The following is a 144,179-nucleotide window of genomic DNA, read 5'->3' as shown; positions in this document are numbered from 1 at the left end:
CATCCCCAAATGGGGCCCATGTGGTTAGCCCTTTCATGCTCCTGAACATTAGCCCCATACTAGTCCCATGAGGGTTTTTATCGGGGCTTCATCTGGGCCCCCTCATTGTGCCTAGACTGGATCCTTAAGGGCCCTGTTTGGCTTTCATTAATTGCCCCCCAAAGGGCCAATTATCCTTGGCCCTGTTGGGGCCCACAAGTCCTTCCCCTTACAGGCCTCACAAGGGGATTTTCTGAGCCCCCTGACTGAGCTCAGACTCAGCCCTATAGGCGCCTGTTTGGGCCAATGTTCATCCCCCAAATGGGGCCCATGTGGTTAGCCCTTACAGGCCCGTCAACGTTTGCCCTACACTAGCCCCATTAGGTTTCCATCAGGGCTTCATATGGGCCCCCTGATTGCGCCAGTTTGGGCCAAAGTTCATCCCCCGAATGAGGCCCATGTGTATAGCCCTTTCAGGCCCCTCAGTGTTTGCCCCACAATGGCTCTATGAGGGTTCCAATAGGGCTTCATCTGGGCCCCGAGCTGAGACGACCAGACTCAGCCCTTAGGGCCCTCATATGGGGCAATGTTCATCCCCAAATATGGCCCATGTGGTTAGCCCTTTCATGACCCTTAACATTTGCCACATACTAGCCCCATGAGGGTTTCTATCGGGGCTTCATCTGTGCCCCCTCATTGTGCCTAGACTGGACCCTTAAGGGCCCTGTTTGGGCTTTCATTAATTGCCCCCCTTATAGGCCTCACACTGGTTTTACAAGGAGATTTTCTGGGCCCCCTGACTCAGCCCTATAGGCGCCTGTTTGGGCCAATGTTCATTCCCCAAATGGGGCCCATGTGGTTAGTATGAACTGGCCCAGTTGGGACCCTTACCGGGCCCAAATCTTTGCAGCAAAAAACAGGGATCCACTCATCCAGCCTTGAAAGAAAAAAACGATGCTAAATATTGTCTATTGAGATTTTAATAGGCCCGAAGTCTAAAAGAAATATGATGACTATAATAATGTCCATTTTAAGTAAATGTTGACAGCACCATAAGTTGAAATAAAAATATAATGTCGTATTTTACTAATTTCAACATTATTCTAGACAGACATATTAAGAAATGTTGCCGTAGGCCTAGATTCGATTTATTTAAATACAATATTGATCACAACATTATTGTATTTAAATGCATTATTTTATTTAAATGGTAATCAAAATATTACTAAATAGATCTATTTACAATTAATCATTAGTCTATATTTAGAATTTAGACCAAGAGGAATGTGTACGGTATTTAAATTCAGTTCTTATCACACACACTAACACACACACACACAATCTAAACCTATTATCTAGTCATAGTCTATATCAAATACTGCTCTCTTACATCTGTCTAGAATAATGTTTTTCCTCATCTAGATCCACTACTGTATGTAATTATTATACTTATAATTTAATGTTGACTTCATTAACATTTGACTAGATAGACGACCCGGTATGCATACAGCTATTTAAATTCAATATTAATCTCAACTTTGACTTAGAAATATTACATGTTGACAGCACATTAAATTTTAATCCAAAAAATCTGCACCTAGACCTAGTCTATATCAAATACAAATGCCACATCTAGATCTACTATTTTTTCTGCAATTATTGTAATTTAGATGTAATTAATAAGAATATATTTATTAATTATATAATAATATACTATTCTCTCCTCCCCCTATTCAAAACTTCTGCTAGTAATATTTTAGATTCTTAGTTGTTTATTCAATCTACATAGCTATCCGTATTTACGGTCGGTATTTTATATAGGTCTGTGAGCTCTATTATTTCTATTAGTTTATTTTCTCTCTCTTCCAATCCGTGATTAAAGTCGGTATTTAAAAAACAACTAGGTTATTCCCCCTTTTGATAATGCTTTTGGTCTTGATCCTGCTCCTTGACAACGCAGAAAAATGGCCAGGAGTGTAAATACCGACGCTCAATGCGGATATTGCCCCACTCCCCTACACTGACTTAGTGACTGTAAATAGTGTAAACTAGTCTCAGTGAGACGTCGACAGTCACACTGTAAACAATAACTTAACGTGACGCCTGACATGGGAGTGAGTCTGAGTCCAAGTCTCTGATTAGTGACAATAGTCTGATTACTTTAGTTAGATATAGATCTAGATCTATAAGATATCTAGATTCTAGAGTAGTCTAGAATCTAGATCATAAAAACTAGATCTAAAATTTAAACCTAAGTCTAGATCTCAAGTCTAGTGATTGATAACAACTAGAATCTAGATTAGATGTAGAATTGTAGAATAATTTAGCTAGATTATAATATCCTGAATTGAACCAACTCTGAACTTTCAACTTGTCTGTCTGAATAAACATTAAGAAACTGGAACAGACACAAAATAGAGCCGTGATATTCATAACAAACGAATATTCACATTTGACTAGACTAAAGTAACACCTTTTTAGTAAAATCACTAAATTTAGAAAGCCTTCAGGATAGAAGACTTAAAAGTATAGTAGCAAAGACCTCATTCACCAATCCTAAACAAACAACATTTAGCCACATGGTTCTCTATCTCTTCTATACAAATTACGTAATACACACAGACTGTCAAGTGCCTGAGCTAGCCAGGAAAACCAGTGACTTGGCAGAATTTAGGTCATTGGCTATTATGCATGACTAAATGCATGATGCATATGACGTAATCATCTTCTTTTTTGAAGTAACATCTGTATCATATAAGATAAGAAGATAACTCAGCCTGTACTGTGGTTAGCCTACTAGTAATTAATAATCATTGACCTCACAGTAAATGAATTAAGCAGCCAGTCTTATAATGTCAAACTATGAAATATATATTTTACAGTGTGCATAGATGAAGTTTTGTTAAATTAGTATCATGTATATTTCAAGTCATGAATCATCTGTATGAATTTTAGTTTTATCATCTTCTGGATGCTACACTACATTGAAGAAGAACATTAAGACCTATCTGTTCAAAACTTTTTTAGATTAGTTTGTCATTTTAATTCTTATGTTAATGTTTTGTTTTTAAATGTTATTTGTCATTTTAATTCTTGTGTTTTTGTTTGTAATGTTATTGCAACGCCTTGAGCCTACATTTTGTTTGTTAAAAGCGCTCCATAAATTAAATAATTATTATTATTATATTTAATGTTTTGCGTTTTTGTTTCTATTATTGTAAATAAACATTACTTCAAGCACTGAAGGGTTAAGTTTATTATAAATGTTACTATAAGACACAACAATGTAAGTGGTTCTAGTGGCCATAGTTGTTGACTCTCCAGACTGTAAACCCTGCACACCTTTACTACGCCTAAATAAATTACATGCATGTAAATGATGCCAATTATTGTCATTTAGAATGTAAAACAGTCTTTTACTAAAATCCAAATATTTCATAATATATGTGATTAGTGATCAATGAGAATAGAAATACTAAATGCTTTTCTGTCTTTACTGTTAATACACTAAATAAGAAGGTTAAGACTTTTCAGATAGTAGAAATTTCTGTTCGACATTAACTTTCATTTATTATGTGTTTGATAGTGTGATATGTTTAAATAATATTTTAAACTCTAATACTATTTTAAAATGTCTAGCATCATCATGGGTCATATAATTGTATTATTTTTATGTTTGTTTTCAGACTTTTGTACTCTAAACATGACTACTGGATGATTACACTTGAAGACTTAATGCAATGAATGTTCAAAGAATGATAAATAACTATGTGCCCTCAGCCATCAGGAAAAACCAAATGGTGACTTTTGCACTGATGGTCATAGTCGTGGTCTTCATGATAGTTCTTGGACATTCACTACGATTTGATTTGGCACCAATGTCCTTTTGTCAGTCCGAAACAAACTTAAAGTCTATCTATCTAAATGCGTCTGGGATACATGTTATACCCTCCAAACCAGACAAACAAACGAAATCTAGAGATGCATCGGATGTTTCCAATAATGAGTGTGTTGATTTATTCAACCCTGAGAAGTCTGGAAAGCTGCTGATATGCATCCATGATCCCAAGAAAGATTTGATGGTGTCTGCACATTTAAAAGTACATAATTTTAAAAGTGTTTCTTGAGATTGATGGAGGTGGCATGAGACTTAAGTCCTAGAATGTGCTCATGATTTCTTACTTAGATTTTGCTTAGTACAGTATTTTTAAAAATCATAAGAAATTTATTTTAGCCTTTCAATATTTTTAAACTTTTTCTCTCCGTAATTATTTTCCTCGTTCCAATAGAATTATTCATTTAGCTCATTTGTATTTCACTACCCTGTTATGATTAAACTTCAATAACTTGTTTGTTTGTTATCAGAAAATGTTAAATTTAGTATTGAATTATAAGGGAATTCATACTCTTTTTATGCAACACAAATTAAAGTTTATAATTCCAAAAATCAATTTGGTTTTATGAGGTCAAGACAATGTTGGCATTGTCAATTAGGAGAGAAAGAGTTAAAATAATGAGACACTTTTTCTCACCTTTCAGTATTTTAAAAAATCATCCTTAATTTTTCACTCTTACTCAATGTCAAGAAGAGCTTTGCATATATATGAAACAACAAAGTTAATACCAGCACCAAAGAGAAATTTAAAAATGAACTTGAAATGCTTCTTCCAATCTGCTGGACTTTTAATACTATTGTCAGTTTAAGTTGTATTTCAGTAGTTCTCTCCCATGTCCTGCTCAATAAAGTAACTCATTCAATTTCATATTTCGAACACAAAAATTTAATTCAAGGCAGATTTTGAGGCTACAAGTCAAAAAGTAAAAGTTTCCCTCTAAGACATCGCTGTCCAGCGCAACAACATTTCATAACTGATTTAAGCACCCAGTAAAGTGAATTCAGGAATGCTCTGAAATCCAAAATTTAAAATATATATCCACTTTCACTGAGATTTAAACCTGAGACCCATAGTTGTTCATCAGAGATCAATTTGAAATCCTATATGTCTTGTAACATACAATTATTTTTTTATTTTTTTTTGCATTTTCAACTATGTTTTTATTTAAAACCTAGAAATATCAGGAATTTTTTTTCTTCTAATGTGTGTCATTTTCAAGTTTCTTTTTTATAAAGTAAAGATTTTTGTTTAATGTTTCTAAGCCTATACATCAATGTTATCATTAAGTTGATAATTATTTTTTCCCAAATAATTTAAATGACTGGTATTGAATTTCAGAATGAAGGCTCGTGGGAAAAAGAAAACGTTGAAGCCATGTACCAAATGACTTCTATGTTTCCAGGAATTGCACTGGTGGATCTGGGTTGTAATTTGGGTGTCTTCACATTACCAGCGGCTAAGTTTGGGATGGAGGTAAGATCTACAGCAGTGATGCCCAAAATATAACCTGTGGCCTGCAATGCAGGTCGATATTGTCCATCATTATTTCTGTCCACAATAGAATAAATGTGAATGTAAAATATATGTTAAAAAATAAGTGAAATGTGTCCCTGGCATTTTTAATTTGACTTCTTTTTGGTATCAATGTGAGTGGTGCTGACATTTGAGTGTTCTTCTTATCTTATAAAATATAGACGCTACTTCAAAAAAGGTCTATATAGTCATGCTTGTTAAGTCATTGGCTTTCCTGGCTCAGGCAACCCATTCCATGTTCTTATAGCACTAGGGAAGAAGGAGCATTTGTACAAATTTGTCCTAGCATATGGAACAAGGAATGTGCTTTTATCTTTGTGTCTTTCTGAGTGTTCATGAAACAACTTGGAAGATCCAAATAGTTGCTATAGAAATAATGTTGGATATAACTTGTTTCTAATCAAAATATCGTCTGCTCTATTGCATTTCCATTTTCGCAATGATGTGGCCTACAACAAAATGTTCTTTCCTTTCACGATTTACTAATACCCAAATCTTATGACAAACTTTTCACTATTCATCGTTATTTAAATCTATGTAAGTATGAGCCTATGAGGATCCAATCTAGATTTAGAAAAAAGTTCACTCATAATGTGTTTAAAAAAAGAGTACGTTTTCAAAGTTATTTAGCATTTCTTTGATGCGAGTGGGCATTAACTAAATTTGACAGTATGTTATAAGCTTTGATATCTTCATGATTTTGTAGGTTATCGCTCTGGATGCCATGATGGATAGTCTTCAGCTACTGCAGAGATCTTTGGCCATAAATGGTCTGTCTTGTCATGTCACACTCATCCATAATGCCCTTCACCGGCAGCGTAAACAGCTGCGTCTTGCTGTGGACCCAACCAACATTGGGGGCTCCAGTGTGGTGGAGATTATTCAGTCAAGGAAAAAGAAAATTCCCAAAAAGTTTGTATCCCAGATTGTGTAATCTTATCTTATAAAATACAGATATTATTTCTAAAAAGAAGATGATTACGTCCATTTCCCTAGGTCAATCTAGTAGATCATGTTAAAAGACCCCCCCCCCCCCCCCCAAAAAAAAAAAAAAAAAAAAACAGCAAAAAAAACAAACTACATTTTGATAAATAAATTTAAAATAACTAGTTTCAATTATCTAGCCTGAAGGTCAAGATGCAAAGGTAGATTAGATTGTAGCTTATTGTGTACCTAATTAAAAAAAACTTCTGCTTTACCATCATCTTATTAAATAATTAGAGAAATTATTAAATATGTTTGGTTTATAATGTAGTATGAAATTGCTATTTGTTCTAAGGCTTTAAAATTGAAAAAAGAATGTCTTTGTTTTATTATCAGATATCTTGTGGATGCCATTTGTCTGAATGATCTGGCACCACTGGTTGAAGGCAAGCAAGTGTTTCTTAAGATTGACTTAGAAGGTCATGAGGCTAAGGTCCTAGAATGTGCTCAAGATTTCTTTGACAAAGTGGATGTCAAGGTAAGCATTCTTTCTTTCATTTGTCTAGGTAAGCATTCATTCTTTCATATTTCAAGGTAAGCATTCATTCTTGCATATGTCAAAGTAAGCTTTCATTCTGCATATGTCAAAGTAAGCTTTCATTCTTGCATGTCAAAGTAAGATTTCATTCTTGCATGTCAAAGTAAGCTTTCATTCTTGCATATGTCAAGGTAAGCTTTCATTCTTGCATATGTCAAGGTAAGCTTTCATTCTTGCATATGTCAAGGTAAGCTTTCATTCTTGCATATGTCAAGGTAAGCTTTCATTCTTGCATATGTCAAGGTAAGCATACAACATATTTCATCCCCAATGCTTCTCTTAAACCATCTCCCTCCTTAGGTGTAGATAGTCACAGCTGCTGCTTAACCTACTGCTAACCTTTACCACATAATCACCCTATCCCCACACACCAAATACTGCAGATAAAATCACAAGTACTAAAAAAATCTACACTATCATCTTTAGTATGTGTATAGAGTTGTTTCATGGCAGAGCTATTTTCTTGAAGTTTTTGATCACTGCTTTTTTCTGGCAAGAGTTCTTATTTGTTTCACCTCTCAATTGATTCCAAATTTACATTTCTCAGTGTAAATAGAAAAAAAACACACACACACACAACTACTTTGTAATTAAGAATCACTGGCCTATATTTTATTTCCATCAGGTTGTGCTCATAGAGTGGATGTATTATCGTCACAATGATGAAGGAAGTAAAATTGTCAAAGATTTCCTGGTTCACAACCACATGGTGCCAACATGGGGTTTGGACCTTAACAGACAGATAGATCTCTACGCATCTCATAGTTGGCCAGATAACGTCTTCTGGAGAAAAACTGTGTAGTCTTTTGATTTCACCAATGCCTACCTACCTTCCCAAGTTTGAAATTAATGTAACAATTTACATTTTTATTATAGCCGCCAGTAGATCAAGTATTGAATTAATCTATACAAACTTTTTTTTATTTGGAAAAAATTGCTTTAAATGTAGTTGTTGTCCAAGATTGTTTATGTGGCTTAATGAACCAAAGTCTTACTAGACAGTTTATGTGACTCAATGAACCAAAGTCTTACTAGACAGTTTATGTGGCCCAATGAACCAAAGTTATTCTAGAATAGGCTTCCACCTTCAATAGTCTTTACTTGATCTTGAGTACCCTTTGATAGGTTACAAGCTCTGTCTCTCTATAGCCTTAGAATAGCTGATTCAGGGAAGCTGCATTTAATCAGGTCCTGTTTTATCTCCTGCTTCTTAACTCCTGCCACGTTTCAATATGTTGCTAACTATTGTATTAGCATGAAACAGATTTTTGCAGATGTGCTTATAGAAGATGCCCATTGTGTACATAAACTGTTAATTGAAAAATTAATCTGTTAATTACTTGCCAAGTAGTAACTATTCAGTGACTTGTTTCAGATTGTGAAGTTTTTATTTTTTTTATTTTGTTAAATCCTATGATAGCTTTTGAAAAAGTTGGAAAACCCTAACTAAAGCAAGTAAAAGCTCATTTCTAGGCAGAGAAAAAGTTACAAAATGAGCTTTGATAAATTTTTTACAGTAGTTTTTGTTGATTTTAAATAGTGCAATACTTTAATTAATTTATGTTAAGGAATTGTTAAATTAAGTGATTGAAAGGAATGTTATTGTATTTTTTTTTATGCAGATATTTTGAAAAAAAAATGTTTTATTTTGATTTCTGACATCAACTGTTACTTCTTACTATGTATGGAAAGTCATAATGTAATAGCTCTAATGATTACCAGCTTCAGTAAGATAAATACAATTATTCCTGAAATACGGTCATACATTTATACTGACTTTTACCATTTGCTGGGTAACCAATACAATGAGATTACCATTAAAATGAAACAGTTTTAAACCAATTTCCTAATTGTAAAAAAAAAACTATTTAAATTTTTAAACTTGTTGGGAATTTTGTAGAAAATTTTTGTTTTTAATATGGAGGGGAAAAATGATGAAATTTCTGTTTTGTAGAGATCAAATTTTTAAATGTAGTGTTATTTTTTTTTTTCACTAATTTATAACTTCAATTTAATCACAGAATGACATTTTCATTTCCACAAACCCTTATTGGAAATCAGATTCCATTCCTAGATCTGGTGTTTCTTGATACATTTGAGCTTCTTGGAAACAAAAATGAAAAGAAAAAAAAAACAATGTAACTTAAACCAGCATCTTATAAATCTATGTGTTTGTGTGTGTTTATAAAGTAATCTGGATATTGAGATTATATTGTGTATGTGGGACCCAGCAGTCTCACATATTGCTTGTGTGTGTGTATGATATGCTGCTAAGCAAATCTTTGATGAAAACTTTGTTGGTGTGAGTTACTGGCCTTTGTCAAGTTGATGGAAATTTCTTAAAACTTTCCTGTGATTTCATACTTACATTCCATGGCTGTTTTTTTTTTTAAATTATATTTACATCTTAATCTAATGAAAAGTAAAAATGTTTTATATTTGTTTACTGAAAGTAATTGTTGTGAACATATTATCTTTCCATTTTATTTTTCATTTTGAAATTGTATATATATAGATATGCTTAGGAATACTTGATATGTTTTTGTTTTTTTTCACTTTGGTTCATTCCATTTTAATACTGACATAAATATTTTAAAATGTCATGAATTGTCAATGTTAAGTTTAATATTTATTATGCATACATTTTATACATGTACTTTGTGATTTTACCTTTTACGAGTCATATTTGTTGTTGTATAGTTGCAAACATGGTGACTACAGACTTGCAATGCCATGACATCTGCAGTCCTGGTTCAAAATTCATACTTTGTCATCATTTACTCCCTCCCTCCAATCACACACATCTATGCTCTAGCATCCTGTGTGTTGTTGCCTTAAGTAGTCTTAAGATGGTTAAATTAAAAAAAAGACACAAAAAGAAACGAACGAATCAAACTAAAATTTGGATATTCTTTTAGAACTATATATATATATATATTAAAGTTTCCCTTTCAGACCTTGCTATCTATAAGGCAAATGATGCAAAGGTCATCTGTTAATGGCACACAGTTAATGATGGTGTCATGTGGCCAGCACAATGACCAGCTGCCTTTACTTTATCCCAACTACTGTCAGGTACCCATTAGAGCTGGGTGGACTCAGAGGCACCCTAAATTAAAAATCTCATTGATCCTGGAACCAATCAGCCACAGCGCTTCCATATGTATGTATAAATAAATATATATATATGTTTAAATGTAATTGCCTTTTTTTTTCAACGGATTATGCAAATGACCAAATCTGTGACTGCATTAACAAAAGTTGTGACTCAGTTGCATTACTGAACAGATGGATGCTGCGACTTCTTATATGACAGTAAAGTTTAAATACAGATATTGAATGACTCTTTTCTTAAAATCAAAACCTAAGCATCATTCTTTTATTTGTATGACTTACTGCTCAAGACTTACTTAGATTGTTTTAACTTTTGATATATTTCATGTATGTCAGGTTCTTACAGTGCCATCAGCCTACTTTTATTGTTTCTTAATAAAAATTTTTTATAATCTCAAACATATAATGTTGTTCAGTTTTCTTGCCATTTTGTAGCGGCTCCTGAAAGGGAAATAGCTGCTATTAGTTTTGTGTGGTATGTCTATCTGCCCGTCTGTCCTGATTACATCACAAAAGCTAGAAAAGATATTGAAAATCCGATATCATGATATTTTAGATTTTTTTTAAAGTTCTGATGATATGGCTAAAAGGAAAAGTTTAATTTTTTAAATTAACTATGCAATCAGCTTTTTCCAAAAAATTCACCATTATTACAACTGTTCAATATTAATTAAAAAGAAACACAGGAGACAATTTTGTAAGGGAGGTAAATGATCAGCATATTTTGAACACATTTATGCCAACAGTTTTGTTCTTTAAAAAAGAAGTGTGAATAAAAATTTGTATTACAAAATAAATTATTTTCTGTCATACAAGCTACTTATATTTTTAGCAAAATGTTTACTTTTTTTTTTATTAAAGAAGGCATCCTTTTAGTGAGCATATAAGTCAAGTATAGTTTAAAACAGTGATTCCCAAATTGGTCTACGAAGACTTCAAATGGGTCTACGAAAGTGAAAAAATAAATTGGGGGTCTATGAGATATCCACGGGGGGTCTACGATAATGGATTCTATTTAAGCAGGTCGTGACTTTAATTTTCACATTCCATTAATGTCATTTTTCATACACCAATATATGATTTGTACCTTAGTTAATCCTATAGATATGTATCCTGCTATTCAAAAGAAAAATTGTTGTATTTAATTTAATACTTATTTAAATTTTCTCTAACTAATGTTTAACAAAAAGAAATGTAGATTGTACAGCGTTGATTATATAAAATTGGGCTTCATTTCTTCCTTGTCAAACAATCAGTTGCCTAAGTGTCTTTTTTATGACAATATGAAACTAATTATGCTGAAGGATCATTTGAGACGATGCTACCCTGATAAACATTTGAACACTGTAAAATAAAGTTTAGAATAGACACACAAAATCTCTCTTCAACATCATATAGAGAAGATGATGGTTTGTGAGCTTCTTACTACAATATCTCTTTAACTTATAGCCAAATACGGAAAACATTTTTTGATTCTTCTTCTAGCCAGCCTTATTGCTGCTGAGCTGTGAGCTCTTTTGCAGACTGTGTCTAGGAAAAAAAGTGCTGTTTTCTTCAGTTGTTCAGCACTGCTGTACAGGGTGTTGGTTATGTTGGACTGTAGTGGAAGTAGGTTCTGCCTAAGGTGGATTAGGAAGGGGCATTCAAAGAGGATATGGTCTACGGTTTCATAAGGGTGGGCGCAGTGTCTGCAAAGGGGGAGTTATGTGGAGTTTATTTTGTTTAGATGGTAATTTAACAGAGGTGTGTGTCCTGTTCTTAGTTGGAAACTTGTAGATTGTTCTTTGCGGGGGAGGAAGTTAATACTGTCCAGTTTGTTAGGCATACTGTTGATAAAACATTGATTTTAGCAGCCGTTGAAGTAGTTTTAATAACTGTTTTACACAAACCTACATCTGATATTATAAAACGAATTTCAAGGGTACGTCGGTGGTATGAGTTATAACATAAAAAGTTTATTATGTAATTCTTTGCAAACGACATATACAGTATGGGATCAGTGGCGTCGCACTCTCTGACAGAGTGTAGCGTTGTTTTTGCAAACTACCTAGGGATCGCCGGCTCCTTATTTTTCCTCAGGGCACGAAACTTTTCCCATGTTTGTGTATAGCTGCAAGGCAGCAGAGGTTTGAATTCAGCTTTCCTTCTGTTAGGTGGGTAGCAAGCCAAGGCTAATGAGTTGAGGAACCAGTTACTCACATTTGCCCTTTCTGTTAGTTAAAAGAATTTCGCCGACCCAATATTTAAGCCACACGTGAAAACAAGAAATACACGAGAAACTGCTCTTTGCGAAAATGTTTACAACTGAAGGCCAATTAGGCCTAATCAATAAATATTTAATGTTTGAAGGACTACTTCATAGAACAACAAATTCCTATATGAAACATATTATCTGTAGCAACGGAAAAAAAATCCAGTGTGTTTGGTGATTCCAATTGTAGGCTACATATTAATTGTTATTTTAATTGGTTTAAATTGGAATTTTATCAATAAAAAAGAAAGCTTTAAATTACTTTTTCACTCTTTGACTCTCTACAGTTAGAAATTAGTTTAATAAAAGAAGTTGATGAATTTGCGAAAATGCAATATTAAGCCGGGGTCTACAGAAAATCATGGCAAGGGGTCTATGAGACAAAAAAGTTTGGGAACCACTGGTTTAAAACAACAATTAATAAACAGTGTTTCATATATTATACACTCGCAGTTTTGATATAAGCAATGATATACGAACGTAAACATAAAAAAAAAAAGAAAAGGTTTCTCCCTTGAGATCTTGAATGGAAGTTTAACACTTTACATTACAATTAAATCAATTATATATATATATATTATATATATATAGGCTATATAAAAGCAATCATTCCTATTTTAAAGATTGAATGTTTTACTGCTGTCATAAAATTTGTATGTTTCACTGCTATTATAAAGTCTGAATGTTTCACTGCTATTATAAAGTCTGAATGTTTCACTGCTAATATATAGTCTGCATGTTTTACTTTGCTGGATGTACTATTAATTCAAGGAACGTTGTTAAGATGTTTACGCTATCTTATCTAATCTTATCTTATATAAGATATCTTATGGTTTGAGTGAAGACCAGACTGAACTGAAGTGGAGTAGTGACTTTAAAAAGTTTAAACAAAAAATTGATTGTGATCTAAACGCATGCAGTCTAAATACAATTGTTCTCTGTTAAAGAGACACCGATGATCAACCAATCGTAGATCTTGGTTTAGAGTCAACTTTAGGATCGGAATTTGTTACTATAACAATGTCTTTATATGCTGATCTTTTTCAGACAGTTTTGTTTATATGTTTTGATCCAGGCAGAAACTGAATGACTAACTTTATCATGTTCATCTTTGACTTCTTTTCATTAAAAAACAAAAAAGATTTATGGATATAAAAAAAGGGTGATGAGACTTCCAGGTTCTACTCAGACATATGACGTCGGCCGCTCTGACAGGATTGAAAACAAAAGGTTTATGTTAGATCATGTTCCATGATTACATGACTGATTAAATTAAAAGAATTTTTTTGTCAGAAGACAAGTGAAGTGGTTCGCCTCTGACGTCTCTTTTATCCCGCCTCTACTCTCCCCTTACGTAACAAGATCAAGATCTGATGAAATTATAAATCTAGGTAGGTCTATATTATGAATACGTAGATCTGCATAGGCTACTCCTTATTTTGGTCTTGCAGACGCCAGCATACACCTAGAGAAATTCTACAGACAATACAAAATAATTAGATCTGTTTCTTACTAATTCCACTTTTTATTCACTTTGAGGTAAGCTGTTTTCTTTCTTATTTATAATCCACGTGGTCCTCGAGTAAAGCATTCAGTTATATAGAGAAATATTCATAATACAATAATGAATAATTGATTAAAGATTAACTCTTCATTGATTATATACTCAAAAGACAAATACATATCTATTTTATCTATATATAAGGACTGGCTTTATACTGAAAAGCTCAACATCCTTGCACCAACGCTTAGACTTAACAGTCCACAAAAGAAATTAATATCAATGTAACAGATAAAGGTTTGTTGAACACACAAAAAAAAAAAGCAGGATTTGAATATTGAGGTCAAGATACAAGCATTCTGGAGAAATGAACTTTAAAGACATTTAAATAAATAGATTTACTCTATAATGGAGTTTGTTTGTTTTGTTTTGCTAGTTTCGGGTGTTCTTTCAGATTATAAATCTGTACAAAAGTAAAAGTTCTCCTTTCAGACCTTGTGATCTATATGGCAGATGACGTTAAGGTCATCTATTTCTGTGGACTATGGTTAACGAGGGTGACAGTACAACCACCAATCGCCTTTACTTTTCCCCAAATAATGTCAGGTACCCATTCGAGATGAGTGGACTCAGAGGCGCCCAAAGATCCCGAAAGTAAAAATCCCAGTATCCAACAGGATTCGAACCCGGGACCCCGGTTCAGAAGCCAAGCTCAGCCACCGCGCCTCTATAAGACTGTGTGCCTTTTTTTTTGTTCAGTAGTTTGAATTTTAGTCATATTTTTTTTTGTTTTGTTAATGTAACTAAATGTTTGACAAATCTATTCCTGTATTTATAGGCAGAACTGATGACAGCGAAACTTGTGGAGTGAAAGATCTAAAATGAAAGAAGTTATTGCTGTCAACAACTATAGCCAGTCCTTGAACTTCAGCCTTTTTGTAGATGACCTTGTGCAGATGTTATTCAGGCCAGCTGGGTTTATTTCAATTTGAATCGCTTATTGAGGAGAAGTGAAAATGTCGCTTTGCTTGGATTCACAAAACGCTAAATAAAGATTCTATATAGGTCTGTGCTAAGTGCTCAGGACATTGATGGTAAAAGGGGAAATGACGAAACAGTTGCATTTTAAATGGCTTTATATTGATACCGGTACACTTAATTACTATAGTGAAATTAAAGACTTTGACTGGTGCGTTTTTCTACTTGACGTTTAAGCTTAGTAAACAATTAATTCTGCGGTTAAGAAAATTGATAAAAATATTTACTTGAAGAAAAGCATAAAAAAAAAACCTATTGGGTGGGGAGTGAATAAAGGAAATAAAGGAATAGCATTGAAGTGATTGACCAATCCAAATTTGTTGTTTCCTATGTAAGGTAAAAAAAAAAAAGCTATTTGAACGATCCTCCATGGAGACCTACTAATGTTAAATATCAGTAGCAGATATGGACAGATTTACCGAATTAATATTAAACCTAACGCTTGCCTTAAACATGACAAGTATGTACATAAAAGATGCTAATAAAGCGAACAGTTGCACCGTCTCCAGAAACTGCTCACAGAACTCAAGTCAAAACCATTCATCAGCTCCTTTTGCTATCAGCCCGTCCAGCTTTGAGCATACACTTCTCAGCTTTCTAAACGAACTGACACCAACCAATAACGAAATGATGCCAACCAATAACGAAATAAAATCACCCGAAAACATTTCCAAAGCTTTGAATATAACTTTGAATAAAAATAAGATGGACTTGTTTTTTAAGAACACCGTATCAGATATTGTAAAAATACTCAGACATACAAAACATTCTTTAAAGTGCTCATTTCACATCGATGTCATTTTTTATCTCATTCAAAGGCGCGTTCAACAAGCAGTCCCTATCGATGTCAAATTCTCGGAGGCAAAGGCTGCATCAGAAATCTGCGGCTGGGAGAGATATCGCGCGACTTCCTCTTTCATGACGTCATACGCAGTCGAGATTTTCAAATGCTTCGTCAACCCGACGATAGCGTTGGTGGGTTTTATTCTGAACATCTTGTGCATGGTCGTACTGAGAGAAGATGGCCTAACAAAACCTTCCAATAGTCTACTTCTTGGCGTAGTGATAGCGGCGAGCTTCTACCAGATCTCTGCTATAAACGTCCTGGAAGTAGTCCAGTTTATGTCTGGAGACATGTACAAGTACGAAGACCATTCTTGTTTCATACAAATGCACCCCTCTCTTCTTATTTGCAAATATATCTTTTATTATTTTGAAAACTGGGGCAAATGTATATACGCTCCCATGTACTCGTTGATAACCGTAGAGAGATTATTAGCCGTCTTTATGCCTTTGAAGCTTAGAACCGTTGTCACAAGCAAAAATGTTCTTATTAGCACAGGTCTGGTGTATTTCTTATGGCTGCCCTGGGTCTCGATAAAGACGTATAGTCTGTACCAAATGGAGAGAGTGAGCATGGGCAGTCTCACATTGCTGGATCACGTGAGTCCACTTTTATCTTTACTTCCCAACTTGCCCAAACTGATGTTCACTGAAATGGTTTGTAATATTGTCACCAGGACCCTGCCGGTAATTTTCGTATTTCTGGGTAACGTTGCCATTGCTTTGAAGATCCACTGGGCACTGAGAACGCGCTGCGATTTAACGATGGACAGAAGCAACTGCCGTTGGTCCAGGCAGACGTCAAAGGTTCTTCTGACCACCTGCTTGGTCTTTTCGTCTGCACATATTGTGTTTATCGTGGTGGGCACGCTACTGAACTATTACCTGAACGCTTCGTACACCGATGCAGCGATGACGTTGGAGCTAGACTGCATCGTATTGTCGAACTTGCTGGTAACCTCCAACTTGTTCTTCATCTTGATCTCTACCAACAAAAAGCTTTACGGCCATTTCCTTCGAATAATGCAGAGAATGTACCCACGCCGTCTTTGTGCTACAAGGTAAAGGTGTACAAGAGATGCTGATGAAAGGTGTACAAGAGATGCTGATGGAAGGTGTAAGGAGATGCCGATGAAAACAAAATGATGGACAGAGATGCTGAAGTGTGCCATGGGAAGCCGAGGACCTGTGAAAATGTGTCCAGAAATGTAATCACGAAATCTTCTTAGTCACGAAAGTTTCCCGAATCTTGTTTCGCAATCTTTTGGGTAAAAAAATATTTTTAAAAAATTTGTTTAAAAACAAAGCTTATCTAAGGCAAAGAACTGCAAAATCACAACCATATAACTCAATACTGCCGGAATAAGCTCCCCTTATTTCTATAGAAACAAAATGAATTAATCACATTACCATTAATGGTAACACAGACTAAAAATGCAAGATACCTAAGTGTTGAAAAAACTATCATAGAATCACATATTGGTTTTAAACAAAAATCAAAGCATTAGGCACAGACCTTTGCTTTTGTGTTTATTAAAAGAAATTTCTACAAATTAAATAAGAACATAAAAATAAAACGTTATTTAACCTTGGTTAGGTCATTAATAGAATATGCATCCTCTGTTGCCCCCCCCCCCCCTCCCCTAAAGAAAACTGTAATAAACTAGAACAGACACAAAATAGAGCAGTGAGATTCATAGCAAACGAACATTCACATTTGACCAGAGGAACACCTTTAGTAAAATCCCTAAATTTAGAAAGCCTTCAGAATAGAAGGCTTAAGAGTTGAGTAACAAGTATACATAAAACACTGAACCATAATCTTCAAATACAAAATCTAATAAAATACTCAAAAAAAAAGGCACAAAGATAAAGGCACATTCCTCGTTCCATCTTCTTGGACAAATTTGTACAAATGCTCCTTCTTCTCTAGTGCTATTAGAGCATGGAATGGGTTGCCTGAGTCAGCCAGGAAAGCCATGACTTGGCAGAATTTAAGTCATTGATTAACATGCTTGACTAGATTGACATACGAACACGCGTAGGACGTAATCATCATCTTTTTTGAAGTAACGTCTGTATTTCATAAGATAAGATAATAAAGAAAAAGAAAGCTGCCCTATCAGCTAGCCCTAAACAGGTTCACACGAACTGTGGCAAACTCTACCGCTCCAGAATAGGCTTGATAAGTCAAACCAGATTCTCAAGACGAAACCAAAACCAGTGACTCATCTTGGTGCATCCATTATCTTCCGAGACAGGAGGAGCCATATACGTTCGACCTGCTTTTGCCGTCATCTACCGACCTCGCATCTACTGGCATGAGGCCAGATACATTTTAAGCCAGCATTTTATTACTTAGATTCTGTGCTTAAAAGATTCCTCAACTCAATTATTGATGACTTTGTTCACAGAGACGCTTAGAGTTTATAGAGTCGGAAAGCATTAAGGTGCTTAAGAAGGCTAATAATGTTGCCATGGTAATCAGATCTCAACAACATGGTGTGTGTGATTTCAGAAAAGTGTGATCTCTTGTTGTGTAAAGCAAGCAGTTTGGCTAAAGTTACAATGACCCGATTTGGTGATATCCTTTTTAAACATAATTAAGCTTCAGTTAATAAAATATTCAGTTTAACTAATTATAACACACTAATAACAATGTATGCTATATTATTTTATAAAACATATTTGTTACATATATTCACCATTTTCGCCCTAAATATCAATCAATATTTGCAGCCTTAAATTGATTTTTGGTTACAGCGAATTGAGGCTCTCTATTGTCCTGCCATTGATCTGAATAGATACGATTTATAAACTAAGAACGATAAGCCAAATCTACGTCTGCATAGAACCTCATTCACAGTTCATGTGTACAGCTTTTTAATTAATCTAATAATTCACTACGCTGCCGTCTCTAAATGAACAAAAATTGTGTTGACAAGAATGCTGATAGTTTTGAAAACAAGTTTACATTGACTGGGGTGAGTGACAGTCTTTAGCAGTTCACAATAGACACACAAAACGTGTCTTGTTTCCATGCACAAAGATAGTGATCTCTAGTTTTAATAGTAAAGTCATTAAAGTTTTTATTTTTAAAAAGATGTTCAGCTAAAATCCTATCTTTCTGATTGTTTACTTATGTTAAATCCTGAATGTCATTATGGATAGGCCACGCCTTGAGGAGAGCTGACGCTACTCTGGCCAGATAGTCGCTGTATTGGAGACTTAAAGTAGACAGGTGCGTAGGCCTACACTTGTAGAAACAGTGAAAGGGAATATCTCGCTGCTAATACCGTCAGGAAAAATAATACTAAAAAGCAGGTTGTCAGTTAATCCTGATCAATGGTAATTGCAAGTGTAGAATCATGTCTTTTATATCACTTTCTCCGAAACTTTTATCTATAACTCACTCTGTCTGTCTGTCTGTCTGTCTGGTAAAAAGTTTGTACACGTTATTTCTCCCACCCCCAATCATGGATATAGTTGAAATTTTGCACAACTATTTCTTGTACCTGACAAAAAACAATATTCAACACACAAACACACACACACACACAACACTTAGCTAATGGTCAATAATTATTTTGGTTTGTATCAACCAAGGGAAAGGAATTGTACTTAACATATGTGGAGGTATAAGTTGAGTTAGCCCCCTTTATTCTTTGTATAGATCAGTAGGTCGTCGCTTAACTAGCAATGGGTAACTGTAAAGCCTTCTATTTTCTTAAGCACTTCGCTGGCACAGTGGTTAGTGTTTTGGCTTAAGGTGGCTTGAACCCACCAGTTCGAATTCAAGTCGTTCAACTTTTTTTATTCTAATATATGAAATTCATTAAAAAAGCGATCACGGTAACATTGACACAGATATCCCCTTCTTTCTCCCCCCCCCCTTTCCCAACTGGTCCAGACAAGTGATAGAATCATGGCGTAATGAGAAAGCTAAATTTATGAAATTGGGCCTCACAAAACTAATTGGTAAAAATATTTCCAATCGCACAGATATATTATTATTAGTCTAGATCTATTACAGATTTAATTACATGACTAATCCAAATTAATTAATACAACTACACTTAATATAAATTTCGCTTTTGAAAAACTTTTTTTTGTGTGTGTATTTTGTTTAAAGTGAATGTAACAGACAGTTTCACTACAATAGCGGATCTCCCAGACCGAAACTGTCAGCCACGTTGACAAGTCAACAAGTCACGAGTACAATACCAGACCAACGAGACACAAAAATCAATGAAAGAAAAACTTTAAAGCGAATGTCGTCCAGTTGAATTTCTGGAGATGAACGTAGAAATGAGAGTTCGCTTAAAACTTTCGTCAACATATTTATTTTTGAGGTTTTTAGCAAGTAATGAATTTTCTCTCCCTATGATCAACACTTTGGATATATTGTGTGTGCGTGTCCCAGCTAAAACAAAACATTGAAAGACCCGCACAAGAGATAATGATTTCTTGTCTTGATATGGAAGCTCTGAGCAAATGAAAACAGTAGATCTGAGATTGTAATAATAGACAAAACTGTAGATTTAAATCGCCCTGATCTGCTGTTCATTGATAAAAAAAGAGAAAAACAAATGCTACCATTATTGACATCGCCTTACCACTGTCTCGTAACTTAAGAAAAACTGAAATGGAAAAACAAAGAAAATATGGGAACCTGGGTTGGAGATTAAGCGTTTATGGAAGTTATCCAAAATAACAGTATACCACATTGTTATATGACCGAGGGGATAATGACAACTGACCTCACAGATACCTTCTAGGCCCTTAAAATTCCCAGGAAGATTCTCGTTGCCTGTCAGAGGGTGGTTCTGCTGCAGACCTGCCAGATCACCAGAAAATTCCTTATTGGAAACTGATAAAAAGACCTCAATGAATTTTATTTCTCTTTAACGAAACTCGACCCTGGCAGTACCAAAGATTGAATACTCGTTCGTTTCTAACATAATAATAATAATAATAATAATATTATCTACTGATGGAATAATGACAACTGACCTCACAGATATCCTCGACTCCCTTAACATCTCTAAGAAGTTTGTCGTTGCCTGCCAGAGGGCGGTACTGTTGCAGACCTGTCACATCACCAGAAAGTTTCTCAGTGGACACTGTTAGAGTGACTCGATGAATGTCTTTTTTCTCAAACGAAGCTCGATCCTGGCAGTGGCAGAGAATAAATATTAGTTCGGGCAGACAATGAATATCAGTTCGGGCAGAGAATGAATATTAGTTCGGACAGAGGATGAATATTATTTCGGTCAGAGAATGAATATTAGTTCGTTTTTCACATAATTATAATCTTTCTTATCCGTTGTCAAAGTTATCGAACTATTAGTGTGTGTGTGTGTTTTTTTATAATTCGTCGTTTTACTTTGCAAACTCTTCATGGGTGGACACTGGGTAGACTCAGATTTCAAAAACGGCAGTAACAATTTTCCTAGAAATGTGAACGTTTATGTATATCTTGAGGCAATACAAACAACTAGCTGATTGGATACACAGTGGAAAGTCTGGTTAGACCGTTATAATTTTTTAAAATATAATTATTCTCTTAAACTTAAATGTGGCTATTTCAATATAGCGGGACTTCCCGCACTCACCTTAAATGTTTCTTTGTACTGGGTAGAGATGTACATGAAATTTGTGCGCACCGTTATGTTGAACTGATGATTAGCTGGACTGAAACAGACGAATTGGATTGTCCAATCTCACTGGAAAAACTCCTTTCAATTCTGAAGAACCACAAGAAATAAATATAATTTATGGACGGCCATAAGCTTCATAAACAAGGAATTGATTTTTAGCGGCCCCCAAAATGGGAAAAGACTCTATTAGTTTTGTGTGGCCTGTCTGTCCGTCCGTCTGTCCGCCCATCCGTCCCGTTTAGACCTCAGAAACTAGAAGAGAAAATGAAAATCAGACATCATGATATTTTAGATCATTCAAAGTTTTGATGCAACGGCTACTTTTTTCTTTTCCAAAATGAACCATCTAACTTTTAAAATTATATATGCAAGCAGATTTTTCAAAAAATTACACCACTTTTAAATGAAAAACTTCAGGGGAGGTAAGTCTTTTAAAAAGGTCACTGACATCATTCATTGATTCGCACATTTGTGGACACTGGAAAAAAGTATGAATGGATCACTATAAAATAGATTTTCCATTTATCAACTAACTCATGGAATAGAATACTGATTCGTATGTTGTTTTTAAAAAGAATTTTAATATGAATTTCGTTTTAATTGTAAGCTTAAAAAAAAAACGAACTACTTTTGTAGCGCGCAGTTTTCACATATCCTCATTAGGCTATACACTTGACAACAATCTAGATTTCAATAAATAGAGGCCAGACATAGATCTAGATACAGATTTAATTGTATTAAACAATTTTAACAAAAGTTATATGTATAATCCATTAAGAAAATAGTTTATCTTCTATAAGCTTAGGGCTGAAGATTTATTTATTATGTAAGCAGTAGTATCACATCAAGAAGTGAATCTGATGCGAACAGCATAAGTGCACTATAACCCAGAAGTAGGACTACTAATCCTGATTATAATATTAACCTAAATCTACCTCCAGTAGGTCTAGATTCTATTTCTAGATCTAGTCTAGATTAGGCTATAGATTTAGTTTTGGATCTTTATCTAGAGTCTATTTAGTCTAGACCTAAAGTCTAGATCTAGCTTCTAGACCTAGTCGATCTAGTTTAGATCAAGAGTCTAGATCCGCATTGTTCTGTTTGAGGCCGATCAATTTACTTATAATTATGTTCAGTAATATAGTCGTGTCAATGTTTCATGATACAAGTAAACAATGGAAAGATTCTCTTTGAATTATCAAAAGTGAGATGAGGTTCTAGTCCGGCAACATGGTTAAAAGGACTACGTCTAAAGGACTATTTCTGTAGGGCTATGTAGGAAGGGGAGACGCGGTGGTTGAGCGGTAAAGCGCTTGGCTTCCGAAACGTGCATTAACCCTCAGTTTAGCCACAATGTCACGAGGCCAAGTACTCAAATGAGGCCCTTTAATTTCTACAATGTACCTCTGCCATCACGGCTGACAGAGGTGGTATCAAGGCTTTCTTATTCTACCCCCCCCCACCACGTGCATATGATCTGGGTACGGTAGTTCTTCATTATTTTTGGTTTTAACCGAAGCCTATGTTTTCAATGGTGAGTAAATGTGTGTGTGTTCTGCTGTTTCATTGTAATGACTACAAAGACTGTGTATGACAATTTCATTTTTTAAGGCCTGGATCTATGCGTTTTGTGTATTTAGCGCTTTCTGTGTGTGTGTGTGTGTGTGTGTGTGTGTGACAGATAAGAAATAAAACGTGACACATACTCTAAAAGAGTATGAACTGTCGCGTAGTGACAACCTTATCTTCTCAGCATGTTTGTTGTAGGCTCAAACTATTTTCACTGCTTTCTTTATTAGCTCATGTATGCTTTCTGAACATTGTGTATACTATTTTTTTGTTGTTAAATATGCAGACATACAGATAGTGTCTCCAGGGTCAATAGAGAATATGAACTTTGTACCTTGCTTTTTTTTGACAGATCGATATCTCTTTTACATTTGATTCAGTGAAGGCTACATTTTTCCAGAGGCTCACGTGACGGAGATGAGTGTAAAGGTTAGGAGTATGATGTCTGTCACAAGAGATTTGATGTTAGTCTATTTTAAAAAAAAAAGTGCGCAAAACAAAAAAAAAACAACCTCCTTCACCTAGCCCATAGTCTGTTGAACAGTTGAGTCACCGTGTGTCCACTTTCTCCATTCCAATTCTCCACATTCTAGCTCTCGTAGATCTAGATTCTATTTCTAAATCTAGTCTAGATTAGGCTATAGATTTAGTTCTGGATCTTTATCTAGAGTCTATTTAGTCTTGTTTTGCCTTGAATAGAAACTCATTCAATGACAAGAGAGTCCATTCTTTTTTTGCTGTCTTCTCATCGTTTTCTTTGTCTGCCCTTTTTTTTTCCTGATACTGTTCTCTGTATGAAGGTCTTTGCGACCTCGAGCACCATGTGATATGGCCCTATAACTTAAGTTTAATTTTTTGGACAGTGGTCAGCATACAAAATACATCAAAACATAAAACCAAAAAAAAAAAAAAATGCAGATGATCACAGGCTCAAAGTGTGAGAACCATTCTTTTGGTGATTAACATAGTTTTACATTCAAATGAGAATAAGAGGTGGAGATGGTGGAGGCTATATTACTGACGGTGGAGGGAGGTTTTATACCATAAGATATCGAACAGTGTTGATATGTATTGTTTAGCAATGACTTGTGAATTTCATTCCAGCCCTTATAGATCTGATGTATTGATTCCTGCTCCTCCTATCTCTTTCTGTTTTCCGCCGGGTTTGTATGGTTCCTTTATGATATTTCTGATAGACAGACTTAACATAATTTTTAACTTCTTTTTGTGGTGATGAATATATACATGTTTTTTTTCAGTTATTTTGTATTTCTCTTTCTCATCTCTCTCTCTCTCTCTCTCTCTCTCGTCTTTCTCTCATGACTAAACCCTGGATTTGAATCCTAAACATGTTAATTATATGCTTCTGGGATCTGTATTAAATTTGCTTTTGAACTCTTGGTATGTCTATTTCTCTGTCGACCCACTTCCAACTCTTTTGTGAGGCACCCCCCCAACCCTCATTCCACGAACATATCAAGAAAGAGAATAATTGTGTATGTCATAAACGTGTCATAAAGAGAGGAGCTTATTAAGAAGTCAAGAAAAAGTACACAATTTTCTTTGCTCCACTTTCTTAACGCCAGAATGTTATGTTAATGTATGCTTTGTTTCGTTAAAGTTATTAACTAGTTTTTGATAACATTTCGCAGGCCAGGGATTCCCATAACTAGCATGTTTGTCCTTTGCCTGTCAGACACGAGGTAAGGTTCCCATAACTAGCATGTTTGTCCTTTGCCTGTCAGACACGAGGTAAGGTTCCCATAACTAGCATGTTTGTCCTTTGCCTGTCAGACACAAGGTAAGGTTCCAATAACTAGCATGTTTGTCCTTTGCCTGTCAGACACGAGGTAAGGTTCCCATAACTAGCATGTTTGTCCTTTGCCTGTCAGACACGAGGTAAGGTTCCCATAACTAGCATGTTTGTCCTTTGCCTGTCAGACACGAGGTAAGGTTCCCATAACTAGCATGTTTGTCCTTTGCCTGTCAGACACGAGGTAAGGTTCCCATAACTAGCATGTTTGTCCTTTGCCTGTCAGACACGAGGTAAGGTTCCCATAACTAGCATGTTTGTCCTTTGCCTGTCAGACACGAGGTAAGGTTCCCATAACTAGCATGTTTGTCCTTTGCCTGTCAGACACGAGGTAAGGTTCCCATAACTAGCATGTTTGTCCTTTGCCTGTCAGACACGAGGTAAGGTTCCCATAACTAGCATGTTTGTCCTTTGCCTGTCAGACACGAGGTAAGGTTCCCATAACTAGCATGTTTGTCCTTTGCCTGTCAGACACGAGGTAAGGTTCCCATAACTAGCATGTTTGTCCTTTGCCTGTCAGACACGAGGTAAGGTTCCTACTTATTAATAAGTTGTTCTTCGTTGGCGTTTTTTTTTTGTTATCATTGGACATTGGGATACTTGGAATTATGTTTACACCTATCCTTTAGTCCGAAGAACCGTTGGGGCACCACACATGATCTGTCGACCTTCTTTCTTCATTCCTGTTATTTGCCATGGATAGAATCTCTTTCAATGACATGCCCGTCCATTCTTCTCTGTCTACCTCGTCTTCTTTTTCCTGGTACTGTTCCACTAAGGAGGGTCCTAAGAGCCTTGTAATATGGTCATGAAGTCTTAGTTTTCGTTTTTTGACAGCGGTTGGTGTGTCATCATGGGGTCCCAGTTCCGTTTTTATCCGATATGAATATGGGTACTGTATTCCCTAATGCACCTCGTTAATGTCATATTATTATTACATTCATTATATTTCTGGTTTAGTCTTAACATTTTTGTTGTTGTAAAGTTTTCAAAGTCGTTCATTGTTTAGTTTAATTTAAAGTTTAGTTTTGTTTATAACTAAAAATATAAAATAGAACTGAAAATGTTATAATTATTATTCATTGTTTTAAAATAAAACTAAAGCAAAGTAGTTTTAAATTTTACAAAAGGGACTCTTATGCTACCATTACCTCCCATTTTTTTTTTTTTTCTGAATGGAATGACCAAAGTCAACACTTTGGGGATCGCCGCTGAGCAAAAAAGAGCGACTGTTGTAGATCTCAAAATTGTAAATAGTCACGTTAACAAAATGAAACGGATCAATTCATAAGCCAATATATATTTGGCTGTTGCCGCTGTGTATGAATGTAACAGATACACTGTCAACGCCTTAGATCAAAGTAAGTCTTTGCTATACAATATCACTCTCTGTTATAGAATAGCTCTCTGTTTGACATGTGCACCTGTTTGCATGTCTTATAGGATAGTTCTGTTTGTCTTCTTATCTTATAAATTTAAGACGTTTCTTCAAAAGGGAAGATAATTACATTCTGTCGCTATCCATGTGGTAATGTAGTAAGTAATGCATGTTAAGTAGAGACTCTGCTAAAGCATCGGTTTTCCTGGCTCATTCAAGCAGGAAGAAAGTGTACTTGTACGAATTTACCCTATCAAATAAAATAAGAAATATACCTTTTATTTAAAAAAAAATAAATTTAGATTGTGTTTTTGTATTTGATTCTTTTATCTTATGATATCGCTTAGTATGTTTGACTTTTCTACTTATAAGACAGCTCAAACTGCTAATCTCTTCTGTTTTCTTATAAGACAGCTCAACATGCTAATCTCTTCTGTTTAGGTGATTTAGTTTCTTTAGTGTATTCATTTTATAAGTACATACATTTCAAACGTTTAGTCTATACGTTCGCTACCCCCATTTCTCCTCTTATCTCTTTCTTTACGTATGCTCTCACTTCTCCTCTTTCATTTTCACTCTCACTTCCCTCTCTCACTTCCCTTCCCTAAAAGACTCTAACTCATTATATATTTATTAGATGTCACAGTCGCAGGCATGCGTCTTATATATAGATGACTTTGTAAGCTCAATAAAAACAGGCAAAATATTTAAAAAAAATAGTTTAAAAAACCTTTGCAGCTAATGACTCAATACTGAAAGATTTCTTTCACTTTTTTTTCTAACTCAAACAAAATCTAATTAATTACCACAAAATAACAAATTAGTTAACTGGCCTTTCAATAATTTCATCAGGGACAAGTAAAAAAAAATGCGCAAAAGTTTCAACTTGATCCGAAAATGGGAAGTGAGTGAATTAATGTGTACGAAATGTGTACCAGACAGACTGACAGACAGACTGACGGAGTGAGTTGATATAAGCTTTGTACAAATAACAGAAAACAAAGTTGTTGCTTATCAAAAGTTTATTTTTAAATCTGATAGGCTATTGATAGGCCATTGATAGGCCATTGATAGGCCATTGATAGGCTATTGATAGGCCATTGATAGGCTATTGATGTTTTCGTAGTTCCATTGAAAGACACGGTCATTTCTTTATATTCTCTATACATGGCGAAATAAGCTTCGCATAGAAATATCTAGCATTACAAGAAAGAAAAAAACAAACAAACAAAGGTTTTAAAAGCTTTACTTTTTTTGATATTCTCATAACTTAGCATGCACTCGACCTTGTCAATATTGGACATTACTGTTTCCCCTGGAAGAAGTGCCGGTAAAAGTGCAGTAACTAGGTGTAAACATTTACATTTATAGTGCATTTATAGTTTTAAAGAGCGTCCCAGTTGTCTACCTTAGACATTTGAGATACGTCGGCTATAGAGATTGGCCAAAGGGAACACATTCATTCTGATCAAAGTCAGATTATTTGCAGACGATTGAATAACATACAGAACAAAAAACAAACAAACAAACAACACAAGTAATTTGAAGAATGACTGGAATGGGAATCAAACTGAAGCGTGTCTTTCCACCCAGAAAAATCATCATAATTGACTGACGTTAGTCGATATCTTGAAAACAAATTCTAATTATTAACATAAAGACAACAACAGGTAAGCATATTTAATTGGTTGATATGTATTACTGGTCAATATCAAATGTATTTATCATGCCATTCATAATATAGAGGTTATATACAACATGAACACGAGCCCTACGGAGAAGATTTGTATCTTTTCATCTTAGTGTCTTAAAGGATTGCTTATATTTAAACCTTGGGATATTAAGTATTAAATTCAATTGCAAGATTGTAAGCCATTAAACAGCTGTGAAAAAAAAAAAAGCCGGACATTTTGACACTTTAGGCTAATGCCGGCCGGACGGATGACACGACACTAAAAGGAGGACATGGCCTCCTTTTTCCGGACGTCTGGTAACCGTAGATAAATGTGGCTCTTACATTTTCTTGTAAGTCTTTAATGAGATTTTTACTCTGAAAAAGTGCGTGATATAGTCGCTAGAAATATATAGGCCTACATATATATTATAAGAGATTGTAAGGAGTTGTTTAGCTCCAGGGATTCGAGCTAGGTCACTCACTGTATCCTCAAGTTGGCAATATTTTAACAGTACAGATCTCGTTTTTATTGACGGAAGATAAAAAATAAATCTATACTCTATATGATCCTATGTTTGAAATATTCAACATCAGTATTTATGTTACAGAATCGTCTGGCGAAGCATTTGTATTAACAATGTTAATGGAAAGGAAACAGTAATCTAAAATTCTCGAGGTCAACAATTGCAGTATCAAAAAAAGGTGGAAAAAATAAATAGATCACTTGACAACATAGCTAATGATAATGTGCACAAAATAATATAAAAATAAACACGACCAAAATGTAGACATGCACAAAACAGAACATGAAAAAGCACTTTATTATTATCTTTTCGTAGACAATTGTAATAGATAACTACTGTCATTTTGCGAAAGGTTTTTGGACTTGAAATTTGTGGATTTGCGTCCCTTGAACCTCTTGAAAAGAGTTTGTGTCCCTTGCACAGTGTAGTGTTTTAATTTTAAGTCCGAGCAATAGTATCCGTTCATTAAACATTTCTAATTACATAGGCCTACAACGCTACAGGGGTTGTATTTTTTTTTCAACACTAAGACTCATAAAGATAGAAACAGAAACAGTTAAAAACTTAAGCATACTATGCTACAAGATAAACATTCATTAATTTTAATTCCAAGTTTAGGCTTAATATTTTCAAGTTAAATTCATTAGCGAAAAGGCTCAATTCTAGATGCAAACATAAACTAGCGAAAGTCTCTTGGGAAAAAATCAACAGTGACTTCCCTTTCTTTTTTTTTTTTGGTCGCATGATCCATAGTACCTACTACCTAGTGAGTCTCGATAGAATATTGAAGTCATACCAAGAGAAGCGAGGTCTCTACTCGATATTGTACTTTCTGCTTCCCCTTGATTCTTCATGTCTTTGGATAGCGTCAACTGACCTACAAAAGTCTACATGTCATCTAGATAATTTGAATTTAGGCTACAATTATTAGAATGGCTTAGCGTATAGATATAGATAGGCTACATCTACTAGAAGGCAAGGAGGGATTAGTCTTAGCGTATAGATCTGAAGCTCGTTCTCTTAATATATACAGTCGCCCAAGTTCTTAGGATTTATTCCTTTCTTGAATATGTTTGCGTACAGCGTCAAGGGCCCATACTGAGCAACATCGCATGCTTGCTGTGTGTCCGAATGTTGCACTGTGCTGTAAGTCATGTGTGAGGTGTGTCAGACTGTTGCACTGTGCTGCAGTTAGATTAAGACTCATATCTGTCATCCTGAATCAAAGGTATTTCGAAATAAAGGGACAACAAAAAGGAGGGGGGGGGGAGCGAAAAGTCCTGAAATTGAAAAAAAAAATAAAGAAAAAAAGGGGGGGGGGGGTTGACAGAGAGACACGCAGTAGAAAAAAAATGTATGAAAAATACTAAAAAAAAAAAAAAAAAACTAGGCCAACTTCGGTTAGCAGCAGTCTGCTGTGGTGGGGGTGGGGGTCGCGGGGAGCCGTTTACACATCGTATGACACTCGGTAGGTGACGAGGATTTTAATGTGTACTTTAAGTGTGTGTGTGTGTGTACGTACCGGCTCGCACACCGCCTGTTGCTCTGTCTAGGGAAGTAGCACGCTTTTTCCTCTGTTCACTTTCTGTGTGTGTGTGCTTGTGTATGCATGTCATTTTCCTATTAATTCTTCGCGTTTCTAGATCTTCAGCTTGATGCGTTTCGCATGAAAATATTTCAGAGAAACGTGTTGGATTTGTCGAATTCATAGATTGTATTTGAAGTTGTGTAGATCTACTCTGCTGCTGTGTTCAGCTGGTTTTGGATTGTAATTTATTTAGATTCTAAAGTCTATGCAGGCCTATGATGTTAAGACTTCAGAGATAAAGTTGTTGGCTGGTAGACTAGATTGTATATCTAGAATACCTAGACTCTAGTTAGCCTACTCTATCAGGTGAGTTTAATTTTTGATCTAGAATAATCTCTAGACCTAAAAAAAATATCTAGATCTAGATTCTAGATATATAATCTATAACCAGAATGTACAGATTAAAAGTAAGACTTTATATTCAGAATCAGAATGTAGAACAGAGATCTATATTATATATAGATCTAGGTAATAGAGTATAGTATAATATAGACCTAGTGTCTAGACTTTTTGTAAATATAGATTGTTACTGTTTGTATATTTTAGGTTAGTTAGCTGTTAAAATCTATAATAATAGATAGATCTATAGATTATTATAAATCTTTATAGGCCTACATCTTCATTCTATATATATAAACCTATAAGTATCTGAATAGATGTAAAATTAAGAAGTATTTATTAGATCTACATTTCGTATAATGAAACTTCTATTATCGATCCATTCGATAAAAAAAGCTAGTTGTATAGTTACATTCTTATAGTATTATATAGATCGATCTATCTATCTATCTATCTAATAGGCCTATATATATATTTATATAATATATATAAACACTTATCTTTCTTAGTGTTTACTAAGACCCATAAGTAAAATTACATTTTTATTCTAAGGCTTAACAATAATTTTTACAAAAATTTGTAATGCATTCTTCTTTGCATTTAGGTAAAGACGTTTAGGTAAAGACAATTCACTTTGATAATTGGAATTAAAAAGGTGAATTTAGAGGGTCTACATTACTTTTGAAAGAGTGTGTTTATAAATGTTGAAAGAAGAGCATTCGAACGCTTTTAGTTTTAACCCATCCTGTAGCTCTTGACATTAATGCTAGTATATGACTACTCAAGTCACTAGATAGATCTATTGACATTGAACTGTCTGCAACACCACCACCTTCCTTTTTTTTTTTCTCCTTGAGTTTGAAATACTAAAAGTTATTGCCCCTGATTTCAATCAATGAAAAAAAAAAACAGGTCGGGTTTTTGTAGAATTGATCAAAGGCTAGTCTCAAGATCAAAGTCGTAATGTCGTATCAACATCAAATTTAGCGTTTATAGATCTGAATCTCTCAATTTTATAAGTTAAAGTTAGATCTAAGTCTTTACATTCGAGGGTTCTACTTCGCTACACAGAACTGGGACACACATGAAATGACACTAAAGGTAACACATGGTCTAAGCTACAGGCTGCGTACAAAAGTCCGGGTGTAGACACGAAGGGTGGGGTTACCACTTACCAGTCACGCGAACACGTGCCCGTGATTAAGACAATTATAAACATTAAATTAATGGGCCAATCTATGTTTACTTTAGTATTGTAATGACAAATTGCAAAAACCGATTAGAACCCAGTACTATCTTGTCTGTCTGTACGTCTGTCCATATCGGTATTTACAAATCTACATCCAGAACTATAAAATGCTTAATTAGAAATCGACGAAATTGCCTAAATTGTGCCGATGTGCCTAAAATCAAACTAATTAGAAATCGCGCGCACGTGTTTGTTTCGTTTTAAACCAAAGTATTGTTTTTTGTGTGTGTGTAGTTTCTCGATTTTATTTTCCTGGGGAAGATGTCTGCCCCGTCCTCGCCTTCCTGCTTCCTGATTTCAGTGGGTTTGGGTTCCTCTGTTCACGACCTCATTAATGAAATGGTATCATTCCATTGGGGCACTGCAATATATGATACACCTGAACATATAACACTGGCTTAGTTATTTATTTTTTTACTAAGCCCATATCAAATCTGTCTGTCTGTCAGACTAGACTTGTTGTTTCCCTCTCTCTACATCTCTGACTGTTCATACCAGAACTCGATGCGACCCAAAACAAAGTGGCCGTCAAACTTAGATACTGATGGAATGGAGACAGATGATGATTCACTTTATCTTTTTGTGACATTTTATATCTATTAGGGTGACACCCGTGGAACACATGTTCAATCTCATTCAAGTGTTCAGTATGAATATAGAAGTAAATACTGTCTAAAAAGTATTTTCAACATGTTATTCTCAACCCAAGGTCCCTGTGCCAACACCCCCTCCCCCACGGTTTAATAAAAGTAACTAAAAGTTCACATCGATTAAGTTTGCTTGTAAATTGCTACCATACTATGTTTTACAAGTTTATTGCCGACATATAAATAGTTTATCGACCTTTCCCCCCCCCCCCATTTGATGTCCCCACGTCCCCCTGTTTCGTACCGCCTTTATATTTAATACACATGATCTTTTAAGACTTTTTTTTTTTGTTTGGCTTGTTCTGTTATTATTTAGGCTCATGGAAAGGAAAAATGGGAAACTACTAAGAGATAGGGTCAACTAGGAAGTTAGTGCTCTCAGAGCTATTGTTCTTTGTGTTTACCTTACCGTTACAGTTTGTTTTTGGCGTGTAAGTTTGTTATTGAGACCTACATCTTTCCCACCGCACTCAATGCTGTATCTCTGTGATGTCCAACCTACGTCCAGCGAGCCATACTCAGCAATAGAAAATTCTGATCAAGTTTGGACTGGACAAGTTTTTTTGAGGGGATGCGCCCCGAGACAGACCAGGCAAAAAAAAAAAAAAAGATCACCATATGTGTAGGCATTGACATCTATATGTTAGATACACAATGTTAACAAACATATATTTCTATATGCATATGTTGTAGGCATTGACGCCTATATGTTAGATACACAATGTTAACAAACATATATTTCTATATGCATATGTTGTAGGCATTGATGCCTATATGTTAGATACACAATGTTAACAAACATATATTTCTACATGCATATGCTGCCATCGTTCTCTCTGCCTTCCGTCTCCTGACTTTGGTGTCACCACACCCAACCCCCTTCTACCACTCTCCAAGATGCTGATGAATCTCAGGGCATCTTCTCGCTAAACGTCTTTGCTCGGTGTATGTTGTCCATTGGACATTATTAATACCATTATTTGATAGTGTGTGTTGTCCATTGGACATTATTAATACCATTATTATGATAGTGTGTGTTGTCCATTGGACATTATTAATACCATTATTATGATAGTGTGTGTTGTCCATTGGACATTATTAATACCATTATTATGATAGTGTGTGTTGTCCATTGGACATTATTAATACCATTATTTGATAGTGTGTGTTGTCCATTGGACATTATTAATACCATTATTTGATAGTGTGTGTTGTCCATTGGACATTATTAATACCATTATTTGATAGTGTGTGTGGCTCTAAAAGTGGGAGTCGAAAACCTTTCCCCTTGGAAGTAATTTTGTCAAGAGATCGTATTTAATGGTCTTCGTCTTCTTTCAGTTTTACCGTATAATACTGTTATTACCCCACCATGCACACCGCCATCCAAGATAGTGCACAAGGTGCGCACTTTTAGAGACTAGACTAGGAAGGATGTTGACATTATAAGAAAAAAAAAGAACGATTTCCGCCCAAGTCTAGAGCCGAGATGAAGATGCTGTGCTCAAGGCAGATGTTTGTGTTTGTCATGTCCTCGTGTAAATAAACACATATATCTCGTTGAGTTGCCTCCCTTAAGTTATTACAACTTTCAGCTCTTGCCCCCCCCCCCTTTTTTGTTTTTGCTGGCGCCCCTTCCGTGATATGAGCCTTGGCGCCTACACTGTCATGGGCTCTTTTAGCAACACCAAAAGAAACACAGATAACAGTTCAGCTAAAATCTCCAAGCAGAAGTGGGACCTGGAGCAGATTGTGCCGTAATAGGCCATGGGGTACGAGAGGGGGCCAGGGCGCAAGTCACGCCGCAACAAGTTATTGTGAACGCAGCGTATATCCTGAACGTCCGTGCGCGCCCCATCGCCCTAGTGGTTCACTTGCCATGCTTTATTCACACGTGACAAATGAGTCATTCGGACTATTTTCTTCGACGCCTAGCGAAAAGGCCCTAGCCTTCTGTTTGAATGTGAACGCCCTTGGGCCCATTAAACTATTTACAAAGCCTTTTACTATTGTAACCAATTCGGTAGGTCGATCTTCCTTAATGCATTCGGTGTAAGATGTTTACAAATTAATGTATACAATTACACCACTTCTCTTGCCAAAAGTTGGTCAAACATTGACCACAGTTGTGGCAGCTAATTAATTATAACACTGACCCATACATAAATAAACTTGGGTCCTTCCTAGACATGAGGTTTTGACAGCTTTCATAAAAGGAATTAATTGTCATGTCTCTAGTTCCTTGCCGTCTCTCTCTCTCCCCCAAGTTGCTGTATTCAGTTTAGAAGTATATTTAGAGTTGGGCCTCCTATTAATAGCCTGGTCAAAACATTACATAGTAACACTTGACAAACACTTGTAGATTTCCAAACGATTACTCACAAAGACAGTTTTTTTTTCTTATAAGCGGAGAATGTTTGTCTATCACTCGCACAACGAGGCACACACACACACACACAAGAGTATTGTTGACTTTAATGGTTACATTAGCGATGTGCGATTTCTAAACGACCAGAATCGATTACATTCAACCTCTTTGTCGAAATGTTACCTTGCCAATGGAAACAATTAGTACTATTTATTGCTTTTATTTGTTGTGAACGAGACGAAGTCAAAGTGGTTTAAAAAAAACAGAGCTCTAATGCTAGATGATGTAAAGGTCATCTGTTTCAGTGAACAGGTAAACGAGGGTGTCATGTGGCCAGCACAACGACCAACCGCCTTTACTTTTCCCCAAGTAATGTCAGGTAGTGGGTCGACTCTAAAAGATCCCGAAACAAAAAATCCCAGTCTTCACCAGGATTCGAACCCATGACCCTAGGTTCGGAAGACAAGCGCTTTACCACTCAGTATTTTCAAAATATTTTTATTAACACTCATTATTTCTCCACAATAAAGACTTTGTGACGTGTATGGTTCTTTTTTAGTTGTATAGGTCGCTTTCTCACCAAGACTTGATCTCCAACTGCACACGTGTTATGTCTGGAATCTAGATCTAAACCTTTCAAGTTGAATCGGTAGAGTCGTAGTGTTGCTAGTATCAGCGTGTCTCTGTCTATCCCATAGATCCATTTTGATAACGTGGTTCGGGGGAGGGGTTGTCCTACCTGTGTCCCACACACTGACAAAGTTTCATTGAAAACAGGTTTCAGTGGTGTGGCCGCCCTGTCTCCACCCCAGCACCATTGCACTTTGGCTTGTGTTTGGGTAAATATGCCGTTACAGTACAGCAGATCTACATCGCTTTATTGAACTGTAGGCTATATATGCCAGGCTGTAACAAACACAAGCACTTTAATGGTAGTGTTAGGTACGTAGGGAAAGGAGTTGGTCTCCCCCTCAAAACAAATCTCAACGTTTTGAAAAAAGTTACTTTTATTTGAATACATTTCAATTTTATTTCTTGTCAGCAAGCATGTTCTCCTTTCAAGCGTGATCTACCAGAGGATTTGAAATATTCACTAGTAGCCAGTAAGCTTTCTTTTCAAGAGTGTGACTGTTTTTACTGGTCAGCATTAGAACATGTTTACAAATACATGTTCCCTTTAAGTTTCCGGCATAGGTTGCACAACAAAGACATGTTCCCTTCCAGGAGGCCATTGAAATGTGAAGACCAGACAATACAGGTTCTACGGTAACTACCAGAATTTTCGTGTAGCTTCTGGAGACATTTTGTATTTGTTTTTGTTTTCCCTTCAGGTCTTTAAATTATAGTCGATTTTATAATATGCAGCTACATTTGAATCTTTATTATTTCACCAAACAAAAGAACATAATCTCAAGTGGCGGCTATTTGTGGTGGCGGATTAAAATGAAGAGATATCTTTACCTACTCAAGATATCATTGCTGAGGAATTTAGGTGTGTGTGTTGGTGGACGCCTAGCGTTTTTATGTTTGTTGAAGTGTGTGTGTGGGCCCAAACTCTTATCTTCTCTCGCCCTAAACCCTGACTGTAAGTCTTTAAGTTTATCTGTGTGGGAAACTAATGTTGACATTAAGTTTTTTTTTTTTTTTTGCGTCTCATGACATTGTAACCATATGAAACAGATCGGGAAGAAAATGACACATAATTACGCTACCAACCCACATACACATGCGTGGTATAGTCAAGTGATCAACTACGTGGTTGCCGATTTTAATGTCGCGGGTTCGATTCCTGGTTTAGGCAGCGCAATGTATACTCATCTTTTCAAGTCTGCTAACAAGTGCAGCCTGCTCTTAATGTGTACCAAGACACATCTCGGGAGTTTAAAGTCTTTTTTTGCTAGCCACATGACACTATTGGCTAAGAAACATGTGATCTTTACATCATATAATCTTTGGGTTTCTATGTCTTAAGAAGACTTTTTTTCTGTACTAAAATTATGATGTCTGTTTACGAGACGCAATCATACAATGTCATGCATGTATTTAAAAGCCGACATATCCAAGAGATTAGAGACAGGGGGACTGCAGAGATTGAACCCTATAATGACTATGGCCATATTACAAGGTCATGGGGGCTCGCAAAGACCTTCCTTCAATATTGTGTATCTAACATATAGGCGTCAATGCCTACAACATATACATATAGAAATATATTTTTGTTAATATTGTGTATCTAATATATAGATGTCAATGCCTACAACATATACATATAGAAATATATGTTTGTTAATATTGTGTATCTAACATATAGGCGTCAATGCCTACAACATATACATATAGAAATATATTTTTGTTAATATTGTGTATCTAATATATAGATGTCAATGCCTACAACATATACATATAGAAATATATGTTTGTTAATATTGTGTATCTAACATATAGGCGTCAATGCCTACAACATATGATGATCTATTTTTTTTTTGCCTGGTCTGTCACGGGGCGCATCCCCTCCAAAAAAAAAAGTGTCCAGTTTATACTTGATCAGAATTTTCAGTACCAGGAAAAATGAAGAAGAAGCAGACAGGGCAAGCGAGGGGAAGACAACATAAAAGAATGGACGGGCCTGCCATTGAAAGAGGTTCGAAGGTAAAAGATAGAGAGGAATGGAGAAAGACAGTCGACAAATCTTGAGTGGTGCCCCAACAGGCTAAGTAATAGGTAAAGGTAACTATCTGAAGTGTAAAACTAAAGGTGCTTTTTTATTTCACAATCTAGTGACAAAGGTATGAATTTGTTAAGAGAAATGATGAAGTGTTTCTAACATATCGATAGCACAGTAAGTTATTCAGAAAAACAAAGACAAAAATACCCAACTTTGGCCACCAAATCCCTGTGCTAAGGACGTATGACACTATAGACTGCAGAAAAAGCTTTCATGCAACTGCCTTATCGCTTGGCGTCACTCAACCATGACAGAAAGACAACATGCATTTGGCATTCGAACCCGAAATAACCCCGCCCACTTATCGTTCCAATTGACATACAGGTGTCTCGTGGAGCGTGTTGACAAGTCTGTGATTGCCCTCTTTAGTGTGGACAAGTCTGACTTGGAAGGTTCCTACGATCCAACTGGGAACACCCTCTCACTTTGTCTCAATGCACTATAGTCTTGAACTTTTGACTCTGTATAAAGCTGAGAATTGGTTCTAATGAATGTTCTAGTGTAAGGTAAACATACGCGACATTTGAAACTTTGCAGACATAAGCGTGAAACTCGTTTTTTTATGCAGGTCCTCAGAATAATAAATTATTCCTGAAATCGCGCATGAAAGTTGAGAAAATTCATGTAGTTTAGAGAAAGTTCATGTTATTTAGAGAAAGCCCATGTTGTTTATAGAAATTTCAATTTGTTTAGAGAAAGTTCATGTTATTAAGAGAAAGTTCGTGTTGTTCAGAGAAAGTTCATGTTATTCACACTCCTTCCTGGCCTTTTTCCTAACTGTATTTGTTCATGTATTGATTGCCATATAACAGTGAGGCTGACGCTATGCTGACTGAGTAATTAGAGTGTTAGATTTCTTAACGCGATGGTTCCGATAATTATTCTTGAAGGAACTCGTAATTGGAATGTGTGCTGACCGGCTCTAGCTGTCAGTGGCATTTTTACAAGAGATCGTTAAGGTGGCTGGCCGTTGTGCTGGCCACACGGTATTCTTGTTGCAAAATTAGCTTTTGTTGAACTAGTTGACCAGATCGAGCTGTCGGAACTTTCCAGTAAAATTCTCATCGATATCATTCTAATGATCACACTTTGGGCCCTCACAGATCATTGATGCCCAAACTGCCCTTTCTATGCGGCCCTTGGAAATTTCTGCCCAACATGCATAATAAAACTATATAGGTTTGGTTCTAATGGACAGGGCGATCGTGTGTGTGTGTCTGTGTGTTCCTCTTTGTCTTTGGCCTTGGATAGAATCTCTTTCAACGGTAGGCCCGTCCATTCTTGTATGCTGCCTTACCATCGCTTTCTCTGTCTGCTTTTTCTTTTCCCTGGTACATTGTAATGTGGCCATAGGGTTTTAGTTGTTGTTTTTGTTGACAGTACTTAGCAGGTCATCGTGGGAGTCCAAATGCTGTAATAATCCTGTCTCTATTCTCTTGCGTTTGTGATGCGGTCTTAGTATGTGATACTTAGGATCTTTCTGTAGCATCTCTATTCCATTGTTAGAATCCTCCTCTGTAGTATTGCAGTCAGCGTCCAAGACTCACAAGCATATAAGAATGTGGTCATGACCAGGGAGCATATCAGCCTGTATTTGGTGTCAAGGGCTATAGTATATACCTTTGTCATTCCATAATGTTTTGAGTTTTGCCAGTGCTGATGTGGTCAGTGTGATTCAGGCCAGTAGTTCCAAGTTTGGTTCCCTTATCTGTGACGAGAGCTTCGAGGTACAAAGTTGTGAGAACTCTTCGTGAATGATACTTTATTTTGCTGGAGATATTTTTTCTAAGCAGTGATTCGACTACAACTGTCGATCACTTTGTACTGATAAATGTTATTGTGCGCTCACATTGGATAGATGTATTTCTGGACACAAAAAGTTAAGCGTACTACATTTTTTGTATAGGTCAGTCGTTATTTGCACTATTGTGGATTTTCATGTATGGTGGATAACTTGAGCTATTTGGTGTATCTGGTGCACGGGGAATACTAAGTGTTGTGTGATTTAGAAGGTAAACGATAAATTGTGTGCTCTTTTTTTTAGCACGTAAGAATCAATTCTCGAAGTGCCTTGGCTTTTAGCTCAAACAAATTTGTCTTATTTAGTTGGCAAAGTGGTCTTTTATTATAGTGACCTTGACATTAATTGGAATCGAAAATGTATCGTGAAGATCCCTTGATATTTTTAACAGCCGAACCCTAAAATTAAGTTTATCTAAGCGATCAACGGTAGTATTGAAATTCGCTTGCTTGCTGGTTTGATCTTATTTACTAGATTTTCATCATAAGTGTTTGTGTTATACTTTGTCACGCCTCAAATATTCTATTATATTTGATTTCTCATTATAGTTTATTTGGATAAATTTAGTAATGTAAGAATGTGCCTCATGATCAAGTAAGAAATATTGCGCTGTTATTTCAGGGCAAAGTATTTAAAAAAAATATTTTTTTTTGGCTATATTCTTGTATTCGTAAACTCGAGAAGCTCATTAAAGAACTGAACATGTCTAAGTTGGCGGTCTAGCCTGTAGAACGAGTTATAACTAACGTACAAGTGAACTAGATTGAAATTTTTCATTGATTCTTGTGTCTGTGTGTGTGTGAGGATACTCACATTAGAATAGATTAAGAACATTTTGATTTTTTTTTCCTTTTTTTGAAATAACGTCCGCCCTTTTTTTTTTTTTACGAGTTCTGGCCACGCGAAAGATTATAGTGGTCTAGAATAGATAATATTTGTATCGCATGTCATGACCTTACATAAATATCTTTTACCTCCCCCTTGCACACGCACACATCCGTGTATCACATGATCACACTGTTGTATACTACACGATCTGATAAATCTACTAACTGAGAACACATAACATGAAGAGTGAAGTCTAGAATCATCGACATACATCTGTAAACTTATGTTTAGAATCAGGGCCGGAGTTAAGGGAGAGTAGGCGGGCTACAGTCTCGAGGCCTCCACAAGAAAAGAGGCTCCACAAATGAGATACAAAATATATTCGAATTTTGACGGGTCAGAAACTTTTTTTTTTTTTCTAACATTTTTGTTTCGCATTTTTTTTTACGGCTGTCAAAAAATGTCGCTATTAAAAAGTGTACGCTTGAAGGAGGCACGGAATAAGTCAATGCATCACCGGATTTGCGACAGTGAGTCTACCAAGGGCCTTACTCTTCACAAACTAAAAAAATTTTACAATTTTTAAAACTAAGATATGCATACTAAATATTTTGTTAAAAGGAACCTGAGATTAAATGTACAAGAACTTTATTTCTTTCTTCTAAAATGCTTTTAGATATATCTATTTTCAAACACAAAAATCCTGCCCCGGGGCTTCCGCATACTTTAATCCGGCTCTGTCTAGAACAGTCGACATAGATCTATTACATTGTATCTAGAACAATCGACATAGATCTAGATCTATTAAATTGTCTTAGAACAATTGACATAGATCTAAATGTTAATGCTCTGTCTAGAACAAATGACAACTGTTGTCTCTGCCTGGGACTTTCACTCCCATGTCCACCACTAATCTGCACCTTTCCTCGGTGGATTGCGTACAAGCATGAACATTGTAGATCTAGATCTATGCCTCAGACACAAATGTTCACGGTTTCGGTCTGTTGACGCTGTGGTGGAAAGCCTCTCCGACTCCTCTCTTCCTGTGAGGCCATGTCAAGGCTGTAAACTAGGGCTCCGTGGGAATCACCCGACTCAGCTAAAAATAGTCCAGACTGACTTGAAGGTGGTAAACAAGTCGAGCGTGTCCCTCTGATCCATAACTGTAACTAACATATACGTACTAGTAAATCCAGTAATAACAGCTACTTTATCCTTCATATAAAATCAGTATGACTTGTATAGTATCATTTGGCCGCTAGCCTAGTGTGATAAGTAGGCAGCTTTTGGGAAAGTGCTTAAATACATAAGGCTCGATTCCGTCATCTTCTGTCACCCTTTGGCAGGTCGGGACTTAAAGAGTGTGTGTGTGTGTGTGGGGGGGGCATCGATAGGATCATTGAACCTGTAGTTTGGGTCCGTTTTATATTAGCTTATTTTATTTCGCTTGATTGGAGTAAACGTCTGTGTTCTTGGGCGGCGTCATCTTTCGTTGTTATGGTAACAACAATATCCGTTGTTATTTGCAACAATCAACGCGTCTTATTGCGTGACATTCGATACATTGATTTTTTTCCCCTCTTGATTCAATTAGAATGCATATCTAAAGTAAGCGGTGAACTAAAAGAAACTGATGACACGAGCCCACTGGCGGATCCAGGGGGGGGGCGATCGCCCCTACCGCCCCCCCCCCGAAGGGGGGGGGGCGGACGAGCTTTAGTATAGAAGTCACACAATTTGTATACGAATTTATTACTTATGTTTATAATATATACTAATTATTTATATTTCAAACTATTTTTAGATTATTTCGCCCCCCCCCCCTCTAGTATGTTGGCCGATTAGGAGGGGTCGGGAGGGGGCGATAGCATCAATCCGCCCCCCCCCCCCCAACCATAAACTTTTGAGTGGGGGGGCGGTCCAATTTATTTGTAGAAATCACAGCTTGCCAAAAGAATCAATTAAATATCTATATGATTAAAACTTGTTATTGATATTTTAACCGATCTTTATATTATGTCGTTCCCCTGTTGTCCGATTGGTGGGGGGGGGGGGGGTGAAACCTCTACTGCCCTTCCCAACTAAACCCTTTGAGTGGGGGGGGGGGCGGTCCTACTTTTATGGAGAAATCATAGTTTGTGAGCAAGATTAGTTGCATTGATATATAAATTTGATATTATGTCGCTCTCCTTCAGGTATCTTGGCCGATTCGGTGGGGTAAAAGGGGGGGGGGCGATTGCATGTACTGGCGGTCATATTTTTATGGAGGAATCATAGTTTGTGAACAAAAATTGTTGAATTTTTATATAATTAATATGTGAGACCATTTGTATATTATGTCGCACCACACTCTAATCTCAAATTTTATGATTAGTAAATATAAAAAGAAAAAGGTGGAAGGGGCGATACTTGCCATCTTCTTTCCCTCATCGGACAAAGCAATACTCTTTCTTTTTGTATTATAGTTAAGAAATTACAAAATGTAAAAAAAAAAATCAGCCACTAATATAATTTATATATGCTATAAATTAAATTCTCGTTTCGAGTGGCCCCACCCTTATTCTTTAATGCCAAATGCAATCATTAGCAGAAATTATAAAAAGGAGCGAGGATAAATCGTTTTCATTCTACCGCCCCTCCCATTTCCAGACAGAGTTTATGTAATTTCACATGAATTTATCATAATTATTTTAAGAAAGACTTTGCTTTGGAAAAGTAAGAATTCAAACAAAAATTTTCAGTATAAGAGTCACTATTGAGATGAGTAGCCTTTTTTCTAACCTTTACTCAATCTAATATTTTTCTAGTTAAATTTGGGACTATAACTCACAATTTATGCTTGAATTTTATTGAATATTATTTATCGAATTTTTTTTTCGGCGGCGATCCTCAAAACCTTAATCTAAATATGTGGGGTATCTGATCTTTTCAAGGAACAAATCGGTTTTATTTGCAATGTATTAATGGCGTATACATTCAAATTAGAATATTTTTCAAGTACAACATTATTCAAAAGGTCCTTTTTTAATAAGATGAATAATGAGCTTTAGGTAAGGAGAATGCGTTTCTTCAGCGAAGAATGCAAGAAAACGCTTTTAGCGTCGGGGCTTCGCCCCGAAAATCACTGATGAATAGTGAGCTGTAGTTGTCAGGAGCAGACGTTTCTGCAGTGAAGAATGCAAGTAAACGCTTTTGGCGTCCCGACCTCCACTGATTAATAATGAGCTGTAGATGTCAGGAGAATGCGTTTCTTCAGTGAAGAATGCATGAAAACGCTTTATGCGTCGGGGCTTCGCCCCGAAACTCACTGATGAATAGTGAGTTGTAGATGTCAGGAGCAGGCGTTTCTGCAGTGAATAATGCAAGAAAACGCTTTTTTGGCGTCGGGGCTTCGCCCCGAACTCAACTGATTAAAAATGAGTTGTAGATGTCAGGAAAATGCGTTTCTTCAGTGAAGAATGCATGAAAACGCTTTATGCGTCGGGGCTACGCCCCGAAACTCACTGATGAATAGTGAGCTGTAGATGTCAGAAGCAGGCGTTTCTGCAGTGAAAAATGCAAGAAAACGCTTTTTGGCGTCGGGGCTTCGCCCCGAACTCCACTGATGGATAAAGAGCTGTAGATGTCAGGAGAATGCGTTTCTGTAGTGAAGAATGCATGAAAATACTGAGAAATACTGCTTATTTATTCTTATATATATATATATATATATATATATATATATATATATATATATATATATATATATATATATATATATATGTGTGTGTGTGCTATACGCACGTTTATGTATAGGGTTAGGGTTTACTGGGCGTTAGGGTTAGGGTTTGGAAAAAAATCGCCCCCCCAACTCCAAAGTTCTGGATCCGCTAGTGCACGAGCCAGACATTATGATTTGGGGGGGGGGGGGGTTATAATGAGAAAAAAAAATGTACATAATTGAATAACACGATAAAGCTTGGAGAAGCTGAAATGCGAGTTGGCTATACAAAATTGCCCAGCCCCCTTTTTTTAACCATCTTTTGTAATTTGTCATTTCGTGGAAATAAGAATTGATATTCATTCCCCCCCCCCTCCCCCCGCCCACTCCACATGGCTAGAAGCCTACAAAGTAATCGATCAGTGTCATAATTCGAATTCCTTTTGTCAGGGGCTAACTCTTTAGATCATTTTATGCTTCCATTCCTGTTAAAAAAACAAACGAAACAAAAACAAAACCCAGTCAACTGAAGTAGAGATTAGATTTATAGCTGGGTTTTAACTGTAATCTGTAGTATATCAGGCCTGGATTCCAAACTCATCGTGACACTAGAGGACCTACAACTGACAACATTGTATCAGTGCCATGGTCAACGACCCCCTCCCCCTGCCTCATAACGCCGCTTAAACCAGAGTCAGTGTTCCTATTGATTAGGTGCTTAAATCTCAATGCTGTATAAATTTGAGACAACTGTCTTTACATACTTTCCCCCCCCCCCCCCCACCGGCAGTGGGTTCAGTTTTACCAGACAAGTGCAGGCTACGTTTCAAACTCTGGTCCTCAAAGCCACGTCTGTGTTACGTGCAGAAAAGTTTGCTTTTGTTTGACGGTTTCGCCAGAGAATGCTGACCATGTCCTTCAAAAATGGCATTCTTTATCAAGGGGCCCGAACTAGACTCCGGTCACAAAACACCCCGATAGAAAGAAAACTATATGGAGAACCTGATTTGGAAACCACCGCACAGTTCATCTCGTATATTGGTCATGTCATGTGAACGCTTCATAATGAGTGAGAACGCAGAAGATGAAGTTTGACGGCTAGGCCATGGTAACAAACAAACTGACGGGACATACAAAGTAATACAAACTGAAGCGGCCACGAGCTGAAGGCGTTTAAAAATAATGTGAAGACCTTATCGACTACAGAAACTACATTAGTACAGCACGTCTAGTTTACAAACAACAATAAAACAACGAAATGACAAAGGGAGTGTGTGTTGGCGGTAAACTCAGGAGGCCCAAATGGGTTATGTGTTCTCTTTTCAATTACGTCACACATAAAACTACACTTCCATCGCATTCACAGCGGTGACCATAAAATGATAGATAAAAAACCTTTATTGCGACTAGTCAAAGGTTGTGGATCTTTGTCGACTTTAGTTTACACAAACTATTGTTTACAAACACGAAAAGCCACAAATAACACTTTAATTTATTTTACCTATTTTAAGCACGAATAAAAGTCGGATTTTTGATAGCTCTTTTAAGACTTACTGTTAGCTTATGAACAATAGGGGCTTTCCCCCACATAAGCCTCTAAAAAGACATACATCTTTTTTTATTTAAAAAGTAATCTTGTATCTAATTTGATGACAGACTCAACAGGCTTACGCTTGAATGTGAAAGAACCCCCCTTCCAGATCAAGCGATCTATAGGGCAGATGATGTAAAGGTCATCTGTTTTTGTGGTTCACAGTTACGAGGGTGTCATGTGGCCAGCATAACGAACAACCGCCTCTACTTTCCTCAACTAATGTCAGGTACCCTTTAGAGCTGGGTGGACTCAGAGGCGTCCTAAGATCCCGTACTTAAAAATCCCAGTCTTCACTAGGAATCGAACCCGGGACCTCGGTTCGGAGGCCAAGTGCTTTACCGCTTTACACTTGAATATGAGCACATTGAGTCATTAGTACAAGTTCACCAGAAACGACGCTCATCCCAAAGGTTTGTTTCTACCTTGACGGAGACCCAGTAGTCTGTAAGACAAATACAGTATGCCTGCTTCGGGGGGTCTAACCGGGGTATCATTACGACCATGTCCTTAAAACATTTGTCAGGTTGAACGCAGGAATGTCACAAATGTTAAATTTAAGTTAAAAAATGGCAACTATCCTACTAGAGGTCTAATGAGAAACTCTAACGCTTTAGGTCAAAGCCACCATGTTTCATAGTTCGTACAAACGTTAGTGCTACTGTCCCCCCTCTTCCCGTTTGAACTCTCGTGTTTCTGTCCGTTATGTTACCGTAGAGCCTTGAGCCTACATCATGTTTGTTAACAGCGCTCTATGATTTAAATAATAATATTAATTATTGTTGGATTAGTCAAACAATAAGCCTCAGGTTTTAATATTTCTAATATTTACAGAGACCTCTTTTGATAGGATTCTTTTGTGTCATGTTTTGTTTCCTTTTCCCGTTAGTTTGTTTTGATTTGTCCCATTAGTTTATGCTCCTTTATCCGTTAGTTTAAGTTACTTTGTTCTTTAGTTTGTGTTCCTATGTCCATTATTTTATGTTCTTTTATCCATACGGTTTTGTTCCTCTTTCTTATTAGTTTGTGTTCCTTTGTCCCAGTTGTCAACTCTTCTTTGTGATTGATCGTGTGTAACAAAACAAAAATGCTAAGGACTACTACTCTAGTCTAGATTCAGTCGTCTGCTTATAATTCTTATTGAATCTTCGACAATCATCTGCAATTACATTCATACTTCCTCGACTTGCTTGGCACAGATCACGTGACTCGGGTCGATGTCCTAGGTATGATTTTTTTTTAAAAAGTATAAATCAATTCAACTATTTAAGAAAGACGCTAGGTAGCCGAAAGCCACACAAAGAAATTCATGGAAGTTGCACATTTCATACAAGCTGATCCCGATCAGATGTGTTTTTCAAAGAGATGGACGTGAAGCCATCTTCAGGAAGAGATAACTTTCAGTCAAGGTTATCTTTACCTTTTATGGATGAGCTTTGCTTTTTGAGAAGTAGTTTGGCAGCTTGAAGAAGGCCTGTGTGGAGTTACATTTATGAGAATTATTCTCTAGAATCTGATCAACATAAACAACAGACTGCCCCAACTAGTGGAACAAAAAAAACACAGCACCAGCTGTTGGAGCATTACATCGTGAATTGAGTCAAGGAATTATTCAGAAAGAGAATTACAAATCGCCAATCAGAGATTTTCACACTAAAAGTTGATCAGAATAATTTGCTCATTGTTTACCATTTAATGGTCAAGATCCTGTTTACGTTCTTTAAGCAATTAAATTAAGCATCAGAAAAAGACAACAACTAGAGAAGGCGATGTGAAAAGTGGCATGGCCGCCTGGTCATGTGATATGCGCTCTGGACAGTTGACTCGATTGTTCAGAGTTCGAAACCTTACTCCACCATCTCCCTCCGTCCTGCTGGAGGTTTTGCCTCAGGTGTAATACATTTCAATCCTGATGGAACATCCGGATACACCAAAACGTTTGCTATTTATTGGTTAATGACTCCATGAATAAGAATCTCCAATATTTCTTCTTAGAAAAAAATTAAGAAAAAAAGTCATCATAACACTTCGATCTTATAACCTTTGATATAGAATATAAACCCGTTTAAGCTTGGCGTCCACTGACACAACTAAATTGTGGAAAATCGGTAAGAGTAAAATCAGCTTCCCAGTAACGTTAAAACTGCAATCTTCAGTAGTAATCTCTGTACATCTATATGGTTGTAAACTCTGGACACTGAACGCTGAGACTGAAAAAAGAATCCAAGCTTTTGAGAGTATATTGCTGGGTATCAGATACCAGGAGAAGACAAATGAGTTTGTACTTTTACAAGTCAACACTCAGGCTGGCAAAAAGGAAGAACTCGATACTGTGAAGAGATGAAAGCTGAGCTGGTTTACTCATATTGTAAGACCTGACTCATTGTCTAAAGTCATCCTTCAAGGTCCAGTGGAGGGAGCATGAAGAAAGGGTCATCCAAAGAAAAGCTGGCTGGACAACATTAAAGAATGGACCGCTTCTTTCTTGCTATCCTGCTAAAAACAGCTGCTGACTGGGAAAAGTGGTGCGATTTGGTTACTCCAACTGTCACAGCACCCCTTCGACGAAAGTCAATGGACAGATAAGATTATAGAAATAAATAAGACCAACTGATTCAACCTATTGTTGAGTTGTACTTTTGTTTCGATTTTCTTATAATTGTTCGCGTTTACAAAAAAATCTTTATGTAGTTTTTAGCGATATTTAAGTCATTTCATTTCTTGAAACTTTTTATGACGCCCAGTAGATCTAGATTTAAGTCGTTTCATTTCTTGAAACTTTTTATGACGCCCAGTAGATCTAGATTTAAGTCGTGTCATTTCTTGAAACTTTTTATGACGCCCAGTAGATCTAGATTTAAGTCGTGTCATTTCTTGAAACTTTTTATGACGCCCAGTAGATCTAGATTTAAGTCGTTTCATTTCTTGAAACTTTTTATGACGCCCAGTAGATCTAGATTTAAGTCGTTTCATTTCTTGAAACTTTTTATGACGCCCAGTAGATCTAGATCGAATTGTTCTGTAAAGAAAGTCGCACATTTTCAAAGATGTGAAATTACTTTTGAAACGTTTTCTTGGGTGTAACCTTTGACACTGCCGCTCTGACGACGTTTAGTTTGTAGCATTTAGCTTTCTTTAGAAGAAGAAATATTCGAATGATTGAGGTGACGTTCTGACTCTAGAGGATGTCCAGTGGATCCTGCAATCAAGTAGAAGTTCTTTAAATACTTCTATGAAGGTAGGCAGTCTAGAACAGCTATAGATTGACATAGATTTAGGTCTACATTAGTATATATATATATAATATATATATAGATAACTCTGCGTATCTATGAGTAACTATTACTAATATCTATGAAGTAGGAAATAGAGAACTCGTTTGTCACTTTGCTCGGACGTTCCAGACATTCTACAGAATGGCCAGATTTCTCTATTGACAGCAAAAGCCCCTCTCCTAATACTCCCCGCATTCAACTGGATTTCATGTCATCGCTTGTTACTTAATGATACCAGTGTGTGTGTGTGTGTGTGTTTTTTGTTCTCCTTTATTTACGCATGCTGTTTTGTTGGTCAGGGAAATGCGTTGTTTTAAAATGTCTTTGTTTGAATGTGTTTCTGGTTTACACACACACCGTACCCGTCCTCCATCTATACATACAGGCACACACATACCCTTAAACACATGCCCTTCCACACATATGCAGATAATACTCCTCCGGACACAAATACACCTAACACACCCCTCCTCACCCACATATCCGCCCACACACATATCCCCCACAAACAGGTCTATATACCACACACAAACTTCCTCCACACACATGTCTATATACCACACACATACTTCCACTACACACACACGTGCCTATATACAACACACATACTTCCTCCACACATACATGTCTATATACCACACACATACTTCCTCCACACACACATGTCTATATACCACACACATACTTCCTCCACACACACATGTCTATATACCACACATATACTTCCTCCACACACACATGCCTATATACCACACACATACTTCCTCCACACACACGTCTATATACCACACACATACTTCCTACACACACACATGTCAATATACCACACACATATTTCCTCCACACACACATGTCTATATACCACACACATACTTCCTCCACACACACATGTCTATATACCACACACATACTTCCTACACACACAGGCCTATATACCACACACATACTTCCTCCACACACACATGCCTATATACCACACACATACTTCCTACACACACGTCTATATACCACACACATACTTCCTCCACACACATGTCTATATACCACACACATACTTCCTCCACACATATGTCTATATACCACACACATACTTCCTACACACACACGTGACCTGTCCATATGCACACATAAAGATATAAAGCAAGCAACATCCAAAGCTGTTTTTTTTTTATTTTCGGAGAAAAATATTTTACTCTTTCTTGTATCTACATATATTGCGGTAAACTTTGTACACACTTACTGTGTAAGTAAAAGTTGTGGCCGAGTGGATAGCGCTTAACTTCCTGACCGAGTTCAAATTCCTGTGAAGGTTGAATTTCTAGATTTGTATTTGGCGCTTGAGTCTACCCAACTCTAATGGGTACCTGTCACACATTGCCACATTGGTCAAGTAAAGGCGTTGGTCATGGTGCTGACCACGTGCTACCCTCGATGACAATAGAAACACGCTGTACATCGTCTGCCCTAATAGATCGCCAGGTCTTACTTATTTGTATATTATACTTAAACTGTCAACTGGCACGATTTTATGTGCTATAGCCTGGGATGAATAGCCTTGATGTAAGACAAGTTTTCTTTCTTTTGTATTCATAGCTACCTTTGTTGTCGCCTGGATACACAGTTCATTGGGATTAATCTGTGGATTAAGTGAGGGGGGGGGTGTTTCCACTGATTTCATCGTGATACAGCTGTGTATACTATTTTGCTACTTTCACTTCTAATATATGTTCGTTGCGGGGCTGGGACAAAGTTTCTCTGTTTATGCTGGGTTCAGTCAGTCGAGACCAGGACACGACTGTGGTGGTATGTAGGTCGCTTTGCATATTTGTGGAGCTCAGTCCCTAAAGCTGCCCCCGGGTCTTGTTGGTTTTAATTGGTTTGCAAAGAAAAACATAACCTTGACATTTTGAAAAATGTACCGATTAATTACCGGTATCAGTTTCTTTAAAAAAAATAATTGTTTTTACTATTAGAGATGACATTTGTAGCAGTTAGATCCAGAATGAGTTACTAATTTTGTAAGTGTCTACCACACTTTGCTTTCAACGTTTTTTAAGACTAAATCTATTTGTTCTGAATCATGTGTCTCAAGTAAATGGTTTGAAGCATAGAAGGAAAAAGTGTTTTGTAAGGCGAACATTTCTAAAAAAAAATATTTCCAATATGCCCGTTACCAATTCTGCACATCAAGCGCCCCTGGAAGGCCCTTCTTACTGTATAGCTGCTAACTGTGGGTGAGTTGTGGCTGCAGTAGGTGGGTGAGTTGTCGCTGCAGTAGGTGGGTGAGTTGTCGCTGCAATAGGTTACAAGTGCGCGTAAAACGACAGATAGATTAGAGTTAAGGAGTTCATTGTTTCTCCAGGATCTTTCAGAAGTTAAGATTTTCTCCTACAAGCAGATACTCTTATTACAAAGCTTATATCAAAACGTCTTGTCTGTCTGGTAAAATAACGTGTACACTTTATTTCTCCCACACCCAATCTTGGAGCAAGCTGAAATTGTGTACAAATATTTCTTTTACCTGACAACACAAGAGTCAATTTAAAAAACAACAACAACTAATAAGTTGATTAGCTATTGCCAATAAATTTTGTTTGGTATCTCGAACAAGGGAAAGAAATTGTACTTGACTGATAAGGTGGTAGAAGTTGAATTAGCCCTTTATGTACTTTGAAGGTCTTCACTTTAAAGTTGGAAGCTAACAATACATAACTATAAAATCTTCTATTTTCACAAGCTTTTCGCTGGCACAGTGGCTAGTTACTTGGTTAGATACAACTACGCTTCATAGAAACTTTTTTTTTTTTTTTTAATATTTTGTTTTTCTTGTTCTTCCATTTCTTCCCTGTACACATCAGACATTAGGCTCTCGAGTTCAACAAACGGAAGTGCCTTTTTTTTTCTTCTGTGACACATTTTGTAATTGCTTGTAGTTTCTCATTCACAGTCGAGTCTTGATAGCAATGTTATAAAATAGTCAATATGACCTCATTCTTTACACCGGAGACACCAAAAAACTGGCCATTCATTGGTTTGTTAAGTCTGAGCATCACTAGATCTTTATCATGAGCCTATTGGATGTAAAGACCATTGTCACACGATCTTTGACGCTTTGTGATTTAACAATTCAAAAACGAGTTACTGTTTACTAAACCCTAACGTAATTTTAGTGCACTTTTCAGTGTAGTGTCGAATGTAAATTCTAAGCTCATTCTGGTGTTACGTTGTAGTAAAAAAGTAGTTACAAAGGCTACACCAACTCACTCTTGTCTGGCTACTTTGGTACAAATCTGTTTTACAGGTTATTTCTCCAACACCCATTCTCGGAGCAAGTGGAGAATTTGAATAATTATTTATAGTCGAGGACAATGTATTAACCAAATCTACTTCCATTGTGACACTCTTATTATTTGTATTTCTGAACTCTCTCTTCAATTGGACACTCTTATTATTTGTATTTCTGAACTCTCTCTCTTCAATTGGACACTCTTATTATTTGTATTTCTGAACTCTCTCTTCAATTGGACACTCTTATTATTTTTAATTTCTGAACTCTCTCTTCAATTGGACACTCTTATTATGTTTATTTCTGAACTCTCTCTTCAATTGGACACTCTTATTATTTTTAATTTCTGAACTCTCTCTTCAATTGGACACTCTTATTATGTTTATTTCTGAACTCTCTCTTCAATTGGACACTCTTATTATTTGTATTTCTGAACTCTCTCTTCAAAACGGATTTTAAGAAATAAAGGTCAGTTGTGTTTGATCTTGATTCACGTCTGCTTCTTTAGAGCGTGTTGAAAAGTCAATACCAAGTCTATATTGAAGTGTGTAATGTAATCAACGTTCCTTTCTGTGGCCTGACCTATTGTAGGGTTCCCTGTCATGCAAATGATAAGAGCACACAGCCGGCACTCGAACGCCACGTACGATCCATGTCAGGAATGAATGAACCTTATGGCGGAGTGAAAATCGTGTGTGAAATCGCCCTTCAAAATAAAGTCACGGGTTAATTGTAACCAAAAACAAAAAAAAACTTAGTGTGTTGTTTTTATTTCTCACACTTTCCAAATTGAAAAAGTCAAAAATATGAATTCGATATTTTGAAAACCTTTCATTGTGTTTTCTTGTTGACATTTCGCACACAATCTCCTGCTGCGTGGCAACACAGTTTATTCAGATTTCAGGAAGATTACTGCATTAATTAGTGAATATAGTTTAAAAAAATAAGCAAAATGAAAAAAAAAACAAAACAAAACAAAAACGTACTTTTTATTTTTTTTAAATATTTGAATCAATTAGTTTGGATCAGTCACGTGATTAAATTTGTAATAGATCTAGACTGACAATAATAAATATGTGCGATTAGAAATACTTCTAGTTTCTCGTGCTTTTTTTTTTCTCAATGCGCTATGATTCTACTCCTATCACCAGTTGGTTAAAAAGGAGGGGGGAAGGTGGAAAGATGGGGGAATCTGCGTGAATGTTACTGTGGTCATTTTTTTAAGTGCTTTAAAAAAAAAACTTGGTTCACCTAGGAGTTTAGCCTCCCCAAGGGGACAAATTCAACTTATACCACCATATCGATATAGTACGATTTCTTTCCCTTGTTCGATACCCAACAAAATAATTCATTATCAAAAGTTAATTATTTTAACTGGTTAATTAAAAAAAATGTCATTCTAGTTTTGTCAGGTACAAGAAATAATTGTGCTAAATTTCATCTTGATCCGAGACATGCAGACAGAGTGAGTTGCTATAAGCTTTGTAAAAATATCCGTTAACGCCCCTGGAACACAAGGGGTCTAACAGTTATATATTGTATTTTTTGTTTATATCAGTAATCTCTTCTGCATATGGTCGCCCCCATGCAATGGTTAGATAAACTATGAAAAATGTATGAATGTTTAGTTTACTGTATTATTTGAAGATAAAGTAAGGATTAATTTCTTTTAATTTTGTTGTGCTTTTTATTAGATTAAAATATACATATACTTATTATTATTAATATGTAGAGTGGATGTTTCTGCTCGTGCGGGTTGTTACTGCTAGTGTGGGTTGCTACTGCTAGTCTGGGTTGCTACTGTTAGTGTGGGTTGGCGCTGCTAGCGTGGGCTTACTTAATCTTACTGGGATGAAATTAATTATTGAAGAGACAATGGCTAATCAATAAAACAACAGTTTGTCTTCATTCTGCATTCTGTGTCCGGTCCACCGGGAGATGCCAGTGGGGTGGGGTGGGGGGTGGTCAAATTAATTGAACTAGCGGCAGACAGCGTTTGTCATTCTTGCAGTTCCTAGACCTATTAAAATTGCAGTCATTTCTTGGGTTCCAGGTGCAGGTCACTCTGTCTCCTTGCCAGACCGACCTATCCACGAAGGTACCTGTTAATTATGTGGTCAGCACAACGACTAAATGCCTTGACGTTGGACGTGGAGGGTAGATCTCTATTTACATTTAATTGCTCGGTGAAATCAAGAACTTGAAACCTCGAGATCGGTGATTCAGAAAGTGCTCAATATAGACCCCTAGTGGTCGTCGACGACTTTCAAAGGGTCTATGAGACAAAAAAGTTTGGGAACCACTGCTCTAGATGAACTAAAATACCGAGCATAAAATAAATTGTAGTGACTCCGCCTGGATTTAAACCCGCTAACCCTCGTCAGCCGTGTGCTTAAGTGCTAAAATCTCACTCTCTCTAAGGCAGACACAGATCTTATTATCCGTGCCGGCTTATACCAAACGACACTCACGCGCAAGGCGCGAGCCACGTCGTGGCGGCGCATCTATCTGCGATTATTAAACAGACTTGGGAGATTTTATTAAGGCAGCTCACAATCTGTGTATCGATCTTGGTTAATATCGACGCGCCCCGAGGACAAACAATCGACACCCTAAGCGATCAATGATATTAATATTTGTGGCGTTGTCTCATTAACTCTTGCGTGGACTGTCTCGGAGAGAGAGGGGGGGGGGGGCCTAGGGGGTGTTGGATGGAGCGGGAATAATAGCTTGAGGCGCATCACGTGATCATCTTTCGATTAGTGTATGGTTAGTTTAAAAAATCAGACGAATCTAATAATAGAACTGCTGGCGTGATCGCATTGCAATAAATCGCACGGACGCACACTTATTATGATTGAACCCTATTACATTAAAATTTTCATGTATTTCATATATATCACCGCAAAATATTGTCGAGTCCAGTAGACGTCATCTTGATCGGCTTCATGTATGGGCCGGGGGCAGAAGTTTGTGGGGCCGGATATGACCCGCGGGTCGTAGTTTGTGCGTCACTGTTCTATAGCATTCTTTTTATGACTGCTTTTTCACACAAGGTATCGTTGACTGTCACTGGATATATAATTGTCATGACTTAGGGCTGTCACTATCATTGTCATTACTTTGGATTGTCACTGGATATATCATTGTCATGACTTAGGGCTGTCACTGGATCAATCATTGTCATGACTTAGGGCTGTCACTGGATATATCATTGTCATGACTTAGGGCTGTCACTGGATAATCATTGTCATGACTAAGGGCGGTCACTGGATATATCATTGTCATGACTTAGGGCTGTCACTGGATATATCATTGTCATGACTTAGGGCTGTCACTGGATCAATCATTGTCATGACTAAGGGCGGTCACTGGATATATCATTGTCATGACTTAGGGCGGTCACTGGATATATCATTGTCATGACTTAGGGCTGTCACTGGATATATCATTGTCATGACTTAGGGCTGTCACTGGATATATCATTGTCATGACTTAGGGCTGTCACTGGATATATCATTGTCATGACTTGTTTGGAGAGCCGCACCGTGTCTCTCCGTATGACATGACGATGTTATAGTTCGTAGGTGACTCTTTGCCTTGATGTAGACACACTGAAGACACACTGTAGACACACTGAAGACACACTGTGTAGAATATGCTTCCGTTGAGTTAAATACTTTCAAACAGATCAATAAAAGAAGTCATCCAGAGATGAACTAACATAAAATATAAATCACGTGTACAAAACTCGCTCTAATGGTGCTAGTCAATAATTGATTCTTTTATTAGGACGACTTAAAAAAAAAACCAGCAGTAAATGTACAGTTAGGCTTTACATGGGCGTCTAGCGGCGGGGTGTGGGTTAGAGTCATTCTTTCACGTAGTCGTCCCCCCCGCTCCCCTCTTTCCAGATTTCTATTATGTATCAACATGACCCAAACCTATAACATAGCAACACTTTAAGTCCAACGTTGACCAGGTGGTGACCATAAGTGCTGTGGATGATGACTCAGCAAGTGTGTTTACTTCATCTGAAGTGTAGATGTTTGAAGGGAAGCCAAACATTTCCAAGTTTCAAAACAAAAATCTATTTGGGGAAAAAAGTTGATTTATGAGGAATAAAGATTCTCAGTGGCTCCTCAGGGTATTACTTGCCCTTCTCAAGCTGAGTACTTACAAAGAGTGGCGTAGACATTCTAGTAGTAGAAAACATGTAGGAAATTAAAAAAAAAATGTCTTTTACATACCTTATGTTACTCTGGTCTGTCTGGGTGGATTCTCTGACACATTTGGTTCCCACTTCCCAGTCTCGGATCAAGCTGACATTTCGCACAAATTATTTTACTATCCATTACAACATAAGGACCAATCAAACAATTAATTAATTAGGTAATTAATTTGTGATAATTAATTTTGTTGTATATAGAAAAAAAGGGGAGATACAACTTACTGTATTGCGAAACATGGCTGCGATTGAACGGTGCTTTCTTCACACTCAATATAAACTTTGATTTTAATAAAAGATTTTAAATATATTTTGGCCTGTTTCGGCTTTGAAGGCTTACTTCAGTGTTTCCCAAAGTGGGGTACGGGTACCCCCGGGGGGTACGGCAGGACTTTGGAGGGGGTACGCGTTGCACCTCTTTGACTATGCTGATTTAAAAAAAAATACCCATTCATTATGTTCTGTTAATAAATTAAAGTGTGATTTGAGGGGGGGGGGGCAAGGAGTACTTAGCATTACAAAAATTATAAAAGGGGTACACATAGGTCAAAGGTTTGGGAAACACTGGCTTACTTCAATGTTTGAGTGGTGGATTTCAGCAACTTTATCTCCACTAAATAAAAGTGTCATTTCTTCGACCTGTAAGTGTTGTGTGGTTAAAGCAACGAACAAACTTTTTATTTTTCCTCTAGGACGTGAACTCTGGATTATAAACATTTCCTGGTGCTTTCGGGAAAAGCTTTGGAAGGCTTAGCCACTCGACCAACCCGCCCACCTTTTAAAAAAAAATCGAATTCGTTATCACCTGGAGTCTGTCATCCACCCGGCACTGATACAAAATACTTATCACATTAGTAAATATTTGCCTATAACTTCGCCGTGATACTCTAGTGAACAAGATCGATACTACCCAGATAACATTGTTCTGTTTACAGTGCAGACGACTGGAACTATTTTTTCTGCGTGGAATCGCCAGGGGTGTTGTGTTAGAGAGCATGGAGTAATTCGGTTTAAGCAGCAGTGGCGTATGGGTTCTCTGCTGTATTTTGAATGACCTGTTCTCGATACTGGCTACCTCTCTCCCTCCCTGCTTCTGGCCAATGTGTTGGTAACATGTTGTAGATATTGTATAGAAGGTTCTCGACTTTATTTAGTGACCCCTTAAACATAGTTTTACAAAGCTTCTATCAACTCACTCTGTTTGTCTGTCTGGCAAAATAGTTTGTACAAGTTATTTCTCCCACACCCAATCTCGGATCAAGCTGAAATTTCGGACATTATTTCTTTTACCTGACAACACAAGAGTAAAAGAAATTAATTAAACAATTAGGTTATTAACTATTGATAATAAATTACTTTGTTTGGTATCTCAAACAAGGGAAAGAAATAGTATTTGACTGAAGAGGTGGTATAAGCTGAATTAGTCCCCTTTATTGTAAGCTGCCGTGTCTCTGGCTTAGTGAACACAAACATGAAATAGAAACAATAGATAACTATACAATTTTCCATGTTCATAGTCTACGCTAGCAGAGTGGTTAACGCGTTGGCTTGAGAAGCTTGAGAAGTCTTTAGCTCAAAAGTTCGAATTCAGATCGTTCCTTTTTTTTTATATTTTATTTTTATAAATGCTTTTTTATTGTTAGTCTAGAAGCTAGATCTTTTACAAATTTAATTACACGACTGGGCCAAACTAATTAATACAAGTACGCTTAATATAAGCTTTGTTTTTTTTAAAAGTATTTTTTATGTTTTTTTTTTGTTGTTGTTTTTTAGATAGTAGACCCCTTTAACATATTCTTTTGAGAGGATAAACTCTTAAAACATATTTTTGAGAGAGTATATTCCTAAAGATTTTTTTTTAGAGTAGACAACCTTAATATGATGACTCCTGGTCGCGTGGTTTGCGCTTTGGGCTGTCGTCTCGGTGGCCATAGATTCAAGCCCTGCCATCCTGCGAAAAGTTTCGGGCTTGGATGAAATAATCTTCAACTGTGAAAGAACAGTGTCTTCCTCAAACGTCCAAACCTTGTTAAACATAGAAAACTATTTTTGTTTCCATTTGAATTCAGGAATCCTACAAAGACTATAGTGCACTGCAAAAAACAAGATGTTATATATGTATATGTATCCCGCAACCCATTCAACAAAAACATTCAGTCCTACTAGTATGTACATGTGACGAAAAATATGGAAAGAATTAAACATGTCCATGGTTTTAGTTTATATTATCAGTATTACATTAGTTTCGCTTAAAATGGTATCGGTAATAATTTTTAGTTTTCTAATAAAATAGTTACGCTCTCACCGTGACCTCCCTGAGCCATCTCGCAGTGACCTCTCCGACCCTCTCGACATGACCTTCTCGAACGTTCTCTTAGATTACTCTTACATCGTAGGTGTTAAACACGAATGCTATAGAATCTAATACATGTACCTCCTTAAGCCTTTCTTAGTGAGTGCAGGCGCTACTGTCTAGTAGATGTGTGACACGTGATAACCGTAAAGGTATGTTTATAGCGAGGATTGGATGTGTTGAAAGGATTAGGCTGCGTACAGTGACCTGGCTACACAGTTAAAACAACAGAATGACTTTGAAAGTTAACATAAAGGGGTCTGACACGGAGTGGAATGGCGAGCAGTTTGTGTCTTCAGGTGTGAAGATCTCTTGGTGGACAAGAAACATCTTTGGATAAAGCTTTCGACTCTCTGTTCTCGCTGTTTCCTTCTCTCTCTCTCTCTCTCTCTCTCTCTCTCTCTTTCTCTCTCTTACTTGCTTAGACTGCAAGCCAACATATATACACATACAGGACCGGATGTATGCTTAGCGCCTCAAGGAAATATTTAGCACTGACATATAACATCTAGACTTGTAAAGCTCCCCAAAAAGGCACCATGTCTTTAATTATCACCATCAAACTCAGTTTGAGCGAGGGATTGAGAGGTTCAAATCTTCTCCTTTCAAAAAACCTGGACAGAAATCCCGCAGTCATGCGTTGTACGTTTCTCCCAGCCCTGTCGAGACGGAGGTCAGCAAGCCTGGGGCAGTCAAATTATGAGACATTGTTTTCTTCTTCCTTCACGCACCATGAGTCGAAGTCTGGCCTGGTCCATTCGAAATATGAACCAACAGGACAGTGGCCCGCCCTCCTGCACTGTTGCAATAATAGCTTCCTCAGGCATGGCAGCCTCCACCACGGGGAAGCGCTTTCAGGAGGCCTCATGAGCTCTTCAATAGCCTAGGGCCATTTCAAGACTTATACGGCACTGTACCTACAGACCTATTATTGGTTAGTCAGTGAAACAGTTACAGTTAATAAAACAAATGTACAAAATGAGGATTGCATTGTCTTGACTATAATGTGTGCTAGGTTTTATTTGAACACCTTTTGTAGGCCATAGTCCTTTAAACAGATGTCCAATGTTTGGTGCATAAATAAATATCCAATATTTGTGCTTACACTAATGTCCAATGTTTGGTGCATAAGTAAATGTCCAATGTTTGGTGCATTAACAAATGTCCAATGTTTGGTGCATACACAAATGTCCAATGTTTGTGCTTACACTAATGTGCAATGTTTGGTGCATAAATAAATATCCAATGTTTGTGCTTACACTAATGTGCAATGTTTGGTGCATAAATAAATATCCAATGTTTGTGCTTACACTAATGTCCAATGTTTGGTGCATAAATAAATGTCCAATGTTTGGTGCATTAACAAATGTCCAATGTTTGGTGCATTAACAAAAGTCCAATGTTTGGTGCATACACAAATGTCCAATGTTTGTGCTTACACTAATGTGCAATGTTTGGTGCACATACAAATGTCCAATGTTTGTGCTTACACTAATGTCCAATGTTTGGTGCACACACAAATGTCCAATGTTTGTGCTTACACTAATGTCCAATGTTTGGTGCATAAACAAATGTCCATTGTTTGGTGCACACACAAATGTCAATTGTTTGGTGCACACACAAATGTCTAATAGAGTCTACTTATTTCTCATCCATAATGTCCATTAATCAACGTTTGTTGTTTTTTAAACGAATTGAGATTAGGGAGAGAGGCGGTGGACTTTATCCGTGCCACTGTTTGTGTATATGTGATCTGAGGTGTGTAACACTGGTATGGAGGGGTGGGGGGATATACTCCCCCTTCCCCCTTTCCCTGATGTGACCCAACTAGTGACATCTGAGCCTTCCGTTTTTATGCAGTTCAATGCGTTTCGTTTGCTAGCAACTTTTTTCTCTCTCTTAAATTGACATTTTTGATGGGTTGGGGAGGGGGGGAGGTGAAAGTAGATCTATTCTGAATAAAAAGCAGGATGTACGGGCGTTAGTGCGCTGTTTGTGTGTAGTGTGTTGTACATTTCAAACTTGTGGGTGTGCTTCTGTGTTCTTACAGGTGGTGTGTGTGTGTGTGAACGTGTTGCACGCGCGTGCTTCACGTGTTGTTTGAAGTGATTGATGAACTTAGGCATGTTAAGGCGAGAAATGATGCATGGCGTCAGTAGGCTTTAGGTTTGGAAACTTTAGGGCGTGAGGTCTGTGAGTCAGAACAGAGGCGTTGGTTCCAAGATGAGGCTCGAGTCGAATAAACCACTAAGTCACTGTTGTCAGAATTGTCACATCAAAGTTAGACCAAGTTACTAGTGTCACATCAAAATTAGACCTAGTTACTAGTGTCACATCTAAGTTAGACCTAGTCCATAGATAAAATGAGACCAAGTCCTATGATAAGATGACAAGACCAAGTCAAATGACAAGATGAGAGACCAAGTCAAATGATAATGATAAGAGGACAGATACCAAGTCAAATGATAAGATTACAGATACCAAGTCAAATGATAAGATGACAGAGACCAAGTCAAATGATAAGATGACAGAGACCAAGTCAAATGATAATGATAAGACGACAGATATCAAGTCAAATGACAAGATAACAGATATCAAGTCAAATGATAAGACGACAGATAACAAGTCAAATGATAAGACGACAGATATCAAGTCAAATGACAAGATGACAGATATCAAGTCAAATGACAAGACAACAGATATCAAGTCAAATGACAAGATGACAGATATCAAGTCAAATGACAAGATGACAGATATCAAGTCAAATGATAAGATGACAGATATCAAGTCAAATAAGACGACAGATATCAAGTCAAATGACAAGATGACAGATATCAAGTCAAATGACAAGATGACAGATATCAAGTCAAATGATAAGACGACAGATATCAAGTCAAATGATAAGATGACAGATATCAAGTCAAATGATAAGATGACAGAGACCAAGTCAAATGATAAGACGACAGATACCAAGTCAAATGATAAGACGACAGATATCAAGTCAAATGATAAGATGACAGATATCAAGTCAAATGATAAGATGAGAGACCAAGTCCAGTTATAAGATGAAATATACCAAGTCAAATGATAAGATGAAATATACCAAGTCAAATGATAAGATGAAATATACCAAGTCAAATGATAAGATGAAATATACCAAGTCAAATGATAAGATGAAATATACCAAGTCAAATGATAAGATGAAATATACCAAGTCAAATGATAAGATAACAGAGACTAAGTCAAATGACAGTATGTCAAGATGACAGAGACCATGTCAAATGACAGTTTGACAAGATAAGAGACCAAGTCAAATGACAGTTTGACAAGATGACAAGAGACAGTCCATGTCAAATACGTGATGACAAAAGTCAAATAATAAGATGAGATGAACCAAGTGTGATCAACTTTGTCAAACACCGATCATGTCCGTCTGTTGAGTAAATATCCTGTTTCCTTCTTATATGTGACGAGATGTTAATTAGTTATTATTTGGCTTGTTTATTTATGTCTAGGGGAAATTTTATTAATTTTATCCCGCTCACATATAAGATTTTGTACAGGCACACCGCAACTAACAGTAAGAACAGACCAATATTATAAGTTCATAAATAAAAATAATTTAATGAATGAAAGTTTACAAAGGAAAGTGATCAAATAAAATTATAATTAAGAAAATAAAAGAAATAAAGGTGCTAATATCTAAAATAACTGTTCATCATGGATTGCTAATTATTGAGTGATTGGAGGAGAAGAATGTTCCTATGTCTGCTACTTATTTTTCTTAGCTGCTAGCCCCTGGGTCGTCTTCTGGCGGTCGTAGGACTGGCACTCAGAAGGATGAGTCATCCGGCTCTGTCTTAGGACGTCGGCTCGGGATATCCCTATGCTGTAGGCAAGCTGGCTCTATAGGTGAGGCCGCTGCCTGTTTAGCAATAGAGATGGTTGGTGCTGCAAACTAAGTTGTAGTGGGACGATCTCTCAGCTGTGATCTCTAGCTCGTAGAGAGCCGTGCTAACTCAACACCAGTTTATCTTCTGTTGCGAAGGTTGCTCTAATCTGTCGGCATTGGGCAATAACTACTGGGCAGTGGACAGTTTGGGCCAGGTACTGGGCAGATGATACTGGGCAGTATAGGGCACTGTGGACACCGGGCAATATGCTAGGGCCAAGGACAGTAGGCAATGCCTTCTTGCTAACAGGTATGTAATTGGGGGGGGGGGTGTATCTGGTGTGGTCTGCCTCGGTTACAGCTTTCTGTGGAGATCTGGTAGTTGTAGCAATTGTGTGTAGTAACCAGGTGTAGCAATCAGGGTAGCAATCAGGGGTAGCAATCAGGGGTGGCAACCAGGCTGGGGATAAGACATACAATTAGGAACCTCCTAAAGGCATTGAGTAGGGATTCCCATATGCCTTGCAATCATTCAGATGTAGGCATTGGTATCAATCCCAAAAAGGCATTTAAAACAATTAGTTATAAGATCTTAAAGCATGCATATAACTCCATAACAAACAAAATTCAAGTAAGATAACCACAATAAACGTGTTATCATACAATGTAGGATGATACTAGCCAAGATTCATCCATCAAATTTGATTACAACGATAAGTAATCAGTTACAGTAAAATGGGGAATGAGCATATTATATACTAAAGGATAAGATGAAAATAAAATATTAGGGATATGGCTACAGTAATAAGGGTTTGATATAGTTAATCAAAATTACATTCATCCAAGGAACTATAAGTTCACAAGGGTGGGAGACATAATAACATGTCTGAGGGATATACAACAGAAATGTGAAATAAATAATTTAACATGGGCTCTGTAAGTTTAGAGCACTGCGATCTAAGTTCTTAGACAGTAGGCCTACTTAGATTCACTAAAGGGTATTGTTTACATCAATCACTAAAATACAGGAATGGATGAAACATAACGAATTAAATGTAATAACTATAGTTTCTAATGTAGACAACCATAGCGGCATTAATAATACTATATGAAGATATAGTATCGACATAAAATAGTACAAGATACATACATAATAAAGTCATAATGTAATGACGGGGAACGTGGTTGTGTACTAATGTGTACTCACACATTCCTATAATATAAAATAAGCATAGTAAAATGTTTACACTTACCCGTTTGTCCCTAATGAAACCTCACAACTAAACTTCCTAACAGAGGAGACTGTGTGAATCCTAGCGGGCCTAACTTAGAATGTTTGGGTCTCTCTATATATATAGATGGGACTTTTCGTTTAACGGGTGGGGAAGAAAGCTAGCTGATTTTCTCACATGTATCGATGTACCGGAGATGTCAGGCGTCAGGTCAGATTTATGGTCAATATTCGTTGCCTACCGTGAGAGTAAAGTCTTAAGCGAATATGTATCTGTCCAGCCCGAGTGCAATGCTATTCTTAGAGCGATGCGTATCCTGCGGGGGGGGGGGGGGGGGTAGGTGTGAAAAGTTATTAGGCCGCGGCGTGTAGCGCGGGTGCAGCGACTTCATAGTGTCACCTGTCCAGCGGTCAATAATTAAAAGTTAGCCCTGGAGAGGCTAGTTAATGTTTTACGTGGAGATTCATCCCGTGAGAAACATGCGAGGGGGGATAAATCCTACAAGAAATTAGCTGTGGGTGGACAGGGAAATAATTGTTTTAAGTTAAAAATAAAGTTTCTCACGGTTTACTGGGAAAAACTAAAATGAACTTATGTATGCAAGTTTCGTATCGTCACATACCCACCCACTTAAAAAGTATTCGCAGAATACTATTAGTACTTGCATATAAGTTTCATTTGAGCTTTGTCGTTGTCCAGTCTAATTGTCCTAAGGGAAAAAAAATGAATCTGAATTCGAGGACCGGGTCGTAAGGGAGATTGGGCGTCCAGGTATCCGTTTTATGCCTAATTTCGATCCCATCGTGGACTGTTGTGTTTGGGTGGAGAATTACGTGACCTGTGGTTGAGGTCAGGTTTGTTTGGGTACCTGTGCGTCCTACCTGAAGCAGTGAGGGGTGATGGGGAGGAGTTGCAACATGATGGACTGGGCGGGAATCGGTGGTGACTACCACCTTTGTGATTCCATGCAGGTATCATATTTATACGTGGGGGCCAAAACTGTTGACCACGCCAACGCCGTCTGACACTGTCAATGTCAGGAATTAGGGGTTTAATTTCCTTAGTTCGGTTGAACTGAGGTGTTGAGTGATGGCGCCCAGTGTTTGACTGATTTGGGCCATCCTTCTGTCTAGTCGTTCTGCCGACTGGCAGGGAAAAATATGGCTTCTTAACATTTCCCAATGGTACGTATTGGGAGCCAAGAATAAAGTCGTACACGGGTGACTCCATAACAGCAGCGTCTATGGTCCCGTGCACGTATCGACATTCTACATGAACCCTCGCTATGGGCAAGACCATTGGAGGTGTAGTTTTGTCGACAGTTTGGATCTCTACCGTTTCACCGGTGAGATCCGCTGAATCAATCAGCGCTTCCTTTATTATGGAAGTAAAAGAGCAGGCTGTATCAAACATGATATAAGTTTGAACGCCGTTTATTAGGGCCTGCTCTACACCTGGGGGTGATGTAGAGGGGTGAGGAGGTATATAAGGGATTTCTGGGCCTACCGGGTTACCAGTCTTGGGCCGTCGAACGGTCGTCAGGGCCGATACGACGTGTGGGGTGTGTTGTTGTCGAGTCCTCCTGTCGTCACGCATGTTATGTGAGTCACGGTGAGAGGGGTGGTAGGAATTATTCTGGCGTGATTGATGGGGAGGGCGGTTCGACTGGTTGGATGGGTGTTGTGATGGGACACGTGCCTGGTTGTTTTGATTTTGGTTGTGAGGTGTGGGCTGGGCAGGGGAGGTTTCGCTAGATTGTGGTTCTGTTACGGGTGTCTTAGCTTTCTGGTCTCGTCTGGCAGCTATGTATCGGTCTGCAGCAATTGCAATGTCAGAAGGGTCAATCACCTGTTGCTCATTGACGTATATTCGAGTTTCCTGCGTTAAGCAGTCTCGAAGCTGCTCAGCCAGAATAAGGTTTCTAAGACCTTCAAACGTTTCGGGCATTTTGCTTAGGGCTAGCCATTTCCCGAGGTATTTGTCCAGCCTGTCGCAAAGATTGACATACGTTTCTTTGCGCTCAAGGCGGGACCCTCGAAACTTCTTATGGTATGAATCAGAGGTTAGCTCAAATTGAACCAATAGTGCCTCTTTTAGGGCTTCAAAGTCCTCCCGTTGGTATGAGGGGAGCTTTGTGTAAGCCTCATAAGCTTTGCCTCTAAGGCATTGAGCTAATCTAAAACACCACCTATCCTTGGGCAAGCTATAATAGCGTGCCACCTCTTCGAATCGTGTTAAATAAACTTCAACACTTTCGCTCTTCTCATCGAAGGGCTCGAAGGGGATGTTGGGTGAGCTATTTGAGGACCCTTGGCTGGAAGCTGGGCTAGCAGGCTGAGAATCAGCGACTGTGCGAGCCGTCTCATTCTCTTGAGCTATTTTAGCTCTCTCAGTTGCCTGTCTCTCCCGCTCCATGGCTAACTCATGCTCATACTTCTCTCTATCTCTAGCTAACTCCTGCTCATTTTTAAGTTTCTCGTGCTCGAGTTGTAGTTTTTCTTTTTCTTTGGCTAACTCGTGCTCATGTTTCTCTTTCTCCATTGCTAACTCGAATTCTCGTTTCTCCCTTTCAACTTCCTTTTCCCTTACTAGCTTTTCCCATTCCTCCAGCTTTTGCCGGATGTAGTCAGAGCGACTTGGACCCTCTAACTCTAACAATGCCGCTGTCTCTGTCAACTCTTGTATTCTGACTTTTCTGTCAGAGTCAGTCTTGGATCTTGTATTGCTGGCCATTATTTATATATGAGAGAAATAAAATGGGAGACTATTAAGACTAAAAGGAGGGATATTATTGAAGTAAGAGCGTTATGTGAAGCCCGTACGAAACAACCACGTTGCCCGTAATAATAATATAATATTAAGCACAGTGATGCCACTTAAAATAACCACAATTAATAATATTAAACTAAGTTAATATGTGATAACATCTAAAGTAAGATAGATATAAAATAAAGACTCTAGTAACACTCTTCACTCCGTTTGCAATCCGTTACTTTAAGATAAGGAAAGTATATTAGATATAGGAAAGTTCTACTGCTGTATGCCTGTGCCTGTCTATATAAGATTCTAGTTACAGATCCCGTGACAAGACCCCACTTATATGTGACGAGATGTTAATTAGTTATTATTTGGCTTGTTTATTTATGTCTAGGGGAAATTTTATTAATTTTATCCCGCTCACATATAAGATTTTGTACAGGCACACCGCAACTAACAGTAAGAACAGACCAATATTATAAGTTCATAAATAAAAATAATTTAATGAATGAAAGTTTACAAAGGAAAGTGATCAAATAAAATTATAATTAAGAAAATAAAAGAAATAAAGGTGCTAATATCTAAAATAACTGTTCATCATGGATTGCTAATTATTGAGTGATTGGAGGAGAAGAATGTTCCTATGTCTGCTACTTATTTTTCTTAGCTGCTAGCCCCTGGGTCGTCTTCTGGCGGTCGTAGGACTGGCACTCAGAAGGATGAGTCATCCGGCTCTGTCTTAGGACGTCGGCTCGGGATATCCCTATGCTGTAGGCAAGCTGGCTCTATAGGTGAGGCCGCTGCCTGTTTAGCAATAGAGATGGTTGGTGCTGCAAACTAAGTTGTAGTGGGACGATCTCTCAGCTGTGATCTCTAGCTCGTAGAGAGCCGTGCTAACTCAACACCAGTTTATCTTCTGTTGCGAAGGTTGCTCTAATCTGTCGGCATTGGGCAATAACTACTGGGCAGTGGACAGTTTGGGCCAGGTACTGGGCAGATGATACTGGGCAGTATAGGGCACTGTGGACACCGGGCAATATGCTAGGGCCAAGGACAGTAGGCAATGCCTTCTTGCTAACAGGTATGTAATTGGGGGGGGGGTGTATCTGGTGTGGTCTGCCTCGGTTACAGCTTTCTGTGGAGATCTGGTAGTTGTAGCAATTGTGTGTAGTAACCAGGTGTAGCAATCAGGGTAGCAATCAGGGGTAGCAATCAGGGGTGGCAACCAGGCTGGGGATAAGACATACAATTAGGAACCTCCTAAAGGCATTGAGTAGGGATTCCCATATGCCTTGCAATCATTCAGATGTAGGCATTGGTATCAATCCCAAAAAGGCATTTAAAACAATTAGTTATAAGATCTTAAAGCATGCATATAACTCCATAACAAACAAAATTCAAGTAAGATAACCACAATAAACGTGTTATCATACAATGTAGGATGATACTAGCCAAGATTCATCCATCAAATTTGATTACAACGATAAGTAATCAGTTACAGTAAAATGGGGAATGAGCATATTATATACTAAAGGATAAGATGAAAATAAAATATTAGGGATATGGCTACAGTAATAAGGGTTTGATATAGTTAATCAAAATTACATTCATCCAAGGAACTATAAGTTCACAAGGGTGGGAGACATAATAACATGTCTGAGGGATATACAACAGAAATGTGAAATAAATAATTTAACATGGGCTCTGTAAGTTTAGAGCACTGCGATCTAAGTTCTTAGACAGTAGGCCTACTTAGATTCACTAAAGGGTATTGTTTACATCAATCACTAAAATACAGGAATGGATGAAACATAACGAATTAAATGTAATAACTATAGTTTCTAATGTAGACAACCATAGCGGCATTAATAATACTATATGAAGATATAGTATCGACATAAAATAGTACAAGATACATACATAATAAAGTCATAATGTAATGACGGGGAACGTGGTTGTGTACTAATGTGTACTCACACATTCCTATAATATAAAATAAGCATAGTAAAATGTTTACACTTACCCGTTTGTCCCTAATGAAACCTCACAACTAAACTTCCTAACAGAGGAGACTGTGTGAATCCTAGCGGGCCTAACTTAGAATGTTTGGGTCTCTCTATATATATAGATGGGACTTTTCGTTTAACGGGTGGGGAAGAAAGCTAGCTGATTTTCTCACATGTATCGATGTACCGGAGATGTCAGGCGTCAGGTCAGATTTATGGTCAATATTCGTTGCCTACCGTGAGAGTAAAGTCTTAAGCGAATATGTATCTGTCCAGCCCGAGTGCAATGCTATTCTTAGAGCGATGCGTATCCTGCGGGGGGGGGGGGGGGGGGTAGGTGTGAAAAGTTATTAGGCCGCGGCGTGTAGCGCGGGTGCAGCGACTTCATAGTGTCACCTGTCCAGCGGTCAATAATTAAAAGTTAGCCCTGGAGAGGCTAGTTAATGTTTTACGTGGAGATTCATCCCGTGAGAAACATGCGAGGGGGGATAAATCCTACAAGAAATTAGCTGTGGGTGGACAGGGAAATAATTGTTTTAAGTTAAAAATAAAGTTTCTCACGGTTTACTGGGAAAAACTAAAATGAACTTATGTATGCAAGTTTCGTATCGTCACACTCACGATGTTTTTATGATCGTGTGTTCCAGGTCAGAACCTACAGGCATGTTGAATGCCGCTCCTCGCATCAACTATGAAATGCTATCACTCTTTACTCTAAAATTGAAATGTGTAAAGAATGTAACTTTGAACTATTTTAGTGTTGGTGTTTTTTTTTTTCCGAGTCACACGAACACTGACATAATGCACTCCAGTCATTTTCTTTTCATTGTTGTAGGTGTGCATGTGCGTGCTCAAACTTGAGTTAGAGAGTCTCCTCCAATCTGTTGGTGTCCGACTTGTAGCTTCCCCTATAGAGAGACAAAACGACTTCAAATGGATAGAAAAACTGAGTGTCTAGGAACATAGTGAAACGTTTTCTTCTTCTACTTTGTTTCTCACGTCCAACCACACGGAGTGTTTATTTTCGTAAACCCGCTATTGTTTTTGTGGTGTCCGTCTGTCTGATTGCTACTTTAAATCTCATAAACTTAAAGCGCTATTGAATATATAGATGTTCTTAAAATAGGTACAAGGACGATTTTCTGAATGCTTACCACTTTGCTTTAAATGTTACGTATTCATAATTTATTCACACCGCTATAAACCATTCTTAAAACCAGATAAGGAAGGCATTTTTGTTACTTTACAAAAATAAAGCATACATTAATCCTAAAATAGACTGAATACGTTCTGTTAGACTTTTTGAAGGTTTATCGTTTTGATTTTAAAATGTCTTTCCTCGTGTTTGTGTTTGAAACACTTTACTTAAATATTCCCTGTCTTATATTTTAAAAATAGGCTAATACTTTGTCTAATATTAAATGAGACTAATACGTGTATATTATTGAGTCTGTACATAAATGAGAAAAACTGCAGAGAGGAAAGTCTTCTGTTGGGAGATTAGTCTCCACATAGTCCATGATAGAGAGATACCACATAAGAGAATTCTGAATAATCCAGTTGGCCTACACATAAACTGGATAAATCGAAAGGAATTTCACTTTTTGACTTGTATTAGGATTGAAAGAAAAATCTGGCATAGTTATTGGTCAAATAATAAGTGTCTGGTAGGATTCAATTTCTTTATCAGCTGAAATGTCCTTTTAACTGGCTTTTCATTCTAGTGACTTAATGTATACCCCCCCCCTCTACCCCCGCTCCATTTACGACGCACTTGTGTGCTTCGTGCCTGTAGATTGCGTCACACCGTTTTAGTCTTGAGCATTGTCATTGTCATACTGGCAGGTTTTTTTGGTCACGTGACAACGACTCTTCGACAAGCCCACTTGGCAAAGAAAAGATAGTCCAATCCGTTAACATTGGTAAAATGAGACAAGGACCGATGATGTGTGGGTAGAAACGTGTGTCTGTGTGTGGTAAGGGGGGGGGGGTAACTTGTCCCAGTCTCAAATTTGTACGAATATGATTCTTTTTTTTTTTCAACCAGAGTGAAATGTCCTCTACCTTTGTTGACCCATTTTTAAATCAAGAGGAAATTAAGTCCAATCTCCCCTTTTGTTTCTACATTCTTCAATAAAATTTATTCTTATATGTACCCTGCCTGTCACTTATATGTACCTTGCCTGTCACTTATAGGTACCCTGTCTGTCACTTATATGTACTCTGTCTGTCACTTATATGTACCCTGCCTGTCACTTATATGTACCCTGTCTGTCACTTAAATGTATCCTGCCTGTCACTTATATGTACCCTGTCTGTCACTTATAGGTACCCTGTCTGTCACTTATATGTACCCTGTCTGTCACTTATATGTACCCTGCCTGTCACTTATATGTACCCTGTCTGTCACTTATTGAAAATCTGATTGACCTTCGCCTTTATAATACTTAAAATAGTTGCAATTTTTTTCGCATATCTATTTGCAAAAATTGAACAAGAAAAAGACAATTATACTTAATGTGTGCATATACGTAAACATGATCAATGTTAAACAAGAAAGGAAAAAAGAAGATCAGTGTTCGTGTTTTTCAATATCTCAATGGGCACTTGTTCTATGAAAAAGATGACAAAAAAAGTCGACAAGCATTAGCTTTTACCCATACATAACGTCTAATAAGAGTAATTATGACCTCCTTATTTGACTTTGACTAGGATTTCTTTCGTTATATTTTTAAATATAATGTATGACCCCTCTTCCCCAGGGGCCGTCTACGAGTTTAGGTATAACACAAACTCTTTTTTTTTTTCGTATTGCTTGTAATAAATGAATTTAATTTAGCAACTACTTGCAAAAATACGCTGTTATTCAGCACTTTTGATTTATTCATCTGTTAGCATCTTTTATAGAGATAAAAGTCTGCCGTCTTACAGGCCACATAACATCCTTGTAAACTAGTGAACAAGAGACCGCGTGTTAGCAGTGCTTTACCCCCCCCCCCTTTTTTTTTCCCCATTTTTTTCTTGCTATAAAATTCAAATTGAAACTTGTTTTATTACTATAAAAGTATGAATCCTTTAGACCTATGATCAGACCAAACCTTTTTTTTCCCTAAATTAAATCAGTTTGTGTCAGATCACGCTAGAGACCTAGAGCGAATACATTGACCAATATACTTAATGCTAGGGTTCAGCGGTTTTCCTTAAATTATTAACTCTAAACGATATCCGACATGTGTTTTCTTATCTGTCGGAGATTTCGATGGAGTGAATCTGACATCTCCAACGCTATTTCTCTAATTGGCTATGAAACGATAGATTTAGTATTGAACCGCTGTGAAAATGGTTTTGTATTGCAGGCATGTGGTTTGATTGTGGATTTGTGTTCGACTGCTAATAGTCGTATATTTCACCTTGATGTGTTTGTGTTCGACTGCTAATAGTCGTATATTTCACCTTGATGTGTTTGTGTTCGACTGCTAATAGTCGTATATTTCACCTTGATGTGTTTGTGTTCGACTGCTAATAGTCGTATATTTCACCTTGATGTGTTTGTGTTCGACTGCTAATAGTCGTATATTTCACCTTGATGTGTTTGTGTTTTTTCTCCAGGCGCAAGGCTGAGAACACTAGATATCCGCCCACTTGGTAGCTGAGCTTCCTGTTAGGTGCCCTCGTGCGATCACCCCATCATGCTCACCACAAGTCTCCAGGATCTCAAAACCTGGTACAATGAGACTATGTCTCTGGCAGGTTAGTCCTCTAGTTACTTTGGGCTCTCTCTCTCTCTTATAAAGCTTAAATGAACTCACACTGTCTGTCTGGTAAAATGTAAACGTTATATCTCCAACACCCAATCTTGAACAATTATCTCTAGTACCTGACCAAAAAAAAATTTCTGATTAGTCAAATAACTATTGGTAATTAATTATATTGTTTTGGTATCGAATAAAGGACAAAAATCGTACTTACCATGTTGTGGTATAAGTTGAATTGATCCCCTTGAGGAGACTTCAGCCCTCAGTGAGCATGTTTTTTTTAAAAATGCATTTAAAAAGCGATCACGGTAACATTAACATAGATAGCCCCTTCTTCTCTCTCACCTTTTTTTTTTGTTTTTCAACTGGTTCAGACAAGTGAAAGGATCATAGCCATTGAGACAGCTAAAAGCATGACATTTCGCTAAACAAAAAAACAATTGGTAAAAATATTTCTATTCGCACAGATTCATTATTGTGAGTCTTGATCTATTACACATTTAATGATAGCCTACGACTGATTCAAACTGATACAATTGCACTTCATATCAGCTTTTTTGTTTTATGTTTTTCTTATTATTAAGCTTTTATATAAACTCCTTGTCTGTCTGTCAGGTACAAAAGCGTGTCCTTTTTGGAAATGAAGTATGCATATTTTAAATTGTATGCACATACATATGAACTATTTTTAACACAAGATTAAAAAACAAAGCCTATATCGTCTATATTTGATTTTTTATACCTTAGGGGGAAATTTTGATTGCTTGGTGTGGTTTAGACAACGAAGAATGTTATAGTCATGCTAAATGTTTCTGCCTCTCTCCCTTTATTCACCCGCTCACTCTTATTCTGTTTACAAAGTTTATATCAACTCACTCTGTCTGTCTGGTAAAAAGTCTGCACACGTTATTTCTCCCACACCCAATCTCGGATCAAGTTGAAATTTTGCAAAATCATTTCTTGCACATGACAACACAAGAATCAATTAAAATAAAAACAATTAGTTTATTAACTATTGGTGATTACTTATTTTGTTTGGGATTGAACAAGGGAAAGAAATTGTATTTGACATGTGGTGGTATAAGTTGAATTAATCCCCTTGAAGAGGCTTGGGCCCTGAGTTCGAAATCCAGTCGTACAACCTTTTAAAACCTATGAAATACATTTGTAAAAACCTATCACGGTAACCTTCAACCATCCCCTTCTTGCCACCCCTTTCCCCACTGGTCCAAACTACAAGTGATAGGATCATAGCGCAGTGAGAAAACTAAAAGCATAAAATTGCGCATAACAAAAACAATTGGCAAAAATATTTCTAATCGTACAGATTTATTATTGTTAGTCAAGATGTATTACAAATTTAATTACGGGACTGATACAACCTAATTAATACAACTACGCTTGATAAAAGCTTTGCCTTTAAAAAAAAAATATATTTTTAAAAATATTTTTCTTGTTAAACGCTTAATTGCGTTTATCGTCTGCCGATTACAAAAAAAAAATGTCATTTCCATTAGATGCTCTGTCTTGAATGAACTCCATCAGCCCATGTTGACTTTTTTTGTATTAGTATTAGTCCAGTTATTGATTTCACCCACTTGTTGAACGCCTGTAGCTAGCTGTTGGGTCTGTGGCTAGCTGTTGGGTCTGTGGCTACCGATGTGATTATAAACTCCCCCCGCCCCCCCCCCCCCTTTCCCGCACAAACCTCTCTGCCTCCCTCTTTTTTTCTACCCGCCCCCCCCCCCCCCCCCGAAAATATTTGTTGTCTGATTTCACCTGTATCGATCTATCAAGCAGTTCGAACGCCATGGGTGTAGCCAGGGCGTCGGCGAACAACAAAAGAGTGTTATCTCCCGTTGTTTCGTTACCTAGCCACTTCCCCTTGATTATGGTTCGAATAAGGCAGAAGCCTAAGGGAAAATAAACTCTGGAAGTGGATGGGCGGAGGGCCGTGAAAGTGACTAAAAAAATGGCGCAGTTCGAGCTTCATGTGTCCATTTCCATACAAAAGAAGCTATTTCATGTCACACATGACCAAGATGGAACATCTGGTGAGATCGAGTATATTTTGTAATATCCAACCAGGCAATATCATGTTAGTAGACTGGCTGCATTCTGTAATATGCAATCATAATCTTATGAGAACGAATCGGAAAGTCCCGTTTAAATTTGATATATTTGTATATCGTATGTACCTACATGGTTATTTCATCTTTCTTGCATTCGCCACCGCAATGTAGGCCTTTACAAACTTAAATCTGACGCACGCGTGGCTGCTGTTTGTCCTGTTGTGGACTAATGCACTTTTTGTCTAGTAACTTTTATGTAACTAGTTTCGACCTTAGGATTACAGCTTGTCTTGATAAGGGCACGACCTGGCCTAAATTGTGCCGAAGGGCCCAAAAAAATCCAAACTATCAAATAACAACATGTATTGTGTTTTATACGTCTCACCAGATTTAACGAAAACATCCACAGAATTGGGAAGTTGTGCGGATATAAAGGGGAAATAAGAATGGGTAAAAAACGTAGGTCACGATGTTATGTTCATATTCCTTATACTCTCCCCTTATAGATTTTTTCCCCTATCTTCTTAACAGGACCAGGCATACTTATTGATATGTCTATAACAAAAACTCAACTTTAAAATCTACCTTTTTTCTTTTCTTTTTTTTTTGCTCGGCCGATTTGTTACTAATTTTCTAGGTTATTTTAGATCAGACTTTCACTTTTTGTTTTGGGAGGGTAGGGGGAGGAGTTATAATGAACAAACAGAATATAGCTGTTTGAAATGTTCACCTTATATAGTGAACAAACAGAATATAGCTGTTTGAAATGTTCACCTTATATAATGAACAAACAGAATAGAGCTGTTTGAAATGTTCACCTTATATAATGAACAAACAGAATAGAGCTGTTTGAAATGTTCACCTTATACAGTGAACAAACAGAATAGAGCTGTTTGAAATGTTCACCTTATATAGTGAACAAACAGAATAGAGCTGTTTGAAATGTTCACCTTATATAATGAACAAACAGAATATAGCTGTTTGAAATGTTCACCTTATATAATGAACAAACTGAATATAGCTGTTTGAAATGTTCACCTTATATAGTGAACAAACAGAATAGAGCTGTTTGAAATGTTCACCTTATATAGTGAACAAACAGAATAGAGCTGTTTGAAATGTTCACCTTATATAGTGAACAAACAGAATAGAGCTGTTTGAAATGTTCACCTTATATAGTGAACAAACAGAATAGAGCTGTTTGAAATGTTCACCTTATATAGTGAACAAACAGAATATAGCTGTTTGAAATGTTCACCTTATCAATTTGTTTTACAAACTGTTGAAAGGAAAAACAAATATAGGCAATGGAGTGGGTGTTGGGGGGGGGGAGTACAGGTGGGGGGGTGTGTCATAATTTGGAGAAGTGTACTATTGATAACAATATTTGGAGGTAGGTATTCATTGCTGTCAGGTTCTGAAAGACATTTATCCAGCACATACACAGCACCACAGTCACACACACACACACATACACATCTATCTATACACATGTTCTGGTAATGTGATAACTGTCCAAGTAGAGTGTGGCTCAGGGAGAGGCTTAGCCCCTTTGTGTGGCAGATGGCCAACATTGTGGCCATTTCAGTTGAGAATAGAAATAACCTCTTTGTGTTACCATGGCTACAAATAGGACATGTGTGGTAGAAATAGAATTAAACACTTGATGTGATTAATGGCCATTTATAATAATCAGTTACGGAAACATTTCATAATGAATCCTCCACTATGAGTGATTGTTCAGAATCTTTTTTTTTTTTCTAATTTCAAACCTTCAGTTCAGAAATTATGCACTTCAACCTAGTAAATTATTTTGTCCAATTGGGAATGAAAAAAAAAAAAAAAAAAGTCCATGTCAAAGTTCTTTATATATCTGTGGAGTTGATTATATAGGTCACTGGCTGATTATATAGGTCACTGGCTGATTATATAGGTCACTGGCTGAGAGGAAGGTTTTGGTATTTTTTTTTTTTTTTATTAGATTAAAAAACAAACAAAATAAAACAAACTCTACTGCCTTATAAATTGTATTTTTGTGTATTTCTACACTTTAACTTTGTGTATATTTGACATAGAACTCAATCAACACTTTTGTCTTATCGCTAGAACTGTCTTATAGAGGACACCAAAAAAAAAAAGAAAAGCTGTTTCAGCATTTGTAATTAATCATGTATATAATATTATTTATATCTCCTGTATAGTCAACACTTATTTCTAACATTAATTGATTCTAACTGAGGCATTTATTTGATGTACCACTCTTGGCAGTGTGTTCTTTTGGTTATTGGCTTTAGATGTGGGAAGCGTGGTCAAGAGGCTTAGAACGCTTGGTCACCTATGAAGGGGGCTTGAGATTCGACACCAAACTCAAGCAGAGTTGTGTTTACTGAGCACCCAAAGGCAGCATGAAATACCTTCTCCCAGATACCCCCTCCCACACTGGTCTGCAAAAGAGATTGGACCATAGCGCTCTGAGCATGCTATAAGCTTGAAAGTAGCGCTATATAAAAGCTATAATTTATTTAATTTATTTATTTAATTTAGGTATTACTGTTCATTGTAAAACTTTGTATCAGGGAGGAAAACAAACTTTATCCTCATTCAGATCTTGTCATGTTTTTCTTCTCATGCAAAAATTGAGGTTGAAAATGTACCAATGAAAAATGTCAATGGAAATGCATTTTAGTCTACTATAATCTATGTTTACATTGCAGAGGGTTATATTTCATTATATACTTCATATGTTTACATTGCAGAGGGTTATATTTCATTATATACTTCATATGTTTACATTGCATAGGGTTATATTTCATTATATACTTCATATGTTTAAAAAGGTTCACTAACTGAACTGTACTCAGAATCTTCTTATTGTAGAAAAATAACTAAACAGTTGATACTTATTTGATTTTCTTTGCTCTATTGCAGACCCCCGAGCAGATGGCTACCCACTCCTGGACTCTCCTGACAAAATGCTGGCCATGATAGGGCTTTACCTGTTCACAGTCTGGCAGGGTCCCAAATGGATGGTGCCCTACAAGCCATGGAATATAAAGACCACAATTATAGTCTATAACTTTGCCATGGTGATCTTGTCATCCTACATATCTCTGTCCGTAAGTGTAACAAAGCTTCATTTGAATTTTTGCTTCACCTGGACCTGTGCTCGGAATCAGCTTGGGCGTATACTTTAATGAGAGATAATTTTATTAATTAAAAAAATCGAAATAAAGTTGGAATGTTTTTTTTTTTCTAGCGTCTTCATGGTACAATTGATCCACAAAATCAAATTTACAACAAACAGATAATACATTAATGTGCTGTGTGGAATTATATTTCCTGCCTTACTTAGATTTGTACTTCACATAACACTCTCATTTGCATTTTTGTTTTTAGATATATAAATTTGGTTTTGATGTTGCTATTTTTAAAAAATATTTACTATATTAGGACAAAAAAAGATGCATCAAATTAACAGGATTGTGTGTAACTAGATTATTGTGCATGTCTAGAATTATTATATAATTGAACATAATGACTGAAAGAAAATAATTAAAACTTTGTTGTGTTTTGACTTCTCTCCCCTAGTCTGTTTATGGAATCTACAATGCTGGTGGTTATTCTATATTTTGTGATGAAATGGAGAAATATCAATTTGACGATGCCAGTGGAATGGTAAGGGAACACATAAGACATCTATGTGACTTATCAGTTATTTATTTTTTAAAACGCTGTAAACTTTTTAATATTGAATACATTATCCATAGAAAACATGATATGTTTGTCTTTTTAAATCTACAAATTAACTGCTTGTTTGTTAATAAATGTAAACTAATGACATTTTAACAGTTTCTTGTCATTGGAAAACAAAATTATCAAGTATTGATTTTTTTTCCATTGCAATTATTTTAACAAAATTTTCTTTTTCTTTTGCAGAAATATTTTGTAAGTATTAATGGATGTGACAAGAGTTCTCTTAAAAAAAAAAGTTGTACCAAAGTTGTATGTAAATCAGGGTTATAGTTAGTAATTCATTGGTAGAGCCACTACATTATTTAATATTATATCTAGGACCACAAATGAAAAGTAGATATTTAGGTTAATTTGTTTTTCTAGTTTACAGAAAATATTTACTAACATAAATTTGACAACTGTCCTTTAAGTAAAAACATTGCACTTTAGCATTTCAAAAGTAAAACACTAATCTATGAAAATGTAATAAAATGGATTATTTAAATTTTTTGTTGTAAAATAATTTATCTCTTTGGAACTTTTGTATGTACATTTTAGATTCAGACCAAACAGTATCCTAAATTTAGATAACAACTTGTTTCTACTTTTGTGTTTTTCAGTATGTGAGAGTAGGTTGGCTGTTTTTCATCTCCAAACTGATTGAGTTTCTAGATACAGTAAGTTTGTAAACAAGACTTTCATCATTTGTTACACCACTATGCGTCAAGCTTCACTTCTATTTCATTGGTTTAACACTTTTATGGCATCTGGAATAGTTGGTGTGATCTATTATTAGAGTCAATAAGCCTCTTCTTTTAATGTGAATAAATTTGAAAATGACATCCAGAACTGGATATCCATAATGACAGTCCCTGGTTTCACTTATTTTAATATTTTTCATGACTTAAAATTCATTTTTTTAAAAGTTGTATATCTAAAAAGTTTCTAAACAAATAGTTTAGACGTAAAATATTATTAAGCGTTTTGCATAACTAGCCTTCATCACATATCAATGTACATTATTTGTTTGGTTTTGGCATTAACTCTTTCTCTCCGTAATTATTTTCCATGTTCCTTCAGATTTCTTCAATTTGCTGATTAGTAATTTTCTACCCTGCTATGATTAAGCTTGAATAACTTTTTCATTTGTTATCAGAAAGTGTTTTATTTGGTCTAGAATTAAAGGGAATGCATGTTCTTTTTATATAACACGAAGTAAAGTTTATAAAATCAAACATTAATTTTATTTAATGAGGCCAAATCAACAATGGTATCGTCTATTAGGAGAGAAAGAGTCAAAGAAATGTAAGCTCTATGGCTTGCAAAGTTGGCTTTACAATAAGATAACGCCAAGTTTTGGAGCAAATATATTACAATATTTTGTAGCTACTTTCAATGTGTTCAAATTTAAGAACATTGTTTCTTTGTAACCAAGTATTACTACGTAAAAAAAAAACTCAAACCAAAGATTTTATTTCTCTACTGTATTATTGTTATCCCCATAAGCTGCTATTGATTAAACTTTTTCCCACCCTCAGATTTTCTTTGTAGTTCGCAAAAAGAACAACCAGATCACATTTCTCCATGTGTACCATCACGCTACCATGACCGTGTTTACATGGCTGGGTGTCAAATTTTTACCTGGAGGAACAAGTAAGTACTTAACAGCTTGGGAGAAACTAATTGAAACAAATAATGTTAACAAAAAAAAATGATGAAATATTTTTAGCCAAAACATTTTTGTCAAGATGTTTGATAAAAAAAACAAACAAACTATGTTTGATAATATTCTTATATCAGTGATAGGAGTTTTTTTGAAAATTGTATGATTTTTGAAAAATTTCCTCAGATAATTGCCTTTGCCAAAAAAACCCAACTGAAAATGATTCTACATCTCCGATAAAAAAAATCCAATTTGTGTTTTATTGTAATTTATTTTTTTTAACAATTTATTTTTTTGCTAACAAAACTTTTTTTTTCAGTCTTTAATGTTGATCCAACTAGTCAAATAATTTAGATGAAAATACATTTTTTTTATTAGAGGAGAAATTTTTGAAAGATTTGGTATATAGTCAAGGGTAGAGGAATATTTGCTATACAGTCAATGTTTTCCTTCTTTCTCTGAGAGGAAAATAAAACTTCAACCATCCATGTTACTGACCTGGGGAAAAACTGATTGTTTATGCTAAGTAGTTTCAATGGCCAGACAACTTACAATGAATGTCATCTTAAATGTACATAGTATAAAGGACATTGAAGGTCCTCTTGCCCAAATTATTGTATCTATGGGGTGTCATTTGAAAGGTCTGTGATTAAATAGAACATCATTGGCAGTGTGCCTAAACACCTTTGATCAATGTGGTATCATCTTGAATGTCTGATGCAGAACTTGGCATTGTAGACCCAAACATACAATCTGTAGTTTATACTCTTCTTTCAATAAATGATTCAATGTGAAAGTGACTTGACAAAATCACTCAATTGGTGATGATCAAATAGGGCTTTCATCATTTGTAAAAAACTTAATCAATTTTGTTTTGACTTTTTTTAATCTTTTGTTTAGCTTTTATCTTAACATTGCAATTCAGATGAGTTAATTTCCATCAAACTCTTTCACTCTGATGTAATCTCTCCACTACTATTAATTTAATCTCTCAACTTTTCTGTCCACAGATATAATCTATCCTCTGATCAATAGCTTCATCCACGCTGTCATGTACACATACTATGGCTTGTCAGCTTGCGGACCTCACATGGCTAAATATTTGTGGTGGAAGAAGTACCTGACAAGAATGCAGATTGTAAGTGTGTTTCTTCAGTTCATTGCCCCTCATGATTTTGAAAGGCAGAAGATAATATAGACCTAACTCATTCTGTGGTTATAATTCTGTGGTTATAATTGTGTTGTCTCCTAAGTATGTAGGACTTTCATTGTCACCATAGATGGCAGATAGCTTTGATATATTTTTTGAGCATATAACCTGCTGGTTATATAAGTTTTTACCAACGAATGGTAACTGTGTGGGGTATACAAAATGTATTTTATTCATAAATACAGCATAACAGAAACTTTGTACAAACTGGTAGGTCTTTATACTTACTAGAGTTCCCTGTGTGGTTTTTAAATGAACATCTCTTTATAAATCTTAAGAAAACGTATGTGGCAGAGAATCTTTAAATACCGGTAATTAATTGTAAGTAAGTAAACAACCAAACTAATTTGCTGAAACCAGCAATGTCGAAGTATAGACTACAATACATGCAATACATCTGCAATCAATTACCAGTCTCACTAAATTCAATGTCCTCATATTTACTGTCTTCTTCCAATAAACGAAGCATGTTGGCACCAGAAGTTGGGTCATTAAATTGAATATTTTTTTACCGTATAGTGTTTTTGGAAATAGAATCTTTATTTTTTCTGAAAACTAAAACTAGATAATTTTTTTTTATTATTATTTTTTTTAGAAGTTTAGTTGTTAGGGTTAGGGTTAGGCTAGTCTACAGTGTTAGGGTTAGGGTTAGGCTAGTCTACAGTGTTAGGGTTAGGGTTAGGCTAGTCTACAGTGTTAGGGTTAGGCTAGTCTACAGTGTTAGGGTTAGGGTTAGGCTAGTCTACAGTGTTTACTTCAATAAACTGTGTAAGCATTTAAACATAAGCTAACAGCATTTTAGACAAGGGAGATCAATCTGCTTTAGTTGTAACTTTGTCAACAACATGTCGGCTGGTTCATGTATATAAATTAATACCCAAATGTGCAGTCATGGGTGCTATTACTAAAACCACCATGCAACCCACACTTAAGTTTAACAAGGAATTCAACAACGCATTATTAAGACATTGATAAAACATTCTATTCACCATTTTACTGATGAAAATGTAGATTTACTCTAAATGAGCATTCATTTATGTCATAAATCATAAAAAAGCCATTAATTTTTTAAAAATAATATTAACTGGGTTTTTTATAGTCACAAACTTTGTTTTTTTTTCTTTAGCATTTGTAAGTTTAAATTATTTCCTTTTGCTTTCTGCTTATTATTAATAGAAGCCTTTTCTTCTCCAGAGCCAGTTTGTAATATTCTTGTCCCAAGGCGTCCTGAATGCTGTTTATGACTGCCGTTTCTCAAAAGTCTTTGTCTATGCAGTGTTCATCTACACATTCACTATCCTCCTCTTGTTTATCAACTTCTACGTGAGAGCCTACATCCTCAAGTCCAGCGCACCCAAAAGACAGGTGGCCTCCAAAAACGGGCATGCCATGACTAACGGGGATGCTGTCAAGACAAATGGTGACACCGTCAAAAATGGAAGCTCTAAGAAGCAGGAATAAGTGTGTGTGTGTGTGTCAGACAAGTCTGTCATTTTTTTTAATAAATAAAAAAATGTTTTAAAACATTCTTGAAGTAGAAGACTAGCAGGAATGTGACTGAATTATTTGCAAGACAATTGATGCTAATCAATAATGATGCTATGCAAATTGGAAATGTTTTTTTTTTTTTTTTTGACAGTTTTTAAACTGTGAATTATGCAGTTGTGAAATGAAAGCTAATTTAGTGTTTGGTTGTAATTTGAAAGGCCTCATCACAAAATCCTTTGCCACATTTTAAAAGTGAATTTTCTGAATAGTCATATTATTTAGTTTGATATATTTCCAACTTTGGTTTCCATAATGAAGATTATTCTGCCACATCTCAAACCACCTGTTGAGTAGCTTGCTGCCATTGTGAAACAGGCTATTGATGGTTGGGTATGCCTTCAAACAGTCATCACAATTTTTGAACCCTGCTCTACATCATTCTGTTTAGGACTAGGATGTAATGATCTGCATTTGTGATAGAATGTCAAAAAAAAATTAAATAAAGCATTAAAGTAAATCTTGTCAAAATTTCCAACCAATGCGACAGCATTTTAAAGTTTTTTGTTTTTTTAAAACCATTTTTGTTATCATAATGAAAGCCTGCTTTATAATGTCATAGCAAGTTTGTGATAAAGCCTTTTGATATGTTTGTAATCATCATAATTCACTGACCTTTATTTTTCTAACATGTTTTTGAAATGCATGAAAACAAAACAAAAAAGGTGCTTCTATAAAAACCCATAATTTTATCCATAATATTTGTATGTTTATGCTATTATAGTTTAGTATTTAAAGTTATACATGTATGTTCTGTATGTGTGCATGCGTGTGTGTGTGTGGCTGATATGGTAGCTTTCTACCATTTAGCATTTTTTGTTTATTTGATACAATTTGTTTTATATTTATGTACGTTGTAAGTACATTGAACATTCCGCCAGTCTGCTGCTACCTATGTAAAAGGATGGGGTTGTCGACACAGATCGTGGGAATTTAATTATCTTATAAATTACAGACGTTATTTCAAAAGAGAAGATAATTACGTCCAATTAGATTGCTAGTCTTATGTTTTTAAAATCATTTTTGTTATTGCTAGTGCTATAAAAGAATGGTGCCTCCCAGAGATCTATCATTGCATTCAGATGTTTGTCTAGTGGTTGGTCCTTTGTATTTAACTTTAGTGCCTTGTGTTGAAGACTGTTTCTTCACTTGATCTCAGATGATTTGCTTATATCCAAAGATAAACCATCTATTAAATGTCTCTAATTACCAATCAGCTCCAGTAAAGTTTAAGCTTATTGATCCCCAAGCCTATTATTTTGATTCTCTCTCCCCCATGTTGTTTTAAAAGTTATTTCACTCAAAATTTATTATTTAGGCTACAATTTTTAATTTTTTTTTTGGTTTGAACTCGTATTTTCTTGCTAGACAATTTTTTCATCGCATCACTTTTGTCTTGTCTTTAGTCTCTGAACTATTTGAGATGTTCTTAGATGATATAAAGTGCTATTCAAACACTATTTGTGATGGAATTAACCGAGATTTTGTTCTACTATGGATTCTAATTAGATTTTTGTTTTCTATGTAGAATTATGAATCGCTGAATTGAATTTTGTTTTGATGCAGGCATTGTGTGTGTGTGTTGTTTTTTTTAAGTGAAGAGGTTGCCACCATCACTACTAAAGTAATTCTCAAACGAGTGTATTTTTTTTGGTACCCTATTCAAAGTTGTTATGTGGTGATTGATGACTAGATTCTTAGCCTTCATGTTAGTGGGTGAAATGTTGAAAGAGAAACATTGAACTTTATTCCTAATGATTAATGAACATTTTTGTGATGCTATCATATCACCTAAAGTGATCTTTAAAACTGATACCCATTTAATACATATATATATATATATAATATAAATATACATATATAAAGTTGCCTTATATATATATATCTGTTTTTTTTTTCAAGATCTCTCATAATAGGACTATGTGTGCATGTGTTTATGATTGACTGTACTGCTGCTTTCTTCTGTTTTCACTAGTTTAAACTGTTTATAATGCATTTACTGTAGTTCACATTTTTATAAGAAGTTCTTATGTCTCACAGAAATGCTGTTGTGTAAGCCTGTGTATGTATGTCCTAATTTTTTTAGATTGATAATTTTTAAAATCAGAAATGATTAACCTTTCTCCCACCCTATAAAGGAATTGAGACAACTTGTTTATGTGCATTAAGTTGGCTAAGCTGTGTGTATCTAATGATTGTCTTGTGTCTGCCTCATTTTCTTGACAGACTTGACTGCTCAGATTATTTCTTGCTGCTAGTGTATTGAGCTGAACCCATGCCAAGGTAATGCTATAACTACCTGATAGTGTGGCCTGGTGACAGAGCACTTGACTGTCTGGTTTAGTGCTGTGCACTCTGGACTGTTGTCACGATAGTCCCAGGTTTGAATCTTGCTCCCAACCAGCATCCTGCTGTCCTGCAGGAGGTTTGGTTTTGGACATAATTAAATTTCAGTTCGGAAGAAACGCCCAAAACTTTGCAAGCTTTAGAACAGAGCTGGCTTGTGACTGGTAGGCCTTCGCAAGATTCTCATGCTATAACTAATTTTGTTTATAATCCCTTAAATGTTGTATCCTGTCCTACAAAAGTTTGGTGGAACAATTCTTCTTGTTGGGAGCTAATATATTAAATAACAGAACATTCCAATTGTGTGAGTAAAAAGCTTTTTTTTTTTTCTGGTCATGCCAGTTTTTTTGTCCACATCTTTGATATATGCCATTGTTTTTATTTGTGTTTGTAATGAATGAATTCTTTGTTTGACTCAGTTTTGAAAGATGTCAAGTTGTATTTGTCTGTCCAGATTTTTTTAAAAGGGAGGGCACTCTCCTGTTGTAGGTTATTATTCTTCTCTCAGTTCATTTGTCTAATACAAACCACTTAAAGCCAGTTTTAATTTTTTTTAATTTTGTAAATTTTTTTTTTTCCCATCACTAGTATGAAAATTCCATAAACCTGATTTATTTTTTTTTACTGTCATTTTTTAATATAACTATTTTTTTTTTTTTGGCTTATTCCGTTTTATCCGCAATTTCATTTTTTGTTTACTCTACATACATATTTATCTGTATAAAATTAAGCAGCAATGGGAAACTCACTTTGTTTCATAATTTAAACCAAAATTAAAATTGAAATAGAAAAAAATCAAATCTGAATTTGCATTGTAATTAGTGTTATGAATGTCTGTTTTTTTTTTTCCTTCTGTTTTTTAAATTTTCACCACTGTGAATATAATAAAAGCAACTTATAATACAATAAGAATCTATCACCTCCCACAATGTAGTCATTGAAGAATGTTCTTTACTAGCCAGGGGAAAGAGACACACACAATTTTCATCTCTGCCTTTGATTCTGTTTGAGGTATAGCTCATAGGACACTCAGCTTCCTCCAGGGGTCATTGTTCTGGGCGAGTCTCTCCACCATCTGCTTGGCATCTGCTCCCATTTGTTTTGCGCTACAGTTCCTCATGAGGCTCTGCAACACCATTGTGAAGCCAGTATCATCTTATGGAGCAGAAACCTTGAGAACCATTTAAACCATAATGAAAAAAGTCCAGACATTCATCAGTACCTGCCTCAGGAAGATCCTTATGATCTGCTTGCAAGACAAGATCTCGAATGAAGAGCTATGAAAAAAGAATTAAAAGTGAGCTTGGTAAACCGTGGTTGTCCTATGGCCCACAAAGTAACCTTGACCTTTCACCTTCACATTTGTGCTTTGTGGATTCATTGATATCTTTAAAATAAATTCCAATAACAATGTCAGCCTTTAGTTTTCATTGAATCTCAAAATCTTTTTTTTTTTTTTTGTTTTGTCTTTGGTTTGGGTTTACGTTGCATAGGGCAGGGTTTAGACTTGTCAAGGCCCAAATCTAGTTCAGATATGTGCTCTTAATAAATCCTGATACAATTGGCTAATCTTAAACCTAGAAGGTTGAACCGTACCAGGTACTTAGTTAATAATGAATATTCAACTTGAAATCTTGAATCTAAAATCCTAATTATTCAAAAGAAACTCGGATAATTTTTTTTATTTTTTTTGGGGGGGGGGGGGGTGCCTCCAAGAGCCAGGGCCTTAAGCGCTGACACTGCTTGATGACTATTCCTTGTCCACAATGTGGCTGAGTTAATCTAATGTTTGCTGTGACTTTTATCCGAGGTATTACGGTAAGTTTCTGTTTAAAGCTTTAGCTTTCAAATATTTCAGGGACAAGGAACACTACGGTAATTGTAGGTCAGGTGTTAAACTACATTCTAAAATGTACTCTCTCAGGTTTTCACCATGCCAAGAGTTAGACCTTGCGACCCACGGGGGCAGATGATGTAAAAGTCGTCTATTTCTGTGGCCCAGGATAACGAGGGCTTCATGTGGCCAGCACAACTACCAACCTCCTTTACTATTTCCCAACAAATGTCAGGTGGATTGGAGTTGGTTGGTCTCAGGACCACATCATGCACACATTATTCTAAATGTGGGAAGTATGTGTGAGTGGATGAGACCGCTTGGCTACCCATCAAGGAACTCGAGTTCAAATCCCGACTCGAGCTGAGCTGTGTTTGCTGATCGCATAAAGACTGCACGGAATCCTTCTCCCAGATACCATTCTCCAACTGACCCACAAATAGATTGGACCATAACACACTGAGCACAAAGAGATTGGACCATAACACACTGAGCATGATATAAGCAGGAAATTTGCGCTTTACAAAAGCATTTCAAAGAAGTTAAACTTGATGAAAATATCCACATTTCTGATGATCTTTTTTTTTTCAAAAGCAGCAAGCTTCAGGGCATACTGGTGGATTAAACATTTTTAAAAACATTTTTGATGTTCCATAATTAATGGCAACTCTCATGTTCCATTACCACTTCTCTTGTGTGATGTCTCTCTTCCACCGATATGCTACACATTTAAACACATTCTCTTCCTCCTGAAAAGCAAATAAAGCTTTGATAAAATGAACTAATAATGTGATTAATAATCCGAACTGAATGTTCAATCAAACACTAATACCTCGTTTATATGTAAATAAATTATCGATTAACTAGAGTCGCCTTCTCTTACAGATATTCTGCATATGCATGCACATACTAGATCTATCACATTCATGTGTGAATCGCTTCGACTAAGTGGGTGGACTAAGTGGGTCTAAAAAAGTTTAATCAAACTCTCACCGAAACAATTTTTAAGAAAGTTCGAACAAGAAAAATATTTTTTTTAGCAACTGCGGGTGTTGCCTTTGGAACGAATTCAAACAACTTTTGTCTCTGGTGGAAGTAGATATTGTAAAACATTCACTGCGCCCTCAGAAGTCTTCCTCCAGTTGTTTTGTTGTCTTCTGTTCATGTTAATGTAATCAATATCACTTAATTAAAATAAACGAAATAAAATTTTAGGTCTGTTTAGATTTGTGGCGTGGTGGATGAGTGATAAACCGCTTAGATTCCGAACGAGGATCGAATCTCGGTGAAGACTGGGAAAGTTGAAAGTTATACCTTACTTTTTTTTTATTACTTTATTTATACTTTATTTTTTTTGGGAGGTAAACAGTGCAAGCTAAATGAAGTTCAACTTTTTATTATATCGACATGCAACATCCTGATGGAAGTCTACAAACTTGCATCACATTCGAGCGTTAAAAATCACGCGTTCATTTGTGACACTTACTATCAGAGCAGAAGTCAATACTGACACTCAAATCTCATAACCACCCCAAACGATAAGAAAAAAAAATGTCAACAGGTCAACAGGTCAAGCAAGTAAGAAGGTCAATGTCTTAAAAAGTAGAACTATTTGATAATTTTAGGGCCAAGTTTTGTCAACAATTTTTTTTTATGCTAATCTTAAGATAATGGGTGGAGAAAAATCATATTCATTTGAATTGTGAAATTGTGAGATTAAACTAAATAATTTGAGACTTCTTGTTCAAAAACACACACAGATACACACAGACATATACAGACACACACACACACCGACACTCAGACACATACAGACACACATACACACACACAGACAGACAGACATACACACACAGAGACAGACAAGACACACAGACACACACACAGAGACACACACAGACTCAAAAAAAGGTGTAAGAAAACCTTTGAATAAACTGTTACATATTTACTGAACAATGGTTTGGTTAAATGTTGTGCCCCCCTCCTCCCCCCCCCCCCCCCCCCCTGTAGAGATGATCTTAGGCTGCACTAGGAGACAACCACAGTCTCTATTCCTCCACCTATCCCTTAGTCTGTTGTACCGTTGGGACACCACACAAGATCTGTTGACCATTTTTCTCCATTCTTAACACGATAAATAAATAAAAAATTCTAGAAAATATCTAGTCTGAAAATCTCCACCTTAAGCTAGATGAAAACAGGCTTAGAAGCCAAGTCTACAATATATTGTTGTGACTCTGTTTTACTATTTTGTAACACAAATTATTGACTAAATAGAATGTTTGGCAATTAAACTTAGCTTCAGAATGGCAAGTTTGGGTAATGAAATATGCACTCAGTTTTGTGGTATTTTAGAGTCAATACTTTATTTATCCCTTAGTCTGTCGACCGTCTATTTCCATTCCTCTCTGTCAGTTGCCTTTCTGTCATTTGCCTCTCTGTCATTTGCCATGGTTAGAATCTCTTTTAATGACAGGCCCGCCTTTTCTTTGATGATGTCTTCCCATCGCTTTCTCCCACAGCTTCTTTTTTCCCTGGTACTGTTCCCTGCAGGAAGGTCTGTGTACCTCGTGATATAGAGATACAGTTTAAGTTTGCGTTTTTGTTTTTGACAGTGGTCAGCAAGTGAGACCTGATTGCCATTGTCATCCTGTTTAGCAGTCTGAGTCAATAGTATTTAATTGTTCTTTTTTTTTTTTTATAGAATTTTAATATTCTTACATAAAAGAAATGATATTCTACATTAAAGAAATGCTATAGTATAATAAAGAAATGATGTTTTTAAAGAAATGATATTGTGCACTATGCCACATGGGACAAGAATGTTCCATTGAGTGACAGAAACTTCTTTCCGTGCAAAGCAACAAGATGGAAGTGAGAGCGTCTGTACCAGAGTAAAGAGACGTCCTTCGCCCCGCCTAGTAACTTGAGGTGTCTGTCGCCTAGCTCAACACTGGAACGTGTGTTGATGGTGTTGTACGCGGGTGTCCGAAACAATTATTGGGAGATGGGACCCAGTGTGCGTCGTCTGTCTATAGTGTAGCGGAATCGAACCCAAGACCAGAGAACTTCAATTTATGATGTGCCCTCATGTCTTCTGTAAATAAACATCATTATCCATTCTGAGTTCCCCCTTGTTGGGTTGCCTCTCTTGAAATGTTCACACTATTTTGATGGTCAAGCCCATTCATTAAGAAATATAAATGAGACATTTCACAAAACAGCTAGCCGAGGAGCCCATTCTAGCAGTCACCAAGATTGAGACAAGCCAAAGTTAAATGAGAATATCCACTAGACGGACGATGATGTACCATAGTGAGACGTTCATTTAATGAAGAAGCATAGTTTAAAAAAAAACAACAACATTTAAATCACATGTTTCCAAGTGAATGTAGATGCCAATCCTAGGATAAAGCGATCACGTCTGAAAGATTACAGTCTTGAAATTCTTGGAGACTTCCTGTCTGGGAAGCATTCGCTGGCATTCATGATTGAAATTACGATAAGATCCCCCGAAAAATCTCTTTTCTGTTCGCTAGGACGCCGCCCATGGACGCGTGCAAAATGATGATTGTAAATATTGATTTTAATGATCTCTCGACTGTACTTCGTATGCAGCCACCCTGAGTTAATGTTTCTTTCTTTGACGAGTGCTCTCCCCTTCATCAACACATTCACACCCAACTTATAGCTAGTTATTTATATGCATGAATAATGTGTGTATCTAGCTGATTGCAAGGGTGATGTTAACTTGACCATCAGGTAGACTCACATTTTTGTTTATTATATGGAAAAAAAGAATTATGTGTTGCATTTATTTTTGTTGTTTTTACAAATGTATTATCTTTTGAAAATTTTAGACCCAAATATATAGTTCGTCCATCGTGGTTCAATGATGACTACTTTTGTCATCCAGGGGGCCGAGAGCTTTGCACTGGGGTTTTGTGCCTCCTCGTGTGGCTGGTGAGACCTATGTGAGCCCGGAATGTTCGGCTACACACCGGACAGGTTATTCCAGCTGGAGCTAGTGTCATTGGCCTTGCTTTTTTTCTCTGACGCTTTTCTTCTGCCAGCGCTGTTCTCGTGTCCTCTGCAATTTGTTTTTTTTCTAAGTCACTTGCGCTGGAAATTTTTCATTAAAGTGAGGAGGATTCGCGCAACACGTCGACCTCACTCTCTCGCCATAAAGCCCATCGTTTTCCAGAAGCAAGATTAGGTCAAGACGTCCGGGGACGAGTTTGGTTGCAGTGGATGACCAGAGACTTTCTGTTTGTCTTGTCCTGCTCTAGAGTGCTCCATAGCGCTGTGCTGGTTATTGCCTTTCTGTCCGATTTGTCTAGTGTTTGTGACGTTTCGCACAGGCCGCCAAGTCCAGACTTTACTTGCTAGGTTTGACAAAACCTCAGTCTACTGAGTGTCAGACCCAAATAAAAGGGACAGGAAAGCTGCCCAGAAGTACACCTGGTAAGTCTGTATTTGAGCTGACCACACAACGTAACGTTATGCCTAGTCTAGAAGACTTTTAGTTCGCATTAACTATGGACATAACATGGTCAAAAAAAAAATTAGCCTCTTTTGAAGAGTCTGCAAATAAAAAAAAAAGAATATTTCAGAAAATCTTTAATAGCCCCATCCCCAATTTTTTTTTGCCATTATTTTTAATTGACAAACTTTTGTTTTTACAGGGAAAAAGAAAATCCTAAACTAAATAATTGTCGAAAGGTTTTGAAATGGAATTATAAGTGCATCTAAACACATGAGTGCTAATATAGCTTTGTCCTGAATTGTTTGCATGTATCATATGGAATCAATTAAACAAGTGATGTAAATATCTTAATGTTGGATATCCCAACCAGATCGCAGTTCATTCTTATTCACCTTTTTGACGAAGGAAGGCTTAGAGCACCGTCCCTGTACATTGTGATGGGTATAATGCTGTGGTCAAAGGTAGAGGACTGGAAGGTGATGTATAACCAGCTGATGGAACTAAGAGGTAAGTAAGCTGACTGTCACAGTTGATGTCCTGTAGTAGAGTTACGTTCCCCCTTTCAGACCTTGCGATCTATGAGACAGATGATGTGGCCCAGGCCTAACGAGGGTGTCATGTGACCAGCTCAACGACCAAACGATTTTACTTTTGTCACGTCAGACACCCATTAGAGCTGGCTGGAGAAGTCCTAAAGATCCAGAACTTAAAAATCCCAGTCTTCACCAGGGCTCGAATATACATTATATAATGCTTTAATAAAGAACTCCGCTTAATTTTTGTTAAGTCCTATATTTAATGAATACAAATGTAGACCCCTTCTTTTTTAAGTAAAACAAATATATAATTATACAAATAATATACATTAGAGAAGTCTTACTTGCATACCTTTTATTAAAAATTTATTTATTGTTCTCTCCTTTTAAATCTTCCCATAGATCCGAAGCTAGACGGATTTCCGTTGATGGACTCCCCGTTTCCCATGCTCGCTATAATCTTAGTGTATTTACTCTTCGTTCACCTGGGGTCCAAATGGATGAAACACCGCCAGCCTTACAGACTCAATCACCTGATGTTTGCTTACAATTGCCTCATGGTGTTGATCTCGTTTTATATCTTTAGCTGGGTAAGTTTAAACACATCTTTTTCAGGGGAAAAAAAAGCTACAAACTGCAAAATGAGAAATAAGTTAACATTAATAAATATTTGAGTTGAATTTAAGGAAAATGAATCTATAACTCATAGGTCAGTGATATTTAATGTGTAATAGTAAAATTTAAGAGGTTGGGTCTTGGAAATTTAAACAAGCAATAGCAAAAAAAAAAAAAAAAGCTTATCTAATGGAAAGAACTGCTACTTACTGCAGTTTATCTGAAAATTAGAGGATTTAGCTCCCTTTCGTCTGTATAAAACAAAATTAATTAATTAGTGCTAAATGATTAACTGATTGGTTAATTTTTTGGATCGGTTCATGTCTTGTCATCGACTATGAATAATTATGTAAAATTTCAACTTGATCTGAGATTGCGTGGGTGGGAGATAAAAGTGTCAAAACGTAATTAAATCCCTCTATACATCCACATCTCTCATTAAGTAGCATTTATTTCCCTTATTTCTATATCAAAAATAATAATTAATCATCAACAATTATTGCACTAATTGGTTGAAAACTGATTTCTACAGCAAACGTTTGGGAAGGGGGGGGTGGTCAAGAGAACGAAAAAAAAAAGATCATTAGGCCAACCTTCTGCTACTGTATCGTCTGCTTCTCTGTTCTGAACTATGAATGAAACAAAGGAATGAAAAGATCAATAGGCCAAACCTTCTCTTACAGTCTTGTCTGCAATGCTATGAATGAAACTAAGGAATGAAGTGTTCGACCAATTGTATAGTTTAAAAATTCTATAACCATCTTTGTTAAACTATTTTCTGATCATGACAGTTTGGCTATGCTATCGTCAAGCGAGGCTATTCAATGTATTGTACAAACTGGATAGTATACGACCTACCAGATGGCCATTGCCTTGTAAGTAATGTTAAGTCCAATTATTCTTCACCAAGTCTAACATTTAGAAGGAATATTGCCAAAACTCTACATCCTCTGCATATTAATATTAGTTAAGCCGAATACGTTTTTTTCAGGGCCGGCCTTGTGTGTAATCTGGGTAGGAAGTTATGCGCAGGGGCCTTTCTGTCGGTAGACGTGTCTCATGATTACGTTGTTCATTCAGTGCTTCAGTTTGGTTGACTGTTGTGAGTTGTAGGATTAGTTATGCCTCTAAAATGACAACTGTTACGGTGTATGAGTTCTATTCACGTCCCAGACGGGAGGCAGCCTAGTTGGGGACAACGTAGTGACAACAGACGCAAGCTTTGGGCAGCCTAGTTGGGGACAACGGAGTGACAACAGACGCAAGCTTTGGGCAGCCTAGTTGGGGACAACGGAGTGACAACAGACGCAAGCTTTGGGCAGCCTAGTTGGGGACAACGGAGTGACAACAGACGCAAGCTTTGGGCAGCCTAGTTGAGGACAACGGAGTGACAACAGACGCAAGCTTTGGGCAGCCTAGTTGGGGACAACGGAGTGACAACAGACGCAAGCTTTGGGCAGCCTAGTTGAGGACAACGGAGTGACAACAGACGCAAGCTTTGGGCAGCCTAGTTGGGACAATGGAGTGACAACAGACGCAAGCTTTGGGCAGCCTAGTTGGGGACAACGGAGTGACAACAGACGCAAGCTTTGGGCAGCCTAGTTGGGGACAACGGAGTGACAACAGACGCAAGCTTTGGGCAGCCTAGTTGAGGACAACGGAGTGACAACAGACGCAAGCTTTGGGCAGCCTAGTTGGGGACAACGGAGTGACAACAGACGCAAGCTTTGGGCAGCCTAGTTGAGGACAACGGAGTGACAACAGACGCAAGCTTTGGGCAGCCTAGTTGGGACAATGGAGTGACAACAGACGCAAGCTTTGGGCAGCCTAGTTGGGGACAACGGAGTGACAACAGACGCAAGCTTTGGGCAGCCTAGTTGGGGACAACGGAGTGACAACAGACGCAAGCTTTGGGCAGCCTAGTTGGGGACAACGGAGTGACAACAGACGCAAGCTTTGGGCAGCCTAGTTGGGGACAACGGAGTGACAACAGACGCAAGCTTTGGGCAGCCTAGTTGAGGACAACGGAGTGACAACAGACGCAAGCTTTGGACTTGGATGAAGAGCAAACAAAGTTTTAAAAGAAATTATGGACGACATTAAAAAATGTCAACATAAAGCTCAGGCTGATGTCCTGAATTTAAAGATAAGACAATCGGAACAAAAAGCTCAGGCTTATGCCCTGAAATTTAAGATAAGACAGACAATCGGAACAAAAAGATCAGGCTTATACCCTGAAATTTAAGATAAGACAGGCAATCGGAACAAAAAGATCAGGTTTATTTCCTGAAATTTAAGATAAGACAGACAATCGGAACAAAAAGATCAGGTTTATGTCCTGAAATTAAAGACCAGGATTATGTCCTAACAGTGTAGTTCATGAAAGTATGGATTATAAATTAAATGTATTATGTTCATGGAAATTGGATTTCTTAAAAAGTTAATTAATGTCGTATTATAAAATGAAGACTTCAGTTATCAGGTCACGTCTGCTAGTAGTCCCTGTGATTGTTCCTGTTCCGACTGTAACACTGCGCACAAATGCTACGCCCACAAATAGGTCATCCTGATTCAAGATGTATCATATTCATTTACTTTCATGTAAATTGTGTTATTTACAACCCCACACACGACAGTAGCTTCGCATGCCTCACCTTTGGGAAAATTTTTTTTTTTACTGCCACGTAAAATCGTGCACTATTCCCGAGAATAAAACTGTGACTTTTTATTATTTCATGATTATTAAAAAGTTCCGAGAATTTCATTTCAAATGAAAAACTTAAATAATTATTATTAATAAAAATCAACATTTTCTTTTTCCTTCACAGAAACCTTGGGTGAGTTCCGAAAATTTATATCATCTTTTAAATGCCATGTGTTTAGCGCTAATACCTCAAACACAATGCAATAAAACAACATTGGTGGCAGCTCTTGATGTCGTGACTAGTTCAAACATTTAATTGTGCTTAGCTCTTGGTATAATACTAACAAAGGAAAAAAAAAAGAATGGGGCGGGGAGGCGGTAAGTAAAAAGTTACCCTTTCTACCATAGGGCGGATGATGTAAAGGTCATCTGTATCTGTGATCCACGATTATCGAGGGTGTCGTGTGGCCGGCACAACGACCTACAGTCTTTACATTTCCCCAACTAATATCAGGCAGCCATTAGAGCTGGGTGGACTTAGAAACGCCATAAAGATCCCGAAATAAAAAATGCCAGTCTTCACCAAGATTCGAATTCAAAGCTCTTTACCATTTAGCCACCGCGGTGGTATTACACACTGACTTCTCTGCTCTACACCAAAAGGTACTAGAAATCTGATATAAGTCATTATTATTAGTGCGAATATTGTTCTCTATACGTGCCCCTGTAGTTAAGCAGTATAGAATGGATTCCTCAATATTTCCACTGATATGTTGCTACAGGCATACTATGCTGGATGGCTGTCCTTCTACTCGAAGGTGATTGAACTCTTGGATACAGTAAGTATTTTCTATTTTTAGACAATGAAAGTTAATGTTCAGATTTAAGTAGCCAACTTTTTGTTGTTATTAAAAAAGCTCATGGGCCTCTCAACTCACTCTGTCTGCTGTCGTGGGCTACTATCTAGAGTAACTTCACTTCTATTTCATTTTAACTATTCCAGATTAGCCAACGAACATTACAGTTAACAATATAAACTTGATTAGAACTTTTTACTGGTGTAAATGATGTATTGATTCATAACTGGGAAGTCTGTCTGGTCTTCTCAATCGTCACTATTTATTTATCTCTACTAGTGAACCACCTTCTTCTACGCTATCGCCATAGTGTTCTTCTTGTCCGCCCATTCTACTACGTCACTCGTCTGACTACGTCACTAGTTTTACCGTCACTAAAAATAGTACACACTATATTGGTCTACCGAAACTAACCTACTCTCTAAACTAGTACATAACACTGTCTGGTACAATTTGTGTACCCGTTATTTCTCCCACACCCATTTTAGGATCAAGTTGAAACATGACACATTTGTTTAAGGTACCTAATAAACCTGAATCAATCTCAAAATTAAAAAGTTTTTAAATTAATTATTGGTAATTAATTATTTTGTTTGCTATCGATGACACTAAACGAAGCAATAAAAAAATATAACCGATAAGTTAAGTAATTAGTGGTAATTCATTTTTTTACTTAGAAAAAGGGATCTTATTACTGAAGTATTGATATATAAGGCAGTTATTTTGTTTAAATTTTTTTTTAAATATATTTTTTTTTTTTACAAATTTTGCTTGTTGTTATGTAACTAAGCCTGAACCTTGAATTCACTCGAGGCTGCATTATCTTCCTACTACATTCTATCATGGAGGCCTGTATTTTATAAGCGCTATCATTACGTATAAAACAATAACTCTAATAAACATTGTTACAATTGTTTACATTTTAAAATAATCAACAAGTAAACAAAATATTTATGTTCTTTTTTCTTTCAAGGTATTCTTTATTTTGCGTAAAAAGTTCAAGCAAGTCACATTTCTACACGTCTACCATCACACCATGACGACCTTCTGTTTTTGGTTTGGCGCCAGATTTTTACCGAATGGTCCAGGTAGATAATCCTCATTTTCTTGGAGATATTTAGATTTCACATAAAGTGATCTCCCTTGTTGCACACAAAAAATAAAAATAAAATGCTGCAAATACGATTGTCAAAGAAAGTCGAGAGCTCTAAACGTTTCTACACATCTGTTGTGTTAGAGTTCCTTCTATTAGCTTGCAAACTCTTTGAAAAAAAATGTCGGAATTGAAAACTCTTAACGATTTCCCTCTAAATTTGACAGTATACCCTCGGGAAGATATTACTAGCTGATCGACAGGAAGTTAAAGTTTTGGCATGGAGATGAAAAGCCTAGGATAGATCTGAATGGAAGGATATGCTGAAGCAGGCCAGAGTCCTACATGGGCTGTAGGGCCACTGGGATGGATGGAAGGTTATTGTGAAACAACCTTTCAACAGATAACCAATACACCAGTGACTATATAAATTCCACTAATCATTTCTGAATCCTCCAAATATACATATTAATTCTTTTATTTTACTATATCTGCCTGGGCTGATCTTTATAGCGCCTTACGCCGTCCTCCTCTTAGCTCCCCAAAGAAGCTCGCCTTTAGCATGCGGTCGTCTCCCATGCGGGATAAGTGTCCGACCCAGCGCAGCTTCTATACTGTCCACACCAACGACATAGTTATTTAGAATGTAGTCTTGCCTGCGTATTCCTTCGATAGAGCCCCCGGGTCTTAGTCTTGCCTGCGTATTCCTTCGATAGAGCCCCCGGGTCTTAGTCTTGCCTGCGTATTCCTTCGATAGTGCCCCCGGGTCTTAGTCTTGCCTGCGTATTCCTTCGATAGTGCCCCCGGGTCTTAGTCTTGCCTGTGTATTCCTTCGATAGAGCCCCCGGGTCTTAGTCTTGCCTGCGTATTCCTTCGATAGAGCCCCCGGGTCTTAGTCTTGCCTGCGTATTCCTTCGATAGAGCCCCCGGGTCTTAGTCTTGCCGGCGTGTTCCTTCGATAGTGCCCCGGGTCTTAGTCTTGCCTGCGTATTCCTTCGATAGAGCCCCCGGGTCTTAGTCTTGCCTGCGTATTCCTTCGATAGTGCCCCCGGGTCTTAGTCTTGCCTGCGTATTCCTTCGATAGAGCCCCCGGGTCTTAGTCTTGCCTGCGTATTCCTTCGATAGAGCCCCCGGGTCTTAGTCTTGCCTGCGTATTCCTTCGATAGTGCCCCCGGGTCTTAGTCTTGCCTGCGTATTCCTTCGATAGAGCCCCCGGGTCTTAGTCTTGCCTGCGTATTCCTTCGATAGAGCCCCCGGGTCTTAGTCTTGCCTGCGTATTCCTTCGATAGAGCCCCCGGGTCTTAGTCTTGCCTGCGTGTTCCTTCGATAGTGCCCCCGGGTCTTAGTCTTGCCTGCGTATTCCTTCGATAGAGCCCCCGGGTCTTAGTCTTGCCTGCGTATTCCTTCGATAGTGCCCCCGGGTCTTAGTCTTGCCGGCGTGTTCCTTCGATAGTGCCCCCGGGTCTTAGTCTTGCCTGCGTGTTCCTTCGATAGTGCCCCCGGGTCTTAGTCTTGCCGGCGTGTTCCTTCGCTTAGTCTTGCCTGCGTATTCCTTCGATAGAGCCCCCGGGTCTTAAAGCCATACAAGAGTGTAGTGAGAACCACCGCTTTATATACACAAGACCATCATTATTATTCTTATATCCATTACACCGGAGACCCCAAAATCTAGCTATTTATATTTTTTCAGACATTGCTGAAAATCTCCAGCTTAGTTTGACATGTTGACAATGTTCGACACATTTACCAGTTCTTGTCTACATGTTAAAGATGTTCATATACTAGCGCACGTCTTACATGTCATTTCAGAATAGATTTATTTATCATTGGTTGACTCAGTTCTAAATGTGTGATTCTGTCATTTTCACCAGTCATCATTTTCCCGTTTCTCAATTGCTTCGTCCACGTCATCATGTATACATACTACGCCTTGACCAGTGTTGGCTACTCCTTGAGGACCTGGAAGAAGTATTTAACCAAGATACAATTAGTAAGTCCAATCACGTGATCTTTCTATGTGTGTCTTTTTATCAATGGATATACTTTTTGTTGATGACTTTACTTTTTTTTTTTTGCTTTGGCTTTAAAATACGCAAATTTATTAATCTATTTGTAGTTTTTACAAAGCCTGTATCAACTCACTCTGTCTATCAACTCACTCTGTCTATCAACTCACTATGTCTATCAACTCACTCTGTCTATCAAATCACTCTGTCTATCAACTCACTATGTCTATCAACTCACTCTGTCTATCAACTCACTATGTCTATCAACTCACTCTGTCTATCAAATCACTCTGTCTATCAACTCACTCTGTCTATCAACTCACTCTGTCTATCAACTCACTATGTCTATCAACTCACTCTGTCTATCAAATCACTCTGTCTATCAACTCACTATGTCTATCAACTCACTCTGTCTATCAACTCACTATGTCTATCAACTCACTCTGTCTATCAAATCACTCTGTCTATCAAATCACTCTGTCTATCAACTCACTCTGTCTATCAACTCACTATGTCTATCAACTCACTCTGTCTATCAAATCACTCTGTCTATCAACTCACTATGTCTATCAACTCACTCTGTCTATCAACTCACTATGTCTATCAACTCACTCTGTCTATCAAATCACTCTGTCTATCAAATCACTCTGTCTATCAACTCACTCTGTCTATCAACTCACTCTGTCTATCAAATCACTCTGTCTATCAACTCACTCTGTCTATCAACTCACTCTGTCTATCAACTCACTCTGTCTATCAAATCACTCTGTCTATCAACTCACTCTGTCTATCAACTCACTCTGTCTGGTACAAATTGTGCACATGTTATCTCTCCCACCCACATGTTCGAATCAAGTTGAAATTTTGCACTGTTGTTCATTTGCGAAGACTATATATGAATCAATTAAAACATTAACCAAGTAGTCCATTGATTACTGGTAATGAAATAGTTTATTGATACTGAAAAGGAAAATTAATTCTTCATATTCAGAGAGATGGCTAAATATTTTTGGTTTTGTCCCCATAGATTATTGTTCACGTTATTTCTTCCACACCATTGCACATAACAAAACATCAATCAATTAAAAAAATAATCAATTAGTTAATTACTTATTGGTAATGAATTAGTTTGTTTAAAATAAAAAGGGAAATAATTTCTACATTATTATGATATATAGTTGTAAATGTGGAGTTCTACCCTTTAGATAGGCTTTGTATTTAAAAAAAAAATAACATTCTATTTTGCTTGTTGGATTTTTTAAAAGTACATTTACTTTATTTTGGGTTGTAGTTCTTGAATCCAAATAAGACTTTTAAGTGGTTGTGGTTCTGAATAATCCCGAGAATCAATGTGTCTGCTAATAATTCTTTGAAATGATGTCGTCTGCTTCCCATCTAAATTGTTTATTGTCCTGTTTCTAACTCCACCCACACAGGTCCAGTTTTTGGCCTTCTTGGTGCCATCAGTGCTGTACCAGCTGTACGACTGTCCATTTGCCAAGATGTACTTCTCCCTGGTCCTCTTCTACGTCATCACTCTGGTGGTCCTGTTCACCAACTTCTACATCAAAGCGTACCTCTCCACAGACAGGCACCCGAGACAGACACACTTGAAAAGTGAGAAACAAAAGTGTACGTGAGACTAGTGCTGTTGTAATGACTTCAAAATACAAACGAAGTTTGAAAGATTTGTTTCGTGTCTTTTATAATATCACATTTTCACGTTTCTAATGCTGTTTTTATTTTAAAAAATAATGACGTAATCTGACATTGATCCATGTTTCTGATCTTATAAATTACTGACATTCCGTCCAAGAAGAAGATAATTACGTCCTACCAATATCCATGTTTTTATCTAGTCATGCTTGTTAGAGACTTAAACTCTGACAACTCATTGGTTTTCTTGGCTGATTCAGGCAACCCGTTACATGCTCTAAGGGCAGCAGGAGCAGGAAATCCTTCGTACATTTGGAGAATTCAACGGAACACTTTTACATATTTTTTAAGAAAGGTTAATTCACAGGTGGTCTACTAGTTTATTATGGAACACCTATTCAGACTTCGGAGAACACAAGGTTTCCGAGGATCACAGTGAGGACTATTAAACAATGATGTAGACAACATATATAAATCTTTTCTTTTAACATGCGAGCATTCGAAGATGTTGTTTGTAGAGATGTGGGCATGAATTCATTAAGTTTATCTGCATTAGATTAGAGGAGACAGACTGCGCGTGCTGGTAGGAACTTCGCCGAGAGTAAAAGAATCGAAACTGCAAAAGTCAAGAGAACGAAAAAAGAAAGCTGCCCTGTCAGCTAGTCCTAGGACAGATGCATATACATGCACGAACTGTGGCAAACTCTGCCACTTCAGAATTGGCTTGATCAGTCACTCCAGATTCTGCCCCGTCTCAAGACGAAACCAAAGCCAGTGAATTACCTGGGATGGTCAATTGTTTTCCGAGACAGGAGCTATATATTTATATCTACATTAGCTGATTTATTCTGAGTTTACTTCAACAAAAATAAATAAATACATTCACTATTAACAAAAAATAAAATAGTGCACTTAAAAGTCGTCACAGCTTAAAAAAAAATAGTTTCGAGATGTTTTTAATTCTTATTTTTTTTATGACGTCATTTTTCTCCTTTTTTAAAAGAAACACTTATCTACGTAGTACTACAGTACTACTATTCAATTCAAACTTAGCACGCTTCACTCTTGTCTTGTTTTCTGAAGTACAGGAGCTCAGTCTCCAGTGCTGCCATAGTTTTAAAGAAAATGTTTCCAATTTTATTGCTACACAAATAATGAAATGGAACCACACACTTATATAGGCCTGGTATACTGGGATGGACATGGAGATCTCTAGCACTACACAAAAAATGTCGTGAAAAACTTAAAAAACAAAACAAAAAAACCCACCTGAAACAAGGCGTTGTAAACTAAAGTAGTTATATGAAGTAAAGTTTGTTTTTTTATCAACCCTTACCTATATAATCCAACATTTGAAATAGGAGCACTGACGTCTCATAATTATTATTTTGCAATTTTTAGATACATAATCTGGGTCTAGAAAGATCTAGTTAATCAATCTATGTACAGTCTAAAATCATAAGATGATTAAAATCAACAAACGTGAATTATTTCGATCTAGATCTAGGATTTTCAAAACATTATCTCAATGGAAACTAGAAGGAAATGGCTTTATATCATAGTGTTGCGTAAATATATAGTTGTGGGATTAATATTGATAACAGCCCACTCAATTTAAAATACACAAATTGCATTATTTCTAAACTGATTGATACAACTACATATCGTATAAGCTCTCTGGGTTATGTTTTTTAACTCTTTCTCTCCGTAATTATTTTTCCACTTTTTGAAGGAATTCTTCATTTTGCTCATTACTATTTCATTCCCCTGTTATGACTAAGCTTCAATAACTTTGTTGTTTGTTATCAGAAATTGTTGTATTTGGTATAGAAAAAGGGAAATGCATGCTCTTTTTATATAATTTAGAGTCAAGTTTAAAAAATTAAACATTAATTTAATTTAATGAGGTAAAAAATCAACGGTGGTATCGTCGATTAGGAGAGAAGGAGTTAAGTATTAAAACAATGTTGTTCTTGTTTTCCTCGTACGTTAAGACCCTGCGTTGTCAACTGCAAACATAGAAAAGAACCAAAAAGAAAACTGAAGAACCAGTGACTATGCCAACTCTTTATTCATCTTTTCTCTTTATCATCTCTTTGTTGTTGTGCTCAATGTTGCTGGCGCCTCTGATGTAGGATTTGACGTAGAAGTTGAAGAACAACACCAACAGACTGAAGACGTAGACCACCACGAACTTGCCTAAAGTTTTCACGTAGCGGCAGTCGTTGATCTGGTAGAGTAGACACGCGATCAGAAACATCGTCTGCTGGGCCTGGAAGAATGGACATGAAACATATGGAAGTAATCAGTGCTATGGCGGGAGTGTCCGAGTATTTGGATTGGCCAAATAGATTCTGATGTAACCTCCGAGTAAGACCATCAAATGAACGGATGATGACAGTTGAAGTAAGAGTACAAGCTGAAGACTAGACACAAAAGGACGTGTGTATAGTGTAGTCTGGTTGGACTAACTTGGACAAGTTTGGAATAACCTGGACTAACTTGGACTAGTTTGGAATAACCTGGACTAATTTGGACTAGTTTGGAATAACCTGGACGAACTTGGACTAGTTTAGAATAACCTGGACAAACTTGGACTAGTTTGGAATAACCTGGACGAACTTGGACTAGTTTGGAATAACCTGGACGAACTTGGACTAGTTTGGAATAACCTGGGGTAACTTGGACTAACTTGGATTAGTTTGGAATAACCTGGGGTAACTTGGATTAGTTTGGAATAACTTGGACTAACATGGACTAACTTGGACTAGTTTGGAATAAATTGGACTAACTTGAACTAGTTTGGACTAACTTGAACTAACTTGAACTAGTTTGGACTAACTTGGAATAGCTTGGACTAATTTGGACTACCGTGTACTAGCTTGGACTAACTTGGATTAGCTTGGACTAGTTTTCTGAAGTAGTCAAACAATCATTCGATAGTTAGTTTATTATTAACTCATTAGAGGCGCGGTGGCAGAGTAGTAAAGCGCTTGGCTACCAAACAGAGGTTTCCGTGGTTCGAATCCTAGTGAAGACTGGGATTTTTAATTTTGGGAACTTTATAACTATTCTTTGTCCACCCAGGTGTAATGGGTACCTGGCGTTAGTTGGGGAAAAGTAAAGGCGTTTGGTCTGTGAGAATCCCCACTAGGCCCCCACAAGAGAATCCCCAAAAAATGAGTGTCCCAAATTTGTTTTTACATTAAATATAACGCCATTATCTCATGTCATGATGCCGAATGACATAATGCAGGAGCCCCTAAAGAAGTCAGCCCCCCATCCTCATGGATCAGAAGCTACGCCACTGTAACAAACTGTAGTTTTAATATTATCATTGCTCACTTTTCAATAATCTAAAAGTTCAATGATTTCATTGAACGGTGAAAGTGAAAAATATCATAGAGCTTGATGGAATAACAAAAAAATATTACTACGTACGATTTGTATCATGGTCAGATATTTCTTGCAACTGGACATGTTGTAGCCCAGGGTGGTCAAGGCGTAGTACGTGTACATCAACGTGTGGACGAATGTGTTCAAGAGAGGAAACAGAATCACTGAGGAGGAGGACATAGAGAGACTTAACATTGCAGTACAACCTACAATGTACACTTCACAAAGTGTCACGATAATACAATGCTTGTAGAAAGTTATATTTATAATTGATGACAAATGGATGAAATTATATATATATTGCTGAATGAATTCAAGATTTATATTTCAATCTAGCGATACGAATAGTCGTTAATATAATTAAATAACAATTGGCTTCTTATCCACAGCAGTTTCTGACTGAACATGTGAAATTCAATGATCTAAGCATATTCATTGTCTCTATAAATTTAAAAAAAAACACAGAAAAAAAAACACACTTGTAGATTTGTTACTTTCCACAATATTTTATGTTTCCTAGTCTAGTATTAAAATCTCTACTTCATCATTTTCGACAAACTTGTAAAAGTGTTTAAAGTTTATAAAGAGGTTTAGAATGAAAGGTGAATGAAGGTGGCTGAGTGGTAAAGCATTTGGCTTCCATAACGAGGAAACCTGGGCTCGAATCCTGGTGAAGACTGGGATTTTTAATTTCGGGATGTTAAGGTCCACTCAGATCTATTGGGTACTTGGTGTTAGTTGGTGAAAAGTAAAAGCGGTTGGTCGTTGTGCTGGCCACCTGCTACCCTCGATAACTGTGGGCCACATAAACAGACGACCTTTACATCATCTGCCCCATGAAACACATGGTCTGAAAGGGAAACTTTTGTATATAATGAAATCTTTTCTGTGAATAACATTTGGTATAGATAAGCTTGACTACAAGAGCGCTTTCAGCTCAGGCGGCAAAAAGTTGGTTAAAAGAAGAGATAAGCATTATTTGAAGAAAATTATGAATTCGCCCTTTAAAAAATCGCAATGAAACCAAAGGTATATGTTCACTTGCATACTCAGAGAAAGTAACCCAAATGGCTAAACTGGGTTTGAAAGGGAGCACGAAATAGGTTTTAAAAAATACATATAATGAAATGGATAACTATTTTTTATGACAACAAATTCCCTGGCTAGAAGACGAGATCCAGGACTTGAAGCCTAGACGATACTCGTCAATGTTCAAAGATTTTATATTTCCCTCCCCCCCCCCCTTCGTCCATACTACCTAGTTGGCAGATGTTAAGTCATCTGTTTCAATGGCAGACCTTTCCAGATGGTGGCCAGCACAACGACCAACCGTATTTACTTCCCCAGTATAGGCCTATGTCAGCTACCAATTAGATCTGGGTAGACTCGTGGGCGTCTTAAAAATCCTGAAATTCAAATCAGTCTTCAGCGATATTCGAACCCAAGACACCTAGATTCGGAAGCTAAGCGCCTTACCATTCAGCCATCATGCTCCCAATATATCGTTTAATTTCCACTCTATAATATAAACTCATTTTCTTAATGATAACATTGAAAGAGGCGCCAGTTTGAGAACCTATTATTGAAACGAATTTTCTGTTTTCAAGAACAATCTAAGCTCAACACTTGAAGATTAGAATCTATTTATCTCTATTTATCTCTATCTCCACTTAAATTTATCTTTCTTTATCTATATTTATATCTATTTTTCTTCATTTTTCTTCATTTATCTATATTTATCTCTATTTGTCTCTGTAACTCTTTTTATTTATCTCCATTTATCTTTATTTATCTCTATAGTTCTTTTTATTTCTATTTATTTTATTTATCTTTATTTATATGTATTTATCTCTATTGGTCTGTATTCATCTGTATTTCTATATATTTATCTGTATTTATCTCTATTTATCTGTATTTATCTCTATTGGTCTGTAATAAAAAGGGACGTGTATCTGTTACTTGCTTTCTAGACTAATACGTAGTTGTGAAACAGATCTAGCTTTAGGCTGACTAAGACGTAGTTGTAAAACAGATCTAGGTTTAGGCTGACTAATACGTAGTTGTAAAACAGATCTAGCTTTAGGCTGACTAATACGTAGTTGTAAAACAGATCTAGCTTTAGGCTGACTAAGACGTAGTTGTAAAACAGATCTAGGTTTAGGCTGACTAATACGTAGTTGTAAAACAGATCTAGCTTTAGGCTGACTAATACGTAGTTGTGAAACAGATCTAGCTTTAGGCTGACTAATACGTAGTTGTAAAACAGATCTAGCTTTAGGCTGACTAAGACGTAGTTGTAAAACAGATCTAGCTTTAGGCTGACTAATACGTAGTTGTAAAACAGATCTAGGTTTAGGCTGACTAAGACGTAGTTGTAAAACAGATCTAGCTTTAGGCTGACTAAGACGTAGTTGTGAAACAGATCTAGCTTTAGGCTGACTAATACGTAGTTGTGAAACAGATCTAGCTTTAGGCTGACTAATACTTAGTTGTAAAACAGATCTAGCTTTAGGCTGACTAATACGTAGTTGTAAAACAGATCTAGCTTTAGGCTGACTAAGACGTAGTTGTAAAACAGATCTAGCTTTAGGCTGACTAATATGTAGTTGTGAAACAGATCTAGGTTTAGGCTGACTAATACTTAGTTGTAAAACAGATCTAGCTTTAGGCTGACTAAGACGTAGTTGTGAAACAGATCTAGCTTTAGGCTGACTAAGACGTAGTTGTGAAACAGATCTAGGTTTAGGCTGACTAATACTTAGTTGTAAAACAGATCTAGCTTTAGGCTGACTAATACTTAGTTGTAAAACAGATCTAGCTTTAGGCTGACTAATACTTAGTTGTAAAACAGATCTAGCTTTAGGCTGACTAAGACGTAGTTGTAAAACAGATCTAGCTTTAGGCTGACTAAGCGTTGCAATGCATACATAGAGGGTGGGCGGGTTATGGTGAGCATAGAGAGCAGTCATTGAGACTTTCATTACCAAAATTTAAATATCGGGCATAGTCTGAGGGTAAATACTTCTAATGTACTTAACTTTATTAATGTTGGTTTGTGACCTTTAAGAGTCAGTGTCAGTGGCAAACTCACGCTACAATGGACAATCCCAGATCTTTACAAAGCTTATATTAACTTTTATATTAACTTTATAAGTCTGGTACACATTTTTTACACGTTTTATCTCCCACTTCTTATTCTGGGATCAAATTGAAGCTTAGAGTTATTATTCGTAGCCCATAAAAATACACCAAACAAAAAACCCAAACCAATTAGATCATCAATTAGTGGTAATTAATATTATTTTATTAAAAGGGAGATAAACCTTCCAGTATTGAGAGAGATAGTGGGGATTTTGAGGATCTTCCCATCAAACAAACTTTGTTTATTATACGTCTATTTATATTTTGCTTGTTTTAGAACTTAGGACATTGGCGGCCACACCATTTTGTTTGTAAAACCTTGTTGACATAATGCATTATTCATTTTCAATACTTGACGAATCGTCACTAAAATCGTTGAGTTGATTGGAACCGAGCCTCTATGACTCTTTAACTTAGTTACACAATCTGGACAGGATACAGCTCTCGGGCCATAAGTTAGGCAATACTGTCCAAGGACATCTGACTGTTGTAATAGCCACCACCCACCTAGAGAGAGAGAAATAGAGAGGAGAAGAAGAATAGGAGAAGGGAGGGAGAAATAAAGAAGAGAGAAAGAGAGAGAGAGAGCAGTTGTGAGAGAAAAGAGAAAGTTAGGTGAGAGTCACCAACGTTGTCAAAATCTATGTATTTATATATAAAAACAAACGAAACAAGAAATGATTCTATTTACCTGGACCTCGAGGTAGAAATCTCAGTCCCAGCCACAAGATGATAACAGTCAGGGCATGGTGGTAGACGTGAAGAAATGTCAGCTGACGGAAGTGTTTCCGTAGAATGAAAAACATCTAAATCAAGGTAGAAAACATCTTTTTAAAAAAAACACAAGTTATTTCCCTAAATCGATATCAAAGTAATTACCATTAATTAATTGACGCATTGGTTGCTTTTGTTTATTGATGTATATATTGCTTGGTACAATAAATAATTGACGCATTGGTTGCTTTTGTTTATTGATGTATATATTGCTTGGTACAATAAATAATTGACGCATTGGTTGCTTTTGTTTATTGATGTATATATTGCTTGGTACAATAATTAATTGACGCATTGGTTGCTTTTGTTTATTGATGTATATATTGCTTGGTACAATAAATAATTGACGCATTGGTTGCTTTTGTTTATTGATGTATATATTGCTCGGTACAATAATTAATTGACGCATTGGTTGCTTTTGTTTATTGATGTATATATTGCTCGGTACAATAATTAATTGACGCATTGGTTGCTTTTGTTTATTGATGTATATATTGCTCGGTACAATAATTAATTGACGCATTGGTTGCTTTTGTTTATTGATGTATATATTGCTTGGTACAAGAATTAATTGACGCATTGGTTGCTTTTGTTTATTGATGTATATATTGCTTGGTACAATAATTAATTGACGCATTGGTTGCTTTTGTTTATTGATGTATATATTGCTTGGTACAATAATTAATTGACGCATTGTTTGCTTTTGTTTATTGATGTATATATTGCTTGGTACAATAATTAATTGACGCATTGGTTGCTTTTGTTTATTGATGTATATATTGCTTGGTACAATAAATAATTGACGCATTGGTTGCTTTGGTTTATTGATGTATATATTGCTTGGTACAATAAATAATTGACGCATTGGTTGGTTTTGTTTATTGATGTATATATTGCTCGGTACAATAATTAATTGACGCATTGGTTGCTTTTGTTTATTAATGTATATATTGCTCGGTACAATAAATAATTGACGCATTGGTTGCCTTTGTTTATTGATGTATATATTGCTCGGTACAATAAATAATTGACGCATTGATTGCCTTTGTTTATTGATGTATATATTGCTTGGTACAATACTTAATTGACGCATTGGTTGCTTTTGTTTATTGATGTATATATTGCTTGGTACAATAATTAATTGACGCATTGGTTGCTTTTGTTTATTGATGTATATATTGCTTGGTACAATAATTAATTGACGCATTGGTTGCTTTTGTTTATTGATGTATATATTGCTTGGTACAATAATTAATTGACGCATTGGTTGCTTTTGTTTATTGATGTATATATTGCTTGGTACAATAATTAATTGACGCATTGGTTGCTTTTGTTTATTGATGTATATATTGCTTGGTACAATAAATAATTGACGCATTGGTTGCTTTTGTTTATTGATGTATATATTGCTTGGTACAATAATTAATTGACGCATTGGTTGCTTTTGTTTATTGATGTATATATTGCTTGGTACAATAATTAATTGACGCATTGGTTGCTTTTGTTTATTGATGTATATATTGCTCGGTACAATAAATAATTGACGCATTGGTTGCTTTTGTTAATTGATGTATATATTGCTTGGTACAATAATTAATTGACGCATTGGTTGCTTTTGTTTATTGATGTATATATTGCTTGGTACAATAAATAATTGACGCATTGGTTGCTTTTGTTTATTGATGTATATATTGCTCGGTACAATAAATAATTGACGCATTGGTTGCTTTTGTTTATTGATGTATATATTGCTTGGTACAATAATTAATTGACGCATTGGTTGCTTTTGTTTATTGATGTATATATTGCTTGGTACAATAAATAATTGACGCATTGGTTGCTTTTGTTTATTGATGTATATGTTGCTCGGTACAATAATTAATTGACGCATTGGTTGCTTTTGTTTATTGATGTATATATTGCTCGGTACAATAAATAATTGACGCATTGGTTGCCTTTGTTTATTGATGTATATATTGCTCGGTACAATAAATAATTGACGCATTGGTTGCCTTTGTTTATTGATGTATATATTGCTTGGTACAATACTTAATTGACGCATTGGTTGCTTTTGTTTATTGATGTATATATTGCTTGGTACAATAAATAATTGACGCATTGGTTGCTTTTGTTAATTGATGTATATATTGCTTGGTACAATAATTAATTGACGCATTGGTTGCTTTTGTTTATTGATGTATATATTGCTTGGTACAATAAATAATTGACGCATTGGTTGCTTTTGTTTATTGATGTATATATTGCTCGGTACAATAATTAATTGACGCATTTGGTTGCTTTTGTTTATTGATGTATATATTGCTTGGTACAATAAATAATTGACGCATTGGTTGCTTTTGTTTATTGATGTATATATTGCTTGGTACAATAAATAATTGACGCATTGGTTGCTTTTGTTTATTGATGTATATATTGCTTGGTACAATAAATAATTGACGCATTGGTTGCTTTTGTTTATTGATGTATATATTGCTTGGTACAATAAATAATTGACGCATTGGTTGCTTTTGTTTATTGATGTATATATTGCTTGGTACAATAATTAATTGACGCATTGGTTGCTTTTGTTTATTGATGTATATATTGCTCGGTACAATAATTAATTGACGCATTGGTTGCTTTTGTTTTTTGATGTATATATTGCTTGGTACAATAATTAATTGACGCATTGGTTGCTTTTGTTTTTTGATGTATATATTGCTTGGTACAATAATTAATTGACGCATTGGTTGCTTTTGTTTTTTGATGTATATATTGCTCGGTACAATAATTAATTGACGCATTGGTTGCTTTTGTTTATTGATGTATATATTGCTCGGTACAATAAATAATTGCTTTAAATTTCGACTTCCTCCAAGAATGGGTATGGGAACTAAACCCTACACATTTAGCCATATATGTGAATACTGATGGGTTAATTTCATTTGCTGATTTCAAACAAAATAATTAATTACCAGTAATTAATTGACTAATTGGTTACTTTTAAAAAAAAAAAGATTCATGTCTTGTTAACTCTACCGCATAATTTTACAAAGTTTCAACTTGATCCGAGAATGGGTGTGGGAGAAAGAACGTGAACACACTTTTTACCAGACAGACAGACGACAAACCGAGTAAATTGATAAAAGCTGTGTAAAAAAGTGAACCATTTTCTGCTCAAATTTAGTTGTCTTTTTTTGTTCGTATAATTATGCAATTAATGTAAATAAAACATTAATTTCCGTTAAAACGTATCAAAACCATATAAATCTATTATGTTTGAGATTATGTACAAACTGTCTGTCTTTTTTTTTGTCAAACATACAAATAGGACAGAAAGAGGACATACAAATAGGACAGAAAGAGGACATACATACAAATAGGACAGAAAGAGGACATACAAATAGGACAGAAAGAGGACATACAAATAGGACAGAAAGAGGACATACAAATAGGACAGAAAGAGGACATACAAATAGGACAGAAAGAGGACATACAAATAGGACAGAAAGAGGACATACAAATAGGACAGAAAGAGGACAGACAAATAGGACAGAAAGAGGACATACACATAGGACAGAAAGAGGACATACAAATAGGACAGAAAGAGGACATACAAATAGGACAGAAAGAGGACATACAAATAGGACAGAAAGAGGACATACACATAGGACAGAAAGAGGACATACAAATAGGACAGAAAGAGGACATACACATAGGACAGAAAGAGGACATACAAATAGGACAGAAAGAGACTCACCGTGTCCATGAATTCAATGAATTTAGAGTACAACACAATAAAAACTGATGTTTCTGCCTGAAGTTCACATGAAAATTAGGAAGTCATTAATAATAATTGATATATAGCGCTACTTTCATTCTTAGAGTACGCTCAGAGTGCTATGTTCCAATCTCAGGACCAGTGGGTGGGGAGTGGGTATCTGGGAGAAGGTTTTCCATGCTGCCTTTAGGCGCTCAATAAACACAACTATGCTTGAGTCGGGTGTCGAACCTCGAGCCCCCTTCATAGGTAGCCAAGCCAAGCCAAGTTCAAGTGTAGTTAACCTCTCGACAATGCTTATTATGAGAACAATAATTCGAATTCAGACCAATTCACACCACTTTTACAACACTGTTATCTGAAGCAAAAAGTGACTTGATTTTTCGTCGTAATTTGAGGCGAGGGCATCTGTAAGCATCACCCGTTGAAAGTAAATTACACCATTGTTTATACCAGTTGTGGGCAAATTACTGCTCTCGGGCCACATGCGGCCCGAAGACACCTGCAGAAATTAGGTGTTCCCACCGATTATACTTATAAAAAATGCATATATATTAACTAATAATTTAGAATATCTATAGAAATTATTGAATCTTGCAATTTTTGTGATGAAGAGGCTAAAGAAACATTGTCCTATTTCTCCAGGCAAGTGAAAACAAGTTTTGTCATTTTTTTACCTTTGCTGAAATAAGAAACTATTTCTAATGAAATAGATAAAATGTAAAAGACTTATTATGGATTCTTTCATTGTGGAATTTTAAGACGTTAAGAATTCGGAACCAACTTTTAGAACACTCAGTTCACCATTTAGTGCATGTAATGAGAGGACGTAGGCCTACCTTCAAGCACATTATGACCTAATAGAGAAATTCAATTCAATTCTTCCGCTGGAGTTTACAATTTATGGGTGCCAGAAGCTGCATTCCACATTAAAAACAAACTTTGCAATATTTGGGTCCATATAAATCTGGGATCAAAGCTTTTTGTTTTGTTTGAAAATAAACACGATTAAGAACAGGTCGATGCTGGCAAATTATTTTGAAAGCAGTCACGAGGATAACAACAAGTAAACTAGTTCCACAGTAACCGAACATTATGCACGAGTGTAAACAGTTAAATACTTCACATTAAATTCAACTATATATTTGCGGCAAAATGTTATGATGTAAAGGGCCGCAGTCATGGATATTGGTAAAATTAGTTTCGGAAATTGCTAACTCTTGTTGCAGTTCCTCAACTGGGAGTGTAAAACAATAATATGTTAATTTAGAATAAAGTCCAAAAGTGAATTAAAAGACATTATACATAGTTAGCTATCGTATTTTTCTCAGTTGTAATATGCGAACTCATTTTCCACATTTTTTAATGCGGCCCTTGATAGAAAAAGGTTGCCCACCCCTGGTTTATACTAGAGACATCCTTTTACCCCATCATTTGTGGGGAGTTCATCTTAATTATCGACATCCAGTTTATGATAGCTTAGACTAGTGATGCTCAAAATACGGCCCGCGGGCCAGATCCGGCCCGCGACGTGGTTCTAACCGGCATGCCGAAATGTCGGCATAAAGTGTAGAAAATCCCCCCCCCCCTTTTTCCAAAAAAAAAATAAATATATTTTTACCTACGTTAGGGCCCTCAATTATTCAATGATGGATTGGTACCAGGACCTTTAACATTTGTGCGTTTATGAACTAGAACTCTGAATATAGAATCTAAGGGAAAAATGAACGGATCTCTCCTTTTGTGGAACATGATAATAAGCCAAAGTATTTAATATGTATATAAAGGGTGAAAGGGTGGGCTGTTTTTTAAAAAAAAGAACAACATATAATCGGAATTATGAAACAAATATGGCGCATTCTTGGTTTGAGCCGCGAATAAAAGATTGTTAAACTACGCTTTGAGATTGAAGGATCGATGGGAATATTTAAAAAGATAAAAAGACAATCTTCAAATATCCCATTATTTAATGTAAGTACTAGATCTACGGGTTTCTAAGCAAATAGTTTCAAGCCAATTTCATTTCCTTTCCTATTCGTTGACGCGGCCCGCGACACGAGTGTCGGAAATTAAAATGGCCTGCGGGTCGAATTAGGTTGGGCATCACTGGCTTAGACAATGTAAAATGTTGGGCCTTAAAAAAACGAAACAAATTTTCTTCATAAAATGTCTTTATTTCATTTTGTTCTCTTCCAATGACAACTTCGTACTTTACATTAAAGATTCACTCCTAAAGATTATATTATAATAAGTAGAGTGAAACTAAATATGAAGACTTACCCAGTATTTCTGTGGATTCAAGAACAGAAAGCTCATGTTAGTATGCATGTTTATGTACATATATTGTACAATTATTTTTACAAATGTAAATTTAGAAAATAAATGGATGTTAAAAAAATACCTCGATGAAGTTCAAACCCTCTTTTAAAGTAGGCCACTGTTTTTCCATAACGTAATTTGAATGTCAATGTCATGAATTAGACACTCAGACTTATAAGCGACCATTCTAAATAAAAATATCCTCTTGGGTATCCGATTTGAACTATCTCCTGCTCTTTCACCTTCACTTTTAGTCTGTTGGATCTGTTATTCTTCTTCCTGGAACTGTTCCCTGAAGGAAGGCCTTTGCGAGCCCTGAGTACCTTGTGAGATGACTGAATTTACGTTTTCTGAAGCATTAATCCTGTTTCTTATCTCTTCATTCGTGTTGCGGTCTATGTTGGTGAAACCTAAGATCTTTCTGCAGCATCTTACAATTCTTAGTTATATCGCTAGGATCCTCTGCAGCCAGTGTCCAAGATTCGCATGCGAATGTGGCCATGACCAGTCTGATTTTAGTGTCGAGAGCTATGCCCTTGTCGGTCCAGATTGTTTTGAGTTTTGCAAGTGCTGCTGTGGACTGGGCACTTTTTGGCCAATAGTTCAGGTTTGGTTCCTTCAATAGCTTCAAGATATTTAAAACTACATACACTTGTCAGTTTTTCGCCCTCAATGCTGATGTCCCTTTTAAAGCCCTGTTAGCTATTGGTCATAATTTGTGGTTTTTCGACATTGATTAGCATACCATATGCAGCGGATTTCAAAATGTATTTACAACTAACCTACAACTCTAAAGGAACATCTACTCCCTACTAGTACTTTATATTGACACAGATAGTTTGTAATTGATAAAGAAAAAAAAAAAACTTACAAAAGGAAAATCCTCTTCCAGTTCGTAAGTTATCCAATGAGTGCAGACCAAAGAAAAGCCAAACCGCGACACGTAGAAGATCATCTGAGGCACACATGAAAACATTCAATGGTCATTCTATTGTCATTTTGTCATTTGTCTGTCTGTGTGTCTGTTAATAACAATCTTCTAATTAGAGCGTGAACTGAGAGAAAGCAACACTTGAAATACTAAACATCGCAACTCTCAAAGCAACAACACCTAAAGAACAGTATATATTTTAAAGATAACTATTGTTAGCCTGAACGTAACCTCTAGTAAATAGGAACACATTTCTATTTAAAATAATCCAAGAAACGTACTATTTTTTAGAGACTTCTCCAAAGCGCCTGAGTCTGAGCAAGAGGCTAATGTTTCAACACAAACTTAGGCACATATATATTTCCTTACCCAGCTAAAGAGATATAATGACAGTAAGACCATGAAACAGTTGTAAGCCAGGATAACTTTCTTCAACTCGAAGGCGTCCCTTCGTCTCATCCATAGCGAACCGAAACAAATACAAATCAAATAAAGCGTCACGATGGACAACACTGGCAGGGGCGAGTCCATCAGTGGGTACCCATCAAATCTTGGATCTGTGCAATATTAGAAGGAAAGCTATCATGATTATCATGTTATTATTCTGCTCTGCAGTGGTTCTTATGGTGTGCGATAGTGCAGTATCGAACGCGGGACACAGATGGTTGATACTAGTTGATAGACAGATTGTTGATACTAGTTAGTTGATAGAATAGATTTTTGATACTAGTTGATTGACTAGATTTTTGGTACTAGTTGATATAATAGATTGTTGATACTAGTTGATATACTAGATTGTTGATACTAGTTGATTGACTAGATTTTTGGTACTAGTTGATAGAATAGATTGTTGATACTAGTTGATAGACTAGATTGTTGATACTAGTTGATTGACTAGATTTTTGGTACTAGTTGATAGCATAGATTGTTAACACTAGTTGATAGAATAGATTGTTGATACCAGTTGATAGACTAGATTGTTGATACTAGTTGATAGAGAGACTGGATTGCCGAGACTGTGTCTAATTTATGTGAATCTGTCTGTGTGTTCAGATGCATATTAAACTAGTATTATTGTCTATCTTCTTGCCGTTAAGATAAAATGTTATGATATTTTCAAGGTACAGAACAATCAATAGTTTTTACAAAATTCAGAGTTTTAATTTGTATACAAAAAACAATATGGCCGCCGTTACCATGACAACCATCATTCTAAAAAACCTTTTTTTAGCATTATTTATTTTAGAATATCATTATATGTTACCATAACACATTTCAAAGGTCTAGCTTTAGAAATAACAAAAGTAAGATTTTCAGGGATACCTCCCCTTAAGAATAACATAATAACAACAACAACATTGAGTTAGAATCACATTTTGAACATACCTTTAAATTCCATTATCTCTTGGTACCACCGACGCCATTCCTTCATTTGTAACCACGGAGTGATTGTCACATCAATACACATTCTGGCAAGACTTTAGATCACAGAATCTGGTTCGTTTTTTTAAATATTGTACAATAGATTCTCTACCCCTTGTTGCTCTTGCTGGAAATGAAGAAAACAACAACAAAAATAGGCAATTATTTTACTATATCTTATCTTATAAATTACAGACGTTACTTTAAAAGAGAAGATAATAATCCTACGCATTTCACGTGTCAATCTCGTCAATAATGTTAATCAGTGAATTAAACTCTGCTAAGTTGGTTTTTCATGTAACACTATCATTTCTCTAACGGTATTAGGAATGAAGGAGCACTTGTACGAATTTGTCCTAGCATATGGACTAAGAAATGTGCCTCTATCTTTGTGTCTTTCTGAGTATTTGATTACGTTTGTTTTTTCTATTTGTCAATGACAGTTTCGTTTCTCTATATATCATAGATACTTTATTTTTGAGTCTTCTATCCTAAATTGTCTCTAAATTAAATGAGTTTACTAATGGTGTTACTCACATCAAATGTGAATATATCTTTAGAAACAACAATGAAGTTCCAAGATAGACACTCTAAGTAATAATTCTTACAAGTGCTACTTAATTCCTAGTGAGCAGGAACGAGTTGCCTGAATCAGCCAGGAAAACCAATGACTTAGCAGAGTTTAAGTGTCTTATCTTATCTCATCTTATATATATATATATATATATATATATATATATATATATATATATATATATATATATATATATATACATATATATAATTCTCTTCTTCCCTAATCAGGTCAAACAAGAAGTAAAGCAAAGATCACTCTCTTATTTCTGCGGATAGTCACGCCACGTAAAAAAACAAAAAAAAAAGGGGGGGGGGGAGAACATGTTTTCACAACTCGCTACGGATGGCTGCGCGCTGGACTGTCAAACCCTGCCCGCTCCCATCCCTTGCGGGAGGTTTGGACTAGGAAGTAAACTATCGTCAACTCTAAAGGAACATCTGAAACAAGTGAAACATTTTTACAAACACTAAATAGCAGGGCCGGACTTAAGCATTGTGGGGCCCCATTCGAAACGGATTTCGCGGAGCCAAGCTTGGGTAGGGAAGCGGACAATAAGTGAAATTTAAGAGTTTGTATTAGAAAATAAATTCGTCTATGCATTTTATTCATTCTTTACTACTTACAGAATTACTTTTTGCGTGTATCGAAGTCATACAGTATATCATAATAATTCTGTTTCCCACATAGATCCCGCTCAATAGCAAGAATAAACAAATGTTTCAATCTATCTTTGAGAATTGTTGACCTCAAGTAATTCATCATTAGTTTGAGGCGCGAGAAGCTTCTTTCACCAGATTATACAATTACGCCTAATGCATAATGCCGTTTTTATTAATAGCGCGTAGGATTGAATGACACCCCAAAATGACAACTTTTTTCTATGTATTTCCGTATATTTTAAGGACTTTTTCGTATATTTTGCAATTTCGGGAGATTTCCAGGAGCTCCTGTTAAATCGACAGGAGTGCTCGGAAATCTGTTTTAAGTTATAAAATGGTTTAATTTAATAATTTATACACCTTGAATTATCGCGGGTTCCATGAAAGTGCGGATCCTTCGATAACATAGGTTGCAGTGGCCTAAGACCGGCCCTGCAAAATAGCGGTGTATGCTATGCCGCCGGTCGACTAGTCTTATATAATACAGACGTTACTTCAAAAAAGAAGATGATTACGTCCTACGCGTCATGCATTTAGTCATGCATATTAACCAATGACTTAAATTCTGCCAAGTCACTGGTTTTCCTGGCTAGCTCAGGCAACCCATTCCATGCTCTAATAGCACTAGGGAAGAAGGAGCATTTGTACAAATTTGTCCTAGCATATGGAACGAGAAATGTGCCTTTATCTTTGTGTCTTTCTGAGTATTTTATTAAATTTTGTTTTTGTATTTGAAGATTATGGTTCAGTGTTTTTTTTTATGTATAACTGAAATGCACTGAACTATTTACACATCGATAGCTGTAGGACGAAATAACTGTATATGTTTATATGTAAACCAAAGTGTAGATATTTTATTGAAAGATGAAATGAAATATACTTACTGTGTTTATTAATTAAAGTTAAACACCCCAAAATGTTTTAAAACAATGGAGTATAACGTTCGTTTCTCAAGTCACACAAAGGGATGCATCAATAGTTAACAACGTTTGAACTTCTATTCTTGAATATTACCATTCGTGTACCTCCTTATAATTTATGCAAATATCCTAATCAAGCGCAGATAACCTGGTCCGACCTCATGAGGAGTAAGAGAGTCAGACTACATAATGTTGCAATCACACATTCACAAAAGTATAGTCCAGGCCCCGAGTGAGCTTGTGGTTGTTCTAATCTCACAAAAGTATAGTCCAGGCCCCGAGTGAGCTTGTGGTTGTTCTAATCTCACAAAAGTATAGTCCAGGCCCCGAGTGAGCTTGTGCTTGTTCTAATCTCACAAAAGTATAGTCCAGGCCCCGAGTGAGCTTGTGCTTGTTCTAATCTCACAAAAGTATAGTCCAGGCCCCGAGTGAGCTTGTGGTTGTTCTAATCTCACAAAAGTATAGTCCAGGCCCCGAGTGAGCTTGTGCTTGTTCTAATCTCACAAAAGTATAGTCCAGGCCCCGAGTGAGCTTGTGGTTATTCTAATCTCACAAAAGTATAGTCCAGGCCCCGAGTGAGCTTGTGCTTGTTCTAATCTACAGTGAAGACTTGGACTCTCAGCAGTTCTGAGGTACAATTTAAGTCATCATTTGTCCATCTTTTGACAGTGGCGCCCTAGAATACAAAAAAACAATTTTGGTTCGTGCCCCTTTATCCAGCTGTAAGATTTCACAATGGGGTTTGTGAGTTTATTTAGAGCAAAAAGTGAACAATTAAAGAGTCGTAAGGACATAACATCAAAATACAATTTCCGAGTCTCGGGGAGCGCTGTAAGCTCAACCAGCCATCCAGCCTGGTCCTAAACCTTTCCCAGCCTTTTGAGCTTCCGGTGCAACTTTTTTTTCTTTTTATCTAAACGCCAAGCCCATAGACTTCAATATATTCTATCTAGACTGGAAACCGGAAACAAATTCTTATTCGCGATTAATCGATTCACAGACCTATATATATATATATATATATATATATAGATTTTTATGTACGTAACTCTTTTTCAAGCTCTAAGGGAAGTCTCCCCAATCAATCTTTTCTGCCTTAGAAAAGTAATGATCTTTAGTTTTCAAAGTTTAGAAATAATGCAAAATCATTTCTGGGATATTCAGGCCACTGGCGGATCCAGGGGGGGGGGGGGGGCGGTAGGGGCGATCGCCCCCCCCCCCCCACTCGGCCGACCCCCCCCTCCCCAAAGGGGGGGGGGCGGACGAATTTTAGCATAGAATTCACACAATTGGTATACAAATTTATTACTTATGTTAATAATATATACTAATTATTTATATTTCAACCTATTTTTTTTATTTTTTCGCCCCCTCCTCTAGTATATTGACCGATTTGGTGGGGTCGGGAGGACGCAATGGTATCAATCCCGCCCCCCCCCCATACACTTTCGAGTGGGGGGGGGGGCGGTCCAATTTATTTGTAGAAATCACAGCTTGATAACAGAATCAATTAAATATCTATTTGATTAACACTTGTTATTGATATTTTAACCGATCTTTATATTATGTCGTTCCCTGTTTACCGTTTGGGGGTGAATACCTCTACTGCCCTTCCCACCTAAACCATTTGAGTGGGGGGGGGGCGGTCCTACTTTTATGGAGAAATCATAGTTTGTGAACAAAATTAGTTGAATTAATCTATAAATTTTATATTATGTCGCTCCCTTTCTGGTATCTTGGTCGATTCGGTGGGGTTGGGGGGAGGGCGATTGCATGTATTGCCCTTCCCACTCTTGCCCTCTGAGTGGGGGGGGGGGCGGTCCTATTTTAATGGAGAATCATAGTTTGTGAACAAAATTAGTTGAATATCTATATAATATAAACTACGTATTGATATGTGAACCCATTGTATATTATGTCGTACCATACTCTAATCTCAAATTTTATCATTAGTAAATTTAAATGAAAAAAGGTTGCACCAGGTGGGAAGGGCGATATATGCAATTGCATTTCCCCCATCAGACAAACCAATACTTTTCTTTTAGTATTATAGCTTGGAAATTACAAAATGTAAAAAATCTGCCACTAATATAATTTATATATACTACAAATTAAATTCTTATATCGAGTCGCCCTACTTTTTTTTTTATATTTTTAATGCCAAATGCAATCTTTAGCAGAAATTATTAAAGGAGCGAGGATTAATCGTTTTCATTCTACCGCCCCTCCCATTTATGTAATTTCACATGAATTTATCATAATTATTTTAAGAAAGACTTTGCATTGGAAAAGTTAGAATTCAAACGAAATTTTTCAGTATAAGAATCATGATTGAAATGAGTTCTAAACCGAAAAAAATACATTTATAGTCGCCTTTTCCCAACCTTTACTCAATCGGATATTTTTCTAGTTAAATAAATTTGGGACTATAACTCACAACTTATACTACAATGTTATTGAATATTATTTATCGAATAATTTTTTTTCGGCGTCGATCCTCAAAGCCAAAATCTAAATATGTGGGGTATCTTATCTTTTCAAGGAACAAATCGGTTTTATTTGCAATGTATTAAGGGCCTATAAATTCATATTAGAATATCTATCAAGTACAATATTATTCAAAAAGTCCTTTTTTTTAATAGTATGAATAATGAGCTTTAGGTCAGGAGAATGCGTTTCTGCAGTGAAAAATGCCAGAAAACGCTTTTGGCGTCGGAGCTTCGCCCCGAACTCCATTGATGAATAATGAGCTGTAGATGTAAGGAAAATGCGTTTCTGCAGTAAAGAATGCAAGAAACCGCTTTTGTCCTTTCGGGCTTCGCCCCGAACTCCATTGATGAATAATGAGCTGTGGATGTCAGGAAAATGCGTTTCTGCAGTGAAGAATGCAAGAAAACCTTTTTGTCGTAGGGGCTTCGCCCCGAACTTCATTGATGAATAATAAGCTGTAGATGTCAGGAGAATGCGTTTCTGTAGTGAAGAATAGAAGAAAATGCTTTTGTCGTCGGGGCTTCGCCCCGAACTTCATTAATGAATGATGAGCTGTAGATGTCAGGAGAATGCGTTTCTTCAGTGAAGAATGCAAGAAAACGCTTTTGTCGTCGGGGCTTCGCCCCGAACTTCATTGATGAATAATAAGCCTTACATGTCAGGAGAATGCGTTTCTGCAGTGTAGAATACAAGAAAATGCTTTTGTCGTCGGGGCTTCGCCCCGAACTTCATTGATGAATGATGAGCTGTAGATGTCAGGAGAATGCGTTTCTTCAGTGAAGAATGCAAGAAAACGCTTTTGGCGTCGGGGCTTCGCCCCGAACTTTATTGATGAATGATGAGCTGTAGATGTCAGGAGAATGCGTTTCTTCAGTGAAGAATGCAAGAAAACGCTTTTGGCGTCGGGGCTTCGCCCCAAATCCCACTAGGGAACCTAATAGCTTTGCCCCAGTTTTTCGCCGAAGGTTGAGAAATGCTGCTTTTTAAAATTCTCATATATATATATATATATATGTGTGTGTGTGTGCGTGTGTTCTGTACACAGGTTTATGCATAGGGTTAGGGTTTACTGGGCGTTAGGGTTAGGGTTTGGAAAAAAATCGCCCCCCCCCACTCCAAAGTTCTGGATCCGCTAGTGATTCAGGCTAATATATGAAACAAAGCCATTTGCTGTTAGATTCCATTGAGATAATGTTTTAAAAATCCTAGATTGAAATAATTCATGTCTCTTGATTTTAATCATCTTATGTACATACAAATACATTGATTACCTAGATCTTTCTAGATTATGTATCTAAAAATTGCGAAATATAATTATGAGACGAGAGTATTCTTATTTTTGATGTTCAGTTACTAGATCTAGATCTAAAAATTAAATTATATATTACATAGGTTCTGTGTGGCATTTTGCGTCTCGAGAGACGATCTTTTCCCTTTGCAACTTCTTGTGTGACTAAAGAGGCCAATCCTTGATACAGAGCTGCAATCGCAGGTTCGGCATATATAATCACCAGGCGCCGTTGCATTTTCACCCTTCTTTCTGCTTCTGTCGTGTATGGCATCTGCAATCCGTGACCCTTCCTTTATGCTCTCTCTCCATTACATAGGTTAGGGTTAAAAAAAATACATTCTACTTCTTATTTAACAACTTTACAAAACTCCCTGTTTCAACTTTTAAAAAAATTTTGTAGTGTTACAAGATCTCCATGTCCAGTCTAGATATAATACATTTAAGTCTATGGCCAAGTCCTTTGTTTTAAAATTAAATCATGCAAGATATTTTTGTTTCTTCATAAAAAATACAACACTTCTTAAACAATATACACAATGTATAAATGTAAGGGAGATTTTATTATCGAGGAGAGATATTCCAATTCTTTTTTTCTTTTTAATTTTTAGTATCGTAGGTAGCGGTGGCGCCCTCTCACGGTTAATAGGCGATAAAGTGGTTTTTCTTAGTGCTAATTATTTTACAGTAAATAGAATTTTAAAATTGTTACAAGGGAAACTATTGAGGATAGCCATTTTATTAACATAGTTACATCCCTTGCACCGAGTTATTACCATTTAATAATTAAAAGAAAAAAAAAAAAGGGTTGACGAATTGATTCCGTAAGATTATTTCAGACGCTAACGGTATTGGATATAAACACATCACTACTTATTGAATGGTTCCAAACGCATGAATCTCAGATAGCCTGTGACAATGTTTCATGACTCAGGAATGTAGCTCAGATATTGCTATCTTAGTAACGGTTATCACCCGCTGAAGAGTAGAGGCAAACAATTGGCGCCTGAACCTTCGGGCAGAAGGAGCTCCTTAGCCGTTGATGGCCACCCGCCTAGGAGAAGGAAAACTCTAATTCTAAGCCTCTGCTACGCTACGACTACACCCAAACATGTTTTAGGGTTTCGGGGTTTATATCTCAGAAACAAGAAAAACATTTTAAAAAAGAAGCTGATGGAATGAGTAATTATATCAATTAGTTGTATTTATTATTTGTTGTTAAAATATTTAGCTAATTATTGATTTGTTTGATATGAATACATGCATATAAGACATCATAATGCTAAGTAGGAACTAAGTGTAGTTGGTGTGCGGTGATATGGTGTAGCGTTATGTTTTCATTTGAAGTGTAATAACCCTACGTATTAAAATGCACACTCAGAATAAATGAGCAAACACTGTTAGATCTGTTTTCTTCTCTCAATCAAATGGAACACAGATTTGTACCGAGTACAGTGTTACGTCCTAGAGGCTTAAAAGTCGAGATGGAAACAAAAAGTTGAGATGGAAACAAAAAGTTGAGATGGAAACAAAAAGTTGAGATGGAAACAAAAGTTGAGATGGAAACAAAAAGTTGAGATGGAAACAAAAAGTTGAGATGGAAACAAAAAGTTGAGATGGAAACAAAAAGTTGAGATGGAAACAAAAAGTTGAGATGGAAACAAAAGTTGAGATGGAAACAAAAAGTTGAGATGGAAACAAAAAGTTGAGATGGAAACAAAAAGTTGAGATGGAAACAAAAAGTTGAGATGGAAACAAAAAGTTGAGATGGAAACAAAAAGTTGAGATGGAAACAAAAGTCGAGATGGAAACAAAAGTTGAGATGGAAACAAAAGTTGAGATGGAAACAAAAAGTTGAGATGGAAACAAAAAGTTGAGATGGAAACAAAAAGTTGAGATGGAAACAAAAAGTTGAGATGGAAACAAAAAGTTGAGATGGAAACAAAAAGTTGAGATGGAAACAAAAAGTTGAGATGGAAACAAAAGTTGAGATGGAAACAAAAAGTTGAGATGGAAACAAAAAGTTGAGATGGAAACAAAAAGTTGAGATGGAAACAAAAAGTTGAGATGGAAACAAAAGTTGAGATGGAAACAAAAGTTGAGATGGAAACAAAAGTTGAGATGGAAACAAAAGTTGAGATGGAAACAAAAAGTTGAGATGGAAACAAAAAGTTGAGATGGAAACAAAAGTTGAGATGGAAACAAAAGTTGAGATGGAAACAAAAGTTGAGATGGAAACAAAAGTTGAGATGGAAACAAAAAGTTGAGATGGAAACAAAAAGTTGAGATGGAAACAAAAAGTTGAGATGGAAACAAAAAGTTGAGATGGAAACAAAAAGTTGAGATGGAAACAAAAAGTTGAGATGGAAACAAAAAGTTGAGATGGAAACAAAAAGTTGAGATGGAAACAAAAAGTTGAGATGGAAACAAAAAGTTGAGATGGAAACAAAAAGTTGAGATGGAAACAAAAAGTTGAGATGGAAACAAAAAGTTGAGATGGAAACAAAAAGTTGAGATGGAAACAAAAAGTTGGACTTAAATCGTATCACCCTTTAAAAAAGCTTCTATCAACTCACTCTGTCTGTTTGTCTGTCTGTTTGTCTGTCTGGTAAAAAAAAATTTGAACACGTTTTTTTTCCCACACCCATTTCGTATGAAGTTGAAACCTTCCATATTTTTTAAATATAACTATATATGAAGAAATTAACCAATCACGATTTAAGGACCAGCTTAGGCGCGAACTTGCTTTAACTGACATAGAAGAGAGCACCTGGCAGAAGGCAGCTTCAGAACGAAACAGCAGGAGGTTTCTTACGAACGCCGCGGGATACTTATTAGAGACCAACAGAAAACCTACTGCCGATGACAGACCTAGACGACGAAGAAAGAAGCTAAATAGACACACGTCTGCCCTGGCAAATTATGTATGTCGCAGCTGGGACTGCATAGACACACGTCTGCCCTGGCAAATTATGTATATCGCAGCTGGGACTGCATAGACACACGTCTGCCCTGTCAAATTATGTATGTCGCAGCTGGGACTGCATAGACACACGTCTGCCCTGTCAAATTATGTATATCGCAGCTGGGACTGCATAGACACACGTCTGCCCTGTCAAATTATGTATGTCGCAGCTGGGACTGCATAGACACACGTCTGCCCTGTCAAATTATGTATGTCGCAGCTGGGACAGCATAGACACACGTCTGCCCTGTCAAATTATGTATATCGCAGCTGGGACTGCATAGACACACGTCTGCCCTGTCAAATTATGTATGTCGCAGCTGGGACTGCATAGACACACGTCTGCCCTGTCAAATTATGTATGTCGCAGCTGGGACTGCATAGACACACGTCTGCCCTGTCAAATTATGTATGTCGCAGCTGGGACTGCATAGACACACGTCTGCCCTGTCAAATTATGTATGTCGCAGCTGGGACAGCATAGACACATGAAATACTGAAGGCCTATTCCTATTCAAATGTCGGAGTCGAATAAAAGCCTTATTATTCTAGCAGAATGGCAGTTTCTACATTGTTTCTCACTCACAAGGTGCGAGCACTGGTGTCCTTATGGGCAATGGAAGAACACAAACGATGCTAATGGTCTGTTATATATAAGAAGCAGATAACAAACACCATTTGTCTAGTAGCTGTCTAGTAGCTGTCTAATAGCAGTCTAGTAGCAGTCTAGTAGCAGTCTAGAAGCAGTCTAGTAGCAGTCTAGTAGCAGTGTAGTAGCAGTCTAGTAGCAGTCTAGTAGCAGTCTAGTAGCAGTCTAGCAGTAGTCTAGTAGCAGTCTAGCAGCAGTCTAGCAGCAGTCTAGTAGCAGTCTAGTAGCAGTCTAGTAGCAGTCTAGTAGCAGTCTAGTAGCAGTCTAGTAGCAGTCTAGCAGCAGTCTAGTAGCAGTCTAGTAGCTGTCTAGTAGCAGTCTAGTAGCAGTCTAGTAGCAGTCTAGTAGCAGTCTAGCAGCAGTCTAGTAGCAGTCTAGTAGCAGTCTAGCAGCAGTCTAGTGGCTGTCTAGTAGCAGTCTAGCAGCAGTCTAGTAGCAGTCTAGTAGCAGTCTAGCAGCAGTCTAGTAGCAGTCTAGTAGCTGTCTAGCAGCAGTCTAGTAGCAGTCTAGTAGCTGTCTAGTAGCAGTCTAGTAGCAGTCTAGTAGCAGTCTAGTAGCTGTCTAGCAGCAGTCTAGTAGCAGTCTAGTAGCTGTCTAGTAGCAGTCTAGTAGCAGTCTAGTAGCAGTCTAGTAGCAGTCTAGTAGCAGTCTAGTAGCAGTCTAGTAGCTGTCTAGCAGCAGTCTAGTAGCAGTCTAGTAGCTGTCTAGTAGCTGTCTAGTAGCTGTAATTGAAACGCTTTTCCTTGTTATACAAAACTATATGTGGAAAACAAGCAAAATATAAAACACTTAAAAACAGATTTCCACAAGGAAAAGAACTTCACATTTACAACCACATATTTATATATATTACACTATGTATATATATACAAAGTGTAATATTTATTTTCTTTATCAAACACAATTAGTTAATTGCCTCTAATAAATTGGTTTATTTTTTTTATTGATTCATGTTTTCTTAGGGATAAAGAATAATTGTGCAAAGTTTTAACCTGATCCGAGAATGGGAAGTGTATATACAGAAGGATGGAATCATTTGATATAGGCTTTGTAAAATTGAACTTTGGAAGAATGAACCCACCCAGAAAAACATCCTTCGGGCGTTATCGTGTTAATTACGTTAGTCTAGCAATGGTTAAAATGAAGGGAAATGCATAATTTATGCACAATGACCCCGTTGTGATCTTGTGTGTAAGAGTTTGTCACTTTTGTGTGTGGGAAATGCTAGAATATTGTATTAAGTAGAACGCTAATGTAGTAGTTTCAGATAGATGTGTGCATTGCACTCTATGTCAAACAGATCTCAGTCTTGTATCTCATTAGTAGCAGTTGAAAAGCGACTACGGATCATAGAAATGAGATAAATACCTGGTCATTAGAATGGCCGGAACAATATCACTAAGTAGAGTTTGTTAAATATAGATCTAGGGGCAGGTAACAAACACAAGCTGTAGTTATCTCCCATGTTATAAGACCTCGCGGTAGAAAATAAAACGTATAAATCTGCATCTTGACAGAGTCATACTATAACTAAGAGTAATATATTACAATACACTAATGATACTGATAATACTAATAATAAGAGAATAACTCATTTTAAATTGTGCAAAAAAACTATTTTAAAATGTATATAAAAATAAATAAAACATATCTTGTTATAAGAGATTTGAACCACTGATCTTGTAATGGAGAGTCTCACAAAATCTAAACGACAATATAAATTTGTAATTTTTTAACATGGCGGAGTAACTTACAAAAGTTGGGTCGAAATTGCAAAATAAGGAATCGTTTTTGGTCAATTTAACCGCTGCGGTTTCGAACGTGAAAGGTGTTTAGTAGTTACAGGCGCACAGAATGTAGATCTAGTAACTGGTTATTTTTTCGTATATTTTCGTCCACGGTAAGTGGGAGGACTAATGATTTGTCAGTAAGTGGGAGGATTAATGATATGTCAGTAAGTGGGAGGATTAATGATTTGTCAGTAAGTGGGAGGATTAATGATATGCCAGTAAGTGGGAGAATTAGTGATATGTTAGTAAGTGGGAGGATTAATGATATGCCAGTAAGTGGGAGGACTAATGATTTGTCAGTAAGTGGGAGGATTAATGATATGTCAGTAAGTGGGAGGATTAATGATTTGTCAGTAAGTGGGAGGATTAGTGATATGCCAGTAAGTGGGAGAATTAGTGATATGTTAGTAAGTGGGAGGATTAATGATATGTCAGTAAGTGGGAGGACTAATGATTTGTCAGTAAGTGGGAGGATTAATGATATGTCAGTAAGTGGGAGGATTCATGATTTGTCAGTAAGTGGGAGGATTAGTGATATGTCAGTAAGTGGGAGGATTAATGATATGCCAGTAAGTGGGAGAATTAGTGATATGTTAGTAAGTGGGAGGATTAATGATATGTCAGTAAGTGGGAGGATCAATGATTTGTCAGTAAGTGGGAGGATTAGTGATATGTCAGTAAGTGGGAGGATTAATGATTTGTCAGTAAGTGGGAGGATTAGTGATATGTCAGTAAGTGGGACGATAAATGATATGTCAGTAAGTGGGAGGATTAATGATATGTCAGTAAGTGGGAGGATTAGTGATATGTCAGTAAGTGGGAGGATTAATGATTTGTCAATAAGTGGGAGGATTAGTGATATGTCAGTAAGTGGGAGGATTAATGATTTGTCAATAAGTGGGAGGATTAGTGATATGTCAGTAAGTGGGAGGATTAGTGATATGTCAGTAAGTGGGAGGATTAATGATTTGTCAGTAAGTGGGAGGATTAGTGATATGTCAGTAAGTGGGGAATTAGTAATATGTCAGTAAGTGGGGGAATTAGTAATATGTCAGTAAGTGGGAGGATTAGTAATATGTCAGTAAGTGGGGGAATTAGTAATATGTCAGTAAGTGGGAGGATTAGTAATATGTCAGTAAGTGGGGGGATTAGTAATATGTCAGTAAGTGGGAGGATTAGTGATATGTCAGTAAGTGGGAGAATTAGTAATATGTCAGTAAGTGGGAGGATTAGTGATATGTCAGTAAGTGGGAGGATTAGTGATATGTCAGTAAGTGGGAGGATTAGTGATATGTCAGTAAGTGGGAGGATTAGTGATATGTCAGTAAGTGGGAGAATTAGTGATATGTCAGTAAGTGGGAGAATTAGTGATATGTCAGTAAGTGGGAGAATTAGTGATATGCTAGTAAGTGGGAGGATTAGTGATATGTCAGTAAGTGGGAGGATTAGTGATATGTCAGTAAGTGGGAGGATTAGTGATATGTCAGTAAGTGGGAGGATTAGTGATATGTCAGTAAGTGGGAGGATTAGTGATATGTCAGTAAGTGGGAGGATTAATGATTTGTCAGTAAGTGGGAGAATTAGTGATATGCTAGTAAGTGGGAGGATTAGTGATATGTCAGTAAGTGGGAGGATTAATGATTTGTCAGTAAGTGGGAGAATTAGTGATATGCTAGTAAGTGGGAGGATTAGTGATATGTCAGTAAGTGGGAGGATTAGTGATATGTCAGTAAGTGGGAGAATTAGTGATATGTCAGTAAGTGGGAGGATTAGTGATATGTCAGTAAGTGGGAGGATTAGTGATATGTCAGTAAGTGGGAGGATTAGTGATATGTCAGTAAGTGGGAGGATTAATGATTTGTCAGTAAGTGGGAGAATTAGTGATATGCTAGTAAGTGGGAGGATTAGTGATATGTCAGTAAGTGGGAGGATTAATGATTTGTCAGTAAGTGGGAGAATTAGTGATATGCTAGTAAGTGGGAGGATTAGTGATATGTCAGTAAGTGGGAGAATTAGTGATATGTCAGTAAGTGGGAGAATTAGTGATATGTCAGTAAGTGGGAGGATTAGTGATATGTCAGTAAGTGGGAGGATTAGTGATATGTCAGTAAGTGGGAGGATTAGTGATATGTCAGTAAGTGGGAGGATTAGTGATATGTCAGTAAGTGGGAGGATTAGTGATATGTCAGTAAGTGGGAGGATTAATGATTTGTCAGTAAGTGGGAGGATTAGTGATATGTCAGTAAGTGGGAGGATTAATGATTTGTCAGTAAGTGGGAGGATTAGTGATATGTCAGTAAGTGGGAGGATTAGTGATATGTCAGTAAGTGGGAGGATTAGTGATATGTCAGTAAGTGGGAGGATTAGTGATATGTCAGTAAGTGGGAGGATTAGTGATATGTCAGTAAGTGGGAGGATTAGTGATATGTCAGTAAGTGGGAGGATTAATGATTTGTCAGTAAGTGGGAGAATTAGTGATATGCTAGTAAGTGGGAGGATTAGTGATATGTCAGTAAGTGGGAGGATTAATGATTTGTCAGTAAGTGGGAGAATTAGTGATATGCTAGTAAGTGGGAGGATTAGTGATATGTCAGTAAGTGGGAGAATTAGTGATATGTCAGTAAGTGGGAGAATTAGTGATATGTCAGTAAGTGGGAGAATTAGTGATATGCCAGTACATATTATCGGAGAAAGAAACAGTTTAAAATAGGAGATCAATATCAAAAAGACTATTTAAATAATACTAAATAAGTATTCAAGTAAGAAATACAATATGCAATGCTTGATTCATATATCGACTATTCAAATTAGCAATTCATTTTCTCCATCAGCAGTCTGAAACGTGTAATATAGATGCAAATGTTGGATAGGTTTAGAATTCGTTCACGTATTTTTTAGTCAAACGCAGTCAACACTTCTATCTTCCCGCCGTGTTACTTTTTAGCAGACGTCAAGTTTTTTTAAAACTTGGGTGTGTGTGTAAATGATTTTGTAAATGACTTTTTGTTCTGAAGTTTAACAGTTGAATTTTCCCCATTGGATTACAATGTAATTACTAAAATTTTGTATACTAATACTATAATATAGGACTATAGAAATATATGTTTATAAAAGACGTCTTACTGTTATCTCTCATCTTAGTTCTATATGCCCGTGTGTGTGGTGACACTAGTATTTAGGTCATGTCAAACGATATATTTATTTAAAACAAAACATACTTTAACTTTCAAAATTGTACACATTTAAGATAAATATAAACATACACAATTTAACACTTCTAATCTGCAATTTATTTTCCTTTAGAATTTTTAGGGTAATTCTATGTTATATATCATATATCCAGTCATTTGATACAAGCGTAAACAATGTGGTGGAAACTAGAAGAAATGAAACGGCTTTATGATCAAGTCATGGATTTAAGAGGTTTGTGTTTGTAGTTTCTTAAACACTCTATGGCTGTGTTTTGAATCAGTGTTGAAATAGGGGGCAGCTGGTCTTCTACTTTAAACTGAAACAGTACAAGATTTTGTAAATAATATAGAACATTTTTTTTCCTTTTTCTTAAAAACAAATCTTACATTATTTAGCATGATCAAGGAATATTTGATTAATATATATATGTCGTACTTTGATTTAAAAAAAAAACTGTATACGTTATCAAGGTCTACAAGTGGTAATACACCTGAATTCATTTTAACAAATGTTCTGTTTTATAAAGTATAACTTCTAATTGATGTTCTGTTTTATAAAGTATAACTTCTAACTGATGTTCTGTTTTATAAAGTATAACTTCTAACTGATGTTCTGTTTTATAAAGTATAACTTCTAACTGATGTTCTGTTTTATAAAGTATAACTTCTAACTGATGTTCTGTTTTATAAAGTATAACTTATAACTGATGATCCATTTAATTAAAATAATATTATCCATGACAGAAAAATTGTATAACAATTTGTGTACTCACATAATAAAACATTGTAACTAAAGTAAAGAAAAACTCCTGACTAATGCTATATTTAATAAAGTAAAACTCCTGACTAATGCTATATTTAATAAAGTAAAACTCCTGACTGATGCTATATTTAATAAAGTAAAACTCCTGACTAATGCTATATTTAATAAAGTAAAACTCTTGACTAATGCTATATTTAATAAAGTAAAACTCTTGACTAATGCTATATTTAATAAAGTAAAACTCTTGACTAATGCTATATTTAATAAAGTAAAACTCTTGACTAATGCTATATTTAATAAAGTAAAACTCCTGACTAATGCTATATTTAATAAAGTAAAACTCCTGACTAATGCTATATTTAATAAAGTAAAACTCTTGACTAATGCTATATTTAATAAAGTAAAACTCCTGACTAATGCTATATTTAATAAAGTAAAACTCCTGACTAATGCTATATTTAATAAAGTAAAACTCCTGACTGATGATTTTGTATTGTCATAAAAATATATCTAAATTTGGTTGAATAGTGAAACAGTGTCTCCTCAAACAGATCGTAAATTCGACGGGTACCCTCTCTTTGATTCGCCCCTGGTGTCGCTGTTGATCCTCACCTTGTATATTTCCTTTGTCTGGTATGGAACCAAATGGATGGAAACTCGCAAGCCGCTGAAACTGAAAGAAATTATGTTTGTCTATAACTGCTTCATGGTCCTATTTTTAATCTATCAGTTTGTTTGGGTAAGTAGCACATGACTTGGTGTGTGTGTGTGTGTGTACGGCTTTAATTGGTTTGTATGTGTTTGTATAACACACATTGGTGTGTAGGTGTTCGTATGCTGACTTTGTATTTATGTGTTTGTATGACATGTGTGTCTGTAGTACTGAATGTATACGTGTTCGTGATTAATTTAAATAATCTAGAATCTCGTCTGTTTCTTGTTTTTGTTTTCTAAAATTGTGTTTTCATGACGAAACAAAAGACTGCTAAAGGATCCTTCGAATTAAAAGTACCACGTGAGCGAGCCTCGCTTTGGTTGAATGATTTGAGACAGATATTTACCCGAGCTCAATTTGGAAACATTTTTGTCATGTTGAAAATTATTGAGCGATTGGGAAACGACTACCAATAAGAAGAGTTTCCGTTCTGTTAGATGTCAATGTACATGACGATTTGAATAGAAATATTTTTTCCCTTTCTCCGGTGTCCCATATGGATGATCTAAAGCTCTAGTTACAATATACAAGGAACCTTTTTCCTTTATTTTTTTGTTTTCAGGGCATGTTTGCCTTTTACTACTTCGGCATCTCCTTTGTGTGTACGAATTGGATCAACTACGATTTCCCCGAGGACTTCAGATATGTAAGTCGTATGTCAATTCAAACAGAGCACTCGAGTTTGGAGTCATTACTTATTATTGTGAGGAGTATATTAATTTGTCCATAACAAATCGTCTGACTTAACCATTGGACTAAGAACATCGTCTGTCTTCATTTTTAATGTGTAATAATGAGATACATCTGATGCTGCACAATCAACGACATTCACGGAAACAATCTATCCGAGAATAAGATAGATAGAAAGACAAACTGAAGGACGGACGGACGGACACATACATGGGTTGATAGATAAATATATATCTATCAGATAGATAGATAGATAGATAGATAGATAGAAAGACAGACAGATAGATAGATAGATAGATATACGGTAATTTATTATTTTGAATATTTCATTACACATTTCAATTACATAATTGTAAACTATTATGTAAGTTCTATAAAAATTATCTAGTCTAAATTATTTAATGAAAGTTATATCTGTTTGTATATAGAGTGAGTTTTGTTACTTTTAAATGAACAAATTACAATTTCTGTATATAAACAAGTCATAATGGTTTAAATTAAATAACACTAGTGTTATACAAACTATACAAACATCTGCAAAGATATATTTTTATTTAAACATCATCAATAATAAAATACAAAATAATACAATTTTCTTTTCGTTTCCTCAGAAATATTGGGTAAGTTTTTTTTTTTTTAAATAAATCTGTTCCGTTGTTCCTTGCAATTATGTCCCTTGTTTTGACAACTACGTGCACTGCAGAGGCTCCACCAGTATTAGGTCGTGAGTCCTGAGAGCACACTTCAGGGCATTAGAAAAAGGGATCACGAGTTGCCGATGTGTTATGGTTCTCCTCTAGACCTAGCCAAAGGAATACTAAACAATACATTTGCACTTCAGCTGTAGCTGTGACGAAGGGAAAACTAAACAATACATTTGCACTTCAGCTGTAGCTGTGACGAAGGGAAAACTAAACAATACATTTGCACTTCAGCTGTAGCTGTGACGAAGGGAAAACTAAACAATACATTTGCACTTCAGCTGTAGCTGTGACGAAGGGAAAACTAAACAATACATTTGCACTTCAGCTGTAGCTGTGACGAAGGGAAAACTAAACAATACATTTGCACTTCAGCTGTAGCTGTAGCTGTGACGAAGGGAATACTAAACAATACATTTGCACTTCAGCTGTAGCTGTGACGAAGGGAAAACTAAACAACACATTTGCACTTCAGCTGTAGCTGTAGCTGCGACGAAGAGAAAACTAAACAATACATTTGCACTTCAGCTGTAGCTGTAGCTGTGACGAAGAGAAAACTAAACAACACATTTGCACTTCAGCTGTAGCTGTGACGAAGGGAAAACTAAACAATACATTTGCACTTCAGCTGTAGCTGTAGCTGTGACGAAGGGAAAACTAAACAATACATTTGCACTTCAGCTGTAGCTGTAGCTGTGACGAAGGGAAAACTAAACAATACATTTGCACTTCAGCTGTAGCTGTAGGTGTGACGAAGGGAAAACTAAACAATACATTTGCACTTCAGCTGTAGCTGTAGCTGTGACGAAGGGAAAACTAAACAATACATTTGCACTTCAGCTGTAGCTGTAGCTGTGACGAAGGGAAAACTAAACAACACATTTGCACTTCAGCTGTAGCTGTGACGAAGGGAAAACTAAACAATACATTTGCACTTCAGCTGTAGCTGTAGCTGTGACGAAGGGAAAACTAAACAATACATTTGCACTTCAGCTGTAGCTGTAGCTGTGACGAAGGGAAAACTAAACAATACATTTGCACTTCAGCTGTAGCTGTAGGTGTGACGAAGGGAAAACTAAACAATACATTTGCACTTCAGCTGTAGCTGTAGCTGTGACGAAGGGAAAACTAAACAATACATTTGCACTTCAGCTGTAGCTGTAGCTGTGACGAAGGGAAAACTAAACAATACATTTGCACTTCAGCTGTAGCTGTAGGTGTGACGAAGGGAAAACTAAACAATACATTTGGACTTCAGCTGTAGCTGTAGCTGTGACGAAGGGAAAACTAAACAATACATTTGCACTTCAGCTGTAGCTGTAGCTGTGACGAAGGGAAAACTAAACAATACATTTGGACTTCAGCTGTAGCTGTAGCTGTGACGAAGGGAAAACTAAACAATACATTTGGACTTCAGCTGTAGCTGTAGCTGTGACGAAGGGAATACTAGAGAAATGTAAATTAGGGAACAATATTTTTTTAGAATGCCAATTGAAATGTCAAGGTCGATCTCAATTCTGTTTGAAATCGGTGAATGAGCTTTTGTCTCAAATTCGTTAACCGTGGGCCACATAAACAGATGACAAGGTCTGAAAGATCATAATTTAAAAAAAAAATAAATGTGTTGTCATCGAGCACGAGCTTTTATGCAAAATTTTGCGAACGATTTGATACAATTCTCAGAAAGACACAAAGATAGAGGCACATTTCTTATTCCATGAAATAGAACAAACTGTACAAGTGCTCCTTCTTCACTAGTGCCATTTGAAAAAAGGATGGGTTGCCTGAATCAGCCAGGAAAACCAACGGCTTTGCAGAGGTTATGTCATTGATTAACACGCATGACTAGACTGACACATGAACTGCGTTGGTCGTAATTGTCTTATTTTTAAGTTACATCTGTAATATATATAAACAAGATTACAAAGAGAGTTTGTGTTGCCACACAAACTCAGAGGCGGCCCCCGTGGGAGACGGATCCCTGGTCGACTGAGGATGGCATCGAGCAGGATATGAAACCAAGACCGTAGAGATAATCAGTCCTGCGCGCTAACCGCACGACCAGGCATTGCTCTTAATCTAATGACAAACTGGTTACAAACTAATAGCCTACTATTGATAATATACCTACACATTACGGAATGACAACTACCGGATATGTACAATATGTCAGAAGAGCGATTCTAGATAATCTTTTGGTATTGAGCATTTTCATTTAGGCCTAAATGGAACTAGAATAAGGATGTAAATCTACCTAAATTAAACGACTAATTTAGCACTCTCAATATCTATATCTACTAGATCTAGAATATATATTTGGGATAATATAGATGTAATTTAGATAAGATTTATATTAAAAAGAACACTAGATAATCAATTACTAGACAAATTGCAATATGAAATATTAAAATAGTAGATTAGTTTTAGTATTTTATAACATTGCAATATTGACATATTGACAATCTAGACTTTAAGAAAAAAATCTAGATCTAGTGTAAAAAATCTAGCTCTAGTGTAAAAAAAAATCTAGATCTAGTGTAAAAAATCTAGATTAGATCTAAATCTAGCTATTATGTCTTTTTAAAATGCGAGTAACATTACGAGGTTTAATAAACATTACTATACCGAGTTGTTTTAGCATTTCATTTAAAGAATTTATTCCATATGACGTCAAAGGAAAAAAAATCCAACACGTCACACGGCCTAGTTAGACTAAAAAATATCATCTATACGAGCAGCTTGTTGAGGGTTCATAGACATTGGTGCACCGAGTGATTTCTTTTAGCATTTCATTTAAAGAATTAACTCCATATGACGTCAAAGGAAAAAAATTCCATTACGTCACACGTCCTAGTTAAACTAAAAAATGTCATCTATACGAGCAGCTTGTCGAGTGTTCATAGACATTGGTGCACCGAGTGCGATCTTTTAGCATTTCATTTAAAGAATTAACTCCATATGACGTCAAAGACGCTTTTTTTGTTTGTTTTGTCTGTCAGTCTGTCTGTCCGTTATGTTGATAGCGAGAAAAAAAAGACTAAAAGCTATTGAAAATCTGATTAAAATTTAATTTCCCTTCCGAAACATCGCATTAGTTTTAAGTTTCTATAATAGATTGTTCCGGATGTTTATATATTTATAGTGAGAGAAAATAAGAATTCCAGATTAATCAAATGCCGTTAATTAAATTTGTGGGATGGTCTGTTATGAAAATTACATGTACCATAGCCTTATGGAGGTTTTTTCAAACCATACTTTGGTGTTAGGAAGTTGTTTTCCTTAAAAATCGGATCATAATATTAACAATAATTAGATTTTCTAACGTTTTAGCTTAGAAAGTTAAATGTTAAACTATTTTTCATAAAAAATCCGGAACAACCAATTTTCGTAAATGAGAAAATTATTTGTTTTATTTATTACAAGAGGGATTTCAAACATTTATTAGCGTTATTAGATTTTTTATACAAAATTCGGATCATTTTTGGCGACGATTTGTAAGAAAATTAAGGTAATGTAGTTCGATTTCTTTTTCGAAACAAAATCCGGAACATTATTTACCGATTAAACAACTTTTATTATATTTCGACAAGAAAATTAACTGTAAAATAAGTCTAAAAATTGATTTTCAATAGTCGTTTCTAGTTAATTACTTTCTTATTTTAAAATCCTGAATAACCTATTGTCGATATTTTTGAAAAAAAAAATTATTTGACATAAAGTTGTTTTAAATTAAAAATTCGGAACAATTGATATTGATAAATAAACTATAGTGACGTTGTGTCAAAGAATATAAGTGTAATATTAGTCAATAATGCGATTTCAAACAATCATTTGACATAATTTATTTTTTATAAAACAATATCCGGAACAACTTTATAGTTAATGAAATATAAATCAGTATAGATATTTTAATTTAGCATTTATATTGCTATTTACATTAAAAACGGGAACAATATATTAAAGATCATGTGTTTTTTGCAACGTTTAAGCATGGAAATAAATCTAATATAAGTTAGAAGAGCAAACAAATATTCATTGGCATTGATTTGTTTTTCACAAAACATCCGGAACAATCTATTATAGATACTTAAAACTATTGCAATATTTCTGAATGAAAAATTAAAGGTTAAATCGGATTTACAATAGCCTCTAGTGTTATTTGTTAATCTAATCGTGACGGACAGACCGACCAACAGACAAAACGCACAAAAATAATCTTCTTTTATTTGGATGGGGGCACTAAACAAAAAAATAAATAAAATCTGATTTTTTAAAAAAGTTTAAGGAATTGGTTTAGCACCTGATCATGTTGCGACGTTACGCTACTGCACGAAAGTCGCTGCATAAAAAGACCATTTTAAAAAAATGTGCGTGATATTTACATACAAAATGCATTAATAGCCTTTATAAACAAACAGAAATGTTTTCTTTTAATTTTAGCAGCTAGTTGACCAGAAAAAACACCTTTAACTATTATTTATATTTGTTGTAAACATTTCTTGTACATTTTATCAATATATTTGACTTAGTGATACTGAAAATACACAAAAATTTACCATCTTTGTTAGCATATTGTAACATTGCCTCCCTTACATTTACGTAATTGTTTTAGAATTGGTGTATTTTTATGAAAAAATCGCTTGCATAATTAATTTTATAAATTAAACGGTTTGCTTTTAGAAAACCAAAAGTAGCCGTTGCACCTAAACTTTTCAAGCCGCATTTAATGATGAAATAATATTTTTCATATCTCTTCTAGTTTTTGAGATCTGAGTGTGACAGACGGACAGACGGACAGACGGACAGACGGACATTTTGCACAAACCTAATAGCGGCTTTTTCCCCAGACCCCACCAAATAAAAGACTTTATTCCAGCCAGACCACACCAAATAAAAGACTTGTTTCTTTTCAGGGACTAGCTGCAGCAGCTTCTTTCTATTACTCTAAGCTACTAGAATTAATGGATACGGTAAGTACTGCGGAGCTTTTTGGTGTCGATTTACATAACTTACTGTAAAATCTCTATTATTTATCCCATTTGAATAACCACACATTGTGTTTCGTAAAGCGATTAATCTACAGAATTAAACAAGTAAATTATAAAACATACTTTTCCTATTTTATAACTTAAATTAAAGGAAATTAGTTTGAATCCATCCTAGAACTAATTGTTAACAGAACTAGACTAACGATTATACATTTGTACGATTGAAAAAAATGTGTTATAATTATTTTATTTTGCGCGACTTTCTTGCTTATAGCCTTCTTAGTGCGCCCTGGTCCAATCACTTGTGTGAACCAATGATGGGAGAGGTGGGGGGCAGGGACTATCTGGGAGAAGGTTTCCATGTTGCCTTTCCAAAAAAGAATTTTAAAAGAAATGCTTGAATCTGAATTCGATCTCGAGCCTCCATGATGGAAGATCGACTTCTGGGATATCCAAGTCATGATAAAAGTAGATTTTTTTTTAAAAGTCTAAAAAATTGTTAGTTATAAAAGTTTAGCGAACGACAAGACTTATCTCCCTCTAGCTTAGTAGGCCCTACTGTCTCTGTATAAAACAAAATTAATTATTTACGACTAATTGTTTAAATGTTTTTTTTAATTGATTCGTGTGTTGCCATCAACAATAAATAATTGTGCAAAGTTTCAATTTGATCCGAGAATGAGAAGTGGGCATGGGCGGACTGGCTATATGGACAACTGGGCAAATGCCCTGTGGACCGGTGTGTAAATGGGCCGGTGGGGCTGCTGAATGGGCCACATTAAATGTCAGTCCCGTAAACTGGATTGATTTCGCCTTATCTTTCATAAAGATCTTTACTTATTTAACTGTGTATTAAACCACATAATCCGATATCATGAGTTCGCTTATATCAGTTGACCTATAGAAGTCAAACTTACTCATGTGAATCTAGAACGGGACCCTGAACTTCAAATCAAGAAGTGTTCCCTCATGTTAGGTAGTTACCAGCAGACCCACTGTTACAAAAATTGACTCAGAGATGGATTGTCCTCTCTAATGTGCGTTATATAATTGGATTGGTCGGTTCGTCGCAATATCTCGAGATTTCTCAGATTATAAATCATTGACAAACCACAATTATTATTTAAACAGTCAAACATGTAACCAAATATACATCGAAATTAAAGGTAAAGAAACAATTGAGAGGAAAAAAAAAGCAAAAAATTAATTGCATCCTCTGCCTAGAGATGCAGTCAAATGAATGATTTCCTCGCCAGTTTTGGCACAAACAATTCAAGAACGTTTCTGAATCTTATGATAACTTTCGCCATAGAAAATTCAACTCTATTTACTCCTGGAGATCATGCCCCGTTAGAAACACAGAAACACGAACTTCCATCCACAAAGATGCTTGGCAGACTTAAACGCTCTGATTCATGGATATGCATGTGCGCTTTCAATTTTGAATGTCTTTTAATAATTCAATATCTCTAAATGTGATCACCAAACAGTGGAGTAGTGTCTTGAAACACTAATATTATTTGACGTTGACTTACCCGAGAATTATTTTTCCACGTTTCGCCAGAATTCTTCATTTTGCACATTACTATTTCACTCCCCTGTTATGATCAAGCTTCAATAGCTTTGTCGTTTGATATCAGAAAATGTTTTAGTTGGTCTAGAATTAAAATGGGAATGCATGCTCTTTTTATAAAACACAAAATAACGTTAATAAAATTAAACATTATTTTAATTTAATGAGGTCAAATCAACGATGGTATCGTCAATTAGGAGAGAAAGAGTTAAAAAATTACGGTAACGAATTGATGAATTGAAATATGACGCTTGGAATTTGAGCACGATGTCTATTGTAGAGACGGTTTGATGGAGAAGATGGCAAAGAGTTCTTTCCTGTAATAACTGTCCCGATGGCTAGTCATGCTGTAATAACTGTCCCAATGGCTAGTCATGCTGTAATAACTGTCCCAATGGCTAGTCATGCTGTAATAACTGTCCCAATGGCTAGTCATGCTGTAATAACTGTCCCAATGGCTAGTCATGCTGTAATAACTGTCCCAATGGCTAGTCATGCTGTAATAACTGTCCCAATGGCTAGTCATGCTGTAATAACTGTCCCAATGGCTAGTCATGAGTTGGAGGATACAATTAGGTTGAAATTATCAACTAGTGCACACGCTGTACTATTCGTAGGCCAAAGTGACTTGTGAACGAAGTTGTCTCCCCCTTACTGCAAGTAAGGCTTAAAAGCAAGAGTTCCTGCTGGAGACATTTCTCTGGTGCAAGAACATTTCACGTCATTTCTGTTTCAATTTTTCTGGTTGTTTTATTTTTACATGATTTGCTTGCTACATCGAAATAGCCCAAACATCCCACGGAACAGGTGGAGGGGGAGGAGGGGGCGGCATAAGAGCTACGGGTCCAAGCCTGTTCGTTGGATAAAAGCCTTTTTAAACATCAATGGGATAATGGCACCTTCGGCGCCGATTCCTACTGGACGTTAAAAAGTTTGAACATGTATTTTTTCCCCATTTTTCCATTTTCGGATCAAGTTAAAACTTCGTAACATTATTCATTGAACCTAAGAAGACACGAATCAATAAAGAAATCAACCAATTACGTAATTAAATGTTGGTGATTAATTACTTTGTTTGATATCGAAATATGGGAAATAAATGCTACTCAATGAGAGATGTGGATGTATATATGGATTTAATCTCCTTATTACGTGTTGAAACGTAATTTCTCACTCTTTTCATTTTCGGTTCAAGGTGAAGTTTCGCATAATTATTCATAGTCGACGACAATACAGGAATCAATAAAAACAACAACAACGAAAAACAATTAGTTACCATTTAGTACTAATTAATTAATTTTGTTTTATATGGCAGAAAGGGAACTTACCCCTGCAATTTTCAGCTAAAGGTAGTAATTAGTGGTTCTTTCCCTTAGATAACCTTGGTTTTTAACAAGTATTCTTTTTTTTTTCTATTGTTCGTTTAACTTGGGGGGGGGGGGGGGGGGAGGGGAGACAAAAGAAAGAACACGAACAACAAATAAATTGATTGAAACATTTTCGTGGCTTGGATTGGTTTCAAACTTCTCTTATTATATGAGAGAACAAACGTTGTTTTTTTAAATGGCCATATTACATATGATATAAACATTACAACTATTCATAACTCTTTTAGTCATTATTTAGAGTGTTGTTGTTGTTACTGTTATATTGGTGTTGCTATTTCGGTGTTGTTACTGTAGTTTCATTGTGTGCTGGTATCAGTTTTGGTGTTGTTACTGTTACTTTGGTGTTGTTATTTTGGTGTTGTTCTTGTAGTTTTGGTATTCTTACTGTTATTTTGTGTTGTTACTGTAGTTTCGATGTGTGCTGGTATGAAACATTTTGATTTGTTCCTGTAGTTTTGGTGTTGTTACTGTTATTTCGGTGTTGTTATTTTGGTGTTGTTATTTCGGTGTTGTTATTTTGGTGTTGTTATTTTGGTGTTGTTATTTTGGTGTTGTTATTTCGGTGTTGTTATTTTGGTGTTGTTATTTTGGTGTTGTTATTTTGGTGTTGTTATTTTGGTGTTGTTATTTCGGTGTTGTTATTTCGGTGTTGTTATTTTGGTGTTGTTATTTCGGTGTTGTTATTTTGGTGTTGTTATTTTGGTGTTGTTATTTCGGTGTTGTTATTTTGGTGTTGTTATTTTGGTGGTTATTTTGGTGTTGTTATTTTGGTGTTGTTATTTTGGTGGTTATTTTGGTGTTGTTACTGTTATTTCGGTGTTGTTATTTCGGTGTTGTTATTTCGGTGTTGTTATTTTGGTGTTGTTATTTTGGTGTTGTTACTGTAGTTTTGGTATTCTTACTGTTATTCTGGTATTGTTACTGTAGTTTCGATGCTATTACTGTAGTCTCGCTGTGTGCTGGTATCAAACATATGCCTTTAACATCTGCAGATATTTTTAGTTCTGCGAAAGAAATTCAACCAGCTTTCATTTCTTCACGTCTACCACCACGCCATGACAGTCATATTTGTTTGGCTTGGGTACAAATTCGTCCCAGGAGGTCCAGGTGAGTCCTTCATTTCATTGTATCTTCTAAAGTATTTTCTAGAGCTAGCTTTCTGTTTATGACGAATCAGACATGCGGAAAGATTAGCTTCCAGGACTCAAGTCACTGATTCTAGATTTTTCAGATCTGGAAAATTAGCATCGATGTGTGCTCCTTTTTGAGTGAAGGAAAAGGCTGTGATTATGTGTATGTGTATTTGGGGGGTGGTGGTGGTTGTTATGACATCATCACTTCACCCTTGAAAGTTGACATACTATTGATGAATATAAGTTTGAATCGACATTCGTTTAAGTCGAGTGATAGTTAACTGCTTAATGTCAATCGCCTAAAGGGAATCTTGCTCTAGATAAAAAAAAATTCTTGTTTAGAGCGTTGTGTCAGCTTCACATTGCCTCATTTTACCACCCAATTCCCTGTGTCACAATAGCACACACTTTCCCCCAAGCCCGTCTCGAAATAGTTGTGGTCAACATAGAAAATGTTGGTAGGTCCATTGGGAGGGAGAGGCATACTTCCGTGTGGGGTGGAGGAAGAGAGAAAAAAAAGGGAGACATCCTGTTAAAGAACATATGAACAAAATACTTCGTTCTAAAATCAAATTCTCACCGAAAGTCCTGTTCTTTCCAATGGTTCAGTTCTCTAGAACAGTCCAATTCTCTCAACTAGTCCAGTTTTAATTATCAACTGGACTCCCATTTAAAAAAAAAAAAAAAAAAAATACACGACGGTGTCCGTATTATTACTTGGTTCTCACCCTCACAGATTTAAATTGTACTTTGTTGATAATATTATGGTTACAACAATATACATAGATTCATTGTTCTTTAATGACACTTCCTCACAGTGTTAATCTTTCCAATTCTTAACGGATCGGTTCACATTCTCATGTATTCATACTACGCCCTGGCTGCTATAGGAATTCGTTTGACTCGTCTGAAAAGATACTTGACAATCATACAAATTGTAAGTTTTTTAAAATTTTGTTTTATTTTAAATTATTTTAGCATCTTTCTAATAATAATAATAATAATAAATTCTCTTATTATGTATTGTTATTGTAATACACAATTGAAAAAAAAGCACACAAGATATAGGCCTACCTTCATATCCCAGCTTCTCTTCAGCATTACATGCGAAATTTACAACAGTAAGTTACAGTTTGTTAAACGATGTATCCTGATTGGTTTGTCCCTAACCACATCTCTGTTTCTCAAAGGGAACCTATTTTTTTTGATGACCTGCCACAGTGATGGTGATATGTTAAAAGAATCTCTTTCGTTCTGAGTGTTTGAGGATCGAACCCTTAAAATGAAAATAAAAACAGGTGTTAAATCTTGGATCTGCTAGTAACCATTCTTATGCATAAAGGATTAAAGATTTCATTATATCAGATCAGTGAAGTGGAGCCTTGTCATTGGCAAAGTCTCGATCTCAGGATAATCAGAAATCTCATGGGGTCTTTGTGTTGCCAAGAAATGGGGACACACTGATTAAAATTAACGTATGCTTTTTTTTTTCAAAGTACCGTGCATACCTTAACATCCCCCTTTCTTTCAGAAAATATATTTATATATGTATCATCCAATCCACCTTTTATTTTTCTTTTGTTAAGCTCCAGCAGTGCTTCCTGATAGTCCTAGTAGTGGTCAACATGTTCCACGACTGCCCCTTTATGTGGAACCTGGGCCTGTTAGCCATTATCTACGTCATCAGTCTTCTGATCCTGTTCTCCAACTTCTACATCAAGTCG

The 144,179-nt window shown here is 36.4% G+C and overlaps 7 protein-coding genes and 1 long non-coding RNA gene across 10 annotated transcripts in view; 5 read left to right on the top strand and 3 right to left on the bottom strand.

The window, feature by feature from the left end:
• Positions 1-10,443, top strand: part of LOC106064382 (uncharacterized) — a 16,632-nt gene extending 6,189 nt beyond the window's left edge. For 2 of the 3 annotated variants that reach the window (XM_056029154.1, XM_056029155.1), the window contains exons 2-6: positions 3,666-4,079; positions 5,214-5,348; positions 6,115-6,320; positions 6,729-6,870; positions 7,556-10,443. In XM_056029154.1, the coding sequence (XP_055885129.1) occupies positions 3,720-4,079; positions 5,214-5,348; positions 6,115-6,320; positions 6,729-6,870; positions 7,556-7,732 (1,020 nt within the window). In that variant the 5' untranslated portion in view covers positions 3,666-3,719 and the 3' untranslated portion in view covers positions 7,733-10,443. Of the gene's footprint in view, positions 1-1,460; positions 2,094-3,665; positions 4,080-5,213; positions 5,349-6,114; positions 6,321-6,728; positions 6,871-7,555 lie in introns of those variants that run through there. The other variant, XM_056029153.1, reaches the window with a different exon arrangement.
• Positions 10,444-29,792: 19,349 nt separating this feature from the next.
• LOC106064359 (elongation of very long chain fatty acids protein 4-like) lies at positions 29,793-84,039 on the top strand. Its single transcript, XM_056028787.1, has 10 exons — positions 29,793-30,190; positions 71,771-71,911; positions 76,917-77,104; positions 77,577-77,663; positions 77,925-78,010; positions 78,171-78,180; positions 78,341-78,397; positions 79,259-79,373; positions 80,394-80,521; positions 81,788-84,039. The coding sequence occupies exons 2-10, from the start codon at positions 71,851-71,853 to the stop codon at positions 82,052-82,054; spliced, it is 999 nt and encodes a 332-aa protein (XP_055884762.1). The 5' UTR covers positions 29,793-30,190; positions 71,771-71,850; the 3' UTR covers positions 82,055-84,039.
• LOC129926224 (antigen 10-3-like) lies at positions 60,772-61,338 on the top strand. The gene has a single exon (XM_056028788.1). It carries the CDS (start codon positions 60,772-60,774, stop codon positions 61,336-61,338), a length of 567 nt encoding a protein of 188 aa, XP_055884763.1.
• LOC129926266 (uncharacterized) lies at positions 63,727-68,470 on the bottom strand. The gene is made up of 2 exons (XM_056029146.1): positions 68,179-68,470; positions 63,727-67,385 (listed from the first exon to the last, which is right to left on the bottom strand). The coding sequence occupies exon 2, from the start codon at positions 66,129-66,131 to the stop codon at positions 64,185-64,187; it is 1,947 nt and encodes a 648-aa protein (XP_055885121.1). The 5' UTR covers positions 66,132-67,385; positions 68,179-68,470; the 3' UTR covers positions 63,727-64,184.
• Positions 84,040-87,733: 3,694 nt separating the features above from the next.
• Positions 87,734-100,245, top strand: LOC106064582 (elongation of very long chain fatty acids protein 4-like). Its single transcript, XM_056028786.1, has 9 exons — positions 87,734-87,904; positions 91,175-91,311; positions 91,743-91,930; positions 92,747-92,830; positions 94,784-94,894; positions 95,343-95,438; positions 96,430-96,544; positions 98,421-98,539; positions 99,992-100,245. The coding sequence occupies exons 1-9, from the start codon at positions 87,870-87,872 to the stop codon at positions 100,193-100,195; spliced, it is 1,089 nt and encodes a 362-aa protein (XP_055884761.1). The 5' UTR covers positions 87,734-87,869; the 3' UTR covers positions 100,196-100,245.
• A 2,018-nt stretch (positions 100,246-102,263) lies between these two features.
• On the bottom strand, positions 102,264-113,631 carry LOC129926223 (elongation of very long chain fatty acids protein 2-like). The gene is made up of 5 exons (XM_056028785.1): positions 113,584-113,631; positions 111,283-111,339; positions 107,440-107,554; positions 103,653-103,771; positions 102,264-102,483 (listed from the first exon to the last, which is right to left on the bottom strand). Exons 1-5 carry the CDS (start codon positions 113,629-113,631, stop codon positions 102,280-102,282), a joined length of 543 nt encoding a protein of 180 aa, XP_055884760.1. The 3' UTR covers positions 102,264-102,279.
• An 862-nt stretch (positions 113,632-114,493) lies between these two features.
• On the bottom strand, positions 114,494-118,335 carry LOC106076039 (uncharacterized). The gene is made up of 4 exons (XR_008777906.1): positions 118,096-118,335; positions 115,940-116,102; positions 114,923-115,110; positions 114,494-114,577 (listed from the first exon to the last, which is right to left on the bottom strand). It is a non-coding gene; the product is annotated as an uncharacterized LOC106076039 (long non-coding RNA).
• An 11,856-nt stretch (positions 118,336-130,191) lies between these two features.
• The window catches only part of LOC106062336 (elongation of very long chain fatty acids protein 4-like), a 14,170-nt gene continuing 182 nt past the window's right edge, over positions 130,192-144,179 (top strand). The window contains exons 1-8 of the mRNA XM_056028783.1: positions 130,192-130,361; positions 130,617-130,736; positions 131,819-132,006; positions 132,545-132,628; positions 138,206-138,343; positions 142,315-142,429; positions 143,274-143,392; positions 144,042-144,179. The exon at positions 144,042-144,179 is cut by the window's right edge and continues 182 nt beyond it. Coding sequence (XP_055884758.1) covers positions 130,679-130,736; positions 131,819-132,006; positions 132,545-132,628; positions 138,206-138,343; positions 142,315-142,429; positions 143,274-143,392; positions 144,042-144,179 — 840 coding nt within the window. The 5' untranslated portion in view covers positions 130,192-130,361; positions 130,617-130,678. The remainder of the gene's footprint in view (positions 130,362-130,616; positions 130,737-131,818; positions 132,007-132,544; positions 132,629-138,205; positions 138,344-142,314; positions 142,430-143,273; positions 143,393-144,041) is intronic.

The sequence above is a fragment of the Biomphalaria glabrata genome, chromosome 5, assembly GCF_947242115.1.
Source record: "Biomphalaria glabrata chromosome 5, xgBioGlab47.1, whole genome shotgun sequence".
Lineage (NCBI taxonomy): Eukaryota > Metazoa > Mollusca > Gastropoda > Planorbidae > Biomphalaria > Biomphalaria glabrata.
Note: the sequence above shows the minus strand (reverse complement) of the source record. Positions and strands in the feature narration are given on the sequence as shown.

Excerpts from the sequence above, each read along its gene's own strand:
- LOC129926223 (XM_056028785.1), bottom strand. The coding sequence starts at position 113,631 with ATGCATACTAACATGAGCTTTCTGTTCTTGAATCCACAGAAATACTGG. Across the intron at positions 107,555-111,282 it reads TCATTGAATTCATGGACACG|ATGTTTTTCATTCTACGGAA; the intron begins GTGAGTCTCTTT and ends ACCTTGATTTAG. Across the intron at positions 103,772-107,439 it reads ATTTCTACCTCGAGGTCCAG|TGATTCTGTTTCCTCTCTTG; the intron begins GTAAATAGAATC and ends CCTCCTCCTCAG.
- LOC129926224 (XM_056028788.1), top strand. The coding sequence starts at position 60,772 with ATGACAGAGACCAAGTCAAATGATAAGATGACAGAGACCAAGTCAAAT.
- LOC129926266 (XM_056029146.1), bottom strand. The coding sequence starts at position 66,131 with ATGGCCAGCAATACAAGATCCAAGACTGACTCTGACAGAAAAGTCAGA.
- LOC106064582 (XM_056028786.1), top strand. The coding sequence starts at position 87,870 with ATGTCAACAGGTCAACAGGTCAAGCAAGTAAGAAG. Across the intron at positions 87,905-91,174 it reads CAGGTCAAGCAAGTAAGAAG|ATCGCAGTTCATTCTTATTC; the intron begins GTCAATGTCTTA and ends TATCCCAACCAG. Across the intron at positions 96,545-98,420 it reads ATTTTTACCGAATGGTCCAG|TCATCATTTTCCCGTTTCTC; the intron begins GTAGATAATCCT and ends CATTTTCACCAG.
- LOC106064359 (XM_056028787.1), top strand. The coding sequence starts at position 71,851 with ATGCTCACCACAAGTCTCCAGGATCTCAAAACCTGGTACAATGAGACT. Across the intron at positions 77,664-77,924 it reads TTGACGATGCCAGTGGAATG|AAATATTTTGTAAGTATTAA; the intron begins GTAAGGGAACAC and ends TTTCTTTTGCAG. Across the intron at positions 79,374-80,393 it reads ATTTTTACCTGGAGGAACAA|ATATAATCTATCCTCTGATC; the intron begins GTAAGTACTTAA and ends TTCTGTCCACAG.